Source organism: Physcomitrium patens, chromosome 26 (genome assembly GCF_059467195.1).
Source record: "Physcomitrium patens ecotype Gransden chromosome 26, ASM5946719v1, whole genome shotgun sequence".
Classification (NCBI taxonomy): Eukaryota; Viridiplantae; Streptophyta; class Bryopsida; order Funariales; family Funariaceae; genus Physcomitrium; species Physcomitrium patens.
Genome location: NC_143435.1, coordinates 4,038,722 through 4,182,900, shown reverse-complemented (window position 1 = coordinate 4,182,900; position 144,179 = coordinate 4,038,722). Strand labels below are relative to the sequence as shown.

The 144,179-nt window shown below is 35.1% G+C and overlaps 8 protein-coding genes and 1 long non-coding RNA gene across 21 annotated transcripts; 5 read left to right on the top strand and 4 right to left on the bottom strand.

The window, feature by feature from the left end:
* The first annotated feature begins 6,965 nt into the window (after nucleotides 1-6,965).
* Nucleotides 6,966-12,164, top strand: LOC112277775 (5'-methylthioadenosine nucleosidase). 4 transcript variants are annotated; one of them, XM_090247986.1, is made up of 9 exons: nucleotides 6,966-7,389; nucleotides 9,248-9,422; nucleotides 9,796-9,854; nucleotides 9,956-10,047; nucleotides 10,275-10,324; nucleotides 10,687-10,761; nucleotides 10,886-10,960; nucleotides 11,096-11,188; nucleotides 11,340-12,164. In XM_090247986.1, exons 2-9 carry the CDS (start codon nucleotides 9,315-9,317, stop codon nucleotides 11,544-11,546), a joined length of 759 nt encoding a protein of 252 aa, XP_090104112.1. In that variant the 5' UTR covers nucleotides 6,966-7,389; nucleotides 9,248-9,314; the 3' UTR covers nucleotides 11,547-12,164. The 4 variants fall into 4 exon arrangements, with proteins under 4 accessions (XP_090104112.1, XP_024366252.1, XP_090104113.1 ...); XM_024510484.3 differs by having other exon boundaries at nucleotides 6,967-7,389; nucleotides 10,218-10,324; XM_090247987.1 differs by having other exon boundaries at nucleotides 6,967-7,389; nucleotides 9,788-9,854.
* Nucleotides 12,165-65,705: 53,541 nt separating this feature from the next.
* On the top strand, nucleotides 65,706-66,571 carry LOC112277776 (branched-chain amino acid aminotransferase 2, chloroplastic). Its single transcript, XM_024510486.3, has 2 exons — nucleotides 65,706-65,877; nucleotides 66,129-66,571. Exons 1-2 carry the CDS (start codon nucleotides 65,732-65,734, stop codon nucleotides 66,244-66,246), a joined length of 264 nt encoding a protein of 87 aa, XP_024366254.1. The 5' UTR covers nucleotides 65,706-65,731; the 3' UTR covers nucleotides 66,247-66,571.
* Nucleotides 66,572-85,295: 18,724 nt separating this feature from the next.
* On the top strand, nucleotides 85,296-93,319 carry LOC112277896 (uncharacterized). Of its 3 annotated transcripts, none has more exons than XM_090247959.1 (7): nucleotides 85,297-85,815; nucleotides 86,434-86,486; nucleotides 87,090-87,894; nucleotides 88,532-88,743; nucleotides 88,996-89,396; nucleotides 89,994-90,179; nucleotides 90,316-93,319. In XM_090247959.1, the coding sequence occupies exons 3-7, from the start codon at nucleotides 87,644-87,646 to the stop codon at nucleotides 92,974-92,976; spliced, it is 3,711 nt and encodes a 1,236-aa protein (XP_090104085.1). In that variant the 5' UTR covers nucleotides 85,297-85,815; nucleotides 86,434-86,486; nucleotides 87,090-87,643; the 3' UTR covers nucleotides 92,977-93,319. The 3 variants fall into 3 exon arrangements, with proteins under 3 accessions (XP_024366489.1, XP_090104085.1, XP_073387567.1); XM_073531466.1 differs by having other exon boundaries at nucleotides 89,553-90,179; XM_024510721.3 differs by having other exon boundaries at nucleotides 85,296-85,815; nucleotides 88,996-90,179.
* Nucleotides 93,320-94,059: 740 nt separating this feature from the next.
* On the bottom strand, nucleotides 94,060-102,354 carry LOC112277897 (formin-like protein 1). Of its 7 annotated transcripts, none has more exons than XM_073531468.2 (13): nucleotides 101,609-102,354; nucleotides 101,248-101,337; nucleotides 100,927-101,055; nucleotides 100,532-100,742; nucleotides 100,133-100,283; nucleotides 99,792-99,940; nucleotides 97,515-99,528; nucleotides 96,979-97,232; nucleotides 96,659-96,749; nucleotides 96,033-96,275; nucleotides 95,171-95,595; nucleotides 94,819-94,961; nucleotides 94,060-94,387 (listed from the first exon to the last, which is right to left on the bottom strand). In XM_073531468.2, exons 1-13 carry the CDS (start codon nucleotides 101,706-101,708, stop codon nucleotides 94,212-94,214), a joined length of 4,176 nt encoding a protein of 1,391 aa, XP_073387569.1. In that variant the 5' UTR covers nucleotides 101,709-102,354; the 3' UTR covers nucleotides 94,060-94,211. The 7 variants fall into 7 exon arrangements, with proteins under 7 accessions (XP_073387569.1, XP_073387568.1, XP_024366497.1 ...); XM_073531467.2 differs by having other exon boundaries at nucleotides 94,060-94,390; nucleotides 101,609-102,352; XM_024510729.3 differs by having other exon boundaries at nucleotides 94,060-94,390; nucleotides 99,763-99,940; nucleotides 100,138-100,283; nucleotides 101,609-102,352.
* A 380-nt stretch (nucleotides 102,355-102,734) lies between these two features.
* LOC112278003 (serine/threonine-protein kinase STN7, chloroplastic) lies at nucleotides 102,735-106,211 on the top strand. 2 transcript variants are annotated; one of them, XM_024510952.3, is made up of 5 exons: nucleotides 102,735-103,262; nucleotides 103,664-103,720; nucleotides 103,997-104,557; nucleotides 104,943-105,598; nucleotides 105,765-106,211. In XM_024510952.3, the coding sequence occupies exons 1-5, from the start codon at nucleotides 102,860-102,862 to the stop codon at nucleotides 105,924-105,926; spliced, it is 1,839 nt and encodes a 612-aa protein (XP_024366720.1). In that variant the 5' UTR covers nucleotides 102,735-102,859; the 3' UTR covers nucleotides 105,927-106,211. The 2 variants fall into 2 exon arrangements, with proteins under 2 accessions (XP_024366720.1, XP_024366721.1); XM_024510953.3 differs by lacking the exon at nucleotides 103,664-103,720.
* Nucleotides 106,212-109,033: 2,822 nt separating this feature from the next.
* LOC112278156 (transcription elongation factor TFIIS) lies at nucleotides 109,034-111,873 on the top strand. Its single transcript, XM_024511316.3, has 3 exons — nucleotides 109,034-109,644; nucleotides 110,426-111,114; nucleotides 111,264-111,873. Exons 1-3 carry the CDS (start codon nucleotides 109,480-109,482, stop codon nucleotides 111,592-111,594), a joined length of 1,185 nt encoding a protein of 394 aa, XP_024367084.1. The 5' UTR covers nucleotides 109,034-109,479; the 3' UTR covers nucleotides 111,595-111,873.
* A 6,081-nt stretch (nucleotides 111,874-117,954) lies between these two features.
* On the bottom strand, nucleotides 117,955-119,580 carry LOC112278179 (chaperone protein dnaJ 8, chloroplastic). The gene is made up of 2 exons (XM_024511354.3): nucleotides 118,643-119,580; nucleotides 117,955-118,469 (listed from the first exon to the last, which is right to left on the bottom strand). The coding sequence occupies exons 1-2, from the start codon at nucleotides 118,955-118,957 to the stop codon at nucleotides 118,296-118,298; spliced, it is 489 nt and encodes a 162-aa protein (XP_024367122.1). The 5' UTR covers nucleotides 118,958-119,580; the 3' UTR covers nucleotides 117,955-118,295.
* A 5,392-nt stretch (nucleotides 119,581-124,972) lies between these two features.
* Nucleotides 124,973-129,069, bottom strand: LOC112277748 (uncharacterized). The gene is made up of 4 exons (XM_024510437.2): nucleotides 128,389-129,069; nucleotides 126,994-128,111; nucleotides 126,602-126,748; nucleotides 124,973-126,501 (listed from the first exon to the last, which is right to left on the bottom strand). Exons 2-4 carry the CDS (start codon nucleotides 128,067-128,069, stop codon nucleotides 125,553-125,555), a joined length of 2,172 nt encoding a protein of 723 aa, XP_024366205.1. The 5' UTR covers nucleotides 128,070-128,111; nucleotides 128,389-129,069; the 3' UTR covers nucleotides 124,973-125,552.
* Nucleotides 129,070-141,905: 12,836 nt separating this feature from the next.
* Nucleotides 141,906-143,893, bottom strand: LOC112277857 (uncharacterized). Its single transcript, XR_002968520.3, has 2 exons — nucleotides 142,780-143,893; nucleotides 141,906-142,432 (listed from the first exon to the last, which is right to left on the bottom strand). It is a non-coding gene; the product is annotated as an uncharacterized LOC112277857 (long non-coding RNA).
* Between the last annotated feature and the right edge of the window lie 286 nt (nucleotides 143,894-144,179).

The window sequence follows — 144,179 nt, the reverse complement described above, 5'->3', positions numbered from 1 at the left end:
TTATATGCTTTCTTATACCTTCATTATCCATCTCTTATACTACAATTTACTTATTACTAGATCTTGCATTACATATTATATCATTTACAGTGAGAGCAAGCATATACATGAATTGATTTTTAGAGGCTTTAAAAATAGCAACAATAGAATAGTACATAGTACCACTACTCATGAAGTAACCCTTACTATGCTTCTATATCTTCAATGTTCTATTTATGAAGCTATTATATAAAAATCCTTGCGATTGGTCCATTGTAAGTTTATTCATAATATTTAAGTAAGCAATTATGGACTAGATGCATTTTAAGTCCGTAAGGTGCTACACTTTAATTTTCATGTCTCATGAATCAAAATAAAGAATTCTTTATCTAACTCTAAGAATAAATATTGTATTATTATGGTCTATCCAAAGAGACTTTTTGTGCCTTCCAATCTACATAGATCAACATTACAAAAGCATTCAATATTAATATTGATAATCAATTCAAACCTCAATGAAGAAAAATGATTATAAGAAAATAACAACATATACGAGTATCCCCATATATAGGAGAAATTTGACCTATAAGTAGGTCTTAAGCATAATATAAGTCATGAAGTAATCTCAAACAATGAATAGAGTGGTAATGAGTTTGTAGCCTATGATTGCCATTTATTTATATGTGTGCTTTTAAATACATATTTTATGATCTTGATGAATAATAATGATTTTATTTCCTACTCTACGATGGCCTTCACATTATCCTCTACTGAATTGAAGTGGGAGATGATGTTTTTAAGCATTATCTTAGATAATAGCCATGAAGATATATATATATATATATATATTGCTTTTATTAAAATTTCTATAAATTATATAGTCATTTGTTAGCTTAAGCAACAAAACTTATCCATCATGGCCTAAAATCACCTTTGAACAATGGTATTACTGATTATTCTTTCTATCTTATTGTGACTTGATATTATTAATGTAATAGATGCTTGAATAAGAACTTATATCTATCTTTCAATCAAAGCCAATTATAATTTAAACTAGATTTTTTTAGCTATTTTTTTCAAATAATTCTTAAAAGTATTTTTTATTGTGATTGTTATCAAAATATAAAAATTAATGCATCTAATAAAATAATAATGCATTTGAAATAAGAAGGATGAATAAAAAAACTATTTACATGTGTACTTTTTTTGTGCAATCTTTAACACATCACTTAGTAACTATGCATAAACTATGTGTTGACACTTGATAATACAAAGAGTGCAAAGATCTACTATAGCATGTAAGTTATAGTCCTTGATTATTTTCATAATATAGAATCTATGAAAGATTGAATAGAATAAGATGGATGAACCAAGGTTCTATCAAGATATTATGATCAAATCTTCATAAATTGCTAATAAAGACATCCAAATTAAAGCATTACTTAATCTCTCAATTTACTTTGAGGTAAATGTTGAATCTTTGAATAAACTTACAAGAACTTAAAGGTAGTGGTGGAATTAAGCAAAGATTGGTTTCTTTTAGAGATTGACAAGTCTTACTATTCAATTGAGAGATTTCAAAGAGGTTAATTTATGTACAATCTATCAAACTCAAAGTCAATCATAAGCCTCATTGCATAGACTATTCTATTGTGACTTCAGCATTCATGAAGAAGAAATTCTTCTATCTTACAAACAAAAGCTCACCTTCCAATCACCAATTAAGTCTAAAAAATGGACCTTCCTAACTTACAAGAATCTTCACTACCTAATACTTCTTTAGCAAAAATTACAAAACAATGGATGTTATAAATTTTTGGCATATATTGGATATAATTATTGTAGTGTTGATGAAGTACCATGTCTTTTGCAACATCTGTGAGCCAAATTTTATGACTCACAATGTAATTGGAATAGATATTAGAATAAATCAATGAAATTAGGAAGAAAAAAAATTTGGTATACTTAAATAGGATAAATTATTGAAAAAAAGTCTCATTTAGGTATTAAGAGTTGAATACAATTATAATGGTAGATGAAATGATTATGGTTTAAAATTAGATCAAGTAGAGATAATAGTGTCATATTCATAAAGCAGTGAAGAAAGGGATAAACAATAGAAAATATATTATTTGGACTTTAAAAACTAAAAATATATGCTAAAAATAATAATTTTTTTGAACATACTATTTCTAAGCAAGAATAGAGTAAAAAAGACTTCTAAAAGGTCCCTTAACAATCTCTCATAAGAATGTATTAAGGACTTAAGAAAAATAATTAAATAAATAAATAAATTATAGATCAATGTCATATTGTGATACGACTATATGATAAAAATATAATCAAAAATAAATTTCTAATTAATATCTAATCATCTTGATTCAATAATAATTCAAGATATTTAAATATGGCTTTTATAAATGCTTCTTAGTTTATTTTCTTGTCTTAATAGTTAGTAGATTAAAGGCTGGTTAGTAATTTTACCTTCTAGATTGTAGAAACTCTTTTACTACCTTAGAAAGGCCATAAACTGATAAAACTAAATTAAAAGACATAAATAATTAGCATGGTTGATACTAAGATTAAGTTGAGGATAGGAGTGGACTAAAAAATCCCTAAGATAGGTTAAATTGATATCCAAAGGTCGATCATTTGTGGGACAGGGTCAAAATTAGACCTTTAGCTACTAAAACAACCGCCTAGGGCAAAGTAGGAGGGCATTTGAAGATTGGAAATTAGGATTTGGGAGCTAACTTGAATTTAATACTAAAGGTATAAGGCTTATTTTAAAAAGGTTTGAAATGACTTTGCAATTGGTATTCAAAGTCAAGATTTGTATTGGTAATTTGGAATTTATGCAATATAATTAAAGCTAGTACTCTTAGCTAGTTCATGCAATTGGTATTACATCTATAGTTCAAAATTTGTCAATACTTGATTGATTGGATGTACTAAGCGTGTATAAAATTTTGTATCGATCTAATTGTGCAATTGAGAGATATTTGGATTTTGATACAAGAGAGTATTAGAAGTTGGCAACTCAGGATTGGATAGGATTTCTATTATATCTAAAGACCTACTAGTTGGATCAAAGTGAAATTTAGCATGGTCTTAGAAGACTTCAATATAAAGCTATATAATAATTTTGAATTGAATTTAATAGTTATAGAAGTAGAAATTGCTATTGAAACATTTGCATCAACTTTCAAGTTAATAGCTAAGTAACAGCAATGCAATTTTTGGGCTTTTTCTCACAATCTGTAAGCTAGATTGGATTGAATTTTTTAAATATATAGAAGGTTCATAGTGGCATTTGTATGCAAAATTTTGCACTAAGAAGACAATCAAATTAGGAATTACAGCTTGCCAAAGCTCACTAATTAAGATTAGGACTTTCAAGGAAAAATCAAAATTATCTAATTATGAAAATAATAAGACAATTAGGATTTATGTATAATTGAGGTTACTCAAAAAAGTATTTTTGAACACTTTGTATTGACTTTAAGTACTTTTGAATTAAAATTAAAATTTCATTCTTCTTATATGGATGAAATCTATTAGAGTTTCTTAGATATTTGTAAAGCACAACACCTTCTACAGCCAGGTGCTTGGTACATTTCCAAACAAGACAATATGTATTATGATACTAGTGACCTACTTTATTAGACTAATCTAAGTTGTGCAAGTTCTAATTTGGATGGTTTTAAATTAAGCAGGTTATGCCAACGGTATTGGGTAGACAAAATATGAAGCACCAAAATTTGAATGTGACAAAATTAATCAAGTCAAGAAGGCGAGGCGGTAGAAGGTATGGTATATAGTAAAAAAGGAAGTTGAGCTATGGTGGATCTCGTTGAGGACATATATGTTGTTTAGAAAGTTTTATGCTCAGGTAGAAGTGGACATTGTCAAATAGGATAGCAATTTGTATTCGAATTACATAGAAGATCAAATTGTGATTTAATTTTAGAGGATGAGTACGAGAATCTAAGAAAAAAAAGGTGAGGGTTAGAGCAAAAAGAAGTTGTTGATTATAAGCATGTAAGTAGATCCAAATTAGTAGAGAAGATTGTCAATTAAGAAGAAGAGGGCATATCAATTTTAGAGGAGCTCAAGTTGACTAAAAGAGAAGCAATGATGGTACTGTACTGGATTGGTATTGACAGATCTAAGCTATGCGGCCATTTTAAAAGAAACAATGAATTGAAGGCATTTTTATTGAAGAAAATCAAAGCTGTGGTATTGCGGGGATATCGAGACAATTTCGTAGCAACAAGGGTAGGCATGGCTTTGGAGTTGATGACCATGGTAGATTAGCCGTGATTCACCATGTTGTTGTAAGGTGATAGTTGATTTCTAGTAGCAGTTAGACAGCAAGTTTGAAAAGGTTCTTATACATATTTTTGGTGTGATAATAAACAACAGTGGTATTATGATCAATGTTTTAGTATGGTCGTTTCTTTGCTAAAGAAAGTGATACATGTAAAAACTCTCATGAGTTGATTGCTAGATAGTTTAAATAAATAATATATTAAAATAATATATATAATAATACTAAATAATAAATAAATATAAATAAATATATAAATTAAAAATTAAAATAAATAAATAAATAAATAAATATAAATACTTATATAAATAAGTAAATTAAACAAATAATATATATATATATATATATATATATATATATAATCATTTGTAAATAATGATTAAGATATAAAAGATATTTAGCCTTATGTAAGAAAAAGTTACTCCATGAGACTACCAAACGCAATTAAGATAGATTGATTTTACTAACAATGTCACAATGCATCATGTTTGTACAATATCAAATAGAAAAGTTTTAAGTACCATTTGCTACAAGAAAATTCTTTACTAATGTATATAATCTGGTCCAAATGTGTAGTACTAAAGCTCTTCTTTCTTTGATCACACCTAAGCGGATACTTACTAATGCAACAATTTGTCATCAAATGGAATATGGCAAATTTGAGCATTAAGAGAGATGTGATGGTAGAGCCAAAGAATGATTAAAAGGGCAAATATGGTTAAATGCATGATGGATTTATATTGAGCGTTGGTAGTGGTTTGAAAGCTAAAGTTACATTATTGCCATCACTCATGCATTGACAACAATGATGGTTCAATGTACAAAAACACAAAAATATACATTTAAATAAAACCACACTTTTTTAGTTCAGAGCCATGAAATCCTCTATCATATGTCAAGCTTGCAAGATTCAACCATTGACTTTATTATAGAGCTTGAACCAAATGCAATCTATTCTGATGCAAATTAATGCATTAGTTATTATTGTCATCATTGGAACATAGAGTTCTAAACTGACTTTTGCCTTTTAGATTTGTTTTGCAATCTATGCATCAATAGTCTTGAAATGTTGTGGTTTTATTCTTTTTACGTTTGGAGATTCAGTGGTAGAGTCTAAAGATATAGATCTTAATTAATAGCAATGGTAACAACATCCTAAAGATTTCATTATCAAAGATAAAGACCACTTCTATTTGGTTTAGTTTTGTTGTATTTGATGAAACCATCACTTAACTATGTATAATAACTATATATATATATATATATATATATATTTTAGCTAAATTAATTAACCTAATTGAAGTCTAATGTAAACTACTCAAATTTAAAAAGCTTGTATGTAAGTACTACTATCTGATTAGTTCAGTAGCAAGTGATAATTTCTACATTTTTTTCAATTTTACACATATATATATATATATATATATATATAGAAATTTATCACATTAGAATTAAGATTTTTTTTGTTAAGGTTATAAATTAAATCAAATCAAAATGACTATTTTAAAAATATTTTTTTACTTATTTAGATTTATTTTTTTCGTCACCTTGTGACAATACCATTCTTGAGTTGTATTTCATGCAATTAAGTATTTTTTTCTATTGGTTTCATAAATAAATAAATATATATATATATTTAAAAATATTTTTTTCTGATTTTTATTAAAAATTGTCTATGTACCTCCTAAGATCCATGACTTATATATATATATATATATATATATATACATATGAATATTTCCAAAAAAATGACTTATTTTAAAACTTGTATTATAGTCATTTTTGTGAATTAATGTTATATCATTCTGAGATTTTGGATATTTTTATGGCTTTGTGTAGAGGGTTCTTGCCTTCATAAAATCACTTTTTTGTACTCAAATACTTTACTCAATATTAATTCTACAAATGTCTCATCATAAGAAAGAAAACAGAAAAAAAAAGAAAAAAGAAAAATGTTTATTTCTACAGGAGTTGGAAAAATAAATTCACTTCCAAAAATAATCACATGCATTCAAAAGAGTGAGAATATATATATATATATATATATATATATATATATATATATAATACAAAATAGATAGCTAAGAAATGTTTATATGAAACAAATTCCTCATTTATGTTGATTGTGAGTAGATCACGTTAATTTTTTCCTGATTATATATAAATGCTTAGGCATTTGATAAAGCATAAAAAACTCAAAATCCAAATATAATTACATTTGACAAGATTTTTATTTATTGAATTATTTATTACTATTTTTTAGTTCACAAAACTCCTTTGTAATAACTCTGCTATAAAAAAAATTTATTTTAAAAAAAATTATTTTAAAGCATGTTAATGCACACAATATTTTAGAATTTTTTTAAAATGAAAAAACAGGATCACATTAAAGTGAGTAAGGGTATGCCACGTGAGCAGCCACGTCATTCTACTCATCTTACCTCCAGTTCCCCTTGATGGGGAATAGCGTTCGCAGTTATTCATCTCGTGGGTGAATGCGACCCTCTTACGCATAGATGGATGAAGGCACTACAGATAAGTCTGATGACGCTGGATGATTCAGATCTGACTCACGTCCACGTGGAACTGCATCCACGACACCAACGAATTCAGCGACGAATGAATTTCGTCCGCTGTAGTTATTTCGAGAGTCGATCACCACTAACGGCGAAGGCTGGATTCGGTCTCGACCTGCTTCGGAGTTCTGCTTGGGCTCGCACCGCATTGCGGTCTGGTTGTGTGTTGTTGCTGTGAATATGGGATGAATTTCCTGATGCGCCAATTCATCGCATCACGAGGAATATTTTGAGCTAAAATTTGCTCATTCCTATGGTCATTTCGATTAGCACTTGCGTTTTTTGTGAAGAGCGCCGGGGGTGATAATTGTTGTAAGGCCTTGGAGCGTAATGGCGATGGCTTGTGGCAATCGCTTGGCGTCATCGGAGTTGTTACGCGAGAGTTTCTCAGGCGCGGGTCCGTCGGGAGCCGAAAGAGTTGATGCCGGGCGCGCCTCCTCGTCGCAGCTTCTTCATTGTGGTTGTGGTTTGATGAGGACCTTCCAGTTTCCTGCATTGTCTGTGGTGAGTCTCACTCAGCTCTATTGTGCGGGGTCATGCTGTGTGGTAATTGTTTTGGGCGCGATTTTGGTTCAGTAGATAGGAGTTGCTTGAACTGAACTGTTGTTGATGGCAGGGTACACGCTCGGTGTAGAGTGCATTGTGAATGGTTCGTTGATATGTAGGAACGTAAGTGACAGAGAGAGTCATTGTGAAGAGCTGGATTGAAGTTTTTCGTAGATCGTCTCAAATTTCGGCGTTGAACGCATTTCCGTGGTCCACTGTGATCAGTCAACGTTGTCTTCAGTGGTGATACTTGTCGTGAGATGAATTCATAAAACTTTGTAGATTTTCTGCCGGAAGTTGTTGTGATTCAGTAGTTATTCACTCCTCTCTTCTAATTTGTGAAGAATTACCCGGATACAGCTTTGCTTTAGCACTTCAAATTTAGAGTTGAAGTGTCTGATACAGATCAAGGAGTGTAATGTTAGTACACATTATTCCCTACGTATTGGATTCTTATGGTAAGGAGATTGTACGCTTTCTACTCAAAGAGTCTGTGAGGATTTAAAGTTCCCTCCGTGTCCAGCAGTGCTACCACTTTCGTCATGAAAGAGGTGCTTGTTTCATAATCAGTCTCGATGTTTTGAGCAATTATGGCTGTAGTTGGCATTAATTTGTGAACATTAATTGCAGGCAGAGGAGTCTAGATCATCGTTTTCACAAAACTTAATATGTCGTGTACAAGGATCCAAAGCGCAGCATGTGAATGCTGTAGCTGAAGCCCTCAATCAAACAAGATGTGTATTTCAATTCTTGTATTTGGGTCTTGGATTGTGTTCCAAGTTGTATGGTGTTTATTTTTCCTTGTTTATTTTAGGAGTATAGGCGTGCACAATACAGTAGGACTCGAGATAGTGGTTCCAGTGTAATTTTGTTGCATTTAAAAATGTAAATTCGATTAGAAGGTCCATCGCTAACGAGTTGGTAATGCATGGTGCACTAGGATGAAACGTTCTAGAGGCAAGTCTTGTTGTGTAATAGCGCCTTTCTATATCCCTTTCCTGAGTTATACGAGCTTGTACTTTTGAAAGAAATTTTCTTGCTTTAGGCTGTGCACCCAGTGCAATGGGTATGAATGCTAGACATTGGTCTGAATGTTATTGTATTGCTGAAGCTTAAGGTTATACCCTAGATTGCTCGTTATTCATTGCTCAAATTCTTATCCCAGCTTGCTACCACTATCAATCAATTGTGAATCGCTCAAAAACTAACGGTTTGTCAATAAAAGAGTATGAAGATAGTATTTACGGATAAAGTTTCCTTGGAAACTGATTCTCCTAATTGAACAGAAACTGGTTGCTGTGGATGGAGTTGTTATTCATGTTTGTCTAAGAGACGTAGAGCGGCACGGCGGTATGAACCAGAATTCACAATAAAGAGTAGTGAAGTTATAAACATTAAGGACGGTGTGGTGAAGGCTGCAGGCTGAACTTCTTGATAATAAATCGGGAAAGAGTACCATTTTGTGTGCAACGTCGTGCCACTTATGCTCGACTTCACATTAAGATAGAATTCAAAAGAATGTGGGTATTACGCTTGAGTTTGTTAAAGGATAGCAACAGCAATGTTGTCCGGAAATAAAAATGAAGTTCCTACAATATCCCGTGATCTTTCTTTGGAGAGTAATTATGCGTGATATACTTATGTAGAAGTTTTTTTGTTAGTTTTTTGTTACGTAAAATAAATGCTCGCTGATTATGGAATGTGCTAATAATTATTTGGTTGATCCCCTTTGACTGACAATGGTATGCACTTCCTTCACAAATGCCTGGTTGTAATTACTAATGCAAGTACTCTGGTTATATGGATTGTGTGGCAGTGAATTGGACACATTTGAAAGGGTTGACTGAGACAACTTTGGATTTTTTGCGCGTCCTACGGATTTCATGTATGTTATGAAAGGCGACCTTCAGGGCATTTGGCAGGAGGGAGAGTTAAAACCATATGGAAATTTGCAAGTCAATCCAGCCGCTGGAGTGTTGAATTATGGACAGGTGAGCTAATCAAAAGATGGCTGTCTGTGTTAATGACCAGTTGTGTTATGTGAAGGGGAATCAAGGTGCTTTGTTTGTGGTTCTTTGTGATAGCCTGTTCTTTAAGTGGCACAGCATTTACTGGTGCACAAACTCAGTATAACTCGTGGTGCTCTTTAGTATTAGGATGTGCTCAATTACGTTTAGTCTGCCCTGAAATGAAAAGTCCAGGAGTGTCAGAATCTGTGGGAGTGTAGACTTTGGTTTCCACGTTTTAGTCCAAGGACATGTGAAACACCATACAGCTTTCTATTTTGCGATAGTTACTTTGTATTTTTGGAATAGTAATATATGATAATGTAACGGTGGCTCGTACGTGTTGCTAGCAATGCAGGCCGAAGCACTCCCCTTGGTGGAAGCGCTCGACCTTGTGGAAGACGACTTATCAGCCATGTACGTTATCCATCCTTTACGCCGTGTCCCACAGGTTTATGTTGCCGTTCATGGAGGACAAAGGTGCAGATCATGTATTTCATGGCTTTTTTCTTTTGCAGATTTCCGGGAGGAGTTCCATGGAAGAATTACTCTGGCGAACTTGATGGTCTTAATGTTCACATAGTTGTTCCTGGAAAGGACAAAGCCTTAGGTTTGCACTCATTTAACGTTTTGATACGGTGAACTAAACTCCTGATAAAAAGCATCTTTGACATCCTTATCAAAGGTGCAATTTTCTAATTTCATGCCTAGTGAAAATTCACCTCATTCAAAAAGTTTCTCTCAAGCGACATGTGAAGTTTGTCTTTATTTTTCACCTAGGCGTGGATAGCGTGGGAACTGTTCCTTCTTTTTTGCTGACATACGCAACTGGTGTAGCTCTACAACCTAATTTGATCATCAATGCTGGCACTGCGGGTGGATTCCAGGTTACTTCATTGTTTTTTTCAATTCGTTTGTTCTTGCATCTGCTTTTAGGCATTTTCTTGTTCAGATCTACATTATGCGCATCTCTGTTTAACATGTCGCACAAGCCCTTTGACCAGATTTATCATAATTTTTGTAAAATGTAGCCTTGCAGCGTTGCTGCAATTTTCATACAAAGAAACCCAGTAACTTCCACAATCGATAAAAACGATAGCATTAAAGCAACAGACTTTTTCTATATGTTTATTCTTTTCTTTTTTCCCTGAGCAATTCATTCCTTGAACTTCTAGATTTTATTTTTTGCTAACCATGATGACATCTTTGAGCTATGAGACCGCTTATAGTTTATTGGTTAATCTTCCAGGCAAAGGGAGCCAACATTGGCGATGTCTATGTTGCAACAGAGTTTGCCAATCGTGACCGTAGGATACCCATCCCTGTGCGTAAAGAGAATGAACCTCATCTGAATTTTATTTGTTTAATGCTTGGAGTTTGTGGAGTTCTGAGCACTGATGTGTTACGGCAGTGGTAATCAGGCTGACCTCCATTTAACATTCCTACAGGTATTTGATAAGTACGGAATTGGGACCATAGAAGCCATTCCTACTGGCAACCTCATCAAAGACCTTGACCTGAAGGTGAGCCATGGCAGGATCTGAAGGTGTCTTGTTTATGATAACGTTATCAGGCAGTTGGATTGCTGTGTTTTCGTTTAGCCTGTCAACTGGATGTCCACAACCCAACCTACTTGCTTTCTTGAATGTACGTGTTAGGAAGGAAAGGTATCCACTGGAAACTCCTTGGACATGACGCTGCAAGACGAGGAACACATAAAAGCCAACGATGCAACTGTCAAAGACATGGAGGTCAGTGCACATAAGAGGGGGCATAGACCACAAATCTACCTACCTTCTTCTCTCTGGAATATTTTGAACGAACAGCTTCGTGGGCTTTAATGCCATGCTTGTAGCTTTCGTTAATGTGGTTCTGAAAGATTCCTGGGGCCTTGTGCTGTAGGGTGCGGGAGTAGCGTACGCAGCGAATCTGTTGGCTATTCCCATGATCTCCTTGAAGGCCATAACAGACATTGTGGATGGCACCAAGCCAACGGTGGAGGAGTTCCTTGAGAATATGTCAACAGCTGCATCGGCCTTGTCCAGGACTGTGCCTCCAGTGCTGAAATATGTGTCAGGGAAGAATGTTGCCGACCTTGTTTGTTCATGAAGGTCATTTCTTGATCTCTGTCGGAAACATCTCTAGGTCCTCACCATCTTTAACTTATTAGTCGCCCTTCGATTGGATGCATGGGATGTTGGGCTTCCAGTTGTCGATGACTCTTCGTTTATATTTTGCTCCGAATGCACCAGATCTTGTCTTCTGCTAAATGGTACTATTCATGAAGGTCCATTTAGCACTAAATTCTTGTAGACATTGATAGGCCTCCGAAAGATGGTTTGAGCTGGTGGGTTGGAAGGTACTTGTGCTGCAGTTGAGAGTCGGTCATAAATATACCTTGATATTGGGGAAGTGCGACGTATTGATACATGTAGGAAGAGCTTTGACCATTGAATTCAATGAAGCTGAAAACTGGACTTTTATGGGCACTGCTACAATGTGAAGTACGTAGCGTTGAATTCGTCTGTAGTAAGGACAATTTTATATTGTGCCTACGTAATTCTGATTTTCTTAGCTTTGTTGGTAAACTCTACTGACTACTGAGGTCTATTCATCCATTTAACATGAAAGCCAGCATCTATTGTCTGGAATTCATCTACTAAATTGGCTTTTGAGCCACATTTCGTGTATGCAAATAAACCAAAGGTTTCTGTTGAGGTTGTATCATTTTGGGATCGTATCAAAACTGTTTGTTGAGTCCCAACTTTAGATGCTCAAGTCATTTTCAAGTCAATGGTGTTTTTCCTCTATTTTCCACAAAATAATTCTATATCTTTTCATGAATACATTGTAAAGCATTTGTTTACTGAACCAACAATGCAAGCAAAGTTACAAATGTGAAGTTCCTTAATAGAGTTTAACTTGAAAAAATTGCCAAAAATAACATGTAAAAAAATATATATATATATATATATATATATATATAATTTTATTTCTAAATAAGTTTTTAGGACAATTGTAGTATATAGTACAATCCACACTTGTAGCCTACTAAGTTCTTTAGGTTTAATATCTTATCTTAACAACTTTCTATAATAAATTTAATATTTTTATTTATTTTGTACCACTAATTAGTTGTATGGTGCACATTAAATTTTATAAAGGTTATAAAGTCAAATAATGTTATGAATGTAGATAATTGATCACATGCATAAATTTGAGCTATGTAAGATTTTAGATGAATTGACCAATGATGATTAAAATGAAGACCACATAATGACTACAAAAAACTAGTATTAAGTTGGCAAAATCACAAAAACTCATCTACAATATAATTGACTTGCAAATTTGTAGAACCCTATTATATCTAATTAATTCCTTACTATATAAATACTTTGTTTGAGGTCATATTTAAAACCTTATTAGTTACTTTATTCACAAAGAATACAATTTAAGATTCGTTCATTTGTTGCAATTTTTACAACTTAATTAATACACCAATTATACTTACAAAATCTATATGCTAATTTTTAAAATTTTTTTATAGAAAATATGTTAATTTTAAATTTTTATTAATTTAAACATAAAATATAAAAGAAGTCTAAAAATTAGTCTTTAAATATTATTATTATTTTAAAATATATATTATTTAAAAAATTAGATGTCAATCTAGAATATCATTGCAACTAGCTAATGTAGTTTTTGAGTATTATTTATTTTCATAAAAATTATATAATCCTACTTATATTATAAAATAAGAATGAATATATTGCAAGAAATTTTTTTAGATTTAATCTTGGTTTAATTCTACCTAATTATCTTTCTAAATAGTTTTTTAGCCATTTGAATTATTTAGAAACAAGAGTATTTTCTTGATTTGTGTGGATTTACTTTTTAAGGCTTTAAAATTTACCAATTATAATTCAATTAAATTCTTATAGATGTTGGATATTTATTGTGAATATAGTCTTTTTTTTAATATTTAATCTTAATAAAATCTTATATTTTAATTATAAATTATGGTTTTTTTACAAAATCTAATCAATTATTGTACTAAAGAGCATAATCTCATGTCTCCATCAAAATATAAGTAGTGATTAAATATTTGTTTCTAATTTTAAAATAATTCAAATATATTATCTTAATTTAGTTTTATAAAATATAAGATCTACTTAAATTAAAATATAATACACGAAAAAAAATTATGTGGTGATTTAAATTCACCATAAAAAATTAAATAGATACTTTCATAAATTCTATTTATATTAATATTATGTTTTTTATTGATTAGTACTTAAAAATATTCTAATTTATTAAAATTCTCATTTTATAAATTATTTTGATCAATATTAGTATAAATACTAATAATTAATTTTTTCTTGTAGATTTTTTTTCAACAACCATTTTCTATAAATAATATTATTTTATTTGAATCCAGCCATAGAAATATTAAAAATAAAAATAAAAACACACCTAGTAGATTTAAAACATAATCTAATTTAAAATCTAGTAGTTTTAATTCTTTTAATTATTTTTTATAATCTAATTTCAAAGGCAAGAATTCAAAGAATGTAATTAAATAAGGAATAAGTGTTTTAAAAAAATGATAAAAATAAAAATAAAAATATTTATGATGAAGAAGAAACTGGAATAGCTTTTACCAAAGGCAAAAAAAACTATAGACTCTTGAAACTAAACTAGAAGCAAGAAAGGAGTTGATAAGAATGAAGGTCTTATTAATGCTTCTATATATATTGTCTAATTAGAAATTCATAAGAGTGAGGAAGGCCTTATTAATGCTTGTATATATATTATTTAATTAGGAGTTATGTACTAATATACTATAGGACTTCCAATATATGTTCAACTTACAAGACTCTTGTCTAATTTGTAAGTCAAGTTTCCTATATGTACACTATATAGCCAACTTGTATAAGTGGCCAACTTATTAGATAAGTTTTTATCCTAATAATCACCTATAAACAAGTATAAAATTAGGTCCTTGTTAATGAAGCTTCTAAGAAGCTTTTTTATAAGCTATTATCAAATTTTTTTACTTCTACTTATTTTTATTCAATTTTGTTAATCTAAATAATTTCTAAGGTAAATATATATGTCCATGAAATTAGTCCTCTTTTTAAAGATAAGTTCTATAAGGAATAGTGATCATATATAAGAAAAGTCTAACATGTAGTAAATCATATTTGATATATATTTTGATCTTTATTCATATTAGAGGTAGTTCATAGGTCTTCTTAGCCATTAATAGTGTTTCATACCAAGGTGGAAAGACCATCTTCCTATTTGATGATTTTTGAGCCTTACATAACTTCTTTTAAATAAAACATTTGAAATACCATCAAGAATGGTCTCTATTTTTAAAAACATTATTAAACTTTGAGAGTCTCTTCCAAAGTTGTAATACCAAATGCATTATATCTTGCCATCTATTTAAGGAAGAACATGTTCTTGAGAATCTTTATTTGTGTTAACATCATTTTGATGGTTGTAACAATTTAAATGCCTCATTTGATAACTTAAGAAACAAAAGCTTCTAAATTGAATCCACTAATTGTTGATTTTTCATCTTATTAGTGCCAAAAATACAAAAAAAATACAAAAAAATATAGGAGATAAAATGTTATCTTTACAGAACTAATTTTGTTGTACAACAAATAATTTATTAATTTTTTTTATCTTGCTGTTGATAAATATTGTTAATAAAAATTATTAACCTTTTTTTTGTGTTTAAAAGATTCTCAAATAGATTTCTATTGCATTTAATAATATCATATCTGTCCAAATGTACAAAATATTTTAACCTATTTTTGTGCCGCCTTAAATCTAAAATCTTTTCTACCTTAAATTCTTGATTGTTGTCTACTTCTATTAGATAAGGTGGTATTTTTTTTCTTTTTAATATATTAATTATCTTATATGACTTAAGAAAAAATTCATAAAATATGAGATGGATCTTTATAAACTTTGGTAGATATAATCAATATGGCACTAGATTTGTTTGTTCACAAATAAAATAAAGTATAAGTCTATTGTAATTCAACTTGTTACAAGAACAAATAATCTTGATATTATGATAAAATAACCAAAGCTTATCACCAATGTAGAATTGAGATTACAATTTCATTGAAAGATTTTTGATAGCTTCAAATGTTGTCTTATTTAAAATGTCCTACAATAAAAAAGTCATAATTAACTTAAAGAGCTTATAATTGTACTTCACCTTTTTGAACATATAAGCATCTTTTAAAATGGAATAGATTTTTTTTAATTTCAAACTTAAAAATATCATAAGATTTAAGATAATTAATTTTAATATTATGAATAAGAAGATTTGAAGACATACTTAACTGAACTTGATCAAAAAAGATTTGATCAATTTTTAATGTTGATTTCATTGCTTAAAGATGAAATTACTTTAGCTTCAAGAAAATCATCTATTTTTTTATTAAAAGTTATATTTTGTTCTTTAAATATAATATAATAATATTTAAAGAAGATATTTAATAAATCTTATTATTTTTTTGGCCAATAAATAATATTAAATAGAAATCTTAATAAAGACATACATATTTAGAGCTAGCAACAATTCAAAATTTATATTGATATAAAATACTAAAGATTCTTATAATTTGTATATACAATTAATGGACTAGAAGTGCCTTCTAGATAATAACATTATTCTTCAAATATATCCATAATTACAAGAAATTCTTTATCATAAATTTTATAGTTAATTTTATTTATTAAAAATTACAAAAAAATCTATAAGGTGAGGTTTTTCATTTGTTCCTATTTATAATATACTACACAAAAGGAAAAGTTTGATGCATTTTTTTCATATAAATTTCTTTAAAAAAATCAATGCAATATATGATTGATGCAAATATAATTTTTTTTTTAAAAAAAAATATTAATTTAACTACTTTATTTCATTCAAATTTGTTTTACTAGTTACTTGTATAAGTAGAGCATCAACTTGAAAAATATTCTTAATAAAGATTTCATAGTAATTGGAAAATTTCAAAAAATATAAGATATTTTTTCTTATTCTTAAATTCTTTCAATCTATGATAGTTTGAACTTTTTTGAAATCTATCATAAGACCATCATTTGAAATGATATATCTTAAGTTGTTAACTTAAATTATATAAAATACATACTTCTCTATCTTAATTTATAGTCTTGCATCTCTAAATATTTATATTGTATATTAAAAATAAAATTTATATTTTTTATATTCTTAAAATAGATCTAGATATATATATATATATATATATATATATATATATGTAACAAAATCATCTAATTTTTTTTTTAAAATCATTTATAAAATATAAAACAATACTTGATATATTCTTGAATCCAAAAGGCATATTATTGTATTCAAAATATTTATACATTTTTTAAATTATAGTCTTCTATTTACCTCTTTTTTTTTAATACTTATCACATTATATGCTCTTATAGATTTATTTTTATATTGATCGTGGCTTAATTTAATTGATCTTGAAGTCTTACTATCAAAAATAAAGAGTTCATATTTTTAATGATAACTCTGTTGATCCTTCAATAGTCTACATACATTTGCAACAAACTCTCTTAAATTCATCTAATTTATTTTATAATAAACAGTAGATTGATTCAAATAATAATTGAACTCTTTCTTGAAGTTTAATTGACCAATTGTAATGACAATGCTTTAAAAAATTATCTATATTATTTTTCTAAAAAACATCTTGATAATTTTGATATTAGTTTGAAATGCCACTTGAAATCTTTTTACTAATAGAAATAAATACGGCATAAAAAAAATAAATAAAAAAATAAAAAATGACTCTTCTTCTGCAACATGCTTAAAAGCACTTACATCTATAAATAAGAATTTGATTGCACTAGACTTATGTTTTTTTTTACTTGCTTAATAAAACTCTTAATTATGCTTTGAAAAAAATCAAGACTACAAGATATTTATTCTATCAAAAGATTAGACTTTTTAAGCCATGATAAACCTAAAATGATTGGATTAGAAGGAGATATAATTACATATTAAATATCACAAAGCTATTATGACCATTTCTTGCTTCTTTTATATGAAAGATTTCATAAATAACATCTTTAAAAGATAAAAAATGATCATCTATAGCTTCTACATGTACATATTTATTTTTTTATATTAGAAGTATATTTTATCTTTTAATAAAAAAATATTTATAAAACAAGCTAAGGTTCTTAAATTTAATAAGGTAAAGGCTTTTGTGATTTTTATATCCTAAAAAAAATCTATTACAAAATAAAAAAAGATTTTTGATAAAAGAATAGGAATTTTTCTAGAAATTATATAAGATTTAAGCCGTAGAGTCTTTGTTGAAGCTAGATAAACTTGTTTTCTAATATATTTTCTTCTTTCACAACCATGCTCTTTATTTTGTAGTTGTATTGTTTCTTTAGATGATATTAAGTAATATGCATAGATTCTTCATAATATAAGAACAATCCTTCTTAACAATAATAAGTCTTTTTTTGCTTAATAAAAAATTTAAAACATACCACATCAATTTGCATGTCTTTTACTTCCAAATGTATGCATTGAAAAGGCATTGATATTGCCATTAAATTGTAAAAAACATTGAATTTTACTTATATAACTCTTAAATCAAAATTCAAAAAATAAATTATCATACTTTACAATAAAGTCAATTTTTTGACTTAATATTTAAGGATCATCTAAGTTGAATATTAATTTTTTTACCTCATATTGTAATCTGTAGAAAAATTGGCTTATGAACACAAGATCATTCTACTTAATATCAGTCTTAAGTTATCAAATGATTTAAGAATTAGGTAGCTTTGAGGTTGAAGTTTAATCACTAAGTTTACTCAAGTAATAAATCCTTGAAACTTTGATCTTTTTCTATCAAAATATGTCATTGAACATCATATTTTTTTATTAATAAAAATAATATCTTTATATTTTTGACTTCACTATTGTGTTTAAAAACATCCAATTATCATAGGCACATTAAAGGGCCTTCAAATCTTGCTTCATTTTTTTTAATAGCATCCCAAGGTAGTAAAAATTATTTTTATCAAAGTTTTGGAAATTTCTTTATTTTTTTTTTAAAATTATAAATAAATTCCAAAAATTCCTAATTTTATGATTTTTTATAATAATATAATTAATTTAAATAATATATATTTTTTAACTTTTTTACATAAATAATTAAAATAATATGAGACTTTTTATGCTTCTTTTATCTATTAACTAATATTTATAATTTTTTTGTATAAGTAATACATATAAATAAAAAACCAATATAGAATTTGGTATTAGTAGCTAAATATTAATATTCAATGATAAGAAAAAAAATGAAACAAGTAAAGGTGATTTCTTTCAAAACTTACTAAAATTCTATTTTTATTACTTTTTCTCCAATAAAAATCTTATAACTTAAAAACCTTTAAAAAATATAATAAATATTTAAAAAAAACAAATAAATTTTTTAACCTTTATATTTTGTATTTGAATAATTTAAAATTATATTTTTAATATTTCTATCAATTACAATCTATTGGTAGAACTATCAATTGTGCCAAAAAAAAAATCAATTACCAAAATTAAGATAAATTATAGTCAAAATATCTTAAAAAAATCTTATTAATTTTATTAAATATTGAATACATAAATTATTTTATGTAGTTTATTTTATGGCCTTTTTTGTATTTTTTTAATAAATTTATCTATTTTTTAATGATTTAGTCCTTGATTTGAATATCACCAATGTTAATTAGTGAAGATCATGTAGTTTTATTGGCTACATGTCTATTCTATTTGTTACAATAGTATAAACTTAATAAAAATAAAATACTTATAACACCTATTTGTATTTGAATAAAATAAAATATATTCCAACAAAAGTTGCAACAATTTGGAAATAAATTCGATTGAGGTTAATATCAAAATTTATTATTAAATAATTTGGATTCTCTATGTTGAATAATAGAAAATAATCTAATAAAGTTTTATGACAAAACTAGCTACCATCATGGCTAATATGCCCCTTGTAAGTATTGAACTACCTTCAAAGCATATAAAAAAGTGCACTACAATCCAATCCACATACAAATCTCAACATTTTAAATTTTGACCACTATAATTTAGGCCAATTTAATTATAATGTTGGCTATTTCTTGGACAATTATTGATTTTGATGAATCTATCATATCTACCTAAGATATTATAAACTTAGATTAAAGTATTCCAATTCAACTTTCATCTATCTGTGATAGTCCTCATCTTATAGGCTTCAAGTTGTTCCTGCATAAATTTCAAAAGCAACCCTGTTACCTTACATCTTTTATTTTTGTGTGTAAATTAGCTTATCTAGCTCTTCTTACATATATGACATAGAGTTGATTAATACTTGTATAGTTTGTTCCTCCTTTGTTGTTACCCTATACATTAGTGAAACCTTTTTATATTGGTTTGTTTCCATGTCTATTAATAATTTGTCAATTTTTTTATGCAATACTATATTAAAGAATGTAATTATATTCAAGTAAGAATACATAATCAACTCCATTATTGAAGGTCTTTTATTGACTTTTGCTAAAAGTCATTGATATCTTTTAGGTTGTTATTGCCTTATATTGACTTTTCATGGTAAATGGACTATAGTGGTTATAAAAAATGATCAATGGTATTTCTTGTCTTCTTGATTCTGGTGAATCTTCATTGTATATTCTTCTTATGGTTGTATACAAATCTTCTTTTTTTTGTAGTAAGCTATGCACCAAAAATACTCTTTATTGGCCTTGATTTGTCTTATCTTCTAATAAGATTGGTTGATATTGAATTTGCCATTCTACAAGCTACACTCTCCTTAGCTTCAACTAGATCTCTTCAAACAATATGTAAATATCTATATTTAAGTTGATTGATTGAGAAGCTATAATATCCTATGCATGTAAATTATTTTCTTGTGAGTGATAGTTCTTTTTGTGGCTTATTATATTTTGCATTAGATATCGTTCTAGCATGGGTGGATTATATATTGTTAGGTATTGTTGAAGAAATACTTTTAATGGAATTGGTTTTCACATGGATTCATTTTTTTTGTAAGACAAAGATCTTATTAGTTGTCCAAATTATTATAAATTTGTTAATTAGATCTAATGTTTTTTTGGACTTTGTTTATGTCAAAACATTTCTTTCCAAACATCCACGTCAAATTAAATGGTTATCTTTCAAGCTTGATATAAGACTTTTTAAGACTAAATTTTTCTTAAATAAGTTCTTACGAGTATTTGGCTATCTAAATGTTACATATCATGTTGCTTTGTAGTATATTTCATATTGTATTATCTAAAAATTTGGTATTATATTCTTTATCTTATAAAGATTATTCAATATTTTGGGCACTTACAATATTGGTAGAGCTAAGCAGTTTCATTTGGCATAAATTATATGTTCTAGCACATATGTGGATTTGTAAAGAACTTGGAGGTGTATCCAAGTTTTTGCTATATGTGGGCATGAATAAAATACATAAGTTGTGGTCTCTATTCCTATATAAAGATAAAGCTAGTAATTATTTTTCCACCCGATCTTACATTGTCACTTATCAATAGAAAGTCTTCTTGCTAGTGTGAATTAGATCATGGTCAAAATTTCTTATAATAATCATGTATGCCCATCTATTGAATAACATATTTAATTGATTAGTTTTTATATCTACATATTTAAAGTTGTGTAACTTCTAGCATCATATTAGATTCTTCTCTCAAACCTATCATATTTTTATATTTGGTGGTGTAATTAAAGATATTTACTTATTTAAAAGTATCAACCTTTGTTTAATTCTAGTTTAATAGATCCTATATAAGATTTAGGAATAGAATGGTTTTAAGAGCCAAATCTTAGAGCCTTCATGTAACAGGATATAGATAAGATAATTATATAGATAATTAAAACCATAGAAGTTTCTAGACTTGGGGTTAGGTTAGTGGACCAAGGAGAACTCATTGTAGAACATTCTAAAAAGAATTTAGGGCGGTTATTTAAATAAGGCCTACTATAGAACATTCTAGAAGAAAGTTTAGGGAGATTATCTAGATAGAGCCTATCATAGAATCTTCTAAAAAAGGAGTTTAAGGTAATTATCTAAATAGGATCTACCACCTAAGAATATTCTAAAAAGTCTAAGATAGTAGGATAAGGTATAAATAGGATTGGCCAAGGTCTTTTCGAGCATCTCATCAAGTATAGCTTTGGACCCTTTCTCTTAGTAAAGTTTGGTTCTACATCTTTCTATTAAGATCTGTTCTATTCTGTTTCTATTTGCTTAGTTTTGTCTTTCATGTCTTATTCTGTTTAATTCCGTTTAATTTTATTCTAGTTTATTTTATCTAATTTTATGAGGAGGCCTTATATTATTGTAGATTGGAAGGATCTTAGGTTTTTGAGTTAGTCTAGTCCTATTTCATTGGTACCAAAGTGAGTATTAGACTATTTACTTTTGGTAGCGTGTTAATAGTCATCATTTAATCCAAGATCAATTTTTGTGGTCACATTAGGTATTGTATTGACGCTATCACAAGCTATTCTTAAATAATCAATTAGGAGATGAAAAGGCATTACAATAATGGAATTCAGTAGAAAAATTATAGTATCAGAGATATGGCACAACAATTCCAAATAGAGACTCAAATACAACACCTTTTAGGCTGGATAGCTACTTTCCAAAAGCAAATAGAAGCTTCGAGGACAAAAGAGCTGACATCTGCTAGGTTGAAATTGAATAAGCCTAATATATATTCTGAAACTTGAAGACAGAAAGATGTATATCAATGGCTCTTCAATATGTGACAATACTTCCAAATATCTAGTATAAATACCACTGAAGGAATTATATATGCAGCCAACTATTTGGGGGATGCAGTAGCCATTTGGTGGCGCCATCAAGTTAAAAGCTATGGAGTTCAAGGTGGATTTTGTGAGTAGGAGGAGTTTGAGATTTACTTTAGGAATCAATTTTGGCCCATCAATGTAGAAAAAATAGCACGCAATCAATTGGCAAATCTTACACAAGTTAAATCGGTGCAAGATTATGTCTTCCAATTCAAATCCCTATATCTCCAAATTAACAATATTTTGGAGGCAAAGATGATGGATCAATTCCTATGAGGTTTGAAACCTAGAGTCGAATGAGAGATGGAGCTAAGGGATCTACAAACATTTGAAGACATAATTTGGATTGTAAAGAGAGTCGATGCTATAGATTTCAGAAATTATAGAGCACAACCTATAGCATGAAGTCCGATGCCGCTATCTAATATTATAGCATAATAACCAATACCAATGGAGATTGATATTCTATAAGAATCATTGACACCACAAAGATGATAAATATTAATGCAAAAAATATTGTGTTTTTATTGTCGAGAGCCAGGCCATCAGATTAGAGATTGTCCAAAATATCAAAGTGTAAGTATCAGCAAGACAAGGCAAGTTCACAGTCTTGAAATTCACCAAATCCATAATAAGTTAGAATAGAAAAATAAGGCTCCTAATATAGGCATCGAAGGCCAGTATTGGGAGTAGCTATTGTCTCTCAGAGATAAATGGCATAGCCTTCAAAAACTATTAAAAAAAAATCAACTAAAGCTTCTAATGGGACTATTAAGAGGACAACCATGTTGAGTGCTTATAGATTGTCGTTCTATAAAAAATTGAATCTCAATTAAAATTACCGACCAACTTGGAATTAAAATCAAGGAAATCAAAAGAGAATGTATATATCTTGTAGATTTCTAAGAGAATGTATATATCTTGTAGATTTCTAAGAGAATGTATTGAGTGACACATATGAAGAAGAAACCTTAAAATTGACGGACAGCTACATCTTAAGAGAGAGGTTCAAGGTAACAAAGCTAAGGTATGATGTTATCCTTGGTATGCCATGGCTAGAGATGGAAAAAAAGTAAGTTGATTGGATAGCAAGGATAATCTCTTTTAAAGATAGAAGAAGCAAGGTGATTTTTTGTACCTCCACATCAAGTAATGAAAAAAAATAATCTATAATCAAAGACTTACTTGTAGAGACGACATTTATAAAGAAGCAACTACAACATGAGCAAGCAATATATATAGTGGTTCCAAATCTTTTGTTAGTGGTGGAAAAGATAATTGAAAGGGTAGAACTGACAAAGCAACTCATATAAAAATATCAAGATATCTTTCCAATCGACCTACCTAGTAGCTTACTTCTTGATCAAGGTCCCCCTTTTAAATAGAACTATTGCTTGGAGCCAAACCAACAAGTCGACCAATTTATTGCCTAGCACCAAAAAAAATTGAAGAGCTATGGAAGACATTGGACAAACTCTTGGAAAAATACCTTATTCAAAAAAGCACATCACTATGGAGAGTACTTGTATTCTTTGCACCTAAAAAAGATGGTGGACTTTGCCTTTGCATCGACTATCAAGGTCTCAATAAGTAGATTGTTAAAAATGCATATCTACTTTTATGCATGGATGATCTTCTTGACTAATTTTGAAGTACATCCATCTTTAGTAAATTAGATCTTTGAAGTAGATATTGGCAAATACCTATTATAAAAGAAGTTGTGGAAAAGACAACATTTTATACATGCTATGGATATTATAAATGGTTGGTTTTATCCTTTGGCCTCACTAATCCTTGAGCCTCTTTCATTGGTCACATGAACAAATTATTTTGAAACCTTTTGGATAAGTATGTAGTCATCTTCATAGATGATATCCTTGTATATAATAAAACTCCTAAAGAGCATGAATAACACCTATGAGAGGTCATGTGTTGATTGCAAGATAGTTGCTTTTATTGCAAGCAATCAAAATGTAAACTTTAGAAGTCAAAAGTCACCTTTTTGGGACATGTGGTGTCTTCTAAACCCATGTGTATAGAGCAAGATATGGTAAAAGCAGTAGAAGATTGGCAAACCCCTTAAGATGCTTCTGAAGTTTACTTAATTTTATGCCTTGCTGGATATTATCGCCGTTTTGTTCAGCAATTTGTTCACATTATTGCCTTATTAGCAAACCTATTGAAGAAGGGTGTTCCATTTGAATGAAAACTGAAGCAATAAAATGCCTTTGGTAGGAACCTTCAGCTTATAGCATATGAATCACACAAGCTCAAAAGGGCAAAGGGCAATTACTTTGTACATGATTGGAAGCAATTAGTGATTATACATGCTACAAAGATATGACAACACTATCTATTGGGGAAGCCAATGGTTGTTTGGACTAACCATCAACTTTTGCTATATGATTTATATCTGAAAAATATGAAATTATAGCATCATTGTTAAGAAAAACAGTTGCAACTTTTTGATATCTAGCTTGAGTACAAAGAAAGGCAACAACATACCATGCCAAATAGTTTATTACAAAGATGAGACTTGAAAGACAAATCAAAAGATAAGATAGAAGTCACTACCATTAATAGCATCATTTTAGATCTAACAAAAGAAGGAGAATGGAAAGAAGCTATACAACATGATACTTATTTCAAGGTGGTTAGTGATTGGCTGAAGATAGACAATATATAATATCAAGATTATACTTTTAATGAAGGCTTGCTCTATTTCAAGAAGTAAATTTATATACCTGACAATGCTAAATTTTAGACACGCATACTTTAAGAGAGACATGACATCCTCATATTTGGACATCTGCAATAAGAAAAGACCCTAGAACGGATCTCAAAAACATGCTTTTGGATAGGTTTGGATCAAAATATTCAAACCTTTGTATGCTCTTGCAACTCATGTCAACATAATAAAGTATGCAATATAACATCTCTTGAACTATTAAAACTAATTCTACTATCTACAATACGTTGGGACTAGGTAACTATAGAACTTATTATGTGTTTGTCGTAAATGCCTCGTAATTATACTGCAGTTGCCATCTTCGTGGATTGACTTTTGAAGCAACTTTACTTGGCTATAGTGCACACAGATATTAATGCTTCAATGCTTGTACAAGTCTTCTTTGATACCATCTTTTGTCACAATGGATTACCTCGTGTCATCAATTTAGATTGAGATCCATGCTTAATGGGAAGTTTTTGCCAAGCCTTGTTTAAGCTACTAGGCATATGACTTGCTATATCTATAGCCTTCTATCCTCAAACAGATGGACAAATAAAGCATATAAATTAAACCTTGGAAGATATGCTGTGGACATTTGTGACAATTCATCATAATGAATGAGATGAATACTTGACACCCTTGAAAATTACTTATAATGATAGTATTCAAACAAATATCAATCTTTCACTATTTTTCTTTAATACTAATTAGCATTCAATTATGCCAATAATTCTCTATCATTCCATCAATACCAATAATTTGATAATGAAGGAATTTATACAATATCTTACAACAATATTACAAGAGACAAGGCACATCCTCCTTACTACACAGAATCAATAAAAGCAGTATGCAGATAACCATTGAGAATACAAGACCTTCCTAGAAGGTGATTAAGTATTATTTTTCAATGCCAACTTGCTACTTGTAACATCAATCCAAATCCATAAACTATCATCTCAATGACTTGAATCTTTCTGCATTTTTGCAGTGATATCTAATGTCACATATTGCCTTGAGCTTCTGCCACATATTTGGATCTATCTAATCTTCCATATTTCTGTCATAGACATATATATTTACCTTAATAATTATCTAAATAATAAAAATAGGTAGAAATAAGTCAAAATAGATAAATATGATAATATTTTGTAGAAAACTTCCTAAAAACTTCATAGACACTATTTTGCCTTTATACATGTCTATAGGTGATTGATAGGTTGAAAACTTGGCTAATAAGGAAGCCACATGTTGACATGTTGACCACTAGTAGTATAAATTGGACATATAGCATACACCTAAGAAACTTGTCTTGTAAATTAGATATGTGTCCTGCAAGTTGGACGCTTATTAAACGTGCTATAGCATGTCGCTATATAGTTCTTAGTTAAGCAGTATATATAGAGGCAACAATGAAACTTTCTTCACTCTTGTCAACTCCTTTCTTACTTTTAGTCTAGTTTCAAGAGTCTTATATTTTCTAATCTTTGGCAATATCTATTCTAATTCTTCCTTGAATATACATACTTTCTTCTATTTTTTCACTTTTTTTTTAATACAGATTCCACAAGTTTATATATTTTTTTCCAGTTTGTCTCTTTGATAGATTGAGAAGAGTAAATATACAATATCAAAGCTTTGTCTTTTCTTGATTAAGAGTGGATTACTTTTTTTTTCTTGATAAGACATAAGCGTATTAGAAGTTGCCGATTATCTTATTCTAAATTGATATTATTTCTAGATTTTTTTTTTTAATTTTTAAATATTATATTTTCTAAAAATAGATATCTTTTTTTATTGTGCTAGCATGGCAGAGTTATTGAAATGAAGAGTGCAATGGTTCAAATGTAAAAAAAAATGAGAAAATTAATGTTTGGAATGCATCAACTCACTCTACCACCATAAGGAGCAATAAGATTATCAAGCAATGAAGATATAGAGATGATTAGAGTTGCTTAAACATCTACACTAAGCTATGCTACTGTTCCTATAATAGAACATCATTCAAGTTTCAAAGAACCAAAAATTGAATTGCTTGAGAAGTTTGATGGCATAAGATCTAAGTTTTGTAGATTCATCAATCAGGTATAACTAGTGATTGAACTACAACATCAATGTTATCCAATTCAAGAATCATAAGTTAGGTTTATTAGAATACTACTTTCAAATTTTGCTTTACCATGGTTTTCATCATTTCTTAAATGATGTGATCTAATACTAGATAATTTGGAAGCACTCTTAGTGGAGTTTTGATCTATGTATGGAGAACATGATGCAATCCATGTTACAACCAATAAGATTTGTATCTTGTGATAAGACAATGAGTGAGTGATATTATACATTTCATAATTTTGACAATTAGCCATACATATCAAGTAGGATGATGCAGCACTTATCAAGCAACTTCTCTGCTGATTATAATATGAAGTAAAGAAATTGATGCTCAACTTACATCATCCTTAGATATTGAGTCAAGCAATTAACTTTGTTGTGAAATGAGGTAATCAACTTTCTAAGTTTCAATTTGAGAAACATACAACGAAACCTTAGCATCATTATAATTCAATGTCGACACCAATGACTTCTCAATCTAAACATTTAGAAATGGAAGACATACAAATTGATGTAATATATTTTAAACTTCTTACCAAACAAAGAAAGACTAATTGTCATCAAAAAAATTATATTTATATTATAGAAAAGCTAAGCACACTGCTCAATATTATCCAAAGAAATGATGCAACTATAAAATGAGGGATATTACTATGAAAGATGAAAACATATCGGAAAATAATTCCTAATAAAGGTCCCATTCTTTTCTCAAAATTCTTTTCTTGTTTTATAATAGATGTGCATTTAGTATCTAATAATCACAAAGCCTCTTTCTAAATAGATTCAAGAGCCTCAACTTATTTTTTAGATGAAGAATTTGTTAAAAGTCATAATATACAATTAATATGAAAAACTAAACACATATACGTAAAAGTCATAGATGGTCGTCCATAATCTTTTGGAGATGTTATTCATGAAATACTTCCTATAGATGTAGTAATAAATGGTCATAATAGTTGCATAATTTTTAATATAATTAGATCTCCCTCTAATCCAGTCATTTTAGGTTTATCATGGCTAGAAAAATATAATCCTGTGATAGATTAGATTTCTTGTAAACTTGACTTTTCTTCAAATATCATTAAGAGTTTTCCTAATCCAATAAAAAGCCATGAGATTAGTATAACTAAACTTATATTTGTAGGTACAAAAGCTTCTTTTGCATGCTGCAAAAGAAGGATCATCTTTTGTTATTTATACCACACCCATTTTAAATGGTGGAAAGATTTCAATTGAAATTCCAAGTCAATATTAAGACTTTTAAAATATTTTTTAAAAGAAGAATGTATATATTTTCCTAGATCATTGTCCATATGATTGTTCAATTGATTTTAAAAAAAGAACTCAGCTACCATTTCGTCCAATCTATAGTTTATCACAAAATGAATTAGTTGAACTCAAGAAGTATATTGATGAGAACTTGGCCAAGAATTTCATATGCCATTCAAAATCTCCTACAAGAACTTCTATCTTATTTGTGAAGAAAAAAGATATATCATTGCAAATGTGAGTGGATTATCAAGGATTCAATAAGATTACCATCAAGAATAGATATCCTCTACCTTTGATATCTGGAATTTTTGATCAATTAAATCAAGCTAAGCTCTATACAAATACAAATCTACAAGGAGTATACAATCTGATCTGTATTAAAGAAGGAGATGAATGGAAGACAGCATTTTAAACATATGGATACTTTGAATATAATGTCATGCCTTTTAGACTCACAAATGTACCAACTACTTTTCAACATCTTATGAATGATGTTTTTTTTATGAATTTCTAGATGATTTTGTTATCTATTACTAAGAAGACATTTTAATCTACTCTACGAATATAGAAGAACATGAAGTTCATGTTTGTGGTGTACTACAAAAATTTAAAGATGTAGGATTGTACGAAAAGATAGAAAAGTGTGTATTTCATACTACTCAAGTTGACTTCTTAGGATACATCATTTCAAACAATGGTCTAATGATGGATCCTAAAAAAATTCACACAATCATAGACTGAAAGATTCTAAAAATAATAAGAGATATAAAATATTTTTTGAGATTTGCCAAAAACTATCGGATCTTCATCAAGGACTTTTTTCAACTTACACTATTACTTATACACTTAATTTGTAAAGACAAGCTTGAGTGGAATAAAGAAGTAAAACCATCATTTGAATTTTTGAAGGAAGCTTTTACTTATGCATCAAATTTACATTGCATCAACTTCTCCAAAGCATTTTTTTATAGAAACAGATGTATCAGACTTTGCCTTGGCTGTAGTCTTGTTACAAATAAGACCAGATGACAAACTTCATCCAGTAGAATTTCATTCAAGAAAATTTTCAATAATCAAGATTAATTATGAGATCCACAACAAAGAACTTCTTGCAATCATGGATTCTTCTTAAGAATGGCATCATTATTTAAAAGGCATTTCAAGTCTATTCACCATGTATATGGATTAAAAGAACCTCAAGTATTTCATGTCAATACATGTTTTGAATCATCGCTAGACTTGTTGGAGCATGTCTTTGTCAAGATTTGAGTTCAATATCACTTATTGGCCAAGAAAACAACAAAGTTTGTGTGATGCCTTTTTTAGACATTCTTATCTTATATCAAAAGAAAGAAAAGTAGATTTTCAAATAAAACATAATTTTACTCAAGCCAGAATAATTTCATCTTTAAGCAATGAAATCAATATTGACTGTTGATTTGACTTTTTTCAAGCAAATCCAAGCAAGTATGTCCTCAAACCTTCTTGTTCATGATATTAAAAAAAATTCTTCTAAGTCTCAAGATACTTCCAAGTTTGAGATAAGAAAAATCTACTTCATTTTGAAAGATCCTTATAAGTTCCAGAAAGAGAAGCATGATTACGTACTCTTGAAGCTCGTCACAATTTCCTTGTAGCAAGACCTTTTGGATATAATAAGACTTTAAGGCTTATATCTAAAGATTTTCGGTGGTCTCAAATGAAGAAGGCTGTTAAAAAAATTTCGCAAATATGTGATGTTTGTTCAAGATCAAAAACTCCTCATCATCAATCTTATAGACTCCTCCAACCTGTCAAGGACAAGAACTCAATGAAAAAATAATTCAGACAAGTGAGCCTTCACTCAAAGAAAGGTAAAAAAATATAAATAAATAAGTATGTATATTGAAAGAAAAACTAGAATGTCTATTGCCAAAAGACAAGAAAACTAGAGATCCTTGAAACTAGACCGGAAGCAAGGAAGGAGTTGATAAGAGTGAAGAAGGCTTCACTCTTGTCTCTATATATACTATCTAATTAGGGGCTACGTGGCGACGTTCTATAGGACCTCTAATATGTATTGACTTTGTAGGATACATGCTTTGACTTACAAGGCAAGTTTTTCTACATTTAGGCCACATAGTTAGCTTGATCTTCAAGCTAACAACATGTATGGCATATGGCCAACTTGTTGACCACGTTTCTAATCCAAAAAGTCATTTAAAGATACCTATGAAGTCAAAGCAGCGTCTAAAAAGCTTCTAGGAAGCTTCCATATTAAATACTATAGAATTAACTTACTTTTATCTACTTTTACTTTCTTCCACCTATTTATATATGTAATTACTAACTTACATGAATATGTCCATGACATTACCCCCACTTCTAGGGACGAGTTCCACGAGGAGCAGTCATCATATGTTGAAGAAATCTATGATGTGACGAATTGTATTTGCCACATACTCTGACCTTTGTTCTCTTCGAAGATGATTGATAGGGCCTCTCAACCATCGATAGTGTCTCATACCAGGGCAGAAAGACCACCCAATTATTTGATCATTATTGAGGCCTTCATAACTTCCTTCAAATAGAACATTTGAAACACCATCAGGAGTTGTTCCTACCTCTAGCAAAATCACCAAACATCAGGAGTCCCTTCCCAAATCGTGTTATCAAACGCATTGTATCTCGCCATCTATTCAAGGAAGAACATGTCATTCTTGAAGATCTTCATTTCGATTACATCGTCTTGAAGGTTAGGACAATCATAATATCTCATCCGATAGATCAGTAAATGAAGGCTCTTGAGTAAAATCCGCTGGTTGTTGGTTCTCCATCTCTTGAGCGTCACAACTACAAAGAAGCTACAAACAAGGATTGAAAGTAGAATGTTATCTTACCTAGATGTTGTTTCTTTTATAAAGAAGGTTTTTATCTTGATTTTGATGAATGTCGTCCATGAAAAGCCTCCACCGCCTTTGCTCCATTTGCAAGATTCTTTATTGGCTCCCATATGTGTTCACTAATATCATATCCGCACTAATAGATAAGATATTCTAATTTATTTTGGCACCGCCTTGAATCTAAAACTTCTTCTACTTCAAACTCTTCATTATTGTCTACTTCTATAAGAGGAGGTGGAGCTTGTCATCTTCTTGGTATGTCCACTGTCTTGTATGGTTCAAGAAGAGATACGTGGAATACTGGATGGATTTTCATTGACTTCGATAGATGTAAACGATATGCAACTCGATTGATTTGTGCAAAAATAGAAAATGGTCCCAGCCTTCGATAGTCCAATTTGTCACAATGACGAGAAGTTTTGATATTGTGATGAAGTAGCCATACCTTATCGCCCAAAAAAAATGGTGGTTGTTCATTTCGATAGACATCCGCATTGATCTTTTGTTGTTCTTGAGCCTATTTTAACTGTACCTTCATTGTTGCATATAGCTCTGCTAAATGAATCGCCAAATCTTTCGCATCAGGATTATCAACTTTTGAAAAGTCAAAAGTATCAAATCGTGGATGATAACCATAATTAGCAAAGAAAGGTGTTTATTTTGTAGAAAAATGTATCATGTTATTATAAGCAAACTCTGCCAATGGCAAAAGAGTTGTCCAATCATCTTGTTGGTAATTAATGATACATCTTAAATATTGCTCCAAAACTTAATTAACATGCTCCGTTTGTCCATCAGTTTGAGGATGGAATGCCAAAGATAGTTTTATATCCACTTTTAGAATCTTAAAAAGAGTCCGCCAAAATCTTGATACAAATTGAGTTCTCCTATCTGATAAAATATCCTTGGGTAATCCATGATAGCCATAGATATTCTGAAGAAAGAGCTTAGCTGTTTCTTCACGTGTGATAGATTTTGTACATGGTACAAAATGTGCCATCTTGGTAAAACAATCTACTATCACGAATATAGAATCATAAGAACCTGAGATTGAAAGATCCGTGATGAAGTCTATAGAAACAAAAGACCATGGTTGTTCTGGAATGGATAATGGATGAAGAAGTCCAAAAGGTCGATGACGAGGAGTTTTTGGTCTTGAACAAATATCACATGATTGTACAAAATCTTTGATTGTCTTTCACATTTGAGGCCACCAAAAATTCCTAGATATGAGCTCCAAAGTCTTATTATATCCAAAATATCCTGCTACTAGGAAGTCGTGATGAGCTTGAAGAATACGTAAACGTGCTTGTCCTTCTGGAACATATAGGAGTCCTTCGAAATAGAATAGGTTGTTCTTGAATTCAAATTTAGAGGGATCATGAGGTTTAGAAGAATTATTCTTGATATCATGAACAAGAGGGTCTGAAGACATACTTAACTGGACTTGCTTAAGAAAAGTTGAATCAACAGTCAATGTTGATTTTATTGCTCGAAGATGAAATTACTTCGGCTTCAAGAGAACCATTCTTTGTTACTCAAAAGTTGCATCTCCTTCTCTTGGTGCAAGATAAGAACGTCTAGACAAGGCATCAGACAAATCTTGTTGTTTTTTTGGCCGGTAAGTGATGATGAACTGAAATCTTGATAAAAACATGCTCCAATGAGCTTGACGATGATTTAATACGTGTGTTGTCATAAAATATTCGAGGTTCTTGTGATCCGTATATACGATGACTAGACAGGAAATGCCTTTTAGATAATGACACCATTTTTGAAAAGAATCCACAATTGCAAGAAGTTCTTTGTCATAGATCTCATAATTGATTTCTGCTGCTGAGAATTTTCTTGAATGAAAGGCTACTGGATGAAGTTTGTCATCTATTCCCATTTGTGATAAAACCGCACCTAAAGCAAAGTCTGATGCATCTGTTTCCATAAAGAATGCTTTGGAAAAATCAACATAATACAAGATTCGTGCAGAAACAAACGTTGTTTTCAAAGATTCAAAAGCAACTTCTGCTTCTTGATTCCATTGGAGTTTGTCTTTACAAGTCAAATGTGTAAGTGGAGTTGCAACTCGAGAGAAGTCTTTGATGAAGATCCGATAGTAGTTGGCAAATCCCAAAAAACATTGGACATCTCTTATCGTTTTTGGGATCTTCAAATCTATAATAGTTTGAACTTTCTTAGGATCCATCATAAGTCCATCATTTGAAATGATGTAACTTAAGAAATTGACTTGAGTAGTGTGGAATACACACTTTTTTATCTTGGCATAGAGTCCTACATCTCTTAATTTTTGTAATACACGACGAACATGAAGTTCATGTTCTTCTGGATTCTTAGAATAGATCAAGATGTTGTCTAGATAACAGACCATAAAATCGTCCAAAAACTCTCGAAAAACATCATTCATTAGATGTTGAAAAGCTACTAGTACATTTGTAAGTCCAAAAGGTATGACGTATTCAAAATGTCCATACCTAATTTGAAACGCAGTCTTCCATTCATCTCCTTTTTTGATGCGTACTAGATCGTATGCTCTCCAAAGATCTATTTTTGTATAGATCTTAGTTTGATTCAACTGATCAAGAAGTCGAGATATTAAAGGTAGTAGATATCTATTCTTGATGGTAATCTTATTGAGTCTTCGATAATCAACACACATCCGTAATGATCCATCTTTTTTCTTCACAAATAGAATTGGAGCTCCTACCGGAGATTTAGAATGGCGTATGAAATTCTTGGCTAGATTTTCTTCAATATACTCCTTGAGTTCAGTCAAGTCATTTTGTGATAAACTGTAGATTGGTCCGAATGGCAATTGTGTTCCTTCTTGAAGGTCAATTGAGCAATCATAGGAACGATATTCCGAGAATGTATCCGCATTCTTTTTTTCGAATACATCTTGAAATTCTTGATATTGGTTTGGAATGCCACTTGAAGTCTTTTCACCAGTAGAAACAGGTGTGGCATAAATAATATATGGTGATTCTTTCATAGCAGCATGCAAGAAAGCTTTTCCACCTATAAATACGAGTTTAATTGAACTGGACTTATGACTCTCTACTTGATTAATTACACTATTAGTTATACTTTAAGAGAAAGTAAGAGTTCGAGAAATCCAATCTATTTGAGGGTTATATTTTTTTTAACCACGATAAACCTAAAATGACTAGATTAGAGGGAGATCTAATGATATTAAATACTACAAAGCTATTATGACCATTGATTATTACTTCTATAGGAAGGGTTTCGTGAGTAATATCTCCAGAAGACAATGGACGACCATCTATGACTTCTACATGAACAGGTTTAGTTTTCTTTACTAAAGATATGCTATGTCTTTTAGTAAATTCTTCATCTAAGAAACACGTCCAGGCTCTTGAATCTAACAAGGCAGAGGCTTTGTAATATTTAGGTCCTAAAATAATATTTAATGTAAAACAAGAAGAAGGCTCTGAGGAGAGAATAGGACCTTTACTAGAAGTTGTGCAAGGTTCCAGCCGCACAGTCCCTATTGTAGCTGGACAAACTCATTTTCCGACATATTGTCTTCTTTCACAGCCATACTCCTCATTTTGTGATTGCGTCATTTCTTTGGACAATGTTGAGCAGTGTGTTTTAGTTCTCCACAATATAAACATAATCCTTCTTGACGATGACGAGTCTTTTTTTGCTCAATAAGAGGTTTGAAACGTACTGCATCAATTTACATATCCTCTACTTCTGAATGTATGTGTTGAAGAGGTGTTGGTATTGCCATTGAATTATAGTAACGTTGAGGTCTACTTGTACGGTGTCGTGTTGTAACACGAGTATACCGTAAAAATATAAAAAAAAGGGACTTTTATTAATATTCAGTTACCTCGAATATTGGGAGCAACGACCAATTCCAGTGTAAATACTGAGAGGCCAGGTTCAGTCACCCCGTTACAGTCAGCCGGGGCATACTGAAATGCTCCATTCGATTCCAATAACGGGAGTCAGCAAGAAGGGAAAGGACCAATTCAACGACAGGTGAGCCTGGTTGGAAGAGCCAATTGGATCCAATTTCAAGACATCCAATCCAGGTCTTACTACGGTGTCGTATTACGTGCTTTCTTGCTTGAGAATGCGTCAAGCGTCTGGCTGTAGAAGGTAGTATGGAGATTCGTCAATAGTCAAGCAGTCTATCAGTTTTTGACTGCTGGAATATAAACGACAGCAAGAATACACCGTAAATCTATACGGATGCCCTTCGACTGCTTGTCGAAGTCTTTTTTGCCCCAGCCGATAGGTCTCTAGACGTTACACAGAACCCCGAACAACCCAATCTGCTAATCCCCAATACCGCTTTGTACTTACAATCTTAAATCCACTGACTGTCTTGTTAGATTAATCCAATAAATTTCATTCACTCTGCATACTCAATCCTATAGACACTTTTTTAATCCTTCAATCACAGACGTAACTCGATTTCACAAAACAGTCAAAGTAATCAAACCCACTTCATTAAAAATCCCGATTCACCATTACAACACTGACTTCAGCAACGATTGCCTCTGTCTTTCCAAAACTCTATGAAGAAGAAAAATCCAATTCTCTGTCTTTTCTTCCCCAACCCCGAAGCATGAAGCCCCTCTCCAATTCCCCTGATCTTCAAAAACCTCTAATGAAACCGAACTAGTAACCTTGAAAAAAACTTGAAGATAGCTCTTCGATCCAAAAATCCCCCCCCTCCTTCTGATCTGAAAAAAAAAACCCTCCCCAAAACTTATTCTCCCTCTAATCTTATCCTCTGAATTTCTTCAATCTTTTGTCTTGGATCCAGAATTGGCTCCCATCGTCAGAGCTTAGTTCTGAAATTGGCTCTCGCCATCAAAGCTTTCTCCTCCGTTTTTACCTTTAAGAGATCCATTTACCAAAAACAACATTCCCTGAAATGGCACAGAGAATAGGACAGCCTGAAACAGAATCAAAACCCCGTACTCGGGTCCACATTGAATCGCCCGACCAATTCAGGTCTCATATTGGGTAAGATGCCAGTAGTAACCTGGATGTTTGCGTAATTGGGTCCAATTGGTCTTCACGTCAGATTGGCTAAGGTCCGTAGTAAGACCTGGATTTTTCCGTAATTAGACTTCATTGGATTGCCCGGCCAATTCAGGTCTCATATTGGATAAGAGTCCAGTATTAAGACTCGGATTGGATTCTCGAAATTGGATCTAATTGGCTCTTCGAACCAGGCTCACCCGTCGCGTGAATTGGTCCTTTCCTTCCTGCTGACTCCCGTTATTGGAATCGAACGGAGCATTTCAGTATGCCCCGGCTGACTGTAATGGGGTGACTGAACCTGGCCACTCAGTATTTGCATTGGAGTTGGTCGTTGCTCCCAATATTCGAGGTAACTGAACATTAATAAAAGTCTCCTTTCTTTATATTTTCACGGTATACTCGTGTTACAATACGACAACGGGCCTCTTAGCCAATCTGACGCGAAGGACCAATTTGACCCAATTACGGAAACATTCAAGTCTTACTATAGGCCTCTCAGCCAATATGAGACCTGAATTAGTCGGGCGACTCAATGTGGTCCCGATTACGGGGGTTTCGATTCTGTTTCAGGCTATTCCATCCTTTGTGCCGTTTTGGGAATGTCCTTTCAATAAAAAGATCTCTTAAAGGTAAAAACGGAGGAGAAAGCTCTGATGGCGGGAGCCAATTCGGGATCCAAGACGAAAGATTGAAGAAATTCAAAGGCTACGGTTTGAGAGAGGGGAGAATTATGGTTAAAGGGGAAGATAGGTTAAAAAATGGAAGGGGAGAGAATAAATTTTTTAGAAGGGTCGAAGAGCTAGCTTCATGCTTTGAGGCCGAGAAAAAAGACAGAGAATTGGGGTTTTTTTTCTTCATAGGGTTTTGGAAAGACTGAGGCAATTGTTGCTGAAGTGAGTGTTGTAATGGTGAATCAGGATTTTTAATGAAGTGGGTTTGATTACTCTTGACTGTTTTATGAAATCAAAGTTACGTCTGTGATTGAAGAATTAAAAGGATGTCTATAGGATTGAGTATGTGAAGTGAATGAAAATTTTTGGGTTAATCTAACAAGACAATCAGTGGATACAAGGTCGTGAGTATAAAGTAATATCGGAGATTAGCAGATTGGATTGTTCCAGGTTCTCAATAACATCTAGAGACCTACCGGCTGGGGTAAAAAGGACTTCGGTGAGCAGTCAAAGGACATCCATATAGATTTATGATATATTCTTGTAATTGTTTATATTCCAACAGTCAAAAACCGATAGACTGCTTGAATATTAACAAATCTCCATACTACCTTCTACAGCCAGACGCCCAGCGCGTTCTCGAGAAGGAAAGCACATAATACAACAAAAGTGGTGAACCCGACATGAAAGCTTGAGGTAGAAGGTATTTGATTTCGTTTGATTTTATTTTTATTTTTATGGAAAAAAAAAATAAAAATTTTGAAGGATCTTTGGGAGGAGTTTCTGGTGGGGGTTTTTCTAAAGGACAAGGTATGCATATAGATCCATCTATTGCGAGTATGTTTCAAGCCCTCTCATTATCAATGCAGCAACAGCAAAGCAATAATTGAAAGGAAGCTTTGGCAACCAAAGTATTGCAAGCTATGGTCAATAAAATTGATCAATTTGATGGAAGGAATATTTCAAGGTATTTAAGATGTTATGTTCGTGAAATGGAATTAAATCGGGTTTCTGAGAAGAAAATGGTTGAATTATTTGGACTTGCCACGATACCGGAAATAAGAGACCATATTACATCGATTACGGATCGTTAAGGAAATTCATGGGAGGTTTTTTCACATACATTGAAAGACGAATATTTCTTGGAAGATGCTAATCACGTTACTAAGAAGTTATTTCTGGAATGGATTAAACGGCCTAATAAGAATTTGCAAGCAACAGAGCTACTAAGGGAATTTGAGAGGTAATACTCTCAATTATCGAAGGTAGAAAAATTGACATCGGAGCCGAACAAAGTTGATCTATTTCTTCAAGCTGCTAATGGAAAATTACAAGGGAAATTAGAATTCCTTCTTGAAGACAAGGAAAAAGATGAAGGATTGACAACAAAGTGGAAGAACATTGAAGATGCAGTGGGGTTGCTTACAAAAAGAGAAAGGAGGAAGGATAGGAGCAATATTCTGAAAACAGTATAAGCACCCAAAGCTCCAGTACGTACAACACCACCAACAATGCCTACAGTTCAACCTTCGACATCCTTGTCAAAGAAAGCAGATATGGAGATGGAAGAAATTATATGAGGAATGCGAGATCTTCAAATCAAATTGGCAAGACTTGAAAAGAATACTTCTACAAAAAATTCAAAGAATGTTTCGAAGCAAGGATATGTAGAAAGATGCATTTGGTGTGATGATGCTTCATACACTAGAAAAGATTGCAATGGATTTAATAATATGATACGGCAAGGAATTATTTGCTCGAAAGATGGGAAGATAGCATTAAAAGATAGAGAGGATCTTCTTCAAACCAATTTTGGCAAGAGAGGAATGAGAGCATTGGTTCAAGATTACTTAAAAGAGCATGAAACAACAGCACGAGAAAGTGTAAGTTATGGTGCTAGGGTAGATGATGACCTTGGTGGAAGTACGGAAACTAATGAGTTTTGAGCTTCTACCATTTCTACAATGCAAGAAGGGAAATTACCTCGAGAAGCATTATTGAGGACTGCAGCTACAATACGAGGTAGAATAGGTTGGAGGGATCCTGTTGAGTCTCTTTCAGTTCATGCATATATTGTTAAGAGCCAACATGAAGCTTTGATGGAAGAAAAGAGACGAGGAAATTTTGATGATACTAGAGAAGGAAATTCTTCTAAGAAGCAAACCTGAGGAGACAAGGCTCGAGAGGCAGCTTCACAAGAATTACCTGTAAAGGATACCTCAGCATCATTGGAAGAAAAAATAAGGGAGACAAAAGATAAGGGCAAATAAATTGCTTATAAGCTACTTTCTGACATTAAAGCGGCAACAAATTTGAAAGGGATGCTAGAAGAACGTATATTAAATGCTGAGGTGGAATTCACATTGAAAGAAGTCTTGCGAATTACAAAGAAGGAGTTTCATGATGTTATCATTGACAGCATTAAGTGAAAGAGGTAATTAATGGGCAAAACTAGAATGAGTCATGCTACTGATGCAAGAATATATAAAGATGAAGAAGAGGTTGATATTGGTTACAAGCAACCAACAAATGAAAAAGAATGGGTATAATCCACGAGTACGTTTCAAAGATTATAGTGATAAGGAAATAGAAACTTTGAGTCATTATACTCGAAAGCATTGGGCAAAGGTAACTACTGAGGTATTGGTGAGAGTAGGAGATATAGAAGAACTAATTGTTCCTTTAGTCGAACATGGTTCTGAAATAAATCTTATGTCTAAAGATCTTTATAAGAAGCAAAAATGGCCAATTGATATGGAACATGGATGGGTAATACGAGCAACTAATAACACACGAGGCAAATTATATGGAGCTTATCCAGATCTCAAAATTCAGATTGGGGATGTTGCGACGGAGCAACATTTCTTTGTTTAAGATACAACGTCTTATCCATTGATTTTAGGACAACCTTATATTACGGCAACACAGATGGAAACAAAAGTACTTGACGATGGTTCTGCTTATGCAAGGGTACGTAGCGAAGATAGGAGGAAAGCTGTACAATTTCTAACAGTACCTTCTAACCATGAACGGAATCGAGATAGGTTGAGGGAAAAACCATTGCCAAAGATTGTTGAAGGATTTAAGGATTTTCGGGAGGTACCACTGTAAAGTGAGATTATGGAGGTACAAAAGAGGAAGTACTCTCTCGAGATGAAGGTGCTTTTGATGTGAGTTTTATTGATATTTTGGAGAATGGAAATATTATGTATAAGAAAGTTGATGATTTTTAAAAAAAAAAGAAAGAAAAAGATTATATAATATTGAAGGAGAATTATGCAAGTTAGGTACATTGCAAGATGATGAGAGGATTTTAGGTGTTTATAAAGAAAATGGACTGGAAGATTCATTGGAATTGATTACATCTATTGGGTTAGAGGATAATAATAAGATTGTTGAGATTCATTCAAGAGAGGTTTATACCATACTTGAATCTTTTCAAGCACTAGAAGTAATTGTAGAGACGAGATATAAAACGGCAGATAAGAAGGTAAAGCCTGTTGCCAGTCCATTACCAGAAGATTCTAAAGAACAAATGGGAGAAGCATCAAAAGAAGCAAGTTTAAGAGATCCAATGAGTATTGGACATCAGTTTACTAAAGAAACTTTTGAAGAATTGAAGATTGGTTCTAATGGTTCTTTATTGCCGGAGGAAATTACTTGCTTCAAAAAGATGTTGGCTAAACAAGGTAGATCGTTTGCCTTCGAATCTCATGAAATTGGGTGTGTGGATCCAAATATTATAACACCTATGGTTATTTTCACTGTACCGCATGTACCTTGGAATCTAAGACCGATTCCAGTACCGAGGGCACATTTACCTAAATTGGTGGAACTATTGAAAGAAAAGATAAAGATGAAAATATTAGAACCTTCATTTGCGCCGTATTCTAGTCGATGGTTTACGGTACCTAAGAAGAATGGGTCACTGCGGTTTATTCAAGATATGCAGCCGGTGAATGCTGTAACTGTCAGGAATGCAGGAATTGGACCTATTGTGGATGAATTTACTGAGGCATTTACTGGAAGGGCGATCTATTCAATGAGTGACTTATATTCAGGTTATTATCAATTTCAACTTAGCGAAGGAAGTAGAGATATGACAACAATGAGGACACCACTTGGATTGGTTAGAATGTGCACTCTTCTTCAAGGCCCGACCAACTCAGTTGTGCATATGATGAATGGGATGAATAAGGTGTTGAGAGATTTTATTCCAAAAAAGACTATACCTTTTCTAGATGATGTTCCTAAAAAAGGGTGCAGAGAAGGAGAGAAGGATGAAACTTTAGAGAAGAGGAGGTGTCGCAAATATGTTGTTGATCATATACAAGATTGTGAAAAGATTTTAACTCGGCTTAGAGAAGTTCATCTTACATTATTGGATATGAAGTCCATATTTGGAGTACAAGAGGTTGTGATTGTTGGACATTTATATGGATCTTATGGAAGAAAACTAGATTTGACTAAAGTTGATGTAATTGGAAGGATGAAAGAGGATTGTGATTCTTTAACAGAGGTTCGTAGGTTTTTAGGTGCATGTGTATTTTATCGAATCTGGATCCCTCATTATGCTCACATAGCAGATCCATTATATGAACTGTTACGCAAGGATTACTGATTTAAATGGGAAGAAAGGCATATTCATGCAATGCAAAGATTAAAGAAACTATTGATGTCACCTCCAATATTGAGGAAAGTTGATTATAAGTACAATAGACCAGTGATTCTTACTGTGGACGCTAGTCCAATTGCCATTGGATTGACTGTGGATCAAGATGATTCAAGTGGAAATAGATTTGCAGTTCGATTTGGAGCTAAAGTTTTAAGTATTCGTCAGCGTGCATATTCGCAAGTCAAAAGAGAACTTTGGAGAGTTGTTTCGGCTATGAAAGCTGAAAAGGACTATTTGATTGGGGTAGTAGTAGTAATTGAAACAGATTGCTTGCCATTGCTTGGAATGATTATTAACTTTTCAACGCCAAATATTGCAATGTTGAGATGGATTGCTTATATTAAGTGATTAAATCCAGAATTTAAGCATGTTACTAGGAAGGACAATTTAGTAGTAGACATGCTATCTCGAGCAAGATACGAGAGGGAGGACAAAATGGTTGAAGACATTGATGATGTCAGATTGAAATTCTATTCAATATCAAATCTCAACAGAGAAGACAAGCTATTTCTTGAAGAATCTTATGAAGGAGAATTATTGGATATTGGTCATTACTTGAATACCTTGACTAAGAAGGGAAATTGGTCTACAAAAAAATTCAAACAAATAAGAAAAAAAGCATATGGATTTTTGCTTCGAGATAGATTCTTATGGAAGAGACCGAAGAAAGGAATTGGGATGCCACAACGAGTGATAGGCAAAAAGGAAGAAAAACTAAAATTATTAAAGGAGTTTCATGATAGTTTATAGGTAGGGCATAGAGGAATCTGGGCTACTTCTCTAAACTCAAGAAACGATATTGGTGGAAAAATATGTATCGAGATGTGCTCTCATTTGTAGAGTCATGTGAAATCTGTCAATCGTATTCTAATATCCGACATCGAGATGGTCTTCATCCTACGTATCCTCTAGCTATTCATTTTAAATAGGTTGTTGATTTGGTTATTTTACCAGTTGGGTTATGGCAGATGAGATATTTGATTTTAGCTCGTGAAGATTTATCAAATCAAGTAGAAAGAAGAGCATTGAGGACAAAATCTACAGAGGGGATTTGTAGGTTTTTGCTTGAAGATGTCATTTACCGCTACGGATGCGTAGGAAAAATCACTACAGATCGTGGAGAATTAAATGCACAAGAAGCTCGTAAGTTCTTTGAAAGATGTAGAATTAAACTATCACTGACTACTGCTTATAATCCGAAAGGGAATGCAAAAAGCAAACGTGGTCACCCGCCGATTGTGAAAGCATTACTTAAAGCTTATAATGGGAAAGTTAAAGAGTGGCCACGGCTTTTGTCATTTGCATTATGGGCTGATCGAACAACACATAGTTCAGTGACAGGATATATGCCAGTAGAACTTATGATAGGTCAAAAATCAATTATGCCGATTGAAGAAAAGGTACTTACTTAGAGTATGCTACCATAGGAAGATGGATTGACAAGAGAAGAACTTCTGGCTATTAGGATTCGACAATTAGAACAAAGGTCGAAAGATGTGCAGATAGCATTGGAAAGGTTAAAAAGAGCAAGGTTACAAAACAAGGTGCGATTCGATAAGCATCGATTGAGACTTAAAGCAATCGAGAAAGGTGACTGAGTACTTGTTTATGACAATAGTCTGGATAATCAACATAGTACTTTGTGGAAATTTTCAAAACGTTGGTTTGGACCATATGTAGTAACAACTATTCATGATAATGCGACTTACTCATAACGGGAGTTAGATGGTACAAAATTGAAAATACCAATTGAAGGGAAGTGAGTAAAAATATTTAAACGAAGACACGTGCAGATGAATATGGAAGACCTTAATGAAGGTATAGAGATTTCGCAGCAAGAAGATGAAAGTGATTTGGATAATAAAGGTGACAAAGATGAACTGGACAAAGATGTAGAGAATATATTCTAAATCAAACAGCAATTGGGTAGATTGGTACATACAGGAGGATGAACAGGTTCAGAGGGGGTGGATGTCATGTTCTAATACGAGTATACCGTGAAAATATAAAGAAAGGGGACTTTTATTAATATTCAATTACCTTGAATATTGGGAGCAACAACTAATTCCAGTGCAAATACTGAGAGGCTAGGTTCAGTCACCCCGTTACAATCTGCCGGGGCATACTGAAATGCTCCATTCAATTCCAATAACGGAAGTCAGCAAGAAGGGAAAGGACCAATTCAATGACGGATGAGCCTGGTTCGAAGAGCCAATTGGATCCAATTTCAAGACATCCAATCCAGGTCTTACTACGGGCCTCTTAGCCAATCTGATTCGAAGGACATATTTGACCCAATTACGAGAACATCCAGGTCTTACTATAGGCCTCTTAGCCAATATGAGACCTAAATTGGTCGGTGTCACAGACACAAAATATAGACTTGAAATCTAACAAGAAGTTCAAGAAGAAGTGGCAGAACTAGATTAAATAGATGAGTACAAAAACAATACCAGAAAGGTGAGCTAGAACTCCAAGAGATGTGTTATCGAGACTGAAGAACTCTTCAGCCTCGATCCCTATATATACTCCTACTTAGGAAACTTCTCGAGCTACTTCTATTAACTAGGAAGCTTCTAAAAAGTTTCAGGGGATTCCTTTTTAAAAGCTTCTAGAAACTTCTCTTTTGGAAGGTTCCAGAGACTTCCTTTCTAGAAGCTTCTAGAAACTTCTCTCTAAAAGGTTCCAGAGGCTTCTCTTCTAGAAGGTTCCAGAGGCTTGTTTTCTAGAAGGTTCTAGAAACTTCTCTCTAGAAAGTTCTAAGGAATATGTCCCTAACATCACTTCCTCCTTTAGCTTCGAGGTCTCTGAGAAGCAATGTTATTGATCAGTACCAACGCAAAAAAATGAAGATCTGTCGCATAACTTCTGCTATGAATTCCAACTGTTGTTCACGAGGTAAGTGGTTCATCGACCCTTGAAGCCAACGGTAGTGGCCCACACCTTCGACTTCTGACCAAGCATAAACTTCCGTGTCCTCATTGTGAAATTGTCCTGCAAACACGTCTTCTGGTTGACCATCGTAAGCAGTCTCGATCTCAAATACGATCACCAGTGATCGGTTACTCGGTATCCTCCGTCGTCGTCGTGGTACATGTAGTTCTTCATTTCGGGGTCGCCTTCGTGAACTACTTGGTTGAGATACTCTGACTGGCATAGTATCTATCTCTTGGCTATCCATATCAAAAGACCAAACTACGATCTATCTTGGAGAAAATAACTACATCAACTATGAATTTTGCTAGTGCTCTCCCCTTTTCTTATATTATTGGGAGAACAAGCTTCAGAAAGAAGCTATCATCGAATTGATTTAGGTTTATCGGGATGTCGTTGATGAAACTCTTGTACCTTTTGTGGCGCATTCGCAAGATTTTCAGCTGGCTCCCACGTTCGCTCATTAATGTCATAGCCATACCAATGAACAAGATATTCTAACTTTCCCCACCTTCGCCGTGAATCCAATACCTTTTCAACCTCGTATTCTTCGTGGTTCTCGATTTCAATACTAGATGGCAGACATTGCACTCTTCCAGGAAAAGATGACTCTCGATAAGGTTCCAACAGAGAAACATGAAAGACTGGATGTACCTTCATAGAAGCTGGTAACTCCAGCCGGTATGCCACTGGATTAATTTGCTTCTGGATGATAAATGGTCCCAATCTTCGATAGTCCAACTTATCACATGGTCGCTTGGTCTTGATATTTCGTCGAAGAAGCCAAGCTTTGTCTCCAACTTTGAAAGTAGGTGCTGGATTCCGAAATCTATCTGCAGACGTCTTATAGGATTCTTGAGCGGATTGTAATTGAAGCTTCAACATAGTTTGAAGCTCTGATAGTTGCTTCGCAAATCCTTCAGCTGCTAGATTGTTATTTGTTGACGGACTCAATAAATCAAGCTTCGGATGATACCCATAGTTGGAAAAGAATGGTGTTTGTTGAGTCGACGCATGGAGGGTGTTGTTATATGCAAACTCAGCTAGCGGTAGATATGCAGTCCAATCGTCTTGCTGATAGTTGATGCTGCATCGTAAGTACTGCTCCAAGACTTGGTTCACCCATTCCGTTTGGCCATCAGTTTGAGGATGAAAAGCTGAAGAAAGCTTGATATCCACCTTCAATATCCCAAAGAGAGATCTCCAAAACTTTGACACGAACTGGGTACCTCGATCTGATATGATATCATCTAGTAGTCCATGATATCGATACACATTATCGAGATGAGTCTTGCTGTGACTTCACTAGACGATGTCTTCTTACAAGGAACAAAGTGTGCCATCTTCGTAAGCCGATCTACCACGACAAAGATGCTGTCAAATGAGTTTGATGATGGCAAGTCCGTGATGAAGTGTCACGGACATACATATAATTACCTATATGAATAGATAAAAGTATGTAAAAGTAGGTTAATTGTGTAATATCTTCTAGAGAAGCTTCTTAGAAGCTTCATAGATACTGCTTTGACTTTATAGGAGTCTATAGTTGACTTTTAGGTTAGAAACTTGGTCAACAAGTTAGCCATGTGCCACGCATGTTAGAAGCTTAAAGAACAAGCTAACTACGTGGTCCATCCATAGAAAACTTGCCTTGCAAGCAAAGGCATGTGGCCTAGAAAGTCAACATATATTGGAGGTCTTATAGAACATCGCCACGTGGCTTCTAGTTAGATAGTATATATAGAGGCAAGAGTGAAGCCCTCTTCACTCTTGTCAACTCCTTTCTTGCTTCTAGTCTAGTTTCAAGGGTCTCTAGTTTTCTTGTATTTTGGCAATAGCCATTCCAGTTTCTTTCTTAATATACATATTTCTATTTTGTCCTATTTCTTTTTGAGAAAAGTCTCACTTACTCTTTAGCTTTCATCGAGTTCTTGTCCTTGACAGATTGACAAGAGTACACTTACAATATCAGAGCTTTGTCTTTTCTTGATTAAGAGTGGATTACCCCTTTTTCTTGATAAGACATAAGCGCATTAGAAGTTGCGGATTACCCTCTTTTAACATGATATTGTTCTTAGTATTTTCTTTGTTATCAATTCCTCTCTTCTATTTGTTTTGAGCGTTATTAGACATCTTCTCTTTTCTAAGTGCTACTATGGCAGAGCTTGTTGAAATGAAGAGTGCAATGGCACAGATGCAAGAACAATTGAGGGAGTTAATGCTTGCGATGCATCAACTCAATTTACCACCACAAGGAGCAACAAGAATGGTAGGAAGTGAAGATATAGAGATGATTGGGGCTGCTTCAACATCTGCACCAAACCATGTCCCTTCTCCCAGAATGGAACACCCTTCGAGTGTTAGAGAACCGAGAGTTGCCTTGCCCGAGAAGTTTGATGGTACCAGATCCAAGTTTCGAGGATTCATCAATCAGGTCCAACTAGTGATTGAACTTCAACCCCAGAGCTATCCAACTCCAGGGTCACAAGTAAGATTCATTGGTACACTTCTTTCAGGTTCAGCATTGTCATGGTTTTCATCTTTTCTTGAACGACGAGATCCAATATTGGATAATCTGGAGGCTTTTTTGGCGGAGTTTCGATCCATGTTTGGAGAACATGATGCAATTCGTGTTGCAACCAACAAGATCCGTATTTTGCGACAAGGCAATCGATCAGTAACATTATATGCTTCACAATTTCGACAACTTGCAACTGATATCAAGTGGGATGATGCCGCACTTGTGAGTCAATTTCTCTACGGATTACAATATGAGGTAAAGAAATTGATGCTTAATTTACCTGATCCTCAAACATTGAGTCAAGCAATTGACTTTGTTGTGAAGTGCGACAATCGACTTTTTGAATTTCGATCCGAGAGTCGCACAAGTGGGCCTCAACGTTACTACAATTCAATGGCAACACCGACGTCTCCTCAACACATACCTTCAGAAGTAGAGGATATGCAAATTGATGCGGTACGTTTCAAACCTCTTACTGAGCAAGAAAAGTCTCGTCGTCGACAAGAAGGATTGTGCTTATATTGTGGAGAACCTAAGCACACTGCTCAACATTGTCCAAAGAAGCGACGTAACTACAAAATGAGGAGTACGGCTGTCAAAGAAGACAGTATGTCGGAAAACGAGTACGTCCAGCTACAATAGGGACCGTGCAGCTGGAATCTTGTACAACTTCTAATAAAGGTCCTATCCTCTCCTCAGAACCATCTCCTTGTTTTATAATAGATGTGCGTTTAGGACCTAATAATTACAAAGCCTCTGCCTTGGTAGATTCAGGAGCCTCATCTTGTTTTTTAGATGAAGAATTTGCTAGATGTCATAGAATATCATTAATACAAAAAACTAAACCTGTACACGTAGAAGTCATAGATGGTCGTCCGTTGTCTTCTGGAGATGTAACTCACGAAACACTTCCTGTAGATGTAGTAATAAATGGTCATAGTAGTTGCGTAATTTTTAATATAATTAGATCTCCCTCTAATCCAGTAATTTTAGGCTTATCATGGTTAGAAAAGTATAATCCTCGAATAGATTGGATTTCTCGTAAACTTGATTTTCCTCGGAGCATTAGTAACAGTTCTATTAATCAAGTAAAAAACCATGAGTCTAGTATAGTAAAACCCGCACTTATAGGTACAAAAGCATTTATACACGCAGCAAAAGAAGGATCAACTTTTGCTATTTATGCTGCACCTATTTCTGAAAGCGTAAAGACTTCAAGTGGCATTCCAAGTCAATATCAAGATTATCAAGACGTTTTTGAGAAAAAGAGTGCAGATATTCTTCCTAAGCATCGCCCATACAATTCTTCAATCGATCTCAAGGAAGGAACTCAGCCACCATTTGGACCAATTTACAATTTATCGCAAGATGAGTTGGCTGAACTCAAGACATATATTGACGAGAATTTAGCGAAGAATTTCATACGCCATTCAAAATCTCCAGCAGGAGCTCCAATTTTATTCGTAAAGAAAAAAGATGGATCTTTACGAATGTGTGTTGACTATCGAGGACTCAACAAGATCACAATCAAGAACAGGTATCCATTACCTTTGATATCAGAACTCCTTGACCAGTTAAATCAAGCTAAGATCTATACAAAAATAGATCTAAGAGGAGCATATAATCTAGTACGGATCAAAGAAGGAGATGAATGGAAGACTGCGTTTCGAACCAGGTACGGGCATTTTGAATATAATGTCATGCCTTTTGGACTCACGAATGCACCAGCTGCTTTTCAACATCTCATGAATGATGTATTTCGTGAATTCTTAGACAATTTTGTCGTCTGCTACCTAGACGATATCCTGATTTATTCTAAGAATGTTGAAGAACATGAAATACATGTTCGTCAAGTATTACAAAAACTCAGAGATGCAGGATTGTACGCCAAGATGGAAAAGTGTGTATTTCACACTACTCAAGTTGACTTTTTAGGATACATCATTTCAAATGATGGTCTTATGATGGATTCTAAGAAAGTCCAAACAATCATGGATTGGAAGATTCCAAAGACTGTGAGAGATGTCCAATGTTTCTTGGGATTTGTCAATTACTATCGGATCTTCATCAAAGACTTCTCACGAGTTGCAGCTCCACTTACACGCTTGACTAGTAAAGATAAATTCCAATGGAATCAAGAAGCGGAAGTAGCATTTGAAGCCTTGAAGACATCGTTTGTCTCTGCACCAGTCTTATATCGTGTTGACTTTTCCAAGGCATTTTTTATGGAAACAGACGCATCGGATTTTGCCTTGGGTGCAGTTTTATCACAAATGGGAACAGATGACAAACTTCATCCGATAGCTTTTCATTCAAGAAAATTCTCAGCAGCCGAGATCAATTATGAGATCCACGATAAAGAACTTCTTGCAATCGTGGATTCCTTTCAAGAATGGCGTCATTATCTAGAAGGTGCTTCTAGTCCAGTCACTGTGTATACAGATCACAAGAACCTCGAGTATTTCATGTCAGCACGCGTGTTGAATCGTCGTCAAGCTCGTTGGAGTATGTCTTTGTCAAGATTCGACTTCATTATCACTTATCGGCCAGGAAAACAACAAGGTTTGTCCGATGCCCTGTCTAGACGTTCTTATTTTGCACCAAAAGAAGGAGATGCAGCTTTTGAGCAACAAAGAACGGTCCTCTTGAAACCGGAGCAATTTCATCTCCGAGCAGTGAAATCAACATTGACTGTTGATTCAACTTTTCTCAAGCAAATCCAGTCCAGTATGTCCTCAGACCCTCTTGTTCATGATATCGAGAATAATTCTTCTAAGTCTCATGATTCTTCTAAGTTCGAGTTCAAGAATAATCTATTATATTTTGAAGGACGCCTATATGTTCCAGAAGGAAAAGCACGTTTGCGTGTTCTTCAAGCACGTCATGACTTTCCAGCAGCAGGGCACTTTGGATATAATAAGACTCTGGAACTCATATCAAGAGATTTTTGGTGGCCACAAATGTGGAAGTCAGTCAAAGACTTTGTACAATCATGTGATATTTGTTCAAGATCAAAAATTCCTCGACATCGACCTTACGGACTTCTTCAGCCATTACCTATACCAGAACAACCATGGTCTTCTGTTTCTATGGATTTCATCACAGATCTTCCAAACTCAAGATCTTATGATTCTATATTTGTGATAGTAGATCGTTTCACCAAGATGGCACATTTTATGCCATGTACAAAATCTATCACAGGTGAAGAAACAGCTAAGCTTTTCATTGATAATATCTATCGCTATCATGGATTGCCTAAAGATATCATATCGGATAGGGGAACTCAATTTGTGTCGAGATTCTGGAGGACTCTTTTCAAGATTTTAAAAGTGGACATAAAGCTATCTTCAGCTTTCCATCCTCAAACTGATGGACAAACAGAGCGCGTAAACCAAGTCTTGGAACAGTATTTAAGGTGTACCATCAACTACCAACAAGATGATTGGACAAACCTTCTGCCATTGGCAGAGTTTGCTTATAATAATACGGTACATTCCTCCACGCAACAAACACCTTTCTTTGCCAATTATGGCTATCATCCACGACTTGATACTTTTGATTTTTCAAAAGTTGATAATCCTGCAGCAGAAGATATGGCAAATCGGTTGTCAGAGTTACATGCAATAATGAAGGCGCAGTTGAAGAAAGCTCAAGAACGACAAAAGATAAATGCAGATGTATATCGTAAAGAGCAACCACAACTCAACGTGGGTGATAAGGTATGGCTACTTCGTCGCAATATCAAGACCACTCGACCTTGTGACAAATTGGACTATCGTAGGCTTGGCCCCTTTTCTGTTTCTGAACAGATCAACCCAGTTGCATATCGGTTACATCTACCGGAGTCAATGAAGATCCATCCTGTATTCCACGTGTCTCTTCTTGAACCATATAAGACAGTGGATATACAAGGAAGAAGACAAATGCCACCGCCTCCTATAGAAGTAGATAATAATGAAGAATTTGAGGTGGAAGAGATATTAGACTCAAGGCGGCGCCAAAATAAGCTGGAATATCTTGTTCATTGGTGCGGATATGATATTAGTGAGCGCACATGGGAGCCATCCAGGAATCTAGCAAATGCATCAGCTAAAGTCAAAGTTTTTCATCAATGACATCCATCAAAACCAAGATGAAAACCTCTCTTATAAAAGAGACAAGATTGAGGCAAGATAACATTCAATTTCCTATTCTTGTTTGTAACTTCTTTGCATTTTGTGACGCTAATTAGATGGAGAGCCAACAACCAGCGGATTCAACTCAAGAACCTTCGTTTGCTGACTTACCGGATGAGACATTGCGATTGTCACAACCTTCAAGACGACGCAACCGAGATGAAGACCCTCAAGAACGACATGTTCTTCTTCGAATAGATGGTGAGATACAACGCGTTTGGTATCACGACCTTGGAAGAGATTCTCGATGTTTGGTGATATTATTGGAGATAGGAATGACTCCTGATGGTCTTTCAAATGTATTATTTGAAGGAAGTTATGAAGGCCTCAACAGTGATCAAATAACAGGGTGGTCTTCTCGCCCTGGAATGGGACACTATCGATGGCTAAGAGGACCCATCAACTATCTTCGAAGAGAACAAAGATCAGAGTATGTAGCAAATACAATTCGCCGCATATTAGATTTTCTCAATATATAATCACCGCTCCTCGTGGAACTCGTCCCTAGAAGGGGGGGTAATGTCACGGACATACATATAATTACCTATATGAATAGATAAAAGTATGTAAAAGTAGGTTAATTGTGTAATATCTTCTAGAGAAGCTTCTTAGAAGCTTCATAGATGCTGCTTTGACTTTATAGGAGTCTATAGTTGACTTTTAGGTTAGAAACTTGGTCAACAAGTTAGCCATGTGCCACGCATGTTAGAAGCTTAAAGAACAAGCTAACTACGTGGTCCATCCATAGAAAACTTGCCTTGCAAGCAAAGGCATGTGGCCTAGAAAGTCAACATATATTGGAGGTCTTATAGAACATCGCCACGTGGCTTCTAGTTAGATAGTATATATAGAGGCAAGAGTGAAGCCCTCTTCACTCTTGTCAACTCCTTTCTTGCTTCTAGTCTAGTTTCAAGGGTCTCTAATTTTCTTGTATTTTGGCAATAGCCATTCCAGTTTCTTTCTTAATATACATATTTCTATTTTGTCCTATTTCTTTTTGAGAAAAGTCTCACTTACTCTTTAGCTTTCATCGAGTTCTTGTCCTTGACATGAAGTCCATAGAAATTGAAGACCATGGTCAACGTGGAATTGGCAATGGCTATAGAAGTCCATAAGGGCGATGCCGAGGATTCTTAGATTTTGAACAGATGTCACAAGAGAGGACAAAATCTTTCACATCCTTCCGCATTTTGGGCCACTAAAAATCTCGGGAAATAAGCTCCAAGGTCTTGTTGAATCCAAAATGTCCCGCAGCTGGAAAATCATGGCGAGATTGAAGAACTCGGAGTCGTGCTAGTCCTTTTGGAATGTACAATCGCTCTTCAAAGTATAAAAGATCTCCCTCCACCTTGAACTTGTCGTCATTGGTACGTTGCTTGATATCGATGGCTACTGAATCTTTAATGGTCATAGCACGTACCTGGTTTAGGAAGTCAGCATCAAATGATACAATAGTAGCACAAAGTTGAAATCTCTCTGGCTTCAATAACGTTGTACATTGTTGATCAAACGCTGCTTCTCCAGCCTTTGGTGCAAGATATGATCTCCTTGATAAAGCATCGGATAGTCCTTGCTGCCTTCTAAGTCGATAAGTGATAACAAAATCGAATCTAGATAGCGACATATTCCACCGAGCTTGACGCCGATTTAAAACTCGAGCCGTCATGAAATACTCCAAATTCTTGTGTTCCATATATACGGTTACTGAATGTGCAGCTCTTTCAAGAAAGTGACGCCATTCTTCGAAAGAATCCACTATAGCAAGAAGTTCCTTATCGTGGATCTCATAATTGATTTCAGTAGCAGAGAACTTCCGAGAATAGAATGCAACTGGATGGAGCTTCTTATCTTCACTCATTTGTGAAAGCACAGCTCCCAAAGCAAAATCTGAAGCATCAGTTTCTAAATAGAAGGCTTTTGTAAAGTCTGGATGTACCAAAATTGGAGCTATAGTAAATGCTGTCTTCAAATCTTGAAACGCCTTCTCCGCCAAAGGTCCCCATTCCAACTTATCCTTACATGTTAATCGAGTGAGAGGAGCGGTAACTTGAGAATAATTCTTAATGAAGATCCGATAGAAGTTAGCAAAACCAAGAAAGCATTGTACGTCTCTAACCGTCTTCGGAAGCTCCCAAGACATGATTGCTTCTACTTTCTTGGGATCCATCTTCAAACATTCTGTAGTCGCAATGAACCCCAAAAATTCCATCTCCGTCTGGTGAAATAAATATTTTTCTAATTTGGCATATAGTCCTCGCTTGCGTAGTTTCTCCAAGACCAAACGAACATGCTCCTCATGCTCTTCCTCGTTTTTAGAGAATATTAGAATATCGTCCAAGTAGATGACAACAAAATCGTCGAGGTGTTCTCGAAAGATGTCATTCATCATATGTTGGAAAACCGCTGGAGCATTGGTAAGACCAAAAGGCATGACATTATATTCGAAATGACCATACCTTGTACGGAATGCTGTCTTCCACTCATCTCCTTCTTTGATTCGTACGAGATTATAAGCTCCCCTTAGATCAATTTTTGTAAAGATCTTCGCACGTCCAAGTTGTTCTAAGAGACTAGAAATCAAGGATAATGGGTAACGATTTTTCTTTGTTACCTTGTTGAGGCCTCGATAGTCCACACACATCCGTAATGATCCATCTTTCTTCTTCACAAATAAGATGGATGTTCCAGCTGATGATTTTGAATGACGAATGAAGTTCTTGGCTAGATTCTTGTCAATGTACTTTTGTAACTCTGCCAACTCCGTTTGCAATAGATTGTAGATTGGGCCAAAAGGTGGTTGTGCTCCTTCTTGCAAGTCTATGGCATAATCATATGGTCGGTGTTCCGGTAGTATGTCGGCGTTCTTCTTTTGAAACACGTCTTCAAAATCTTTATATTGCTCCGGTATACTTGTTGTTGAGATCTTCTCCTCGGTAGTTGGAGCCACATAAATGACAAATGGAGTGCCTTTCTTAGATGATCTTATAAACGCTCTTGCTCTAATGAATAAGGATTTCTTTTTTCGAGGTTTTTTACTAGGTTTTTTCTTGGGTGGTTTTGTGGAAAAAGTCATCTTCCGCAACCTCCAATCTATCAATGGATTATGTTTTTCCAACCAAGAAAGACCAAGAATAATAGGATTTGATGGAGTTCTAATAATATTAAAAATAATATGACTACTATGGTCTTTAAACGTTACTTCTATAGGTTTTGATTCATAGGTGATGCTACCAGACAATAAAGGTCGCCCATCTATGACCTCAACATGAACAAGTTTTGATTTTTGTACTAAAGGGATCTTATGATGCTTTGCAAATTCTTCGTCTAAAAAACAAGCAGATGCTCCTGAGTCTAGTAGTGCTAAGGTTCTCAGTTTTTGAGGGCCAATAAACAGAGGGATTATAAAACAAAGTGCAGGTTGGGCAGAAAGAAAGGAACCTGATTGTTGTTGGGATATTTCATTGTCCAGCCGCACGGTTCCTACTGTGGCTGGGCATCCTCGTTTTCCTGAACAAATACTCCCCTAGTCTTGACTATGCCTCGATTTTGCTTTTTGGGGCAATTTTCGACTTTGTGGCCTTCTCCACTGCAATACAAGCATAAATTTTCCTCCATACGTCGCTTTTTTTCTTCTATAGTAAGAAATTTGATACGTACCGCATCAATTTGCATGTCTTCCACCTCTGAATGCGAATTCACACCGCTTGCCGACATAGTTGGAGCATGGCGAATTGTATGTTGTCTTGAGCGTTGGTCTTGGCGACGTTGGAATAGGCGATTATCGCACTTCACATCTTGGCTAATGGCTTCATTAAGCATTCGTGGATCAGGAAGAGTTAACAGCAAATCCTTCACATCATCTCTTAAACCCCAATAGAATTGACTCATCAAGGCTTCTTCATCCCAATTGATGTCGCATACTAATTGCCTGAAATCCGAAGCATAGACTGATGTAGAACGCATCCCTTGTCGTAGCGACCGGATCTTTGTTGTAGCCCATCGAACCTTATCGTGTTCACCAAATGCTTCCGCAAATGCTTCCAAAAAGGTTACAAAGTTGTTTAATATGGATGATCGTTTCTCAAACAAAAGAGCAAACCATGATAGAGCTTGTCCTGTAAGTAAGGTTCTAACAAGCCCAACACGTGACTCCTCCGTTGGATATCGTTCGGGCTGTAAAACCATTATCAACCTGATTTGATTGACGAATCTTGGAAACTTGGAACGTGTTCCATCAAACTTATCTGGAAGGCTAACTCGAGGCTCCTTATGTTGTAGAACTAGTGGTTCTTGTCGAACCTGAGGTAAAGTTGTTTCTCCAAGTGCCGAAATTTGAGGTTGGTGTAGTTTAGATTGTGCTATCCCAGATACTCCATCATTATGAAGCCTTGCCACTACTCCTTCAATCTTTGCAGTTCTTTGTGATAACGTAGCGAGGGCATTCATAATAGCATCTAACTTAGACTCCGAACTTTCTGTCATACTAATGTCTTGACCTCCGGCCATTCTAAAAGAAGGACAAAAATGACCCCATAAGAGGCAATATTGGTTTATAGGAGGGTAATCCACAACCTATAAAATGCCTTAAGAATTTCAAGAAGAGGAATAATCTACTCTCTCCAAGAAGAATAAGACTCCAATATTGTAACAGAAGAAGTATCAGTTTAGAGGAGGGTAATCCGCAACCTCTAAAAAATGCTAGTATACCTTCAAGTAGAGGAATAATCTACACTCTACTAAGAAAGAACTAGCTCTGATATCTCAAGTTAGTGTAGTCTCGACAAACTGTCATGGACACAAAATACAGACTTGAAATCTAACAAGAAGTTCTAGAAGAAGTGGCAGAACTAGATTAAACATATGAGTACAAGAACAACACTAGAAAGGTGAGCTAGAACTCCAAGAGATGTGTTGTCGAGACTGAAGAACTCTTCAGCCTCAATCCCTATATATACTCCTACTTAGGAAGCTTCTCAAGCTACTTCTATTAACTAGGAAGCTTCTAGAAGGTTCCAGAGGCTTCCTTTCTAGAAGGTTCTAGAAACTTCTCGAGCTACTTCTATTAACTAGGAAGCTTCTAGAAAGTTCCAGGGGATTCCTTTCTAGAAGCTTCTAGAAACTTCTCTCTAAAAGGTTCCAGAGGCTTCTCTTCTAGAAGGTTCCAGAGGCTTGTTTTCTAAAAGGTTCTAGAAACTTCTCTCTAGAAAGTTCTAAGGAATATGTCCCTAACAGTCGAGCGACTCAATGTGGTCCCGATTACGGGGGTTTCGATTCCGTTTCAGGCTGTTCCATCCTTTGTGCCGTTTCGGGAATGTCCTTTCGATAAAAAGATCTCTTAAAGGTAAAAACGGATGAGAAAGCTCTGACGGTGGGAGCCAATTCGGGATCCAATACGGAAGATTGAAGAAATTCAAAGGCTAGGATTTGAGAGAGGGGAGAATTATGGTTAAAGGGGAGGATAGGTTAAAAAATGAAAGGGGAGAGAATAAATTTTTTAGAAGGGTCGAAGAGCTAGTTTCATGCTTCGGGACGGAGAAAAAAGACAGAGAATTGGGGTTTTTTTTCTTCATAGGGTTTTGGAAAGACTGAGGCAATCGTTGCTGAAGTCAGTGTTGTAATGGTGAATCAGGATTTTTAATGAAGTGGGTTTGATTACTCTTGACTATTTTGTGAAATCAAAGTTACGTCTGTGATTGAAGAATTAAAAGGGTGTCTATAGGATTGAGTATGTGGAGTGAATGAAAATTTTTGGGTTAATCTAACAAGACAGTCAGTGGATACAAGGTCGTGAGTATAAAGCGATATCGAAGATTAGTAGATTGGGTTGTTCGAGGTTCTCTGTAACGTCTAGACACCTACCGGCTGGGACAAAAAGGACTTCGACGAGCAATCAAAGGACATCTATATAGATTTATGATATATTCTTGCAGTTGTTTATATTCCAACAGTCAAAAACCGATAGACTGCTTGAATATTAGCGAATCTCCATACTATCTTCTACATCGAGACGCCCGACGTATTCTCGAGTAGGAAAGCACGTAATACGACAATGGTTCTGAGATCAAAATTTAAAATGGTGATTGTCACACTTCACAACAAAGTCAATTGCTTGACTCAATGTTTGAGGATCAGATAAGTTGAGCATTAATTTTTTTACCTCATATTATAATCTGTAGAGAAATTGGCTAATAAGTGCAATATCATCCTACTTTATATCAATTGTAAGTTGTCAAAATTATGAAGTGTACAACGTTACTGATCGATTACCTTATCATAAAATACGGATCTTATTAGTTGCAACATGAATTGCATCATGTTTTCCATACATGGATCGAAACTCTACCAAAAAAGCCTCTAGATTATCCAATATTGGATCTCGTCGTTCAAGAAAAGATGAAAACCATGATAAAGCTGAACCTGAAAGAAGCATACCAATGAATATAACTTGCGATCCTGAAGTTAGATAGCTTTGGGGTTGAAGTTCAATCACAAGTTGTACTTGATTGATAAATCCTTGAAACTTGGATCTAGTGCCATCAAACTTCTCGAGTAGGGCAATTTTTGGTTCTCTAACACTAGAAAAACGTTCTACCATAGGAGAAAGGACTTGGTTTGGTACAGATGTTGAAGCAACTCCAACCATTTCTATATCTTCACTTCCTACCAATCTTGTTGCTCCTTGTGGTGGTAAATTAAGTCGATGCATCGCAAGCATTAACTCTCTCAATTGCTCTTGTATTTGTTCCATTGCACTCTTCATTTCAAGAAGTTCTGCCATGATAACACTTAGAAAAGAGAAGATGTCTAATATCACTCAAGACAAATAGAAGAGAAGACTTGGGAACAAAGAAAATACTAAGGATAATATCAATTTATAAGAGGGTAATCCGTAACTTCTAATATGCTTATATCTTAGCAAGAAAAAAGGATAATCCATTCTTAATGAAGATTAGACAAAGCTCTGATATTGTAGGTGTATTCTTGTCAATCTGTCAAGGACAAGAAATCGATGAAAAAATAATTCAGAGAAGTGAGCCTTCACTCAAAGAAAGGTAACAAAATATAAATAAATAAGTATGTATATTGAAAGAAAAACTAGAATGTCTATTACAAAAAGATAAGAAAACTAGAGACCCTTGAAACTAGACTAGAAGCAAGAAAGGAATTGACAAGAGTGAAGAAGGCTTCACTCTTATCTCTATATATACTATCTAACTAGGGGCTATGTGGCGACATTCTATAGGACCTCCAATATGTGTTGACTTTGTAGGACACATGCCTTGACTTACAAGATAAGTTTTTCTACGTGTGGGCCACATAGTTAGCTTGATCTTCAAGCTAACAACATGTATGGCATATGGCCAATTTGTTGACCACGTTTCTAATCCAAAAAGTTAATTAAAGACACCTATGAAGTCAAAGTAGCGTCTAAAAAGCTTCTAGAAAGCTTTCATATTAAATACTATAGAATTAACTTATTTTTACCTACTTTCACTTTCTTCCACCTATTTGTATATGTAATTACTAGCTTACATGAATTTTTTTGTGACACAACCATTAACTATACCAGATCAACTATGGTCTTCTATATCTATAGATGTTATGATGGATCTTCCAATTTCAAGTTCATATGATTCCATATTTGAGATTGTAGATTGTTTCACCAAGATGGCATATTTTGTACTATGTACAAAATGTATCATAGGTAAAAGAACAACTAAACTCATCCTTGCCAACATCTATCACTATCATGGATTACCAAAGGATATTATATCAGATAGAAGAACACAATTTTTATCGAGATTTTAGAGAACTCTTTTTAAGATATTGAAGGTGGATATAAAACTATCTTCGACTTTCCACCCTCAAACTAATGGACAAACAGAATAGATAAATCAAGTTTTAGAGAAGTATTTGAAGTATACCATCAACTATCAACAAAATAATTGGACAACTTTTTTGCCATTGGCAGAGTTTGCTTATAATAATTTGATATATTTTTCTACTCAATAAACACCTTTCTTTGCCAATTATGATTATCATCTATGATTTTATACTTTTTACTTTTCAGAAGTTGATAATACTATGGTAGAAGATGTGGCAAATCGATTGTCAAAGCTACATGTAATAATAAAGGCACAATTAAAAGAAGCTATAGAATAAATAAATAAACTTTGTAGTAAGTTACTGGTTGGTTATTGACAACCTTCAGAATTAGACTGATGGTTAGGCAGTTTAGTTGATAACAGTAGATTGTTAGTGGAATAAATGATTAAGAATTCAAAGGATCATAACCTTTGGAATCCGCTAGCCAATAGATCATCTTTTTGGTAGGATAAATAGGTTGAGGAAAGAGAGTCATAAGCCGAGAGCCAGACAGAGAGTCGTAAGCCAAGAGCCAGACTGAGAGTCATAAGCCGAGAGCCAAACTGAGAGTCGTAAGCCAAGAGCCAGACTAAGAGTCGTAAGCGGAGATAAGCTTGGTGCTACCTCTTTGTTTTTTTTATTATTTACTTATGAAGAATTGTGATTGAGAGAAGTATTGTTGAATTGATAATCGTAGAATAGATTATGGATTGAATTAAGATAGAAGTAGTAAGCCTTGGTATTTTGTAGTTTGATAATTGATTTCAAATAGCTCGAGTACAGTCAATTGTGACACTAATAGATCCAATTCATATAACCAGTCTTTCTCTATGTTTGAACCCACCTCTATTAATTCCATTGCTTTGGTCTACTGAAGCTTGAACGCAACAAAAATAACATTTTGGCACCGCTGTCGGGGAAATAATAATAATATGAAATGTTAGAAATTGATTGTATTGAAGATGGAATTATATGTTGAATGAAAACATGAGAAGAACCAGTTTTAGGTTTACAAATATGTGAGTTATAATTTAAGGTAATATTAATTTTTCTAGGAAGAATGAAAGATTATGAGTGATAATCACAAGCAAAAAGATTATCAAAGAATTAATTGAAAAACGAAAGAAAGATAGGAGTGATTACGCATAAGAAATATCCTACAGAAACGACAAAAAAGAATTGCAGGTCCAAGAAAAACCTAAAGAAGAAAAATTCAAATTCAAATAGTAACGAGACCAGTGATAACACCAATAGCTATGGGAGTGCCAGAAGTACCAATTGCAATACAAATGGGAGCAGTAGGAGACCGAACTACAAGTGTGGCACTATTACCTACTTTTAGTGGTTGGTCGGACTTTGATCTCGATCACCATATATCTCAATTCTTGATAGCTTGCGTGACTAATAATGGTAGAACTAAAGACATGTGGTTGAGATGGTTGCCAGCAACTTTAAAAGATATAGCTTTTGAATGGTATATTCGGCAACTAGTGGATAGATTATTCAATTGTGAGGCCTTGAGGAATGCCTTCCTAATCCATTTTAAACCAATTGGATTTGAAGATCACCTTCAAGAAATTTTTATGAATAGCAGGATGTTTGCGGGAGAATCTGTAGAGTCCTATTATGGCCGGATCACGGATATACTTCATAAATGGTCAAATAATCAAATGCCAGATGCGTTTATATTATTGATATTAATTAATGGTTTGCATCCACTAGAATTGAAAATGTTTGTAAAAGAGGCTCGACCAGCTATGGTAGAGGCATCGTTGGCACGAGCAAAGGTATGGGAAGAATGTCATTATGATCAATTATTAACAATGAGGGTGACGATGATTCCAAGTTCAGGAAGCTAACAAATACAACCAAAAAATATGTCGATTGGTAATTATCCACAAATGGCTGCTTCCAATGTGAAGAATGTTATGTTGCAACAACCAATTAATGCTACATCACTCCAAGCAATAGCGCCAATAACGATGATACCTTATTTTACATCGCCAACCTATCAACAACTGGAGTTGTTCACAAATGCGTTTGTTAAAGATCTAAATGAAGCCTTGTTATTAAATCTAACAAAGAAAATCGAAGAATTGGCCATGAATTTGGCTAAAGAAAAACGACATAAGCCTTCTAATACGAGACCTAATGTATGGTGTAATAATTGTAAGAGACAAGGTCATTTTGATATGGAATGTCCATCACCTAGACAAACGGGTGTTTAATGTACATTTTGTGAAGGAAAGCACCCTAGCCAAAACTGTTGGCATTTACAAAGGCAACAATAATTTAATAATCAGACGATGATCCCACCGACTCAATGGGAAGTCAATCAAGTTCAAACAAGAAATATGTATGGATGGAATAGAAATCGATTTAATTGACAAAATCGAACAATCAATAATTTTTAAAGTTCCAATTTTAATCAGGGGTCTGCATCAAACTCCCAGAACTACGGGAAAGAGCAGTAGAGGTATTAGCAATGTGCTCCATTGGCGTCATAAAATTAAGTATCTTCCGTACAAATGGGACAACCATGATCATTTTTTAAGCTTACATGGAACAAGCCTAGTAGGTATATATCGGTGGAGACACCCAATATGCCGGATGGGGGTGTAAGAAGACCACTTCGTTGTTTTTGTTGCAGACAGATTGGTCATTATGCCAATGAATGTCCCAATCCTAGAACCAGTGATAATTATGTGTCAGTACAATCGAATTGCAAGCAATCGGGACATACTTATCAGTAATGTAATGCTCCATTCAATTTCAATAATCGAGATAAGCAGATCCAAAGCCAAGAAAAAATAGAGGAAATAAATCAAGGTCCTCAAGATTCACCAGTTCATCGAGTAGAAGTAGTCCAAGCTGTCCTTACAAGAAGTCAGTAAAAGGAAAAAAGACCAATTCAACATTTGGGTGAACTTGAAGCGACAGGCCAATTGGATCCAATTACGGAGACATCCAATCCAGGTCCTGACATGGGCCCCTTACTCAGTATAAGATCAGAATCGATTGTGCACCCTAATGACATACCAATTACTGAGGCTTTGATTCCATGTCGAGCTGTTCTATTCTCTACACAGTTTCAAAAAATATCCTTTTCGTTGAAAGATCCTCTAAGAGGCATGAATTCTAAGGAACCAATATCAGTCCAATTAGGAGAACAATCTTGCCCATTGAAGAACCAATTTTATAGGCTCCGTCAAATTCAGTTCTAGTAGCTTTATCAATTTCTAATTAAAAAAAAAATAATTTATCTACGTAGGTGCCTAGGAGTGGAAAGAAAAAATAGATATTGGAAATTACCACTAATACAAAACCATATGATATTCTAAAAGATTTGGGCACCATACAATCCATGATCTCTATGAAGTAACTATTGGCGGTAGCATCTGAGTGCCGAATTATCTTGAATTCCTCATTAATTTATCGTAGATCTTGAAATAAAGAAATCTGAGAAGTAAGTTTGAATCTCGATCCGGGTGCACCTACGATTGATGTCTCAATTGATCGAGTATTACTATTGGGAGTGCAAGTAAATGGAGGATCTAGTATAAATCTTATGAATGCCACTACATTAGAGGAGTTGGGTTTGGATCACTTATTGCCTACTATAATAGTTTCAAGAATGGCTGACTCCAGTCGAATTAAACCTATGAATATTTTACAAAGTATTGATATAGTAATCACGGGGATTACCTATAAAATTGATTATATTGTTTTCCGATTGCAAAGCTCTATATTGTCATACCCAATTTTATTGGGGTGACCGTGGTTGTATCAAGCTAAAGCTTGAAATGACTGGAGCCGTGGTACATTGATAATTGAGAAAGGTAATGATAAAATTGTGCTTCAAATATACCCTGTCCAATATCATGGAGAAACTCAAGTTGTCAGTTCAGAATTCACGTCAAATTGTGAAGATAAGTCTACAGAAGAAGAAATTGATGCACTTGACTCAATTTATGCAGATACAAGGCAAGCTGTTGAGCACACTAGAATGAACTACCAATGTAGGGGACCGGGAGAGTACTTAATTCCTCCAGATGTTATTGACGATTCTGATCATATGATTGCATATTGGATGAATAGACGGGATGTTTATCATGTTAGTACTATAGAACTAGAGTTGGAAAGTTCTAATGTATTGGATTTTATGAAAGATTTTGAAATTGAGTAGAACACCAGTCCAGGGACACCTGAAATTCCACGATGTCAACCAATTAATTTAGGTACAGGGAAGGCTCCCCAAATCATTCAAATTTATGACAATGTAAAAGACAAAGAGAAAGAAATTTAGGTGGATTATTTTTTAATGCATAAAATTACTTTCGCATGGTCGTATGTAAATTTGAAAGGAATTTGAGCTGAAGTTTGTGAGCATCGAATTATATTAGAGGAGAATGCTACACCACTATGCCAAAGACAACATCGACTTAATCCAAAATACTCACTTATGGTAAAAGAAGAACTGGATAAACTCTTGGACGTTGGATTTATCTATCCAGTTCATTTCAGTGACTAGGTTTCATCAATTATTATGAACCTGAAAAAGAATGGAAAAGTTCAAATCTGTCAAGATTTTTGAAAATTAAATGCAGCTACCAAGAAGGATTATTTTCCTTTACCATTCACGGATAGTATATTGGATGCCGTTGCTGGACATGAATGTTATTCACTTCTTGATGGATTCTCCGATTATAATCAAATTAAGATTGTAAAAGAAGACTAGTTAAAAACTACTTTTACCATAGATTGGGAGACCTTTACCTATAAGGTTATGTCGTTTGGACTTTGTAATGCACCAGCTACATTTCAAATGATAATGATGCAAGCGTTCCAAGATTATCTACGAATTTCAATAGAAATATTTCTAGATGATTTCTGTACATTTAGTTCGAGAGTCAAGCATTTAGAATGTCTAGGTCAATATTTGAATCAATGTGCCAAATATGGAATTTCTTTAAATTCAAAAAAATACCAATTTGGTGTACCTTCTGGTAAACTGTTGGGTCATATAGTTTCGATGGCACGCATTGCTACAGATCTGGATAAAATAAAGCTTATAGTAGAATTAAAGCAACTAGACACTGTTACGGGTATTTGAGTATTTGTCGGCCATGTCAATTATTATCGACGATTTATCTATCTATTTGCAGTTATATGCCTTTCCTTGACAAATCTCTTGAAGAAACCACTAAGCGATGGGACGAGTCCATTTTGGACAAAGGAATGTATAATTGCATTTGAAACATTGAAACAAAAATTGATTTCAACACCAATATTGGTGGCATCTTGTTGGACAAAACTATTCCAAGTTTATGTGGATGCATGTTCCTGTTGGAGCTTACTTTAAGGTCAATCACCTGAAATATGCTGCTTTTTCCTTAACCCTTCAACAACTGTGAAGACTATCTTCTCGAAGATCGTCATGTATCAACATTCTCGTCAACCTCTGTTTAAAATGAGCAGATTGGTTGTTAATGTGTTTTTACTGCGTATGTGCTAATTCGTTGAGCTCTCAATGTTTTTGGTCGTTGCTCATGCGTCGGACAGAGAGGATTATCTCCAATTGATCTGAAAGTGGAGACTTGAATTCATCGTGCTGTTCCTGGTTGGACTGGGGCAGTGATAACCATTTCCAATTATGCCTCAGTATGTTGAACTGGACTTTACAACTCACCTGGTTAAATGTCATCGTATAATAGATCACGATTTCGATGTATATGTACTGCATGCTGATCCATGTTCCACTGATCTACGCAATATTTTTATTTTTTTTCTTCAGCTAGAATATCCTTTACTTATTGTACTAATAGTATTAGTGTTTGTACTAGTTATACATACTTATAAACCTTTATACACAGGTGCTCAGAACTCAATTGCAAGCTAAAGACGAAGGCTACTCAGATGTCCTGTATCTAGACACTGTTGAGGACAAGTATGTAGAAGAGGTTTCCTCGTGCAACATTTTTATGGTTAAGGTCTGTGAGGTCATCAAAATATCCCACTGATATCTTGCAGAATTTTCATCAGTCTGAATGTTTTTGTATTAGGTGGTCTGTCTGGTTGAGGTGATTATTTTGATTATGCAAATCGAAGCTGTGATACCAATTTAGTCCCTTGTCGAGATAGATTAATCGTTTCAATAAATTGTGTAATTTCTGCAGGACAAATTATCTCAACCCCAGAATTGGCTGGAACAACCCTTCCTAGAATCACAAGAAAGAGCATTATCCAATTAGCACGCAGCGGGGGTTATTAGGTATTGGTCTCGTCGCTTGTATAGGTGGATATATTATGCATGCTAGATACTGCTCTCAATAATGTAACTCCCGTACATGGACAGTTATTTGATAAAAAATAAAATAAAATAAAATAAAACCATCTACGTCACTTTATCTGGATTGCACTATCATCTTTTGTATATGATGGTAGGCACGAAGGTTGTTAAGAGTTGGAAGACGCTCGAGAGCCTTCAATGAGTTTTCAATATCATTTTCAATTTTTGCAGGTCAATGAGCGACCAGTGCCTGTGGATGAGATACTAGCCGCTGATGAGGTGTTCTGCACTGGAACGGCTGTGGTTGTAAACCCTGTGGGAAGTATTACACATGGCACAAGCAGGTAATACCTTTCCTGTCTGATCTTGTGATTGTTGAGTATGTTCATTATTCACTGCATAAACTCAAAAGGTCGTGTAGTGCTCAATGTTCGTATTTAGAATTGACACTGCGGCACATACTTTTATGCTAGTTGGGGTACGTCAAAATTGCCCATTTAAGTTTCTTGCCGTTATGTTTTCCTTCGTATCATTCTGTTATCAAGCTAATTTGATATTGATACATGTCATTTGGATTATTCTTCCTATCCTTCAGGGTGCAATGCAATGATGGTGCTGTAGGAGAAGTGTCGCTGGAGCTTTACGAAGCTCTAACGAGCTTACAAATGGGTGTATCCAAGGATGAATATGATTGGACTGTAGAAGTGGCTTGAGATCTCAGAACGTTGCTTATGAACTTGTGAGCGCATTTTGAATACCGATGCTCACTTTATTTTCATTCACAGCACAGGTTCCTTTCCCCGCTTGTATATTGTGAGAAGTACTGATTGTAACCATAACCTCACGTGAGTGGTTCTGTATTTGGCGACCTACTCTAATAGAACCACGACTTACAGATAAGCCTTGGACTGCGATTAGAATATGCCATGTTGATTTCTCTGGGCTCTAAGCAGAATCTCACTTTTATGCATTGAGCTTTCAGAGAAAAATAATTTATTCTACAACCTGCCAAAATAATTCAGGAGGAATTCTCCTTTTTATTCTGATTAATAAAAATGGAAAGTGTAATCTGCGTGAAATGTTTGTGGTGGTGATCTACGGAAATAACACTGATTAGCCCGCACGTTCTTTTCGTAATTGGTCAATTAGTTTCATTTTTCTGGTATTTGCAGTCTTTCCTTTCAGAAGGTGCTAACTCTGCGTTCAGCGTGGATTTCCACTAGGATGGTTGGTATTCCAATTGCGAGTACATGAGAAGCGCTTTATCATGTAATGAAAACAGACTTGGGATTCCAGAAAGCATATGATATCAATATGCGCTTATAATAGCGCGTGATTGGAGATATACATGAACTGCTGAAAGATGTAGTCATCCAAGTGTATTCCTGCACTCCTGGTGCAAAGTCAGACTGCGTCGGTAGTGTTGATTACTACCCCTGGTAGTTTCAAGTCTTGTTGCCCTATTTTGTCCTTGAACTTCGTTTATAGGACACTCCATGCCAAACGTGTGAGCCAACCGCTCGACTACCACCCTACCGCTCATGCGCATGGTCGCAGAGATTCCAATCCTAAATTGGTAATTCCTACGACCAATTTAGTGTTGAAAGCGTTATCTTCTTTCTCGGACCATGGAATCCCTGCGATGTCTTTAGAAGTCAGCGTCAATTACTGGAACATTATGTAGTAAAACTGTACATGTTGCATGCGCACAATCTCAACCCAGGTTTCAGGCACCAGGGCTCTGGTAAAATATAGTATCAGAATGCCACTCAAGAAACTTCAAATTTGGGTTTTTCTTGCACACTTGCGTAACTGCTGTGAGCTTTGTCATTGTTTTACAGCTTCCAAACAGATTCCCCACTTTTTTTAATCTGGCGAGCCTTCAGGTCCCTCTGAACTGGGAGACTCTTGGCAATAACGAAGCCTGCATTGTCACTGATATTTGTATCTATTAAGCGTTAAGTAATATGACGTGGTTTGTGACTTTCCCGCTTCACTAATCGCATTCTACACTCCCATGTCCTCCGAATTTTAACCTTATCTTGGGTGTTTTATGGAAACAATGGAGGCCATGGTTTGTATTGCTTGTGCATGTGGATGATACATTCATGTCCGATTAGGGTTTGATCAAAACTCACATTCTCCTTATGAGATGAGTACTTCAGGGACGAGGTCAGCCTTGCACTGGAGGCGAAGAAGCCTCAGCTGTGGGCAAGGCGTGTCCACATGTGGTACTTGAGGCTGCTCTTGTCCTTGGTTTAAGTTGCAAAATGACCTGGCCATTTCGTATTCGCATTATTTGAAGGTGATGATGAACAGGTCTTGTTTTGGTGGGTTAGTTTTTTTAACAGCTTTCACGAGCTTGGTCATGAGCAAGAGGACTTCCACAGATTGAACTGCAAATGAGTGCCGCATTCCAATCAACGGTGGAAATCAGGAGAAAAAGAAATCACCCAACTCTAATCCCTCGACTACCACTCAACATATCAAGCTCAAGGTAATCTCTGACCACAGGCACCATTGATTGAAAGCCTAGTGGACTACATGAACTAGTTGATGGAGCAACAAGACAGATGAGAACCCAATCGGCGTAGCATCTGTTGATGCCACCACCGCAACGAAGGAGGCTGTTTTCGCTCTTCCGATTCAAGACCCCAGAGACCGCTCCAGCATGCCGAACCGCAACAGCTTCAACGACCTCCAAGCACAGAGCCAAAAAAAAATCCTCCGTGAAACTCACTGTACAGTCATCATCAACACCATACCCAAGGAAGAAGCTCAATTCTCGAACCTGTGCACACCGACACGTCGATGAGAAGAGCTGGAACAAACTGCAACACGCAGCAACGCGAGAAGTTTCCTGTCGCCGGCCCTGTGGCCATAGTTTCTAGCGAAAGAGCTTCCAGTTCCGGTGCTCATGTCACGCTCTTAGATTCACTCGTTCTAGATTTTTCAGCAAAGGTGGAAAGATGGGGTGAGTGAGTAACGGCCACGTTTACTGCATCTACATGAAGATGGTTCTAGGGGGGTTTTGGCCGAATGAGTGAGCTCAGCAGTTTGTCATGCTCTTATGCTCGTGTTGAATTTCATGATGCACGCGTGGGTTTTGCACCAGTGCTGATATCGGCTGTTCATCAATCACGGCACAATCAGCTTCGAAAAAGGGGAATTGCTGCACAGGGTGAGAAAGCAGAACTCGTCACCAAACTGTGAATCATTGAACCGCCGCCACATCCATGAGTCGAATTGCACATCCTAGACACCCTCAGTGCAATCATCTGCAAGTCCGTAATTTCTAATTATATATGTGTGTGTGAATAAATATATATATATATATATATATATATATATTTGACTGTGTGCATTTATGTATGTTAGTGTATGAATAAATATATATTTATATATGTGTGTGTATATATTTGTTGTGAGTTTTAAAATACCCACACGTACATGACTTCATTTATTGCATTATAAGGAGCTGGATTATTTCATTGCATTCATTGAAGCCCAAGTAATTGAAGGAATTGAGGTAAGCAGTAGATTGAGGCTGACAGGGTGCGAATTGTGATCGAAGTGGTTAAAACTTAGTTACATCTAGGTAAGATGATCAAATCAGGAGAGCTCTTCGTCTGACTTGAAATAAAATTATTATTAGGTGAAGAATTGAAATTGTAAAACAATGATTGAAAAAGGGATTGAAAAAACGGAGAATATGCTAAGTCATCTTTTTTCAATAGGGTGCCGGTTCAAATCCTAGCAGTTGCATGGCAATATAATGGAAGTCAATCCAAATGATTTCATTTCGGTAAAATTTGAGGTAGCCCAACATGACAAACTTCAAAATTTTGTAATAATATTTTTTTGTTTATGTTTTTTTAATGGTGCACTGTTCAAACTTTCTTTCTTTCTCACACGCACAAAACATGTCGTAAACCACCCTATCACATAGTTTCACGACCATGAAAACGTTAAACAAACCTCTTATTCCATCTGTAATTCAAAGAGACTAAGCAAATTTGCCATTCAATGGCAACACTTTCTATTGAGTTGGGGCATTGAAGGCGTTGTACCGCGACCGGAGACGAACTCTCTATCACCGTCGTCTTCGTCGTCGCGGCTTTCGTGCAGACAGAGCTGGAGCTGGAGCTGGAGCTGAAGCTCCAGCTCTGGCACGCCCCTGTCGCGACGCTTCAGCGCGCACAAGATCTGCCTCGCACGCTGCCCACAATTCCCCCGTCAGAGCACTGCCACGCATTTCCCTCCATCGCCACTGTGTTCCGGTTTCCACTGGAGAACGTCGCCGGAGGCGCGTGCAGACCACGACCCGTTTCCAACATTGTGCGGATCTGGCAAACGGATTTGGTGAATAAATCAAAGGGTGAAAACGGACTGGGTGCGTGGGAGTTGACCCACAATGGTACAGGTTCCCCCGGTCTCCAGGTGTGAGGCAGTAAATGCGGGAGCCGCTGCAGCAGCAGCAGCAGTTTCATTGTTGTGTCAGAGACCGCGATGACGTACACATTCAGCGCGCTCCCCATTCGAAAACACAACTGAGGTGATTGTCAGAATTGGATGCCTCACGCTTTCACTCCGTTTCAACATGGAGAGGTCCACGCGTCGGGAGAAAGGGGGAAAAAAATATTGACGAGTCCGCCAGGGTCGAGTCTTCGTCCTCCTCAAGCTTCAACTGTGGGCGAGCTTTCCAGTTACGGGGGTGGTGGAGCTTGCATAATCCATGGGCGCGTTCGAATCAAACGAAAAGCAGTTACGGGAACTCTTTTCAATCTTGTGTGGGGTAGCCAAGACAATCGAACTGATTGGAAGCTTTATGTCAGAAGCGAGATTCCCCTTGCAAGTTCATTGCCCAAATCAAATAAATCAATCAAGATTAGGGTTAGAAACGAATCCTCTGTTTCGTAAGATTTCTTCACCGTTAATTCAACAAATGACGTCGAGTCAACATTCTCCCCTAACAATGAATCACCCTTACCACAAAAGCAGATGGACAGGAATCGAATCCTGCTGCCTCGCCTCCTCTCGCCTCGTTCAATCACTAAGGCCATGATTGTGGGCTCCCTCTCTCTCTCTCTCACCGTCTCTCTCGTGAATCTCAACCCTCGCGACTATTCCCACACAAAATTCACCTACAGGAAAAGTGGCCATAGGTTTTTTTTGTTGTTATTGTTGTTGTAGTTTCCAGTCATAGCATGAAAGTCGAGAGGAGGCTTCGAGCTTTGCGTGGCGGAGAACGGCGGGGCAAAGTGAGTCTCCGCGGGCCCTGCATTTCGTTGACTGCTGCGTCATCGTGGGTCAACAGAGCGACGACGATGACGGCGCTGCTTTGCGCTGATTCAAGCTTTGAATCCCCCTCGCCCGCCCCCAAATTCAACTGCGGCAGGCAGGCAGCGGGACCATCACCTTCCGCCATCGCTCACTTCCCTTACGGGAGCCGCGGTCTTTTCCTTGAAGGACCCCCCCCCAAAAGGCTGTGTCTCACTTTTTCGTCACCGTTGACGACCTTTTACTTTCTCGGGTGTCATGTGTTGGTCACCGTTTTTTATTTGAAAAATCCATGTGTTACAATCCCTTTGGTTAAATGTTTGGGGGCATGTTGGCGTCGAGCTTGTTGATGTGTGCACTTCACGAGTATAGACTGGGCTTAAATTCCATATATATATTATATACATATAAATAGATACTTTTTAAAAATCAATGACAAAATGGTTGGATCCGCAGCCAATGATGATAGGTGGGTAAATTTAGTAACTAAATGGGTTGATTTAACTATTCCTTATTATATAATATATTTATTAATGTATATACAATATGCACATACTTAAATACCAAACCTAAAAACAAATCCTATTGCTCTTGTAATATATTTATGAAATGTGATGCAAAAATAGTAGACATGTACACCAACCCATATAATAATGATGGTAATAGTTATGAAAACCAAAATATGCTAAGGTGAGTAAGTCTTCTGTGAAAGTGTTTAAGCTTGTAGCATCTATGGAGCAAAACATAGAAGTGGAAATAAGAAAATAAATTATTTTAATAGTAAAATTAAAAATAACTCAAAGCCAAATAATTAGTTCAACAAGTTCGAGGTTAAAGTTTAGGTGGAAGTATTACAAAATTGTAGATTTTTAAGGATTTTATACTTGGTCAAAGATTGATTTGCTTCAATTTTTACATGGAAATTTATCACTTTAGTTATTTTACCTTGTTGAAGAATATATAAAATAATACTTTATTTCAAGTCAAATATATGTATGGAACTTCCAATTCTAGTTACTTCATCAAAATTGAGCACAACTTTGATGTCAAATGAAGTGAAAATAAGATTTTAAATGCATTGATTTCTTTTGAAACTTTAAACTTAAAAAATATATCATTAAAAAAATTATTATGTCACTAAGAAAAAAGAAAATAATTTTTCTTAAAATAAAACTATTAAAAATGAGAAATTTCCAAATATAAATCATAATGTGAAAGAAAATGTTTCATCAATTGCTCATAACCATTAATATTTGGTTTGTCTACTAAAGCAAACACCAACTTCTAAAGGCATGACGTTTTTCTTGAAAAGAAAAAAATTGTAATCTCAAACATCTTTTAACAATTTTTAATTCATTTCTTTAATTCATTTCTATCATTTTACCATATAAGCATAAATGTCAACCCCTAGAATGTTTCCATTGAAATATTTTAACACACTGTGAAGACATGTGACGTGAATTTATGCCACCCAATTATTTGTAAGAATCTCCATTTATTATTATTAATGTGTGTGTGTATATATATATATATATATATATATGTGTGTGTGTGTGTGTGTGTGTATATATATATATATATATATATATGTGTGTGTGTGTGTGTGTGTGTGTATACACATACTTAATAATTAGATTAATGCTATGAGGTTGTACGAATTGATATTGTTAAAAATTAAACAACATTTCAATCTTTTAAAATAAAGCTTTTCTTGATACTAAAGGGTTATTTAAGAAAATCAAAGTTTGTCATCAAATATTTATTCAATCTTTAATTTGTTATTTGAGACTATGTGTATAAGTATTTACACAGGCTTGATGAAAATGATAGTGCTTATGAAAGAAATCATATAATCATGGAAAAATTAAATGAAACATATATAGTAAATCTAGTTTAAATTGCAAAAGTAATAGTAGCAATCAATGATTATTATTATTAGTATTTGGTTAAAAGGCAAAAGAAAAAATATATAATTCAGTGAAGGACATTATTAAGATTACTAGACCGCAGAGAAAAGTTACCAAGGAATAAGTGTTGAGTAATTGCAAAATATGGATAATCCCAGAAACAGAATGAAGAAAACAAAACTTGCCATTGGTTACTATATTTCAATTTGTGAATTTCAAATGCCAATATTTTGATTAAAAAAATAAAATAAAAATATAAAACAAAAATAATATTGGGTTCATATAAAAAAATCCAAATAAAACACTTATTTACTAATAAAATCATAACATTTTTAAGATGCACATAAATCAAAAATCATATTTCACTATTTTCATAAAAATAGACTTCAAATTAATACTTTATTGATCGAAAACCAAAAAATCATAATTTTAGTGTTTAAACTTAATTTTAAGGCATTTCTCTTGCTAAATTAATAAAAAAAAAATTACAAGAATTTAAAATATTTTGTATTATTCAAAAAGAAATTTTGTAAAATTTAAAACAGAAGGCCTCAAGAACTTCCTTTATGGATAAGTGGACATATTGGTTGAAGCTTCAAACTTACCAAGATTTTTAATTTTATTAGTTAATGTAGAATGAAAAAATTAAGAAATAATATTTTATATTTTTAAATTTTAATAAGAAGAATTCATATATATATATATATATAGTGAAATATTTAATACTTATTCAGATATGACTAACTTTAAGACAACTTCATGAGTAGAAACAACAGTAATTTTGGAAAAAATACTTTGAAGTTTGATTATATGTTTTGCAAACTTTACACCTTCCCACATGGGTTCTCATTTTTTTATTCTCATCTATCTATTGATAACAAAACATAGAATATAAAGGTTTTACTATAAAAATTAGCTTCTCTATGTTATCTTAAATTATTATTTTGAAATATTGATCAAAATAAGAAACAAACTCTTTAAGTTTTTTATGACCATAATTATGTTACAAGTTTGTTTTTGTAATCAAATCCAAATTACCTAGACTCTAATTTATTTAATAATAAGATGTGATGATATCAACCTTAAATATTATGTTGATTGGATAGTCAATTAAAAAAAAAAAAAAACTTTTTGGATTAATAATACATATTATTTAGATAAAAAATAAACAAATAAATAAGACTTATCATTAAGTAGATTTAAGATTCGAATCATGATATTTTAGACATAAATAGCTCTAAAATCTTGTAGGTCAAAAACATTCTTCTAAACTTAGCTTTATTTAAACACAACTTGTTGAGTACCTTAAATTATTAGTAAATAGCTATATTTTTTTATTAAGTATTGATTTTAAAATACCATGTCTAAAATTAAAATTAAGTCAAAGTTGAAAAAGTTGTAGTTGGAAGTTATATTAAGAGAAATTCTACACTAACTACTAATTTGAATTAGATTGCATATAACTTTGCTTTAAAAAAAAGAATACAAGGACCTAATTTAGATTAAATAATAAAAGAGACTTATTGCAAATTCCAAAAATTATATATGTTTATTATAAGTTTGAATAGAACTTTAACATTCAATTCTTATGAAGGTTGGATGTCTCAATTTTTTATTTTTTTAAAATTTTTTTTGTCAAAATCTTAGAAATTCAAGTCTCTTTTTTCAAACAATTTCTCTAAATCACCCTTGTTAATCATGTCAATCAACAATTAATTCAAAAAATCTCTCTACATTTGACAAAAGACTAAATTCTTTAAATTTTCTATTCATCTATCTCAATCATAACTAATTTAAGTTTAAAACTATCATCAAAGTAATAACTAATAAAATATTTAATCATGTTATTACTTAAATTTGATCGATACATATATATATATATATATATATGTGTGTGTGAATTTTAATCTAAAAAGAGCTTACAATAACATATTAAATTTCTATAAAAAAATATACTATTTATGCTCAATATAATTTAAAATATAAATAATATATCAAAAAATAAGCTAAAAATACTAAAAAAATAAGAAAAAAAAGAGAAACCAATGATGATTATAATCTCTCTAAAAAAAACTTTAATATAATTTTTTTTATACTTATATATATCTTAGGCACATACACCTCAAATTACTACACACACAACTTAAATTGTTATATGCACATCCAAGAAAATAAATTACTTTAATTGGTTTATTTGCTAAACTAATCAAGAATTGACTAGACATGGCTCTTATTGCAACTCACTATTTGTATTATAAATCATTGCTTGTGTTTCTCTTGTTCTCTCCATATTACTTGTTTCACTACTTGCAACTCATCTCTCACAATTCACCACTTGTGTCTCTCTACTTTATTCTCTTCTTCTTTGTCTTCTTTGCTATCTATTTTGTTTTTTTCTTCACTTTTTTCTTCTTCTCTCTCTTACTCTTTTTCCATTTTTTTTTTCTTTTTCTTCTTTTATAATGAATTTTTTTACACCAAACTCAAAAAAAATATACAACTTATAAAAGTAGTTACTTAAAGATGTTTAGACCCGTGTAATATATTGTAACAATTCTATTGTGTCTAAATGCTCAAAAAAAAAAAAAAAAAAAAAATTGTTGCATGTGGCACTACTACAGTCACAATTGTGGCTACAAAAGCACATGTTTTTAATTTTTATAAAAGCAAGAGAGGTCAACTCAAAAAAACAATCATCTATTCAAGATTGTTATCCAAATGAAGGGAGATGATTGATTATGCTTTAAAGTCACCAATCTTAGATACAACTATGAACCATTATTCGTTTCTTCTAAGTATAATTTGCACAAGAAGTTGACAATAGCTTATAGTGCCTGTATTGATAGTTTGCAACTTACAAATGTTTTTCTACATAAGGTTTTATAACAATATTCTAGCAAAATAAAAAATTTGCTATTATATGAAAGACAATCCACAATATATATCTAAGATTTACAAAGATAGTGTTGAATGGATATATATTATTTTTGTATTATAACAAAACTATAAGATGAAAGAAAAAAAATATAATTATTAAATTATAATACACGAAATTTTTTATTTAAGATTGATATTTCAATCAATAATTATTAAAGATTTAAGAATATCATAGAAATTTATTTGGATTAGTTAGGATTGATTAGATTTTAATTAGGATTTTAATAGAGTTTTTAGGATTTTTTATGGATTTTATTAGGTTTTTGAAGGTGACTTTAGACTTATACTATAATTTATCAGAGTTGATTTAGGATTTCATTAGATTTTATTTAAGATTTGTTAGAATTTGTTTAGAATTTTTTCAAAGTTATTATAATTTATTCAAGATCTAGTTTAGAATTTATGTAAGATTTGATTAGGATATATTTAGAATATATTCATGAATTCTTAATTTTTTTATAACTTTTTATTTTTTTTTAAATAATAAATTTTCATCTTTCAAGAATTTTGTATGATTTTTTATGATTTCTTTTAATTTTATTTACTATTTTTTATAAATAATCAGCTGATTTTTTAAATATTTCTATAAGGTTCTTTAAGTTTTAATTAAGATTTGACCAAAATTGATAAGATTTAATTAAGATTTATTTAGAATTTTATTAAGATTATTAGGTTCTTTTTTGTTGTAAAATTCAAGTTAACTTCAATATTTAGGCACTTGGTGCACTCTCAAATAAGACAACATATAATAAAACAATGCTCAAAGCCTTCTTTAATGACTTTATTTGCCAAGGCTATTGGATAGCCTACAAAACAATAAATTGTAGAATATTAATTTATCATCTCTTAATTCATTGTATTTCAATCAATCTTATTATATAAACTAAAGAATATTTTTGATTGGTGCTAATTACAAGAATAACAAGTATCAAATGATGTTTTTGCATGTTGTATAGTGTACAAGTTTTAACAATTCTTTTATGATAGTGCTTATCTTCATAGTCTTAGAAGAAGTTAGATTTTATTAAATTACACTTTAATATATCAAACAATTGTTTTTTAAGGTGCTTTTGTTTGGCATCTTTATTATAGATTGTAAAGTGGCTCTAATTAATGCAATCAAGTATATTTTTCTATTTGCAACCATTCTTATATGTCTTTGGCTTATTGATAAAAATATCATAAAAATTTATAAACAAAACTTTACAAATAAGCAATGGTCGTAGTTTTTGTAAGATTGGCACTTAATAGTATTTGCGTTGTTCCAAGAAAAACTTAATGTGCAATGGAGCCCCTTTGTAGAGACTTAGAATAGCAATTTTTGTAGGACAATTACATAAATCAAGAATATGTGGATTGATTCACAAAACAAGATATTCATCACTACTTTGGCAATTCTATGGCTTATGCATCAAAGAGAATTTACCACACAATAAAGAAATATCTTGAATCAAGTAAGTTTGACTTATTTGGTACATGTCAATACATAAAGTTTTTTTATAAAGAACATGCTTAAGGAATATGTGGCACAATTCTCTTGTGAAAAGATATGCATATTGACATTTGTCAATCTAATTGCTTGCAATGAGATCTTCAAAAATGTCAACCAATTGATGTATCATTATGTATTGAAAAAGTTCTATGAGCAAGTGAACTTCATATCATGAGTAGTCAAAAAACATGAGCAATAGTATTCATGGTTTCATGCCTTATAGTTTAAATTTGCACCTTTGTGTACCACAAGCAATATAAAACTTGGTACAAGGACCTTTATTGCAACACTTAATTTGCCATGAGTACATGAAATTCAAACCATGTTATGTGAAGAGTGGCATTTGAACCTTAGCAACTTTGACTACCATTGGCATCTATCAAAGCCATCAATAGTCCCCCTTTACATTAAGAATACACTCAGTTCCTTGCTTGGCATTCTAGAATTAGTTTTTGCAGCCATTAGTAGCATCCTACTGCATCAATAGATGTCTACACTTGCAAAACTTCAAATTATGTGCTAGCAATAGCCACAACCTATTAATGAACCAAGGATGGTGAAGACAAGAGAGCATTCACTGTGAAGGAATGACACGCACAGCAACAAACAAACAAACCAAAAAAAAAAAAAAAAAAAAAAGAAAGAAAGAAAGAAAGAAAGAAAGAGAATGAAGAGGTCTAAAACTAACGCTAAGACAAGAAAAAAAAAGAAAGAGGTATGACACTCACATCAAGATAAAATAAATAAAGAAATAAAGAAATAAATAAGAGAAGGTCAGAGATTCATATTGGGACAAAGAAGAAGGGGACTTGGGATTATGGCAAGACTACAAAGTAGAAGAAGAGGTCTGTGACTTGTGTCAGGACTAGTACGAGGAGGTTGCAATTTTGAGCAATGCAACCAATCAATGGCCTTGGATATAGGTTTAGAAATATCTAAAGGCCAATTTTTTTCACAAATCTAAAGTGTTGTGTTTTTTCACAAATCTTATCAACATTTTCAAAAATAAATAAATATATATTATTATTTTCTTCATAACAAGTCTACTTAAATAAAGTTATAGCTTGTTTAGTACTTATATTTCAAACTACACAATTTTGGAAAAAAAGATATTTACTTTATTGGGCCATTAAGAAAGCCACTTTTATAGTATCTAGTGTATATTACAAAAAAATGTTCACAATGAAGACTTAGTAAAATTGCGACTTTCTGCTCTACTTTTCAAGATGTTGTTGTCATGCTTTGATCAACCTTTGCATTCAAAATAAGACAGAAAAAAAGAGAGAGAGAGAGAGAGAGAGAAAAAAAAAAAAACAAAACAAAACAAAACAAAACAAAATAGACATGACCAAAAAAACATAAAATAAAGATAGAAAATAGAAAGAAAAAAATCAAATAAATAAATCTGGCGTAATGAAAAATGATAGGTACTGTATTCTTATTTTTCCCTTTCTATACAAACATACATACATACACGAAAATCATTTACTTGAATACATTTACTTAAATTCATTTTTTCTTTCCTTCCCTGCTCCCTGATTCTACCCTCCCTTTATTTTATTTTATTTATTTGTGCTTGTTTATTTAGTGCACATTAACTTGCGTGTTTCAAACACACACTACTTTCATCGTCAAAAATCTCAAATCTGGAATGTTGTGAAGAAACAAAACCAACTTTTAGTAAAAGCTTTCATTTACCTCACCCAAATATTAGCAAAATTTTCATGAAAATGGTATAGTTTCTAAGTGCACTAAATTACTCTCTAAAATTCCATCTCATTCTAATCCCCTTTTCAATAATTTGATACAACGAATTTAGTGAAAAATGCATTAGCTAACTTTTAAGCATGAAGCTACTTTTCCTCCTCTAGGGTTTAAAAGTTGGCCAACTACTTTACCCCAACAGTGCAATTCAGAGGGACACTGACTTAGAAGAGAACCCAGCTTTTAGAAGAACTCCAGTGTCTCTTAAATGGCTATGGCTCGCCCAGAATTGCACTTTCCCAAGGCAAAATCCAAACCCTAAATACTTGCCAATGTGTCAACACAGCTGCCACTCTCTCAATGTGACAAACTCTCTTTACATTGTGCCACTGAATTGGTGGTCAAGCTTACCTGATTGGGAGGGAAAAAGTGTGTTATTCGAAACCCTAAAAAGACCCACAATACTCCAAACGCCAGTTGACATCGCTAAGGGGACCAAATTTGCTAATGTAACGTATTCCCCCTCCCCCCCCCCCATAATCCCATCCAAGCTTCACTCTCCGTCACCGAACCACACATTATCCCCTTTCTAGCTAGCGAAATATTGACCTAATTTTGGAAAAACTGACTTTATTGCGTTGAAGTAATGAAGGGGACTTTTAGGGTTTTTATAGAGTGTGTTCGGTATGCGTAGAACGCTTCCTGGTGGACAAAAAAGCGGGTAAGGGGTTACAAAGCTGGCCTATACTTAGGGCTCAGCTGGCCTTGTGGGGCCGGTCTGAAAGTCTAGGTGGCAAGGGGAGCCAGGTTGAGGAAAGCGAGACAGAGCCACACAATTTGCCCTAATCCACCCCGCCGGAAAGTGCCACGTCGGATACTTAGTGGGTTCGGGCTGACCTGTACAAAAGGTCTAATTAGACAATCCACCGAAGCCTCACTAACCAAAAAAGAAAAAAGGACAAAAAACAAGCTGAAACGACACGTTGAATAGAAGTTGCCTTGTGGGAAGAGTGCGTTTTAGGATAAGTATCTGAGCAAAGAATTTATAAAAAGAGGGGACGATATATTATTATTATTATTATTATTAATTATTCTCACTCGCTTATATGCATCTATGTGTATTTATGAAACGTACTGGGCAAGTACTACGACACGGCTTTAGGACGGATATGTGCCGTCTCCGTGGCTGTACCGCAGGGTCCTAAACCCGACCCATTCGACGTGGCAAGAGGCGTGTGCCGTCCGTGCGATTCATTGCTTTCTTTCTGTAGACAGTTGCTCGCTTTTTCTGTTTTGTCTCCGCCTTCGTCTCCGCCAACGACGTGCTCCGCCACCTTCTTCGATTCGGTCGTCTCCCGGCTCTAGATTCCGCGGAGACTTGCCATGTCCAAGGTCCACTTCCCTGAGATTCGGTTATGCGTTTCGTTCATGGCTCGAAATTATGCTTTCGACTCACCTCGCCAGGTCGCTGCTGCTTGACTGTTCTTCCGGTCGCTTTTACTGGTCATCGTCGTCGCCTCACACCTCCGCTCCATTCACGGCCAGTTCTGGAACCGGTTTCTGTTATTGCTTGTCGCTGTTTCGTGGCGGCTGCTTTTGCAGCTCTCCGTGTTTTTGTTGGCGCATTCTGGACTTGGCTCTCTCTCTTTGGATTGTGTACTCTTATAGCAGAGAAGCCTTGGTAAAGTAGGTCTGGGGTCTTACTTTGCCTTCTGTGGAGTTCACTTTCGTCCACGAAGTGCTACAGATGATGTTCAAATACAATGTCTATTATTAACAAAATCGTGTGTGGAATTAATCTAGTGTTAACACTAATAATAATAATAACAACACAAAAAAAAAAACATCATTTTATTTAAATTACTTTCTTGTTTTATAAAAAAATTAAAAAAAAAAAGTTTACTTCACCTTGTAACTACAATTTTGTTGTGCAAATGCATTTGGATAAAACCAATACCTGTGGTTTCCTTCATTAATTCCTTGTTTTTTCTTCCAATGTAGAATACTGAAACAATTAAGCGACACTATCATTTCAATCTAAGCTTATAACTACTTGCCAACATGGTTTTTGTATGATTTGAGTAAATATGGTATTTAATTTGTATATTTTATGCCTATACTTACATTGTGCAACTTTTTCTTAAAACAAACGTTTGCTCAAATAATGAAGGACATAACAAAAACCGTTAATGTAAACTGATAAAGTACACACTTAAAGTTCAATTTTTCATGTACCAAGTTTCATTAGTAAGATGTGCAGCCTTCTCTTATTATCTCAACAATATAAAACTACATTTAGATTATATTAACAAAAAACAGGTCCGCTTACGTGAACCAATCACACACAGATTCCGTGTGTTCTCATATGACCCACAACTTGCAACGGAAGGGAATGCCCAAATAAAGTAAAACTGAGAGGTGGCCAACCTATAACCGCAACAGGGAGTGGGGGAATTAGGGGTTCCCCTATGACCGCATTGAAGGAGAATCGGGCCCTATTTGTGGCCCCAAGTGTTAATGTCCAGGGTGCTCAAAGCCAGAAGGGGGTCAGTCAGTCTGACGGCCCAGATTCTGGAACAGGAATATTAATTCGCTTCATTTATTTCGAATTTTCTTTTTATTTTCCTTTGGAGAAAAAGGAGATAGAGGCAACTCAGTAAAGCTAAAGTTTTCCAAATAAAGGTACGAATACATTAGTTCCAACACCCAACACCATCTTTAAATTTGCTCTAATTTGAAGTTTCAAATGTTATGCTTGAATACATATGAGTTGTTAATGCATGAGGTACGTTGGAGTCCAGTTCACGGTGTTGTATTTGGGAGGAAGGGGGGCAGGCTTATCCTGCCCGTAGATGAAAGTTTCAGGAGCGGGCAGGAGTGAGTGCATGGGGGGTTTGTCTGTGGGGGAGGGGGGCAGATTCATTCAAACTCTGGAGGGGCAGCGTTGTTGTAATTGGGTGGCTGGCGGTGGTCGTGATGATTGGGGGCATGCCACCCTGGCAGGGACTAGTTAGGAATAAATAAATAAATAAATAAAGGAGCCTCACAACCCACACTTGTTTTATAGTTTTTTCTTTTTTATAAAGAAAAAAAAAGTGTGTACAAATAATGAAGTTTAAAGGAGGTAGAGTGGCAGAGCTGCCTAAGGGAAAATCATATAGATCCTTTTTTTATGCTTTATAGATGAGCAAGCATCTAAAGCTGTCCATGGCTTCCAAACTAACGTTGTTTTGAGATGGACATTTGAGAAAGCGAACAATTCACCAAACATTGTTACTAAACAATTCACTTTAAAGTATGAAAGTCAGTTCTTCTATGTGTATATATATATATATATATATATATAATATCATTGTTAAATTGGCCCACATATTCACTATATCAATCCCCTCATCCTAACCATCATCAAAAAAAAAATCTCCATTGTCAAATCCATATTAGTCAATAACCAATAAAAAATGATTGGATCCTCAACCAATGATAATGAGTGAGTTGATTTAGTAAATATTTGGGTCGATTTAACAATTCCCAATATATATTGTTGTAAAATATATTGACTATCATTGTTTAATATGATGCGATTTTTTATGTGGTGTGGTTTTGATTACTGTGGGTTGCATGAATTTCTATCACTTTAGAGTGGTCTATTTTGATTCATTTGATATTTTAATTTAGGATTTGAGGCTTCCGTGCCATGTAATATTCAAATGTATGGATCATATATTACATGTTTCAAGTTATGACACTCTTTACAAGCCAATGACCCAATTAATTTGTTTAATAGAATCATTCTATAAAATATAGCAGTGTTATTATTACGAAAATAGAACTGAAAATAAGAAATGATAGCAACAATTCCAAAGGAATATATATATATATATATATATATAGATAGATATTTTCCGTTAGGTGCTAGAGTCCTGCATTATTATTAAACAATTTATTGAAAACCAACTGCTTGAAAGGACTTGTGTCAATGGTTGTATTTCTCGTTAAATACAGAGATTCCACTTGTCTTTTTATTGGTGTCTTGTTTAGAGTTTGTCAAGACAAAGTATCAATACATATATGATTAATGTGTAAATCATGAAAGTAATATATATATATATATATATATATATATCCATGTACACTCACATAGGCACACGCATAAAACATGTATGCCTCACATTATAAATTTAAATTTATGAAAACATACTATGTTGTGTGTGTGTGTGTATATATATATATATATATATATATAGAGAGAGAGAGAGAGAGAGCTGTGAAAAATCACAACCAATTAATATAAAGACACTCTTGCTGTTGTTGCTTTTGTTTGTTTGTTTGTTTTAGATTTTATTCCAAATATTTTTTTAAGTATTTAACCGATGCATGACAGCATTCTGAAATATCCTGTTTATTTTCACAAAATAACTTCGATTACGCATGATACTCCAATCATAATATCACTTTCAGAGCTTTTCTGTAACGCTGTTTGAAATGAAGCTAGGCAACATTACAAATAGTAAAACTAGAATATACTTGAACAATGGCTATTTTTTTTACTGGACAAGAGCAGTATTCACGGATATTATTTTAACGTTATTTTTATAACCAAGCCAAATTCAAAGGCAGAGGATGAGACGCTAAGAACTGTGTTGACTTGCTCCTCCATTCTTCACTCGGATTCCCCACAAAATCTGTAACCCTAATTAGGGCTCTTAGACCCACTTAGGCATCCTTGTGCCACACTCCTCGTATTCCAATACGAATACAATACGCTAAATGCGTATTCGTACATATATACGCACACAGGCTAGTTTTACACGTGACTTGAATTGCGCGATGGCCAAACCGCGGGTCCCCGAAGCTGAGAAAGGTCATGGTTAGGAAGGTGGTTGGGTAATTGTGGGGACTTGCCGAAGCACAGGTATGGATGGCGGCGTGGTCTCCCCTCAGCTCGGTATGGAGGTCTGGGTCGAGAGAGTGATATTCTAGAACTCCGCCACATTTTATTGTTATTATTTTGTATTGAATTTGTCTATCAATAAGAAATTAGTACCAATTATATTAATCCCAGTTTAATATGTTTTTATATATATATATATATATATATATGTGTGTGTGTGTGTGTGGTTCATTAGTAGACATGTAATGTATGGTACAAGATGTTGCATTGTCATATATTGATTTGAGTTGTAAGTTTTTTTTTTTTTTTTTTTTTTTTTTTTTTTTTTAATTCACTGTTTTTCAAAGTCACAATAACGTGTCAACTTAATACTCGTGTGTTTTTTATTTTCATTTTTATTTATTTTTGCAACGAGAAGGAATATTAATAGTTCGTCTAATCTGTGCGAACTAATAGTGACGTCTCACTGACCTTCAAAAAAAGCTCAAATGACCCGTTAAAAAAAGAAAAAAGAATCAGAAAACAAAAAAATCTTTTGAAAACCAGCAAAGTTTATAAATTTTGATCATAAAAGGTAATTTTCAATTCATCATATTGAATATACATTCTCTATTACTTTATTTTATTTTTGAAATTCTTCTTCACAACATAATAAAAATATTTTAATATTTTTGATACTTGGTATCAATACTGTAATGAATAAACCCATATAACTTACAGCATTCATAATTACATTTAAAAGTGTATAATTTATGTAACAGGTTTGAAAATGCAAAGGTACGAGCATGCTCATCTTTCTCAGTTTCCTTTATAATATTTTGAACCAAATTTGAATTGCCACATATTTACATATGTTAATATTTGGAAGCCATGAAGGAAACCAACATACCTCTAGTTGATCGTCTTTTATAATTTTCTTTTAAATGAAATTTAACAAAATATACTCATAGAACGCACAAACTTAGAACATATACTATTTTGTTATTCAATGGAGACAAGAGGAAGTACAAAAGATGAGCCTTCTATCAACAAAAATACTGCCATCAAACCATTTTAGTATATTCGTTTTGCACCGATAGTTTCTGATAGTGTCTGATAGTAAATAAACGAGTTTGTCTTTTTACCACGCAGTGAAACACGAAAACAAGCGCCTCTCAAGGTAAGGAAAACAAAAGGCGACGAAAAAGGCGATAAAAAGGCGCAAGAACCGAAAAAGGCAGTCATGCGAAAGGGGAAAGGGGAGCTGTGTGAGGGCTACGGGGTAAAGTGCATCAGAACAAAGCTGCTCTGGGCCAAAAAAAAAAAAAACAAAACAAAAAAAAAAACAAAACGAAAACGAAAACGAAAACGAAAAAGCTAAAGGAGCAAAATACGAAAGCAGGCACCTGTTGCGGGGACACACGGTTTGGCGGAGGAGTGGGGGGTTGCCCCACCCATCCCACCCGTCCCACTCGCGCCGCTCGCTCGCGTCTGTAGCGGCAGCGTCGCCTGCCGTGCCGTAGACCTGGCCCAGCGTCCAAAGCGAAGCGGAGGAGCGGAGGAGGAGGAGATGGGTTGTGGTGGGGCGCCAATGCTCTGATGTGCTGAGCTCTGCTCTATTCTACTCTCGGTGCCTGCCTTGCTCGGCTGGGCTTGTATTGTCTTTGTTTAATGCCAAGTTTCAACCGTGGTTTCTGATTCCGTTTTCCTGTTTGGCTCCTTTCGTAGAGCTCATTCTCACTCTCACGACCTGATTCTTCATATTCTTCTTCCTCTTCTCCGTGTGTCGTCTCCGTGCTGTGCCTCTTCATCAGGGGTGCGCGTTTAGCCACAATTTTTATTTGGTTAAGTTTTCGAGAGACGTAAGTGAGTTGTTTCGTCGACGGAAACCGGTAGTGTTAATTGTAGTAGAGCTGAGGTGAGACAAGAGAAGGGTGAGAACAGGCTTCTTCTTCTTCTTCTTCTTCTTCTGGGCAAGGAAGAGATTGGGCGACAACGGAGTTTTGTTGCAGGGAACTTCGGCGGTGTCGGTTGCCTGGCTGCGTGGTGGTGGTGGTAGTGGTGTGGAGTGCGGGTGAGTGTTTTTGTTTAGGTGCGTGGGCACGCTGAGAAGGAACGTGAGTGTGAGTGTGAGTGTGGGGGCAGGGGAGTGGGAATGTGGGGGCCGGAGGGTGGAAATGTGGGTGGGAGAGTGATTGTGGTGGGAGCCAGGGATTTTGTGGGAGAAGAGGGTGGGTGTGACGTTATTTTCTCTGGGTTCTCAGGGTTGCCGGGGATTCTCCTCCGTCAGCTTAGGCTTTGAGAGTTTTTGTTTGCCATTCTGGAGTTGTGGGCGTTCTGGAGCCCTTTTCTGGGAAGGGAAATGGGATACGAGCTCAGAGGAATGTATTTGATTCCTCTAGGGGAGCTTCTTACGCAGGAATATGTAGTGGGTTAGCTGCCTGTAGCCCCTTAAGTGCCATCTCCCACTTGTTTTTGGGCTGTAGTGTGAGGTTTTGCTATTCGCTGTGGCGTGAATGAGAGTGGCTTCGCCCAAGTTGTGCTCGGGTGGGTTGCGAGTTGTAGCTTTAGAGTGAAGCTCCGAGATTGTTGTCTCTGTGGTCCGCAAGTGGTGTTTTCTTGGTTAGTTGGTGTACGGTGGCGCTGGGAAAGTAATGGGTTTGTGAGTGTCTGTCGGGTGGCTTACGGTGCTAGAGGTTGGATCGTGCAGCTTTATCAATGAGAAGCGACTGGAGTGGAGTTCGAAAGCCGCTCGAGTTAAGGGTACGTTCTTAGTAACGCCTCTGAGTAGCCGCACGTGAGGGAAGTGAGAATTGAATTGGGTGCAGAGGCCTTTATTTGTCTAGAAAAGACAAAATTGAGCACACGAGTGGCTTTCTTCGCGGCCGTCTATCTGAAAAAAAACATGATTGCTCGCTCTCATGGCGCTTCAAAATTTGAAATTTCGACAGTCGGTCCTTCTGTAATTTACTGCCCACTTCATCAGTGTCACCGAAACGAATTGTATGCAGACTTTAAGGGAAGCGTAATCACCTGAGCGTTTGCAAGCACTAGCGTACAGCTGAGCGAGAACCGAAGTGTTGTCTATCATAGCGTTTGAATGACGCCAGTTTTGCGGCGGAAAGTAGTGCCAGCGAAGATTTTCATTTTGAGAAGGGTATTATGCCAGATTAGTGGGCTAGTTAGCGTGTCCCAACATACGTCCTCCTTCTAGCGTCGTTGCCATAGCCTTGCCGAAAATGCTAGTCGCTTCTGAATTCTGAGTGTCGCTCTTTCACCGATAATCGAGCAGCCTTCGTTTGGAAAGCACATACCATGGCACACATGACTGATAGCGGAGTTATATGTGGATACGTCTTCTTGCAGAGAAACTGGAGGAAGTGAAGGGATGCGAAAGAAGAAAAGAGCCTTACGTTGAACTTTGCATATTTGTATTCCTGCCGAGCTTTCGTAAGCAGCTCAATTGTGCCCTCTTAATTTAACGGAATGTTGGTCATGGCGGGCTTCCATTTTACCAGTGCATGGGAACGCATTGCTGATTGCAGAAGCATCATCTGTCAACCCACAGTTTTGTGCCTGCTGAGGTGTACTCTTTGTTAGGGCTGGCTACAATGGTGTGAGTTTTCAGGCACTGGGATTTTTAGCAGTTAATGTGTAGCATGGCCAGAATAAGGCCTGAAATGAAATTGAATAGGTACTAGTGTTTGATGTTCGTTTCTTCGTGTTGGCACATTTGGGTGGTGAAGGTGATGGTAGAGTTTTTTTAAGGAAGGAGAATTGGAGGATGAAAAGAAACCCGTTAGGAAAGTTTTGGAAGAGGTTGGCGCGGACAGTAGAGGAGGTGATGCAGTTCCAGTTCGGGTGATGGTGCGGCTGGTGGTGTTTGTGGGAGTTACAGATAGCGAAATTGTGCCGTGGCTATGGCAGTTTTAGTTTCCTTTTTGTTGATGAAGGCAGTTCCGACGCTCTTGTCCTGTTTCGCGTTCACTTCTTTCTCGCCCCTGTTCTTTGTCGGGTCTGTCTCTTTCTCATTGCTCTTCGTATCGCTATCGGTCCTCATCAGCGTGGTCTCCTTGTGCCGGAATCCGCACGATGAAGTTTCCTCAGCAGAGGAGGATGATGCAAATTATAATAAGAGCTGCTCCCGGATGAGCTCGAAGCAGAGAAACCGGTAAGCTATTCCTTCCCCTTCGCAGCCATTTCGTGCATGAAAATGAATTTTAACGGTGAAAGACTTTTAGAATAGATTGATAAAGTAACGTGAGGATGAGTGGATATTATGTTGAATTCTCTCGGAGTAATGTTTTGAGGCCTCAATATATGTCCACGGAATTCCTACTCGTGTACACGAACTTGTATTTCTATCTCCAGTGAACAACCGAGTGTCTGCATTCTATTGCCTTGGTGCTGGATGGTTAGACGATCCACCATTAAATTGTATTACAATTTTAATGAATTTATCATATTTTGAAGAATAACATCACACTTGAATCATACCAGACCTGCCTTGCAGTAACCTGATACAGGGTTGTTATGCTTTCTTTTCGGGTTTATCTTCGATCAGTTTCGAAAGGACGTAGTTGTCTGCGAGTAGTGGTTGAGTGCAGCGCACGTTACGTCTGGGAACAGTATTTTATGAGGTTTCAATTGTGTATATATGTGTTGTACGTCCAGCTTTCTGGGCCTTTTTTTTTTTTTTTTTGGGAAAGTCTTCCTTTACTTTGGGTCGTTTTTGTTGCTACAAAAAACCATCAATGCTTCCCAATTTTCCTATCTTAATAATTTGTAACGTACTCGGAATATTTCAGGTCATGGTGGTGCTTCGGCGAGGCACCCCGCGGGTTCCAGCTGACGATGTTGTTTCTTACGTGGGCGCTCCTGTTCCTGTTACTTTGTTTGGCACCTGCGGCAAATGCTGAGAGCAAAGTCCAGCTTAACATAGAGCAGCTAGGATCCTTTGGTGTCGAATCAGAAACTGCTACTCCTTCTGTAGGCGTTATTTCTGAAGTCGTTTGGAAAGGTAATGTTTTATGCAGCAATAGGCTTTACTATTGTTTCATCTTTTTTGTTTTTCGGAGGATGATAAAACTTAACAGTGCTCTCAGGTTTGATAATCCGCTGTGGGGTACTTTGATATCTAGTAAACTTGGCCAGGTTATTTTGTGCACAGTATTAGAATTCATAATTTAGAGCTTCAAGTTCATGCTCGTTTGTCCTTCGTATATGTTTTCTTCCAAGGAAACCTCATGGCTGCTACATCCCAGTTCTGCAGATTTGAATCAAGTTAACACAGCCTACCAAAGCTCCACTAGTGGAGCCTCCCTCAAGAGGCAGGGGGGCGGTGGGAGTGAACAAAAGTTGAACATCAAAGTCGAAGAGCAAACAAGACAGCAGAGCAGTTTTCACGCTTCTGTTGGGTTAGGTCAGTTGGGTCAAGATCTGCAACATCCTAGTGACGACAAGGTTGAGCTACAATTATGTGGAGCCCTTGTTCAAACTGGACAGCAAGTCACGTGTCACCCTCCTGGGTCACCTGAGGCCGAGAATAGGCTTTCAGATATTCGTGACTGCTCTATGTTTTCCTCGAAAGTTGCAAGTGCATCGCTGCATTATGGGGATATTGCCGTCACTCCTCAACTAGTCTGGATGCCCCAGCCCTTGTATCAGCGCCAGGTTGCTTCCTTGACTATTATTAACTCATGCAATAGCTCAAAATTATCACTTGTTGCTGTTAAGAGTGATAATAGACAATTCTTTGTCTGTGCCTTCTCTGAGAAATTTGTTGCCCCTGGAGGATCACTTACGTTCCCTGTGTGTTACTTACCTCAGTACTTGGGAGCAGCCACAGGAAGGGTAACTATAGAAACCAGGTCAGACCCAATAGTAGTGCAGTTACAAGGGGAAGGTATTGCATCTCCTTTTCAGATGCACGTCAGGGTGCATGAGAAGTCGCACTATGTACTTTCCCTCTTCAACCCTTTTAATGAAAGTATATTTGTGGAGGAAGTACTTGTTTCCTCAGAAGAGAACCAATGGCACACCACAGGCTTATTCGTAGGAAATACAGATGTGGATCGTGTCAGTGGTGTACCTTTAGATGAGATTGTAATTGAGGCAAAGGAACCCAGTCGTGGTGATGAGATAAATTATAAACCTGGGGTGTTGATGCGAGCTGGAGCGACATGGGAAATCCCCGCTCAGGAAAGTAGGGATATCGTAGAATTTATAGTAGATCTGAAGCGAGGGGAAGTGTTTCGGGGGGCATTCCAGATACGGGCCACTGGGGCACCTTTTGGGAGCGAGGGCGGTGTTCTAGTCTACCCGTTCAGCTCACGAGTCTCCAAGCCGTCTTCTGTGGTTTCAGTACCTGATACTGTAGACTTTGGAATGCTGGTTGGGGATCAGGCGCGGTCCCAGCCCTTGGTGCTGGAAAATTCTGGTGGCCAGTTAATACAGGTCAGAACATTATCTGCATATCATTCCTAGCGAGAAATCGAATGAATGTCTGGTAATAACGATGATTTAACATTTCATAAAATAATTGAATAAATTAGATTATATTTTGTAAATATGTATTTTTCATCTGATGCAGGTTAAAGAAATATATGAAGTGGCTAAAGATTCAAGAATTACAATTGAGTACAAGAAAGGGTGCGTTCTGCTCCCAGGCTCTGAGACCGAAGTTGCCAACATTACCTACAGGGGCTATAACCAGCCCCACGTATCCAACGCATGCAGTAGCTCTCAGAAGATCATGGTGCGCACCAACAGCACCATTGGTCATCTGATGGAGATTCCCTACAGAGTAGTGGTGTTGCCGTGTTTGGATCCTCCTGCCTTGGCCTTCGTGCCCAAATCTACAATGCGAGCATTAGGAGACCTGAGAGGCTCTTACACAGGCCAGGGCATCAGTGACTTGATTATGGACTACAGACTGTTCCTTGGGCTTCTCTTTTGTGGGCTCATGGTAGGCGCTTTAGTGTTTTTTCAAGCTGTTGTGCGTGAGACCGTGTTGCCGACGTCGTCAGGGGATCTGAGTAAGGGTGGTTCGCATCGGAGAAGTTCCAGCGGAGGCAGCCCTTTTATCAAGAGAAGGGATAAGCTGCTGAAGATGTGGGGATGGGGAGCTCTTGCCACTGTGACAGAAGGCCTCTGGGCAGCTTTTGGATCCGCCATTTGGAGGAAGGAATGCAGCGCATCCTCCTCCAATTACACTCTCCCGCGATCTGTGACGCCAGTGCCGGCGCCTACACAGACTGGAATACAAGCGACGAAGGCCATTGGAGGAGCTGCGACGTCTGCTTCAGGGTCAGTGCCCACAGCGGGTCGAAAATATAGCTCAGATAGAAAGAATAGCGGTGCTGCTAAACCCGACCAGACACGGAGTGGTAAAGGTAATGCGGAGTCATCGAATAGCTCCTCACCTCTGAGCTCTAAAGATCCGCATCATCACCCTCAATCCATCAAGCAACCGAAGACTTCGAAATTCTTGAGACCGGGAAACTCTTCGGCTAAGCATACCATCTGCATGGATGATCTGGAGGAGGACACCGAGTCTATCGTGAAAGAGGTAGTAGCAGTTGAAGCGATTGCATCTGTTAACGCGGTCGCACGCGCGCAAAGTGCATGTCCTACACGGCAGCCTCCCGTCAAGGAGTCGCCGAAGGACGAAGTGACCCTTAAGCCACAGCCTGTTTTGCTACCTGAGCAACCCCTACAGACAAACGAACGGGAGAAGCGCAGGCAGAGGAAGAAACAAGTGAAACATGATGTGGCTGCAAATTTTAGTACCTATGGAGGCGCGTCGCCAGGGTCTCCTGCCTCTCCGGTGACGCCTTCCAGACTGGCTTGGTCTGCCGGTCCTCCCTCTCCCTTCGACAGAAAACCAACTAAATCCACTTCGTCCCTGTCTGATCAGTCAACAGCTCCCTTGAGCCCCAAGAGTTCGGGATCTGTTGAACACGCAGACGCTGTCCCACTTCCCAAAATCAAGGTTAAGGTCCTTAATTCTTTGAAAACCACTAACCCTGCGCCTGTTGGGTCAGGAACCGAAAGCCCCAGGCGTAGCGTTAGTTCTACTCCGTCCCATCAGCAGCCCAGGCAGCAGGGAAGAGTAGCGGATTCGCGTAAGCAACCTGTGGTAGAGAAGAGTTCAGGTGTCGGTGGGAAAAAGGGCACCAGTGGCGAATGCGCTGCTGTAGCTCGCCAACCACGGAAAACGTCAACCTCTGGAAGCGACAAAGCACTGGAAGTTACTGATGGAGGCCACTCTCACCGAGGGAGCCGGTATCCTCAACGAAGAGGCAATGCGTTTGCAGTATCGGAAGTTGGACCTGCAGCTCTCACCTCCTCGGCTTCCTTTCCACCTCGGAGCTCGCGTCCGGGAATCTGGACCAACAACTCTGCTTTCGAGTTCGGCGTTGGAGTACGGATCGACTCCTTGGGTGTTGTACCCCCACCAGCCATTCCGCCGACTCTGCGAGCCCCTGGAGCAAGGATCACGAAACAAGTTAGTAATGCAGAGTCCACATCCTCTTCAGGTACATCTGTGGATGCAGGTTGGTCCAGCCTCGGATTCACCTCCAGCCCGGAGCTTCCTGACGGCCGTTTAGACCAAGACCTTCGTCCCGGCAGTCCCTGGCACTCGAGCAATGCCCTGTCTGGGCAAAGCTCTGGAGAGCTAGTATATGATATCTGGGGGAACCATTTTGGCAATCTCAGTCAATGCAGCTCCCACAACGATTCCTCTTTCCTTGGCGCAGGATTTAACAAGCAGAAGGCTAATCCCTTCAGTGGGTTTCACCGGCTGCTGGTCCCTGACCACCATGCTGAGATTCTCCTGCCAGGTTCCCTCACCGGTGGTCTTGCTTGCGACATGAGCCCCACCACGCGAGCCCCGTTCGCGCCCTTCTCTGGGTTTTTTTCGGAAGGTTCTACTCTGGGTCCCGAGGATCATAGCCGGCCTGTCTCCCCAGCTAGTGAGTTACCAGATCAGCTCTTCTCTGATTCACCGATAGCTGGATTCACCGAGGTGGTTCCCTCAACTATGGCGGTACCTGTAGCGAAACCCAGAGTGAGAGTCCCCTATTCTCCACCCATGGGTTGTGTTGCTGCTTCTTTTTCTAGCCCTCCTAGCACTCCAACCGTTGTGAGTCAGGCTGCGGTGTCCAAGGCCTCGAGCTGCTCCTTTTGGGCACATGACAGCAGCCAACTCCTGGAGAGTACGTTGTCACCGACCATCTCTCTGACGTAGATTTTTATTGACCTTTCAGCCCATGAACTTTTGGTGGCTGAGCCCGTAGTATTGCCTAGTAGGTGTTGGAAGAAGGCCGCCTAGCTGTGCCGTGGATTTGGTGGGGGGCGACCATCAACTATCCTCCCTCCCCCAAGAGGCTCTGCTAAATTGTTCATATACAGACCTAAAAACTTCTGTGTTGCTGTGCTAGTCTGTGACTTGGTGAAAAACATGAGAGAGAGAGAGAGCGAGAGAGAGCGGAAGAGAGTGAGAGAAGGACCTGTACCTGTTCCTACTCCGACTTGCTTCTTATTAAACATCCTTGCTGTTAAAACAGTCTGCCGAACTGGCATCGAGGCAATTTCCGTTTCCTACGTCGGCGGATTGTATGCCTCAGACTCTCCCTTTGCTTCCAAACTTTCCCACCTCTCATTCTCTCCATACCCTGTGCATGTTGCAGCTATTGTCCATTCTGGCTCTAACGCCGAACTCGTGAGCTTGTCTCATGTCGAGTGTTTCTTTTTGTGAGTTCCCTGTGTCTCTTTGGTGCCAGTGATGGATCTACCTGCTTGCCTCACTTTTGGCTGTGATTGGGTGTCTTGAGAATTTCGAATTTCTTGCAGCTGGCTTGCAGAAATTGAACTCTACGGAGCTAGCAGTGCACATCGATGATCACAATGAAACCTTCTTTCTATGAAATGTGCTTTTGACCAGTGTAAATCCAGGTCTTGGTAGCAGGATGGGTCAAACTCACCCAGCACTTTCATTGTCAAAGGTTAGTTTACAAACAGATCTCAAAACTAGGTGTGAAGTGGGCGTGAAGGATTCATTCCTGTCTTGCGTTGACTGAGAATGTCGATAGCCTTTATGCTTTCTTCGAAGAGATTCCAACTCAACTGTCAGGTTTTGCTTTGCAAACATTGAGTGAGTGATGATTCTCCCTACTCATTGTGTGTGTAAATGTATTTGTGTGGGTGAAAGAGAACGAGAGCGAGGGAACACCCCCAATGGTAAAACTTTGCAAGATCACAATGTGGTGCTGATTAAGCTGAAAAGAGATCAGGTTCTATCAAAGTTGAAGATCTGAGTCATGAGAGAGTATGGTTCAATGTTACATTTTTGGTATTTAAAATCAACTTTTACAAAATTGACCTTGTTGCATTTTGAGCGAAACTTTTTTTATTTTTTATTTTTTATTTTTTTAAACCAAAAGAAACTATCATATTCTGTGTGTGTGTGTGTCAACGTTTTAATCAATTTGTGGACCAATCTGAGTCAAAATGTTGCGATTGGTTTTGAATGCTTTGCAATAACTTTTCCTGTGCACTTGCAACAACATTAGAACTATTATTAGTGGATGACACTGTGTGAGTCCTCAAAGGAGTGTTGGAAGATGTGCTTGGTCTCCTCAGTTGAATACTCTCAAGTTCTTCTACACATGGCACCAAATTATAGACACGTTAAAACAAATATCAAAGTAATATAAAACCAGCTATCAGCAGTGAATTAATTTCACAACTGGCTAAGCCCACAAGCAAGTAGGATTGCCCACCACTTGACTCACTCAAGAGCTCTCTATTAAGAATGAATCTGACTATAAAACTATTTCAAGAGCTATTTTGAAACAGTTAATCTGTCGATTTGGTCATTCTGGGTGCCCCTTGAACTTAAGTTTATTGGACGTCCATAACTCAAGTTCTAAGTCTATGTATCTTTTTTCTTCATTTTGGGGGTGTAATATAATAATTTTCACGAATTTCAAAATTACATATATATATATATATATATATATACATATTTTTTCTTACATTCTATAAATTATGTTATTTGTGGTATCATTGGTTTTTGAAAAGACGTTACCTGGAAATGATGTACAAGATTTCCTTCCTTGAATTCTTTCAATTAGAGAGAGTTTGGAAGATGGAGTATTTTCAAGTTGTTCTTCATGATATAGATTTGTGGTTTGAAGAGCAGTTTTTGGTTGACATATGGCACTTGCAGGCCTATTAAAAGCATGTAAATTTACTTTTTATTTTTTTAAAAAAACTGTTGAGCTGAAATTATTACTATACCTAAAAACTATTCATCTTTTATCTCAAAAATGATTCATACTTTAAGGTTTTTGAGTTGGCACTCTAAGGTTCAACATGATGACATAATACATGTCTTACTATTAGAACTTTTAATTTGGGTCTCAAAGTTGAGTACAAACCTTTGTTGTGCATGAGATATAGACATGGCATTGTCTTTATGTTTTTTTGCTTTCTTAATTTCATTGCAAGCACAATCAAACATGAAAAGAAATTCACGCATGATTTTAAACAAATTGGTGTTTTGATCTCCTTTAACGGGCTCGCCAAAATACATTGCAACATCCTTGAGTTTATTCAATGATGATTTTGCCATGTTTTGTAATATGATGAAATCTTTGCTTGATGTTTGAGCAAATGGGACCATTGATTCAATAAATTTTAATTCATTTGAGTTTGCCAATGTATTGTTTGAATGAATATCTCGAATCTCTTGATTAAGAATCTCTAAGCCACGTTCAAGTTCTTTCAAATTTGAATTTAACCTATCCAAACTCAAATTAGCTGCTAATTTTACTTCTCTCAATTCTTCTGATAATTTCCCAACCTGCACAATTAAGATTTATAAATTTTAGTATATATATATACAGTATATGTTTTTGATATTTTAATTTGCATAAAATGATGACTAAAAAAAGTAATTTATTCCTTCATCATATAATTACTGTTTTGATTGTTATATCTTCCTTTCCAGTCTCAACAATTAGAGCATAAGTACTACAAATATAGCTTAGGAAGGATTTCGTTTTACTTTAAGCTTCAACAAACTATTAATTGTTGAGAATGGCAAGGAAGATATAAAAATTGAATCAGCATTAAATAAGTACAAATCTTGAATAAAAAAGGAGTCTTTGAATTCAGTACAAATAAAAATAACATTAATAAAACAATCTCATTTTCATTAAATACAAGTTATTAAGAATGTGTAATTTTATAAATAAACAAAAAGTGAACATATATATATATATATATATATCACATCACCTGTTCATCCATCTTTAAAAGCTCAGCTACTACAAAATGGAGCAATGTGGTGTTCTTGTGACATCCCTTTACATCCATTAGCTTCAACAATGCATCAAGCTTAAAACCACTTGCAGACCCACAAAATGACTCGCCATTCAAATGGTTTCCCGCAACTAAAACCATCTCCAAAATTTTAACAAGAGTTTGACTTGATTTTAGTTGATTGCAAGCCTTTTCAATTAATTCCAAATCATGTTGAGTCTACATCTCATACAAAATACATCATTTAATACACAATTACTTGTGTGTGTGTTTTTTCCATAGTCATTTAATAGTAATCATTTTATAGAATGTTATAAGTACAATTACTAACACCCATATGTTTCATAATATTTATTGTTTTGTTTGTTTGTTTGTTTGTTTGTTTGTTTGTTTGTTTTTTTTTTTTCATGCATGAAATCACACATTGAAATGAAATTCTGATGTTTACTTATTCATATTAATAACATTGGCAAGTGGTGGGGGTGGCATGTGGTAAATGGGAAGTTCTAGTGGGCATAGCAAAAAGAATATGGTGGCACTAGTGATACCTCATATATATATATATATATAATTTTTTTTGGTTTATATTACTTTTTTGTTACCTGTTCATAAGTTGCTTTATATTGTAATTTGAATGCTAAACATTTAATTCTATTTTTATATCTTGGAATCTTTAGTAAATCCAAGTAGTACCTGTAATTTATTTTATATCAATTAAAATGCAAGTGATTTTTATTTCAAATTTTATGATAAATTTATTATTATTATTTTAAATAATTTTTATTTTTAAATACAAAATATATATACTTTTATTTTTTATTTTTTTTGAATTTTTCCTAATTTCAGGTTTTAAGTGTCTTATAATGTTTACTTCATTTTTCTTACATAAATATGTATTGAACATGTAAAATTGGTAACATACTTTTCAATTTCAGCCAAAGGATCAACATCACCAACATAGTTTTGTAATAGTTTGACATCATCCTCATTTGGTAGAGTATTATGCATCACCATGAGAACCTCTGATGTAAGAATATCATGATCCATGTTTTGAAGTGCTTCCAATAGTTTTGGCAATGGAGTCCGCAAACTCCGCAATTGAATATTCACATTGTGTGCTCGTTTGAGATCCAAAATACTCACTACTTGCAGTTTTTTAATGTTTGTGTTTCTATCCTGAGCATTATATATATATATATATATATATACACACACACACACACACCCACTTTTAATGAATGATGGAACAAAAAGTGTTTCAATGGTATTTTATATTACATAATAGATGGTGTTATAATTCAAGAGTTGATACTAATTTACAAAATAGCTCATAAAATGTTTGTATCTAATTTGATATTTGTATCATATCAACATTTGCAAAATGAATATAAAATAAATTGATTTTATCTTATATTATATTATTTATATTTAGAATGAATAGTTATATTTAAATCTTACAATGAAAGTAGTTTTTTTTGGTACAACTTCTTTTAGAGCAAATAATGATTCGAGCTCTTGAAGGTCCATTTTTACATTGGTCAATGAGGTGTTTGACCAAACGGTTTTATTTGTTGATGTTGGTGTTATTTTATCCCACACAAGTTGTTTAAACTTTGGTTTTACAACAACATTGGTGTTGGAGTCTTGTTTGGGTTTTAATGAAAGAGGTGGAATAATTACATTTTTAATAACATCTAATTTTTGGGTAGAAGATTGTGGAACAATTTTCTTCTTTGATGGTGGCAAAGGAGGAGGTGGGGGAATACAAAATGGTTTAGAGCCATTAGTTGGTTGAGCTTGATGTTGAAAACTTGTTGAATGTTTTTCACTAGAATTTTCATCTTCATTTATTGGTGAATGACGAGGTATAGATAAAGATGGAAATGAAAGACTTGGTTGAAGATTAGAGGGAAGCACACAAGAATTCATACATGGAGTAGAATGATTTAAAAAGTTTTCATCATTTTTATTTTTATTATTTTTATTACTTTCATCACTTTTAGAATTAGGTGATGGTGTTACAATGTCTTGAATTGTCAACAAAAGAGGATTTCTTGTGCATAAAGGTTTTAAGTGTTGGAACAAAATGTGTTTTTTTAAATCATTTGAATATAGTAAAGTTAAAAAATATTCAATATTCTTGTTTATTTTCAAAATATTTGATGAAAGAAACTCCATAATGTCATTTTCTGATAACATTTTATCATTTTTTATTTCATTCTTGAATATAGCTTCCAAAAATATGTTTCTTGGAATGAGATTATTTTTGTGATCTTTCCTATAGTTCATGCATATAATTATTATATTTTTTAAATGATTCAAAAAACTTAGTATGTTTTGAATATTTTTTATGTTATGATGGCCATCATTGTAGGATTCTTTTTGATCACATGTCTTTTCTAGAATTTTAAATCCATAATCAATGTTTGATGAATTGGTGTTAGACTCTAACATTTTATCTGATAAAAATTTGAAGTTAATAATGTTTGTTTTTTCACCACGTTTCAGTAATGAATTATATTTTTTCAAATGAAATAAAGCATACTCTTTTAATAATTCATAAGAGTTATCAATATATTTGGGTATTTGCCCATTTTTTTTTGGCTTGTAAAAATGAGCATGATCTTGTTTGTTCAGATAAATCATTGAAATAAACACACAAAAATCTTCATATATGTTCTGAAAGTTGAGCAACCCGCTTCCATCATGGATATTATGGAAAAATATGCTAATATTAAAAAAATTGTTTGAAACAAAATTTGATTTATGGCACATTGGATTGATGGACAATGTGGATTTATCTTTGCATGGTGAATTCATTTTCAAGCATGCCTCAAAAACTTTATTCCTTTTGTTGAAAGTTTTAAAAGTTGCATGTGTTTTTTTTTCGCAAAAAAATATTTCATTTGTTTTTGGTGCACATTTATTGGGCGAGGAATTTTTTTTGCATTTGTATTGAAATTCTTTGTAAGTTTTGGATCTTGCATTGATTTGAGAAGTTAATGCATAATTGTTATTATCTTCAAAGAAGTCGAGATCAACCATTTTTTTATCAATGTTGTTGGACAAGTCAATATTATCATCAAGATTAAATCGATGTTTCCAATATTGAGGTATAAAACAATTGATGCGGACATCATTTTCACCATTGCTTTCATCACAAGGATTTGGCATATTTAAGTATATTTGATTTGTGACTATATCTTTAGAGTGAGAAGTGTAAAAAGAATTGCATGCATTTTGACTTTTATTTTTAAAAAATACATGGTTTGATGAAAATTCTTTTCTTGTAACATTATCATGATATTTGTTTTTTGATAATTTGACATCATAGGTGTGGTATATTTTATTGATTGAGCATGGAAATGTAGCTTTGAATGTAGGATTTTTGTTTTTACATTCCATACCATCTCCAATGTAATGGGAATCATTTTGGATTATTTTAGTTTTGTCTTTAATATTTATTAAAAAACTGCAATCAAGATTTATATTTACGTATGTAAACATTTGTATTTATGATAAAATTTGAAATAAAATTTCATATTTAAATTAAATCATAAAAAAAACTATATTAAAAAAAAACAATAACATTATTTTACTAATAAGAATTTTGAGATTTTTATATCATTTAAAATTATAATTCATTTATTTTTTAAAAAATATTTTATTATTATTATTTAATATATTATTCTTTAAAGATATTCACCTTCAAATGTGCAAAGGTGTGATTGACACCTTTGAGAATAGTTGTGGTTGCATTTGGTTCCTTCATAAGACTTGACTGTTTTAAGATCCTCATGATTTAAAGATACACCACTTTTATTTTGTTTCAGATCATTTAAGCTTAATTGTCTCTCACTTTGAAAGGTTTTAATAGTTTCAGCCTAAAGAACATTAAAACATCAATTTTTTGTTTGAAATTATTTTTATATATATATATATATATAAGCATATTCACACACATGTAAACACCCACAATTTTATTTTACTAAAATATAACCATAATTTTTGTTTTATTTAATATTAAGATTTTACTTTTATTTTTACATAGATACTTGAAATTTTATTATACGTACAGTACCACAAATAGATTTTGATGACAACAACTTCAAGAAAACTGTATTGGATGAGCTTTTTCCAATAATTCTGTGATAATTAAATAAATAATTCCATTCACCAACTAAGGTTGATGCTAATATGTTGGAAACTTCAACAAGCGTTGTATTTCTGAAAATCAAAAATAAAAAATTAAATATATATATATATATTCATATATAGAAACACACTCACAAAAGCACAAACAAACAAGTAAAATCCATGCATAAGTAGAACATTATAAACTTTCACAAATAATATTAATGTAACAGATATATTCGAAGACAAAATTATAAAAGGATGTAGAATATTGTAATAAAATTAAATGTTATAAACTGATCTTTCACTTATGCTAGTATTTACAATACTCTAATATTTACCCAGAATACTGTTTTACATCATAGGACTTTTTTAATAATAATGGTCCCAAAGTATCAATAATTCCTGGTGAACCCGTCGTTTTAACCTCATTTTTAGTAATAATACAAAAGAATAAGAAAATAATGTTCTTTAGAAGTGCATAATTTGATGGAGGAAGGCGGTTCAACAATAAGCGTAACACGTAAGCTCTTGCTCGCAATTTTGAAATTGCTGAAAACATGAACAAATTTGATATTTGTATCTAAGGAAATAAAAATAATTAAATGAAACCCTAATATTTTTACTAGTATTAATACCTATACATTAATAACTTTGAAATATTTAGCATGTAGTGTAACAATAAAAATTTATTCATCAATTTGATGCTTAAATGATACTTAAGGTGATACTTAACTTGTACTTGCAACAAAAACACTGTGAAGTTGGTCAGTGAAAAGATAGCCATTGAGCTTTTTAAGATAAAATAACATTAATGCCGCCACAATGTGAGGATTCAAGTGCTTCATTTTGATGTTCTTTGTCTCTGAAACCCATAATTAGTATATTTAATTTAATTTAATTCGAACACACATACACACACACACATACACACACACACACACACATATATATATATATATATATATATATCTTGAATACTAACATTAATGGTATGAAAATTTTTATTATAAATTTGTAACATAAATGAAAAAACTTTAAATTGTGACATCCTTACCAAGAGGATCACATGAATCGAAACATTTTTTGACTTCAAGAACATCTTCCAAAGGTATGGGTATTGAAAACAAACCTTCAACTTCAATTGCTGCAAAAAGAAACAACATCACATGATAACATTTTGAATGACAAGTCAATTTCAAAACTATATGGTGATATGTATATTTATATATATATGTATATGTACACATACAATTGAAAGCAAATATGGAATGTCTAAGAAGTTTAAATATAATAAGTATGTGCTCATGGATTATACAATTTCCAAAACAAAATTGGTACGTGATTTTTATTTTTATTTTTATTTTTTCCACTTTATTGAGTTTTAGGGTTTATGTGGAATAATGTTTTAGTCTTACAAGTTGCAATCAAATAGCTTGTGACTCTTTGTAATTCAATAAAATTCATAACTGTTGTTAAAGTATTTGTTAAACATGAATCATCGTCATAATCAAACATATTTGGGTTTGCGTTTGATCTTGATGTTTTCTTGTTTTGAAAGCCAATCTCTGTTCTTACATGTAATCATATAAAATCACAAACAATCTACATTTTCAAGTGTAACCGTTGATTTTATGAAAAAACAAAAACAAACAAGAAAAAAAAAAGTATTACAAAAACCTAATATGGGTCAAGATTTACGTTGTTGTTTATTTTCGATTTATTGCTATAGTTATTTATTTATTCATTTGTCAAATAATGACAAAAATTTGAAAATTTAGGTCGTAGACTTATTTAAACTTGGAGTTTAAGAAAAATCATATCCATTAAGATTAATTAAGGATGCAAGCATGGCATACGTTGAAGTAGTCCACAAGGTCATCACTTTAAGTAACTGAGATCCCTTAAATATTAAATTTTACCATTTTTGTGACACACTATATTATTTTTGAAATGAAAATTTTAAATTCATCAAGATGATATTATATTATACTTATATTTTTGAGGTGTGATTTTTTAAAATGTAAAATAAAAAATACATTTTTTGTTCAAGAATCTATTCTAGTTACTAAAATTATTACGTACAAAAGTATTAAAAAAACTCAATATAATAGTGATAAATTATTGAGAGTTTTCTTAAAGAATACACTCAAAGTCAAGTTCAACCATATGCTCATCCATATTCTCATCCATTCACACATTCATCCACGGAGGCATTTCGGATGAACAAACGGATGGCGAGCGCCAAAACCAGTTGGTCCAAAGGACTGAGCGGATGAGACCCCGTAACCAACCAATCCGAAGCCCGAAATGGATTCCATACGGTCGTAGCCGAACCTACCGGAACGAAAGCCGAGCCACAGCCTCTGCTTACGGCCACTCCGCCACAAGTCCAAATCAAACCTGGAGTCCACGTGGACCGGGGGCTCCCATGACCAAGGGGAGCGTAGCACCGTAGGCGCGTGGGCCTTCCGCCGTGTGTGTGGACGTCGAAGCTTGGCACACAGCCCAGCTATGGCAGACACGGCAGTTGCTCACTCTCTCTCGCAAGCGAGCGAGCGAGCGAGCTCTGCTTGCTGTCTTCACAGCTTAGCGAGCAAGAGAGCGAGGGAGAGAGAGAGACGCATCCATTCTTACGGGCAATGGTGCAAGTGTAGCCTGCTGCAGAGATGGCAATGGCGTGCAGAAGTAGCAGAAGCCCGAGCTGGTACGAGTTCTCGGACGTGGCTGTGGCGCGAGTGCCGCAGCTGACGAGCCGGGGGAGGATTACAGGGCAGAAATTGGTCGGGCAATGGCCTCGAGGATTGGGATTAGGATTGAGAGTAGTAGGACGGGGGTTGAGTGTGCGGAGAGGGACGAGCAGGCGGGCGATTGTTCGGGTTCGTGCGAGCTTCGAGCTCGCGGAGCATTTGCATGGGCTGGTGGTAGGTGTGGGAGTGGGATTGCCGTGCACGGTGATGGAATGCGGGGACGTAGTGTATCGGAGCACGTTGCCACGGCAGGGATTTCAGATTACCACGCCCGGCGTGGCGCTGACGGTGCTTATTGTTACGTATCTTTGGGCGACTCCAGGTTAGTCGGTGGTCGAATCGGGAGTTTTTGTTTTTTGAGAGGAGTAGTGTTGTTTGGTTGGATTGCGTCGATGTCGGATTTTGGGATTGATGTGAGATAGTTGCTTGATTAGCAGTTGGCATGAGAATTCGGACGCTATTGAGGTTGACTGTATTCTTGTAGCCTCGACACACTTTCGATACTGGCTCTCACTTGCATTCACAGTTGTTTGAATTGAAATTGCGAGACGTCGATTTGAAGCAAAGTCGAATTCAGTCACAGTGTGTATTGCGGAGACACCGAAAAGCTGTGCACATAGGATGTGATGGTTTTACACGTTTCTGAAGATGCTGTGCCGATTTTACTCTACAATGGTATTATTGAGGCCACGAGAAGATTGACGAATGCTTAATGCTATCTAGGCGTATTCAAGCACACGATAGGCTGTTTTCCTTGTGGAAAGACCTTTTTCAAAACTGGTGAACATTTTTTTAAACTGTTCCAGTCTGCATTCAGCATAGCATGTGGACATGGAACTAGGAACGGAGCTGTGTCTTACAGGGGGATGATTGCATCGAAGTGTACATAAATGGTGTTATCTTGGACGTGATTCGTATGGATGGAACTTATAAGAATGGTTGAGATTTAGTATTCATCAGCGCCGAGTTCTATACAATGTTGCATAATGATGAGATTTCCTGTTTTCATGCTCCTTAGTTAAAGTGGTGGTTATGATCGTTTTTTATTGTGACCAGGAGTGGCGCCGGGGTTCTGGGACATGTTTGTGCTTGCCCCTTTGGAAAATCTATTTCGCCCTGTGTTTAAGAAAGAGGATTTAAGTCTTGGGAAAAAACTAGGCGAAGGTGCTTTTGGAACTGTCTTCAAGGCATCCCTCTCCAACAAGCAGCTGTTGAAAAAAGATGGCCCATTGGTAGTGAAGAGGGCTAATGAATACGGCGCCGTGGAGGCTTGGATGAATGAGCGTGTGAGACGCGCTTGCCGGAAGAGTTGTGCAGATTTTGTTCATGGTTTTCTTCACGAGACTTCTAGTAAGGGGAAAGAGGAATTTTGGTTATTGTGGAGGTATGAAGGAAACGCAACTTTAGCTGACCTGATGGCCAACAGGGATTTCCCTTACAACGTAGAAGAACTGATACTCGGACCACGGAAAGGGGAAGATTTGCCCCGTGGTCCTGAACGTCAGAACAGAATAGTGCGGTCCATTATGCGACAGATTTTGAGCGCTCTGGCTCAATTGCATGCAACTGGGATTGTACATCGTGATATCAAACCTCAAAATATTATATTTTCGGAAGGTAATTAGATCTAATTCCACTACTTATCCTCCTTCATCGTCAACATTTTTTTAATCTTCGCTTTCAATTTCCATGCAGCATTTCCACTGTACATGTAACATGCTGGTAGGTGTCGACTATGGTCGGGAACCAATAACTTCGTCAAGCATGTCGAGAACATTACAGTGGAAGCTCACTCAAACTATTAGTACTGTTGCATGCTAGTTTTTATCACTTTGGGCAATCTTATCTCCTGTGGTTTTTGTCGAGGTTTTTCTCCTGCATGCACAGGCGTTCATAATGAATTTCCTAGACATTGTTTTGTATCTTTATTGTCGTTATCATTGTCGTCGTAGTTCCGTCATCTTTCACGCTCTTGGTTTGTAACGAAAGTCTGTCTTGGCAGAGACGAAGTCTTTCAAAATTATAGATCTAGGAGCCGCAGCGGACTTAAGAGTAGGGATCAATTATATTCCGAAGGAGTTTTTACTGGATCCCAGGTACTCGGCGCCAGAGCAGTACATCATGAGTACTCAAACTCCCTCAGCCCCTCCCGCTATAATTGCAGCCGCTCTTTCTCCAGTGCTTTGGCAAATGAATCTTCCCGACAGGTTTGACATCTACAGCGCGGGTCTCATTTACTTGCAAATGGCATTTCCGAATCTTCGCACTGACAGCGGGCTCATTTCTTTCAACCGACAGTTCAAACGCAGAGATTACGACTTGGTGAAATGGCGGAGTTTAGTAGAGGGCAAGCCAAACCAGGACATTATGCAGGGGTTTGAGATCCTAGATCTGGATGATGGTGTGGGATGGGAGCTCGTTCAAGACATGTTACGGTTTAAAGGCCGCAAGCGTATTAGTGCAAACGCCGCACTTGCACATCCTTACTTTGAGAGAGCCGGATTCCTTGGACTTTCCGTCATGCAAAGGCTAAGGCTGAATCTATTGCGAGGTTCTCAACAGGACAATCAAGGTGTTTATTGGGTGACTTCACTCATGGCGAAATCTGGAACCGACAGTGTGGGAGGGTTCACAGAAGCCCAGTTACAAAACATACGGGTATGCTGTGTTCCCTATTCATAGAATCTTCTGCTCTATTTATTTTGTCACTAGTTTTGGTCGGTGCATATTTTAAATCTTTGCCATGTTAAAAAATCACAGAAAATATTAGAAGCACGCACATGATGCAGATATTATATCTAATCCAAGTCATTGTTTTGAACAGGAAAAGGAGCCAGTTACGAAGGGTTCAGTCCGACGCAATGCTATGGCGCAAGCATTGAGGTTGCAGCGAAAAGCTGCTCGGACAATTGCAGCAACTGTGGATGAAATCCAGAAGGGTGACGTTGTTAAACGAGTTAACTGGTGGAACCGTTGGCAAAATTAGGAATACCAGTTGATTGGGTCTGCTGGTCATGAGCTGAATGCAATCTCAGCGTGCATCTTCCGAGGTCTCCTAGCGTTCTGTATGCCTTGTAACACTGAATGCAGCTTTGTGAATGTCACCTGACGGTCTGGACACTTAACGTCGGGGGTCACTGGTGCAGCTACATAGTTAAGAAATATGTAGTTCTAGATATCAGGTCTATAGATTTGAGTTGTGTGCAAGATCTTCCTGATATCTTTGATGATGAAAATGATAAATGTAGAAATGTAAACTACCATTTGTATATGAATTTTGTAACCGACTGTGGGATGTTCAGTTTGCGAGTGCACGAAAGATCTCTATCTTGCTTCTGTGCTCTTCGACTCGAGGGCTTCCTTACAGTCTGTGATTTCACAGCAACTTGCATAGAAAACATGCTATACGATTGATTTTCGGTGTCATGTTCGAATTTGACACGTAAAAATTTCATTGTGACGAGTAATCTCCCCGTTGATATCGCTCTGAGCATTTCGATTTTAATTGATTTGTGCTTGTCATATCTAGTGAAATTTTGCTCACACTGAGGTCACTTCAACGGATTTCTTACCACACTACTGTATCCCTCATGTTGCTATAAATATGTTTTACTGTTCAACCTTAAAAGATTACCTCAGGAATAGGGCCATGTCCATCCAACTAGGCCTCTACTCGTCAATTCGAAGTATTTCCTTTTGTCATTAATCTGTTCCAAATGTCCTATACTTGTTGATAAATTCTTGTTCTAAGGTTGAAAGATTTGCATTGTGTGCAAAATTTAGTGGGTTACAAGATTCAAATATTACACAGAATAAGCCATTTTTCGTGTGTATATATATACATATATATATATATATATATATATAAAAATATTTGTGAAGTTATAAAGTCGTTAATCTGGTTGCAAATTTAATTCAGTCGGAATGGGTCACATGCAAATCAATCATAATAATGATGTGCTTACTATGATTGATAATCATAATTAGAATAATATAGTTTTTTTTTGGTTTGTCCACTATATATTACAATATGCTAAATAATATCTGTGTAAAAATTAGACATTTATTTATTTTCAATTTTTTTGGTGTAGTTCTCTTAATAACATGTTTTCAGCATGAAAAGAGATGAAAGAATGCTTTCATTTTTATTTTTATTTTTTTGTTGAGTATGTAAACGACTATGAAAATTAGGCAATTCCGTATTTCAAATTGTTATGTATATAAAGATTAAAGAAACTTACGTTTTGGTCCGATTGTTTAGGTTTTTGATAATACAATATAATGTAAACATATGACTTATTTTACAAATTTAAAATGCTTTGTATTGACTTCATGTTATAAGTACTTAGGCAAAGATCACTTTACAATAGCTAGTGCTTTAAAGCTTCAATAACTAATATGTGATTTGATAGACATATCAACTTCTTTTGAGAACACATATTTTCTTTGAGTGAAGATCCCAACGTACAAGTTGGATCACATTTGAATTTTGGAGCTAATTTTATTTTGAATGATGAATGTTTTGTTCAGACATAAAGCATTCTATTGGTTTGGAAAGATAAACTTGCTTGAATGAAAGTCACAAATAATCATCAAAATGAACAAAAACTAAGTAAAGAATGGTATAAAATAGATGAATCTTACATTACATTTGTTCATATATCTTCAAATGCATTTTGAAGGAATGGTTTGAGCACTTTCTGAAAATTAAAACAATACTAGTGCAATTTTCTTGGGCTATTATGTTTAAATGTAAAATCCTCTATATTTAAAGTAGAGAGGCAATGTCTTGTACTATTGTTGGTTTATAAGATGTTTTCCTTTTGGAAGAAAAAAGAAGGTGTTGTGTTAAAAGGAAAACATATATATATATATATATATATATAACATTTTGGTGCTCATGTGAGAAAACAAAAGGAAAACATCTTATAAACCATTTTGGTTTGTAAGATGTTTCTTTTTTTGGCGCACTCTCTCTCTCTCTCTCTCTCTCTCTCTCTCTATATATATATATATAACATTATTAAAAAAATTCTTCAAAATTTAATGGATGTTTCAATCTCACTTATATTGCCTTGGTGCTCATGTGAGTAAAAGAAGAAAATAGTAGGAGGCACTTAATAGTGGTGTGGAGAGAGAATATACTCATCACATTGGATGATACAACAATTCATATTAAAACATTCTTCTATAGCAATCATATATTCTATCTAAAATTATTTCTTCCAAACATAATGAGAATTTGAATAGTTGCATAAAGAATGAACTTTTGAATAGATGTATTGTCTTTTAGATGAAATGACCACACATATATATCATTGTCTTTAATATAATGTATATATATACTTTAAAATTTTAGTTTCATTACCTTTTCAAATGCAATGTTTAAAATTAAGATCCACAACAAAAGTAAAAATTAAAAATTAAAAATGCATATTAAAAATCTCAAATACAAAAGATTGTCCATCAACTACCAACTTTCAAAAAACAAACAAAGCTAGGCAATGATGTTATCAAACAATAATTTTAGATCACAACCAACTGCCATTCATTTGAGAAAGTAAAAAAGTAAAAAAAAAAAAAAAAAAAAAAAAAACTTTTTATCTTTCACAAATATTGCATACCATAACATGTTTCTTTTTGGAGCAAGAAGACTCAAAGAATTATCCTATCCTATCCATAAATTTTAAATATTATTATTAATATTGTTATTATTTTCTAAAAATAATCTTTAAAATAAAATATTCATTATTTTCATAAAGACACATTTCATATAATATTATGTATATATATATATATATATATATGTATGTATAACTCATAAGGATCATTCTAATTTCTACATTTTATTTTTAATTTAAAGTGTTTTGAAAATCCTCCCTAATTAGAAATCCATTCCCAAAAGGACAGAACCACCACAAAAACGCAGTCCACGTAAGCAAGGGCCCACACACGTGGCAGGATTTTCACAACCTCTGGGGGGAGCAATCTTCGGGCCCCACCACTCCCCCGAGATTCAGATTCTCGTGGGACCTGTCTTCGTTCGTTCGTTCATTAGTTGGTTCGTTCGTTCGTTCGTTCGTTCGTTGGTTCGTTCGTGCCCTCCACTTCCCCTGCTTCTTACTCCGCCCTGCGCTTCGCTTTGGAAGCCCCCCAATCCCTTCACGGGACGATCGCCGGCTGCGTTTCTTGTTTGCGATAGCTTCAGTAGGCAGAATTTTCGTGCAGAAATTCTTTTGGGTTTTTTTTTGGGTTTTGTTGGGTTTTGTCGGAATTGGCGATTTGGAGTGTAAGAGAACGGGGTTTGGAACAGAGAGGCTTATGTCGACGCAAAGTGCAGGCGGGTTGAGGATTGAGCGGATGTGGTTGTGGGAGGGCATTGGGAGAGATTTCTGGGATATTGAGGGTCTCTTGAATGTCTTTGGAAGGAGAATGGTGAAGAAATTCGGGTAGTGGAGACAGTTTGGTTGAGTGGAGGTTTAGTGGTGTGGCTTCTGGTTTTGGAGGTAGAAGGAAGGGGCAATTTAGGGTTGCGAGAGATGGCGGAGGCGGAGCTGGTGTCGTTTTTTGAGAAGGCGTGTAAGGCTGCAGACAGGGCGGTGAGCAATGGAGCCATTTTGCCTGCTGAGGAAGTGCGGTGCCAGGAGACCCTGAAGGCCATGGGCGCCGTGGAAGTGAGCACGGCGCTTCTGCTGTCGACGCAGGTGCGTGGGGCTCTTCTTTTTGGGACTTTCCGATTTTGGTAGTTGAGGAGGTTGCTGGCGTTGGTTATTTGGTCCCTTGCTCTTGCATGGAATGTGAACTATGTGGAGCAATTGGACGCGTGGTCAAGGAAAACAGTAGGACCGTGAGGGCTAGTGGCGGAGAAAATTCAGGCTTGTTTTTGTGAGGAGAACATTGTATTTTATTTTTCTCTTGCGTGGAGTAGTCGTGTTTTCCTAAACGCCCATATTTTAGTTAACTTTTGAGCTGGCTCCAGCCTCTAGAGAATATGGAATAGGTTCTTCGACTCCACTCTGGAGCACTAAGAGATTTCGGGTTTCCTCTTCAGGGTCATGTCTTTAAAACGCAGACTGGCTGCGCAGTGGACTCAAGTTCTGTTGTTTGTCATTCGGGACGTTTATCGTTCTTCCGAGGTTGTTAGAATGCCATGTAGTTTTTAGTATTGTTAACTACAAGAATGGGGCTTTTTTTTTTCTTTTTTTTTTTTTTTTTTTGTGTGTGTGTGTGTGTTCTAATGATGCAAAGTCTTTGTTAGTGTTTCAACCTATCACCTTTAGATGATACACCTTTCTTAGACCTTTCAAGCCGAGGGGACAGCTATGGAATTGCATGTAACAATGATCTTGACATCATGCGATTGGTTCTTCTTAATGTGGTAAACGTTATGAACGTATCAAATGCTTGTGTCAGAGTAAAATTTCCTCAGAATCCTATGTAAGACGGACTTGGCAGCGTCTAAAAGATGTATTGATGGTGGCGTAGGTTGGCAAGCGGCTGCGCAAGCTAACAAAACATCAATCCTCGAAAATATCTGCTTCAGCGCAGCAGCTTCTGGAGGAATGGAAGAAGGTGGTTGCAGACGAAGCCGCAAGCAGGAGCGGGACCCCTAAGGATGCCTCTCCCGTAATCAAACCCGAAACTCCAGCCAGAACATCGCTGTCAACGACAGTAAAGAAGGAAGTGAAACTAGAAGCGAAAACAGAAATGAAAGTATGTACGTCGAAGAGCTCCAGAGTGGGGTCTAAGAGCACTGTTCCATCTCCGAAAGTGGAATCGAAGAGTGTCTCCCCATCTCCGAGGGTAGAAACAAAGAACGCCCGTCCTGCACCTCAATCTCACCCCGCCAGTAAAAGTGCTTCTCCGTCGGCATCCCAGTCTTATCTCGCGGGGAAGTCTACAACTGCCTCCTCAGCAGCACCATCAAGCTCAGCGAATGGTTCGGCCTCTGGACTTGAATCGAAAATTGGACACCTTCCAAAGTCTGGGGACCCTAATCGGGACAGGTTTCGGGAACTCCTCTTGGATGCCTTTAAAAAGTGTTGCAGTGAGCTTACCGACGAACACTCAAAAATAGTGAAGAGCACGGACTTCGTGAAGGTGACATTAGCTGTGGAGACTGTGTTATTTTCCAAGCTGGGGCTTTTCAATGGAAAGGAGAAGGCGAAATACAGGTATAAGATAAGCTTATCTCTTTGAAAGACGTCCAAAACTAGCTTTTCAGGAATCTGTACATGCAGACAAGTGTTTTTGTCCTATATCGAGAAAATTCTCTTGTTATGTAATGGCGATGCTTATTTAATTCGAGTACCCTCGTGTGCAGGTCCATCTTGTTCAATCTCAAAGATCAAAACAATCCAGACTTTAGACGCCGTGTTCTGATGGGCGAAATCAAATCGGAAGAAATTGTCAACATGACTGCGGATGACATGGCCAGTGATGCAAGGAAGAAGGAGAATGAGGTCATTAGGGAAAAGGCCCTGTTCGAATGTGAGCGAGGCATGCAGAACGTGGCATCCACTGATCAGTTCAGGTGTGGCAAGTGCGGACAACGTAAGACGACGTACTTCCAACTGCAAACTCGGAGTGCTGATGAGCCCATGACTACATTTGTAACGTGTGTTAATTGCAACGCTCGCTGGAAGTTCTGTTGATAATTGGAGGCTCCTTCTCCATTGTATGAAGTCAGTAGGTTCAGTTGCTTCCTTATTTGTTACAGGAAGAAAAAAGGGGGAAGTTTGCGAATAAGTAGTAGTCACGAGAGAGCAATTTGTGCAGGGTTTATACTAGGGGATAGATAACTGTGAGCAAAGTGCATGGTGAATCGGCGCTTGGATAGCGATTTTTAGGTCCTAGTGTTGTGGGAAATCCAACACCCAACTCATGCCATGTATAACTAGAATTAATGAAACCAACAAGATGATTTTCTGCCAGTGCTTTAGGATCTGCCCTGTTGGCATTTTGGCAGATATGATACGCCTTTTCTTTTTCTTTTCTTTTAATCTTTTGTTGTTCATTTCTGTACAAATAGTAGGGGCCCTTCTGACCACTTTTAAACTAATACCCAATGCTGTCATTGATTCTCTCAAATGTCTACTTGAACGAATCAAACTCAACGTTATAACAAATGAGGTGAAGAGCCCAAAAGTTTGTGACAGCATCTTGGTTTTGATTTCTGTTCGCATGTCCAGCCAAGTTTGTAATCTTCATCAAAGGACCAAATTATGTTAAAGAGTCTTGAAAGGTATTTTATATCTCCATTACATTTTAGTTTAAACATTACTTGTATGAATATTGTTGTTGTTGTTGTTATTTATTTATTTTTAATACATGAGGGGTTGAATTGTACTCTTTGGCAATATAAACAAATTGTAACATTAAAATCATGCAGGATATGGATATTTTAACTTCAATCAAACGTTTCTGCGCATGAGCCAGTCGGAAGCTGGTGGGACAACACAGCACGTACACAACTGTGAAAACAAGAGCTCTCGAAGGAGGGGAAGAAACCGCGAGTGGCTCGCAACAGCAATCACCGTCTCCACCCCTTCAAGAACTTTATTGTTCTCTTTCTTTACAAAATATAACAACAAAACATCACATTAACTCCTCGCCACTGGAGTTCCCGCACGTTCGCAATCCGCTAGTCGTTGTTGCATCTCTTCTCTGCAGTAGCAAGATTCAGATCAACAACAGCAATAAAATGAATAAATGATAAATAAATAAAACATGCTCTACCTTAGACCCAAATCCTAACTCCGGGCCGCAGTCCTTCTGAGACTCGGCTCCTGAACAAAAAGAATTCTGAACTGGGACACCGCTCAGCTTCTGTACGCGATCTATCTAAGTGATCTAGCTTCTCTTAGTCAGATTCAGACATCTAAACTCCATCCGAGAATGGAAGTCTGATGCACCGAGATTGACAATTCACAAATTCAAAAAATTCGGCTGCCTGTTGTTTTGAATCAACGGTACATTATCTTCATGCAAACTATGAAACTTATGTAGAAAAGAAGCAAAGAAAATCAACCTGCTTGCCATCTAATGAAGAGTGATATCCATTGTCTGCGAGTTTGATGTCATGTAATTGTCAGTGGATTAATCGGTGGGCTCGCATCTCTGGAACTACGATTCGCCCGCCCCCGAGCTCATCTTCTGCGGCATATCCAACAAAACCAGCCGCTCAAGAATAAGTTGAACAACAACAACAACAAGCAAAAGACTTTTACGACGTGAGTTTGGTCCCCCACTTCACACAAGTCTGCGTTTTTTGCAACACTCTCTCCGGAGACTCCAGTGCGCAATAAAATGGTCAGAAACCTTGAATAAAAATATTGCAAAAACTGGTTTCAAAATCATCGTTGCTGCACAGCAGGCCTGCTAGTATTAGGCAGTCACCAAAAATTAACAAACAATTTAGAGTTTTGCAGATTACGCTACAATAACTTGTCCTTGACTTACAATTTATCATGTTTGTAAAACCAGGAATTGGCAAGCTTCACAATGTTCGACAAACGTGAGGGTGCCAGTTTATGGGTCTCCCAGAAAGGGAGTGAAAATGAGAGCTTGCTTTGCTTTGCTTTAATTGGGATTATTTGGCTTTTCAGTGGAATGATAATTTTCCTTGATCATTTCTAGGCTGCATAATATTAATTAGTATTAAAGTATTTCCAGTCAAGTTTAATATACTCGAGTTGTGCAGAAGATCACCGATGTGTGCAAAACCCACCAATTTATTGCGAGTTTTGCAGATTGAGTAAAGGGACCGAGGTGAGCGGTTCTAATTTATTAAATGTTTTGATTTGTCGAAATCAAGATTTTTTAAGGGAGATGCTTTGTGGACACTCCACATTGATTCAATGAAAAAATAAATAAATAAAAAATAAAAAATCCTCATTTGAAATTGTGTTTGAAGACTCTTGTACTATGATTGTTACTTGAATTTTATTATGAACAAAATCAAATTTGTGGACACCCATAAATGTATAATAGAATGAAAGTTCTAAATCAAAAATAAAATAAAATAAAATAAAAACACATTGTTTGTATAAAACGTAGTTGATTTTGTTTACAATAAAATTTAAGTAACTAAAATGATAAAAGTGTTTAGATAGAGTTTCAAACGATCATTTATTTTATTTTTTCACTAAATTAATGTGTCAAATGGAGGTGTCGACCTAACAATTCCCTATTTAAATCCTTTATAGATTGTGCTTGTTTGAAGTTGCACCTATGTTTATTTCATAGTTTTTATTTAGTTAAATAATAATTTTAAATTAAAATTTTTGAAGAACTTTGGGTTCTAAGATTAAAATTTATTTTTTTAAATAACAAAAATTAAAAAAAAAAAAAAAAAAAAAAGATGATTAAGGTGTATGTAATGAAATGAAATATATTTTACAATGTACAAAAAATATTAGCTAGCGAGAAATGGTGCAAGGAGTTTTGTAATTTGAAGTAAAATTTGTTATTTTAATAAAGAATATTACATAACTAAAGACAGTTGTAAATTTAGGTTCTTTTTAATGTTTTTTAAAAACAAAATAGTTGCACCTGCTAACTTGGTGTTATTCAAAGAAACTCTTCTTAATCACAATGACATTCTTAAAAAAATCACAACCACAAAGCAGACTAATTTAAACATTTTGTACAAAACTTTGTTTTATATTGGTAAAGAGATAAATTAAAATATGGTTGTAATTAAACTTTCTAATAGAATTTCTTTGATAAAATTAATAACTTAATTATTACAAAAATAACATTAATATTTAATTATAATAATTATATATATAAGAATTATTTTATATTTATTTTAGAAATATAAAATATTAATAAAATATATCCTAATATCTTTAATAAGCTTCTAAAATAATTCTTTATAAACTTAATATTTTCTAAAATCAAAGAAAATTATAGAATTTTCTAGATTAGGTTCTTCAAATTTCTTTCAATTGATATTATATTAGTCCATTTTTAAACTTTTAAGAAGATGTCTCTTAATATAGTATTATAAAATAAAATTAGAAGATTGTATAATAGAATATATTTTATTATAAGAAGTTTTATTTTATATTAAATTAAAATAAAATTAATATTAAATCATAGGTAAGAAAAACATTCTTTCCAATTAAACCTCATGCTTATATACTCATAATTTTTTTAAAATCATTCAATTATTTTAATAGATGAATAATTTTTTTTAAAAAAATTTATGAGGTAAAATATTTATTTTTCTAAAGACAACTATATGTTTTTCTTATTTTAAAAGTAAAATATAAGCATAACATTATTGCATTTTCTAAAGTCATTTTTTATAAAAAAATTAAGATATTCTATAATTGTAGTTTTTTTTTGAAGTTTTTCATTGCCAAAGTCTATTTTATCTTGAACATAAAATAAAGTTAGATACAACAAGAAAGAATAAAAATAAAGAAGATAAAAAGAAAGAAGAAAGAAATATGTCTAATACAAAAAAATACAAAAAATAAAAATAAAAACCTCCAATTGTAGGTAAAAAGTGTTTTTTAAGTCTTACCATAGATTCCATTCAACTCTTATCATAAACAACTAAGCCTTCTCAATTAACAATCTTTGTCTTTGGATATGTTGTTTTAATAGAAGAAATTTAAAAAAAAAAAAAAAAAAAAAAAAAAATTGTATTTCTTCACATAAAAAAGACAGTTACAAGCAACCTTAGTTAATTCACCTTCTTTTGTCTCTATAATTTTGCTTCAATGACTTTCTATTTGTTATTGTACTTCAGAAGGAATATTATATTTTTTTTTAGTAATTACAAGAATCAATATTAATCTGTCTACATGACTAAATTAGCACTCATATTTGTAATTTTGATATTGGCTCTTATAATACCTAATATTTTTATATTAAAAAAATATTAACCATTCTTAGAAAGTAGGGTAAAAATCACTTCTTGCAATTAATTGATATATTCTATTGATATATTTTTAATAGTATCCATATTTGTTAGATTAATCTTTGTACAAAAAAATAATAATAATAATATCTTTTTTTGCAATTTTTTTCTCTTTGAATGAAATCAAGAAGTTCATTCTAATAAATGTATGTAATCTACAAAATATTCCTTCTTTTTAATATCTTCTCAATCCTTTGTAAATTGATATTATTTTTGTTAGATCCTTTGTTTGATTCCTAGAAAATATCTTTAAGCATAAAAAGTGTAGAAAGTAGAACCAATATTTAATCATCCATGTCAAAAAACAATAAACAATATAGCATGAAAAATACTTCTATGCATGATCTTTGTGGCATTGCCTTGTAAAGACCATATTGACTAAAAGCTTACGAATTTAATATAAATATGTAACAATTAAATTAAATTGACAACAAAGATATAACACTAACATAATGAACATAGTTATAAAGCCATCATTATATATCTTTAGATATTTAGTATACACAAAGATATCAAATTGGTAGACCTTGCATCACATGCAGGTAATTAGATGGATTGTAGTCTATTCAAAGAAAGTGACTATATCAAACAAAAAACATGTCATGCGCTCATTATCAATGCTTATTAATATCAAATTTGCATGTCACAATCGTTCAATCATGTTGATTACTTTAACAATTATGGAAATATAATATTAGTTATCTCACAATCAAAGGAAAAAAGCACCAACATGTAAAAATTATACACATCATCTTTGACATTGAAGTGCGAACAAATGTCTAGATTCATCATTTCTTACTTTGTGTCCATATTAGGTGCCAATAAGAATGCTTAATTTAAAAAGAGAGTGTTAACAATAGCTTTTGTAAATTCACAATACAGATGATGTACATGTAAGTAATATTTTTGTTTTTGCCATAGCCCTAAGGATGTATTGTTTGGACAAAAAAAGAATAACAAACCATTAAACATTTTTGGTGCTAGTGCATTTATGTAAGTTGGAGTCATTTCTAGTTTGTCAAACTTTCATACAAAACAAACAAGTTGACACCATCTTAAAAGGTGTATATCTTGCTAATACATCTTAATGTCATACTTTAAGCCATGTTTGGTTGCATGAAATGGTGTTTTAAGCGACTTAGGCATTTTAAATGATCCAACAGAATGAGTGGTGTTCAATCCAATAAAACACTGCATGTGTTGTCAACATAGCTATTATTGTAAATTGTTGACATGATTTAAAACTGAGTTAGTAAGAGTCTCTAAGTGCTGGTGATAGGACTTTATAGATAGTTGTAGAGAAATTTTATTTTTAGGACAAATAAAGAAAATTATTGATTTGTTTTATATTGTGATGATAAAAGCTCAAAAGTGTTAAATCCTTGGTGTTTTAAATTTCAAACAACAAGCAATTATATATTGTTGTTATAAAGCTGTCCTGAAAAAATCTTGTGAAGAAAAGTTTGTAAAGTAAGCTTGCTCCAAAACCTTTGACAATAACTTAGGAATGAACATGTTGCTCGAATTGTGAAATTATACCATAAATGAGTTTAGTAAGTATTACAAATGGTTTATTCATAAATTGGGACCAGATTAGCCATCTCAAGTAGAGGCCAGCTCGCTAAATTGGCAGCTCGCCGAATAAAAGCTCTCAATAGATCTGTTAGCGGAGCTGTGCACAAGAGTAGATGAAGTCTGGTTTGCTATAAATAAAAAAATTGATTTTTGAGAGTCACGAAGAAGCAATTGAATAACGACATTTCTCCACAAAACGTTGTTAGAAGTCGAGGTATCCAGGTTAACGGTATAAATGCATCGCTGTGAATAACTTACTATAGCTGACATTCACTGGACTTGCAACTAATGACAGATTGACAGCAGTAGAAGCTTCTGAGAGGAAGATATCAGTTCCATCAAAAATTACGCAACTTATCTCTCACATACAGCAGAGGAAAGTGTCAATACATGTGTAAAATGAGGTTTACATTCAACATGTCATGTTCTACAAGACACTAATGAACGATATAAAGATATTGAATATCAAGACCAAAGTCTATGACAAACACAAGAAGACGTAGACTTCAAATTCAACCAAAAATTCATATTCAGAATGAATGAAGCAGGGGCCCACGTCTCGGAGTAGCTACCATCTTATTTTTACACTGCGGTATCGTGATGTCATTTTTGGGGTTGAAATACAAGGCACAAGCCTGAAAAATCTGGACAGCCTTCGGCTATAATGTGAAAGAATGATCCTTGTCCTACGCAGAAATCTAACCAATCCGACCTGGAAGCGCAACAAAAAAATTGCTGCAGGAGATCAAGAGGATGGCTCTGATCTCAATTAACAAACGATATGTACATCACAAGCCATCCTTCACACTGGACAAAGTAGGTGGTATGCACAAAAGGAAGAAGAAGCTACAGGTTCATATTGACATGGTTGGAGAAGTCTAGTGTTCCGGCGCCTTCAAACCCCATCCACTCTTCCCAATCTTCCCACGAGTCGCCTTCGACTCCCATAAACCCTTCCAAGTTGTCAGATAGATCATCCTCGAACTGTCCAAACTGCGAGGTGGTGTTGTTGAGAAGCGTCTGGGGAAGCAGAGAAAGTTAACAGCATGCGGAATAACAGTAAAAGCAATTCGTGCAACCAGGAACACATGCTTCTGGACGTAAAAGTAACAAACGTTGACATTATGAGTTATGGTTGTACAAAAAGAAACGGACAAAGCTAATTCACATTGGCGAAAGGAAAAGGAGACTACCTCATACGCTTGATTGATCTGCTGGAAACTTGATGTGCAGAAGTTACCCTCACAGACGTCCGGATGGTACTTAAGCGCGAGACGTCGGTAGGCTTTCTTGATCTCGTGCTTGGTAGCATCAGGACTTACACCGAGAGTGGAGTAGGGATCCTTTGAGGTGGCAGCTCCAACACTAAACGCCATTGCCACCCCTGCTTTCGGTCTCGGGCTAGAGCTTACAGCACTCAGGCTCCGTGGTGAGGAAGACATTGCGTAGTCTCCCTGCTGAAATGAACTCCTGCCACTAGAGATAGGGATTGCTTTGCTGGTAATCATTCTGAACCTGCTGGTTTAACTTGAACAGCGAAGACGTGTGTCAAGTCAATACACGAGCTTCAGCGGAACGGACAGTCACGAAGTGTGATCTCACACTAAGGCGGGAAAATAGATACAGAAGTTGCTTTAACAGTTCTGTACGTAGGCGAGCAGACGACAAGAAGCAATCACGTCGCCAAACCTCAAGTCTAAAGACGCAAACTCAAAGACGATACAAGTGTTGCACGGACGCTTCTTAGGCAGCCAATGTATCCCCGAAGTCAAAAAACAGAAACAAGTCGGCACTGAGCCTCAACACCACCAGAGCCTAGAAGCTCTTAAAAACCACCACCCGTGATACACCTCAGAAAAACAGCAACTCGGCTTCAAACGCTCGCTACTTAAGAAGCCCGCATTCCTGTCAGTGCCAACGCCGAGTGGCGAACGATTGAAACAAGCTCCAATATCTCGCTTCAAACTGCTTCCACAAACGCGTCGCGAAACGGGAAACAAAACGGAAACGCGCAGACAGAACCAGAAGCAGCGCAGGAATCAGAACCAAAGAGATCAGTAAACAATCACTTCAGAACTTTGGCACATTTATCGAGGCAAAACGCCGAGCTTGAGCATCGCATTGACAAACTACGAAATGACCGATGAAGCAACAAAAGCAAACGCAACTGTATCACTGAAGCTAGGATGCCGAGCCTGGCCCGAACCTGGAACAACCCACGTTTCGATACGAGGTTCGGGGCTGGTTCGGACTGGACTCTGGTGGTCAGATGACGTGGACGCCGCTGCGAAGTTTCGCTAGAAATTAACAAAAACCATATACCCCTAATCTTAATCCGGATATCTGGAGAGTTTTAGATATCAAAATATTTGGTTTCTTATGATGATCCAGAATTAGGGCTTCTTGCAAACTTGCAGAAACTCACGACCCATAAAAACCCCGATTTCGGAACGAAGGAGCCTATGCTCAATTGACACAAGTGGTGGATATTGTGCCACGAGAGGGTCCCTTTTGTAGGCAAAGTAGGTGGTACCCACCCCACCCTTCAATTTATTCTTACATCCACACTATTTAATTCCTGGGTTTTGTTGCTTTGGGATAGGGTACTGAGGCCCCCATTCCTCACTCATGGGCTCCAACCACATTCTCCCCTTCATACCTTCATTGTGGGATCCATGAACTACATGTTCTAATATTCATCCATCGCCTTGCATGCCACCAAATATTAAATCCAAACCAAAAATAAATAAAAATGATAATAAAAAAATCAGATGTTTTACTCAAATCCCATTAACAGTATTTATTTAATTTTTTGTAGGATTACAGTGGGGATGAAAAGCACCACTAGAAGGAGCTCAAGAGATGCTGCCAAGTGGATTTAGATCGCACGGCTCGTCGGACACGGCGACCTCTATTATCTGAACGGCCCCGATTATCTTTATCTGGACCAATCCAACTGCTCATGGATCTCGTCTTATCCGTAATTTATTAATGGACATTTATGTCATTTTTAGAGAGGCCGAGCAACCCACACAGAACGGAAAGTCCAATCAGGGTTTCCAGGAGTGTCAGTTTTGCCTACGTGGCTCGACCACGACACGTGGTAATGGAGGGAGTGAATGGGTATTGGACACGAGGTTTTGCATTGAGAACGCGACTGGGAATAGATCCGACGCGTGCCCGAGGTTAGAAGATCGTTTTGAGAACGGGTTCCCTTTCTGGTGCCCGCGGGGAACCGTGGTTGTGAAGTCTATGGATGGTATTTGGACGTTCATCCGTTCGTGACTCCCGTTAGCCCTTCTTCATCCAAATAAAATTTAATTAAGTCCTTCATATTTTCTCGTGTTTTTAAAAAATAATTTGAACTGATAGAAAAAATTTGTGGTAATAAAATTATTAGAATTAAAATTACATTTAAGTGTTTTCTAGTTATATTCATACAATTTTTTTTTGGCTCAGTTATTTAAAAACCTAAAACTTGAAACAATAAAATCTCTCTTGTAACAAATCAATGCTTTTATTTATTTATTTCATGATTTTTTGCTTCTCCAATACCAACACATATAATTAAATTTATTAGGGCAATGGTAGAAATAGAATTTCTATTTAATTAGATGTATGTTGTTTTATATCTAATTTATGGTCAAAAGATAAAACAGGATTAATATACATTTATACACAGTTTTGATAAAATTTTATCACTCTTTCTAAATGAACATTTGATTACTTTTAATTTTTTTGTCAGTGATAGAACTAGTACTAGTTTTTTTTTATAAACTAGTATACTTTGTGAGAATCACTAAATAAAAATGTATATTTCTATAATCTAATGATTTTGAATTTTTTACAGATAATCTATTTTTAAAAAAAATAAAATTTTGAATATCCTACAATAATTTATATTTTGTTTCACAGTAATATGTTTTACATATCTTTATATAAATTTTTGAGTTTCAACACTTATTAAATATTGAAAGCATACAAAACAAAATTAATATATTGGTACACTATATTGGAACTTTATATTTTAATATTGGTATTTAAGTTTTTGTATATATATATATATATATATATTTGAAAATAGATATAAAACCATTTATTTTAAAAAAGAGTTAATTCAGTATGGTGAATGTGATATGACATAAATAGACTTGAAAACTGTAAAATAAACAAGTTTTTAAAAAATGACAAAATGAATATTTTTTCTGATTTGTTATCAAACAGTATCATTATCAAAAAAAAAAAAAAAAAAAGAAAAAAAGTAATAAAAGTAATAAAAGTGGCTGGAACTTAATTTTAATACCCTCTTTTAAAAATTCTTAAAACTTTAATAATTAGATTGCATAATTTATTTAAAATTTATAAATTATGAAATTATAAATCTGAAATAATAGATTTTCCTCTGAAATTATGAATTCAACATCTACAAAATTATATTTCTTAAAAGAAAACAAGTTTTATTTTCAGATTTTTGTATTTAAATTTAGTGTAAGTCTAATTTTACAAATTGCAATTTATATTATAGAAGATTGCTAATGTATCTATCAATATAAAAAAAATTGACAAGTCTACATTTGGCTAGAGCATCAAAAAATCCCATTGATTGGAGCAATAGAGTGGTAAAACCCAATTATGGGTTTAACCCAAGTTTTAGGGCCAAGTTACCCAGCTAAATGGGTCTCCTTTTTAGTGTATATCTGGCCTATAAATGAATATGACTTCTTCAAAATCAGCAACAATATTCAACACTAATATTTGAGGATCATTTGTAGATATGTCACATATTGGTATTTTCTCAAAGTATCTCTAAATAAAATTAAACATGGAATGTTTTCAAATAAAATTGCCACATGGCAGACATCAAATCTAATGCAGACATCAAATCATGATTCAAAACATATTGCACATTGACATAGACCTCAAAATCATTTGTGTAAAACTTTTAAACTTATTATTATTACGATTAAGATTATATATTACCAAAACTATGAGATCATCTTCATAGTTCTAAATACAAATTTTATAAAAGAAATGTGTATCAATATTTAGTTTTTGAATATTTAAGAACTAAAAATGAGAAAAAAAGAAAAAAGAAAAAAGAAACTAAGAATCAAAAAGTTATTGTGCTACCAATAGTTGGTATTTAACTCTTACTGATCATACATAATTGTTTTTCGAAATTATTGAGTTGCTTCAACTGAATTTGGCAACAATATATCTTATTTATGTATTTTTTAATATTATGTCAAATCATTTTATCCTTAAATTTTATTTGTGAATCAATTGTTTTATAGCTTTTAACACTTACATTGGTAAATTTATGAGTTTAATTTCATAGTTTTGGTAATATATAAACTTAATGGTAATAATAATAAGTATAAACTTATGAGTTTAATCTCATACATTCTTATTCATGAGAATATGTAAGTATTAAAACTTAGAAATTACTAAATCATTTTGGAAATTACGATTTAATACTTACATATTCTCATGAATATTTCAAATTTTACATTACAATATTTATTTTATTTAACAATTATTCAGAGTACCACAATCCAAATTACTTTGATGGATAATACACATTCAGGTTATTACAGACTTGGAAATAGAATTCTTATTGAATTAATATATATTTGTTTCAAATATTAGTATTATTTAAAATTTGATTGCTACTAAGATAGCTAAAATTAATCTTTTTAGAAAACGAGCTGTTTAGAAATAGTTTGGTATATGCCGTATAGAATGATGACCACAATTAATTCATTTTTATATTCATGTCTAACTGATAATCTTGTAGACATATGGGATTTTAGTTTTTAATTTTTTTGATTCTTCTAATTCTTTAGTAAAGAAAATTACAGTACATTTAATACTTCTTTCTAGTTGATTCGTTTTTATAACAAATATTTTGTAGTTCTGACATAAAAATTCTTTTAATGTCAAATTTTTAGACTCTTATGACAACTTAAAAGTCAGACAGAAACAAAAATAACAATAAAAAAACTTAGTATTTTTTATTCTTATTTTTAAATAAGAAAAAAAAAAAACACGACCTAAATGTTAAACTAAAGTAAAATTATTTATATTTAATTCTACTGCAAGAAGTAAAATAAATTTTAAGACTGAGTTTTGATTGCACAATGTGATTCATTTTTTTGGTTATCTGTCTAAATTTAAAGCTACCAAATTTGTTGAAAAACAAGTTTTTATCTCCTACTGAATTTGAATTGAAATACATATTCCATAGATTGTGCTTACTTGTTTTTCTATGTTATGTGAGCACAATCCTTCAAAAAAGAACTTGTTGGAATTGATGTGATTATTCTAAAGAGATTCAGTTTGGGTTTGTAAATTGAATTTCGGTGATTGACTGATTTAGTGATAACTAACCAACCAAGTGCATTGTTTTTTTATTTCTATTTTTAAAAATTATTTGAAACAAATTGTGGAATTATATCCCATTGATAAACGAAATGATACAATTGTAAGCTTTAGAGTTGAGGAAAAGGGCACAATAACCTCCTCAAAGAACAAATATGATTCAATTCCTGCATAGTAGATTTGCTTCTCACGGATACATCCTTTTTACACTTCACAAATCGAAAATCAAAAATCCAAAAAAAGTAATGTATAGGAACATTATAATTTAAGTAGCACACAAATCAGTAACGAATTATAGTAATAAAATTTCAGAGAATTCACTTCATTCTTTTTTTAAAAAAAAGGGGGATAATCTTTGGCCATTGCACATGCTCACCTCATTTGAGCCGTTTTCTAAGATCCCAAACTCCAATTTACTCCTTTAACAAACAATTTATTACCTCTCCATGTGGGTTTTCCTTAATCAATTTTAATATTTAACATCTAAGAACATAAAACCAAAGACTATAAAGATTCCAAATAATACAAAAAGAAATCAAAAAACAAAAAACAAAACAAAATTGACTTCCTCCATACAAAGAAGTAAAATCACATCCTTACTTTAAACACATCACACTTAACTCACTAGAAACATCACTTGAACCAAAGATTCGTTTTTACAAGTCCATTCATCTCCGTGCAATAAACTCCTGTAACAATCCCCTATTCCACGTGTCGCTCGTCCATTCGATAACAGCGTCGTCTACGTGGACAGAGCATTGGCGAATCGGCACCGTTCAAATCGTCGTAGTCTCGGCCGACACTCGGACGGAGCTCATCATCGCATTATCGCGTAATACATAGAGAAACTGGAAAACCGAACTCAATAAAGAACCCGATTTGTCTAACTCTCCGTCGCAGGACCGATCCCTTGCTTGCTTCGACGTTGCGTGATCGTGTGCAATTAAATCTAGCAACCGCGACGGCGCAATCTGTTTGTGTGCATAGTGCTATGGATAATTAATTGCTGAAGCTACATGGAATCTCGTTTCCAGCAGGGATTCATTCGCATCGCACCGCAAACATCATGTGGTGATGGCGGGTCATCGTAACGCGCGATATGTGTAGCTGGAGTGATTGAGAATGAGAGAGAGAGAGAGAGAGAGAGCGAACAGCACTTTATCAATCATTGTATTCATCAGAAAGGTTTCACGCAAGTTCTGGTGCTTTGAAGTGTGAGGTTTCTCACGAGGAGTGACGAGTACTTCTTATGCTGATTTTTCTAAGGGAATGAAGGACTATTCTGCTGCGAGAATGTAAGAATCAGTCTACAGCTTCTTACGAAACAAGCTAACTGAGAGTTGTACCGGCAATTCACTCTCCTTCACCAACTAAACCAAATAGAGAACGTATAAAAAAACGTTGATTAATAAGCTGTGTAGATTATATACAGGTGATGAAGCTCAGTCCACCTTTGCCCCCAGGACAGCTCGCTAATGTCTTCAATTGGCAAGCCGTGGATCTCCAAGTCCTGTTGTCGATCGTCGCCTGGTTCCAATGCTTTTTACATTTTATTTATTTATTTATTTTCCAGTGAGGAAAATGCAATGTGAATCCTGGCATAGTGTGTGTGTGTGTGTGTGTGTGGAGTAATCAAGAGTGTTGTAATTCTTCTACCTGCTACCTGGTCGCATTTAAATCTCCAGATTTCGCCATCTCCTGCGATCTTAGCCCATTCTCCAATTAGTCTTCGTTGGAGTTGGGAGGCTGTTGCCGACGTTGAGATCTTGTTTGATTGTCGCTCGAACTTCCTACCTCCCGCTGCTGCAGCGCTGCTCTGGCTTGCAGAGCTCGCATCCGTTCAACCTCCACTCGGTTTCGTGGACTACTCTGGAGCCGACTTGCAAAATTTTCATGTGGACTGGCTGCACTGCCCTGATTAAATGTTGATGCCGTAGCTGTTAAGTCATCTACGTTAGTGCTAATTCCCCGCCTGACTGCATCCACTAATTCCTTCTCTTCCGCTTCCAGCACCCTACGCACTAAATCGCCTTCAGTTGGCGGTGTTGTTTGTTGAGGAAGATCGAGGTAATCAGGATCTGCCATTGCGGGGTTATGATTCCTGGTTTGAGAGGGATCACTCCGTGGTCTGCCATGTTGCGGTCTCATCATGTACATCGTTTCTGGAATTCCAGTGGAAGGAAAAATCGTGCCTGGATATGGGAACCCATAACAAAAACCTCCGGGCAAGAAATCCAGCGATCTAAAATGGTATGGCTCTGCTTTGATGGATCCAAAGGCGGGATCGTGTAGTCCTAGAAATTGCTGTGCCCGATTTAGGCTCTCTCGTAGGAAGCTCCCAGGAAATCGAGGGCCAGGTGGGATCCCTAGGCCTTGCAGTGATCTTGCACTCTGCTGCAAGCTTCGCAGTTGGCTTAAAGCGGCGAGTGAAAACTCCGGGGGTAACGGTAAGAGGTTCCCGCGAGGGCCCAGTCCGGCAGGATTCACAGGATTCTGATATAATCTGCCACCAGGTTCGAGAGGCCTTATTGACCCAGGTGACCGAAGGACTCCTGGCGTCTGATGTGTGTGTGTGCCTTCATAGGTTGTGATAACCAGCCCTGCATCCTCGCTGGACCGTTCCACCCTTTTCCGAACCGGGCACTGCGGTGTGGTGCACCTATAATAGTTTCTGCACATATCTCAGAACGATTTTAATCAGATACTTGTTGCTAACTAGACTTGAAGATGGGGGGAATATGGTGATAAACGCGCGTGGTGACCAGACAAACCTTGGATGAGGGCTGTTCTTGACGGCTTTCTGGCCATATTTGCGCCATTTAAAACCATCGTCCATGATGTCCACGTCGGTTCGCGTTTTGATGGCAAATCGAGGTTCTCGCCGTCTCGCAGCATTCCCCTTCTTCCTAGGCAAGTTCCTGCTCACATACTTTCCTTCAGACCCTTCGTTCCCTCAACGGTTTGAAGTGATCAGCAATCAACGACAGCATTGAAGTGATCATTGCTCACCAAAGAAGGTTGACGTGCTGATGATTTTGATACATGAGCACGGCATAAATTGCACTAGAGAAGACCATCTACTGTTTGCGAGGTTCAGTGTGGACATTTCGCAGTTGAGTTCAGAATGCATAGAATGTGGGTCGAGATTCAGGAAAGTTCTTACTCAAACGCCGTCTTCTTGAGTTCAACCTCCGACGTTCTTGCAGAGTCATCCCCCTCTTCGCCTGGCGGCTCCCGTATTTTCCTCTTCCCACTGTTGTCAGTTCCAGGTGGTTCGACATTTCTGGTGCACTCTTCATAGTCGCTTTCGTCGCTGGGCCCCGACGACAGGGACGTGTTTGGCGTGCCCATAGAATTCTCCGAACGAGTAGATGCGCCTGGTTCAGTATTCGCATTCCCTGCCACGCTGGGCAGTGATGCTTGGGTTGGCAGCGGAATAGCGCGATTCACGTCACTCTCGGGATGTGTCTCTGAAGACCTGGCAAACTGGCTCGCTATGGATTGGTCCCATCCAATCCTTGCTTCATCCCTTCCATTAGAGCAAGATTTCAGATTCCGGCCATCAAATTGTGGAATACCTGACGCTGAATCTGAACTCTGAGTTCCTGATGATTCCATGGGTGCGAAATTTCTATAAAATGCTTCCCCGCCTCGAGGTAAATAGGATTCCGGCCCAAAGTAGCCACCGCTTCGGTACCATTGTGCAGCACCTCCCTCATATAGTAGCGCATCTGATGAAACTACTCCGTGCTCTGCAGATGACGAAGCGAAAGGATATAGCTGGTCAAGACGATGTTGGTTCAAATTGTCGCCAGGAACAGGGGGCAATTGACCGATCGCATCACGTGATCTGTGGCCTTCGTCAACTGCTGCAGAGGCAGTCATGTGTTGAGCTTGAGATGCAGCGATTTTTTGCTGTTCCAGTTCTTCCATCCATGGATTCTCAACGACCGTGTCTCGGGGAAAATTGGTAGTCGGAATTGGAGATTGAATGAGATTATAGTAATCACGAGGAGAGGAGGGATTGGAAGAAGAGAGGTGCTGCCAGAGATTGGCAGGAATTGGCGACGAAGCATCGTAGTTTGGATCAACTCCCCTGGTGGAAGTCGTAGGTGATGGCACAGCTGCTTGATCCTGGTCGGCCGTGTTTTCTAGCCTTTGCAGCAAATGCTCTAAATAGCTGGCGCTTTCTGTCACACCCTCTCCGTGTTGCTCAATTGGGGCTGGCCTTCCAGCCATGGCCGTATGTTGTCACTTCCACAGAAAAATATCCTTTTCTCTCTGACACGGAGGGACGAAAACACTTCTTTCAAAACCTTTCCTAGTGCCATCACACTCAATCTCGGAGGATTGTCTTAATAAAAGAGATAGAGAATAGGAAATACTGATCCTCCCTGTCGAAGTGTGTTCAAAACAGTCTACTACCCTAAGAAACCTGTAGCAATCGCAAGAAGTTGTCTATCTGAGCTGTAGTGTCGAATTTCTAGCAAACACGCAAGTTCAAATCACATGGGGCAAAAAACACAATCATACATACAGGGACTATTTCGGAATAAACCTGTTGGTAGAACGTCTTTAGTGGCGCCAAACTATTCACTTTGGGCTTTAATAGTGGAGGCAGATAGCCCAGGTAGACACATTCTGGAAATGGTAACGACGATGTTTGTGCCATGACTTATTCCATGTCTCCCTTGCAACAAATTGGGGTTGTCAGAACATAATCATTTGAGTAAATAGCAGGCCGTAACAAGCTGCTTTTCCAATTGACGAGTTAGACGAATGGTAGATTCTAATCGCTGACCATATCGATCGTCGGGCTTCACGTGAGAGGAGCAAAACATTCAGCGGAGAAACCTCAGCCACTGAAAGTAGAGAGGTGTGACCTCGGAGCCTAATCTTTGTATGCTTGGAAGCAGGCTTTTTCCACACTAATCGCACAAGCTCTAACACTAATATATCACCCCGTGACAATGCTACGAAAACCCGCTCCAGGTAATGAAGAAGACTGAGATGGTCGAGGAGTGGCAGGATTCTCTGCTGTTGTAATCGAGAGATGATTTCGTTGTGAGGAATTACAGGAACATGCTCCAGCTTCGTCTAATAGAACATGTGCCCCAACTAGACAACGCTCTGCTCAAAAACGTTCTAATTGATGAAGCTAGAGAGTGAAGCAGTAAATCATCATCGTAAAAACTGAAGTCAATGGCGTCCTGACGATGGAAAGTAACGTTCGACCTGGAATTTTTGAACTGTAGAATGTCCCAGAACAGGTACGCCCCCACAATGTCCAAGCCTGTGGGATTCACGAATTTCTAATTCTCGTCAGGCTCGGTCCTATGTTACGGCCCGTTACCCAAATCCACAGAGGGCTGGAAAAACAAAATGTCGGGGCTACTTCGCGTGCTTTTACTTGAACTCCGTAGGCAACACTTGGAATAATAATTACATTGCAACCTCTGAAATCAACACGCAATCCATGACTGGTGGAATGAAGCACCGCAGGTGCACCTTCGTACGGCAGCACGGTTGAAATGAGCGGTGGGAATCCATAACCACTCTTGGTCTCTCAAGTGCCGACCACTCAACATCACCGTGGGCACAAATAGCCCCAAGTGAAGGTCTATACTCTTCACATAGTAGTACTACGCGCTGGATGGCGAGAACCGAACCGACCAACCTCGAGAATCGCCAGCTTCAGCCCATGACGCGACTGTACAAGTGAACCTTACGTCCAAGTTATTGAACAAACCGCGAGTTTTTTGTCGTCATTCATTGAACATTCTGAGATTCAACTACAAGCCCAATCGGTGGAACTACTTGTTTTACCTTGAGATTTCCACACGTCCACGATTATGCAGTACCTATATTTGCTCGAGCAAGCCTTTTTTCCTAAGGTATTGCGCTTCTGGAGCTCGAATAATTCAATCGTGCCTGCACAGGCACTATTTCACTCCCCTTCACTCACCTCTCACTCCAACGGTTCGTGGAAGCGAATCAGGCCCAATCTGAGTCTGGTGTACAATTGACTGCAAGGCACTCGACTCAACTAGTGAATGATCCCACTCCTTTTGAAACAAGCAAAACGTTTCTTTACTCAGCGTGCTCTCTGCTTGAACTGCTTCTACAACTACATCAACTCCTCTTGTTATTTTCCTCTTTCTAGCGGCATCAACGACCGCGACGTCGAGAGGTTGAATGAATTTTGCAACTGCGGCGGTGCCAAAGACAAAGACAAGTACCTCCCATCATTCACTGCCCGCGAGACCCATCCTCAAGAAAGGAGAGAAGGGATGTACAAAAGGTAAAGATGAAGAAGAAATCCGAAGAAAACAAACACATCTACAGTATCTCACGGCGTTTTGGCCTCAGAAACGAGTACATTTTGTCACCAAGCCCCGCTTGGTAGAGGAGGAGGCACCTACATGTCAACTCAGCCAGTCGCACTAAGCGATCTCTATACCCGCTGTGCGGATGTGTGCAGTCGGTTTTCCAGGACTGTGACGGCCAACACTTGAATAATATCCTTCAGGTCCGCAGCTGGTCCACGCCTAGTGCAGGCCGCTCAGCGAGGCAGGATGATCTGTGAGCTGACTTTAGCAAGTCTTCCTTTCTGACAACGAGATCTCATCATGCTCACCTGTAGCTGCTGCAGTTGCCAGCAACAGCAACAGCAACAGCAACCCGCCTTCCCTCCCACCTACACTTGCATACAGCATCCGTGTGGGGTGTGCGAAACCGGGCTCTCGCAGCGTGGCAGGACATTACTTCGAATTGACACGCTCGTTGTCGGACTCTTCGTCCCCAAGTCACCATGATGAATAAAGCAGGCCCCTGTTGCCAGGTCCTCCGCCCTCGCGTCGTTGTACACCGCTCTTCCTCTCTCTCACTCACTCACTCTCCCCTTCATCGCCATGAATTCCGCAACTACATTCCCTCTCGCGACGGCGAAAATACCGTTTCCCCACACCCGATTTTACTTCACTAAACCCATTTTACAGTTGCGACCGAATCTTCCCCAGATTGATCACGACCCAACTCCCATATCGGGAAATGCTGTTGAATATTCAAAGCCTGATGAAGTTCTGGGTTTGTGAAAAGCGGCACAACCCACAAAGTCGGCGATGTACAAATGCAAACTACTACTGAGCTATGGATTGGGTGGCTGAGCATTTTGGTATTTTATACCTTTGAGAGTTGGTAGAATTTATGAGTCCTTTTCAATGGGTTTCACGACGTCTCTAGAAACAACGTTTCGGTTTATCATTTCGAAAATGGGAGGGAATCTGCTTTCCGTTGTGAAACGCGCCACAGAAGGAGTGATCATGGAATTTTACAAAACCGAAATAAAAAATCAAACACTAAAAAAAATTAAATTTACGAAAAAAACGATGCCTCCCGCGTTTTCCCCTAATCAACCACGTAAAGAGCTGCTGCTGCTGCGTCGTCCTACATTCCTCATCCCTTTGGTTCATCCATATGGATGAATATAGGACATCTGGTGTGTGTGTTTGGATAGATGGATGCCCGTTGCTGGTGGTCTGACAGGGGAGGCACGGTCACCCACACCCGTTGTGTCCCTTCCCCCCGCGGTGAAGCCAGCAGTGAAGCCCAAGTTGGACGGTGACCTGCACTTATCGGCCAATTAAATGCCCTTGTGGATGATGCCGATTGATTGATGTGGCCTACCCTGCCCCGCGCCGCCCAGCCCAGCCCAGCCCCGCCCACCTCCAGTGGCTTCCAAAGCTGCCTCCTCCGCCCCCTTGCCCGTCCCTTGCGTGTCCCCTATTGGGCGCCGACGTGGACTGCTGACGTGGTGATGATGAACAGTATCATCCAGTTATATGTTTCATCCATACACATTCGTTGCTTTACTCCCAGTCACGATTCTTTCCAGTTTCCCCTTCCCTTCCCTCGTGTGGAGGATCTGGTCTCCTCTCTCAAGATAAGAAAAAAAAACTTTAAATTCTCAAACTACTCCATCAACAAACGGCACCAATTAGGGCTTTCAACTCTTGAGGCTTATCTATGTGCCCCCCCCCCATTCCCCGAGTATCCTCACAATCATTCAAGCAGTGCAGCTATGTAATAATAATGTGTAGAGTGGGCATAGGGATTAAAAAATTAATAATAAAAAATAAAAATAAACATCCTCATCAATCCATCATGCATTCCATACATATACAAAAAAAAGATACATGGATGAAGATTTCTACTTGGTGGGGACAGTGTACTTTCTTGGTCTTTCTAGGTTACATTTTAGGGTTTGCTTTTACTTTTTACCTGATGGGGGGGGGAGAAGAGGAGGAAGAAGAATATTCCATATTGGGAGGGGCTAGTGGAGTGAACCTAGAGCGTATCTTTTTTTATTTTTATTTTTTTGTGTTTTTCTTTTTCTTTTTTATTTGTCTCATGAGTTTTGTGTTTCATTGACTCATTTGCTTTGATGGGGACTTTTTGTATTTTGCTGGGAGGCATGCATGCACCATCTGAGAAAAAGTAGTGGAAAAGGCCCTCCTGAAGGACTGAATGCAGGTCTCTCACAGTTCCTATAACTTTTGGGGGAACAAAAGTAAAGTATTGAGGAACTAGGCTTGTAGTTCTATTTGAAGCTTTTATGAACTTTGCAAGTATAACGTCTCTCTCTCCCTCTCTTGCTTGGTTTTGGTGTGTCTCTTTTTTTTTTTTTTTTTTTTTTTTTCTCCTTCCCCTTCCACTTCTAAGCAAAATAACAAAGTGATTCCATTTGGTCATGTTTCTGCAGGGAGCTTTGTATCCATTAATGTGCATTGAGGTCTTTTTGTTGGTCTTGAATTAATTAGTTTGTATTTGGATTGAATTGGTTTTTTATTTTTTTATTTTTAAACATGAACATTATTTTGAATTTAAACACTACTACAGCACCACATACACAATGGATAATTTTCCATTAAATTTATTATTATTATTATTATTATTATTATAAAAAAAACTACCATTCTACATGGATTTTGAATTGAAGGAAAAAAAAAAAAAAAAAAAAATTGTAACTGCTAAGAAATGAAAAGAAACACTTGTTGATTATTTTGATTTGTTGAATGTGCAATACATTGCAAAATCTATGAAAGTGTACCATGTCATTGGAATTATTAGACCATGCTTGCTTTGAATTGATGGATTTGAAACTGAAAGACTAGCATAAGCATACAAAATTGGGATATAAATAAAAATGGGTTTTTCAAAGCTGACAAATTGTATGTGTATGTATATTTCATTTGGTTCCAAACTTTTAGTCCCACTTTTATTTAAAAAACTCAAAAAATGAGATGTTAGTTTTAACAATTAACTTTAATACTTTAAAATATAAAAGTTGAATTAAAATTAGGTCAAATTATGAATAAATCAAAACAAAAGATTAGCTGATGGGTGGCACAAGGATCTTGTTTTAATTTAACAGTTATGCCAGGATACAGCCTTCTACAAAGAAAAAGGAAGAAAAATAAAAAAAATAAAAAAGTGAAATGAATAAAATTAGGCAAATTTTGGCTAATGTTCTCAACTATGATGTATAGAAAACTAAAAACCACAAAACCACCTTGATAACTGAACAACTTTAAATTATTCAAAAACCTTAAGATATTTGGCTGAGGTCTATAAGCCCTAAAAAGATACAAGGCTACCATGATATCAAATGCAAGTAGCTGCAAGGATTATGCTTCTTCTGTCAAGGCTGCCTTTGTTTTTTTTGTTTTTTGTAATAGTTATTCCCGTCATTGATCTTGTTCAATGTTACAGTTTTTTCATTCATCTGAATAAGAAAATGGAAGTAAGTGCAATCTGGATAAATTAAGAGTTGCAAAGCATGATGGGACCTCGTAAATACATAGGAAGTTGAAGTCAAAGGTATTGTTATACTTCACACAAAACCAACTACCTTTAATTTAGCCAACCCATTTTCAATAACTTAAGCATTTTAGTATATTTTCAATTTGTGCAAAATAAATAAAAAATACTTCTATTTAGGAAATAGAAATCAAGAAGATTTTAAGTATTTTTACATAATTTGGTCCAAAAATAGAATTTATATAAATATTTTAGTTAAAGATTCTCTTTAATCCATTTTTGATATATGGACCAATCTAATTTCAACCAATAGTAGGTTATAAAATTCAAAATCTAACTTTTATAAAATTGAGAGGTGTTAGAATGTGTGATTTGAGGGAATGAAATGATGCTTCGGTGTTGTATTACGTATCATCTTGTTTGAGAATGCACTGGGCATTTGGCTATAGAAGGTGGGATTCTATTTTACAAATATTCAAGAATCTTAATATGTTTCATTTTTATAAGAAGAATGTAATTTGAATTTTAATTCAAAAATACTTAAATCCAATACAAAGTGCTAAAAAACACTCTTTTTAGTAACCTCAACCATACATAAACTCTAATTGCCTTGTTACTTTCATAATTAGGTAATTTTGGATTTTTTTTAGCAAACCTTAGTCCTAATTAGCAAGCTTTAGTGAGTTGTAGCTCCTAATCTAACTATCCAATTAGAACAAAATTTTGCATACAAATGCTACTACAAGTCCTCTATATGCTCAAAAAAAATTCATTCCAATCCAACTTACAGATTGTAAGAAAATGCCCAAAAACCACATTGATGTTACTTGACCACCAACTTAAAAGTTAATGCAAATGTTTCAGTAATGATTTCTCCTTCTCCAACCATTAACTTCAACTCAAAATTGGTATGTAGCTTCAATTCTCTAATACCATGCCAAATTTCATCTTCATCTAATTGTTAGAACTTTAGATATCATAGAAACTCTATCAAACTTCAAACTACCAACTTCCAATACCTTCTTGTACCAAAATCCAGATATCTCTTAACCACACCATTAGATTTTTATAAATTTTCATATGCACTTAGCACACCCAATTAACTAAGTATTATCAAATTTTGAACTATAGATGTGGTACTAATTTTATGAATTAGTCAAGAATGCTACCTCTAATTGCTTTGCATCAATTTCAAGTTGTCAATACAAACTTAGATTTTGAACAACAATTGTCAAGTCAAAACAAAGCCTATGAAAATAAGTCTTATTTCTTTGAAACAAGCTCCTAGCTAGCTCTTGAATCCTAGTCTCTAATCTTCAAGTAAAATCTTGTTTTGCCCTAGGTCATTGTTTTAGTAGCTAGAGATTTGATTTCGACCATATCTCACAAACTGTTGACCCTTGGGTATCAATCAAATCTATCCTAGGGATTTTTTTAGTCCAAATTTATCTTCAACTTAATCTTAGTATCAACCATGCTAATTATTTACCTCTTCTAACTTGATTTTATCAATTTATGGTCTTTTTAAGGCAATAAAAGAGTCTCTACAATCTAAAAGATAAAATTACTAATCAATCTTTAACCTATTAACTATTAAGGCAAGAAAATAAAATAAAAGATTTTTATAAAAGCCATATTTAAATATCATGAATTATTATTGAATCAAGATAATTAGATATTAATTAGAAATTAATTTTTGATTATATTTTTACCATATAGTTGTATTACATTACAACATCAAAGCATCCAATTCTATAATGCAAGAAATATTTGAGAATAGAAGTAGTGGTTGCATTTTATCTAAGATTAAGTAATTGTTCTATCGTTGTAGTTAAGAAGCAATTAACTTCACTTTAATCTCTTTGTCGTACTCGCATCATATAACAGAAGATAACATTGTGGTGGAATTGCAATGTAATTAGGATTTTTACAATGATTACTTTGAACTTGTCTTGCAAGTGATTTGATGAGATTCTTATGGTTAGTATTCAATATAGTTTTATATGTGAAGATATTCTATGCAAGGATGGCTCATGCTTAATTGTACCCACCTCTTCAAAAGAAAGAAGGCATGTGGAAAGAGCACGCAATTATGATCAAATAGAACTAGAGTTAATAGTTATGACCAAAAATCTAAGCAAGTTTACATCTATCAATTCGACCTACACCACTTTAAATAAAGTTCTTCTTAAGGGCTTATCTTGCAATAGTATTGGTTTTTTTCTTAAATACTTGTGTGATTGAAGTACTTCTAAATGTATAAAAAATAAAGGCAAAAATGAATCACTTATAGTGATATGTTATCATTGCCTATTTTATTAAAAAACAAGTTTCTAACACAACTTTATAAGCATAGCTTGGACATTTGAGAATAGAGCTAAAGAAGACGTATAACTTGATTTGGAGCTTGGACATAAGTTTTTTCAATTAGTAAGCAAAAAAAAAGCTACATTTGAAAAAATTCTTATGCAAATTGTATATATCTTACAATGGGATATATGCATTTTTCAATTTTAGATGGCAAGATTCAACTCAAGCTACCTTATTGACATGGATTACATTCAAATCAATTTCCAATGAATTTTTGAGCACTGCCAAAGACCTTCTAGAAAGTCTTGAGCTAATCTTAAAAAGAGACAAATGCATTCAAGCACGAATAGATATGAAGTTTTACATCACTTTTATAAAGATTAGTCCTTACAACATTATAATCGATACTTTTAATCCTATTATTGGTATCACCACAAAAATTCAAGTGAATTATAATAATCTACCAATCTAATATATGTATTGTTTGTCAATCTTGTAATATGATATCAAAATATTTAGGAATCTGATACCAATGGCCAATTGAACCAACAATCACTCAATCCTAAATAATGCTACTAATAAAATATACAAACAAGCAAAAAAAAAAAATTGATCTTACAAGAAAAAATCATCCTTCTTAATTGAAAAGACTTGGGACTACCATTGGTAGGAGGAATAACAAAAATTTTAAAGAAGACTCCTACAATTGGTTTTTTTGTTAGCCTTGATAATTTGACAAAGAGAGATAGATACAATCACAATTATAAAAATAGAATTAGTAGAGATAGAATGGATCTTAAGGATTTGAAACAAAAAAGTCTTGAGTGAGCAACATTGTATAGCCTTGAAGAGAATAAAGATTAAAAATCTTTAACAAATGCTAATAATTTTTTTGATATTAATAAGTTCAATAGGACAAGAAATGACTAGACTAATTGACAGCATAAGAACTCACACAAAGAAGTAATACTTGTGCCTTTAAAGAAGATTAATCTCTCACATATACCTTTAATGATAGAAATAAATAAGTCAAATGAAGGACATACAACTATCTTCTTCCATCATGTTGAATCACAATCCTTGCATCTATAAAGAGCTAGAAGTCAACAAAGATTATTACAAGAAGTTATCTTGATCCAATCTAAGTTAAACATCAAATAAAATTTGAAACTTTTTTTGATCCCGACTCAGATAAATTAGACTAAAGAAGAATCAAGCTTTAAGGAGATGAAAAAAAGAAACACATTGGCTCTTCTACCAAGACTATTTATAAAGGAACAATTGAGAGCATGATTTAGATTGAAAGCTATCAAGTCATATATAGATATAAATAGAAGCTTCATTTTTTAATCTATTTCAATGGATGCTATTACAATAATAGGCAATGATAGTGTATTTTTGAATGTCTTTCAAAAATAAATTTTATGAAAGAATCTCTTGAGCGTTTTTTTTCTTTAAGTCTTCAACTAAAATCTCAAAGTCACATTGAACTTATAGCTCATCAATTCCATGCCTCTTTAAGTAAAAAATGAGTTAAATTCTTCAAACTTAGTAAATTTAGCATCTACTATGCTTTAACCATTGTTTTCTGACTCCAAAATACTAACATGGTCATAAGAATGCTTTTAAACAGCAAAGCATATGCCAAAAATACATATAAAAGTATTTAGGCTTATAACCTAGCTTAGGAAAAAATAATGTTGTCCTTCAATAAGATCAAAAGCAGCTCTTGTGCTAGTTAAAAAGCCTATGATATGCTCTCTTTCATTGATATTAGGTTCTTCATAGGTTTTTGAATCGACATTCTAAATCATACCACGTCCACATGCTAAAAATGAAAAAGATGCTGGAATTATCACAAATATAGAAAATGAGCCATAAGGTACTCCTATCTCATTAACAAAGGAAAGAAGAGGTTCATCAATCTCAGTGATAATCAAAAAAATTCAATTATCAACCAAGATATTATCAACATGGCATCCAAAAGGTTCTTTGATTTTAGAAAGTGGTTTTGAAAGTACGTGAAATAATGCCAAGTTGGTCGAAATGAAATAAGGTCAATAGACATAGGATTCCTAAGCCACAACATCCACAAAAGTTTAGAGACTAAGTAGTTGCTTGATATATTGATAAATTTCTAATACTTTTATTTAAAAATCATTTAATAGTGGTTTATTTTCAAAAATACATCTAAGTGGTGTAATTTGATGCATAAACCACTACTATAAGTATTGCATCAAATCTAAAAATAAACTTAATCAAAGATTATCTAATATATTATTGGAGTAGAAAATATTTGCCTTAAAAAAACATTGGGCTTTTGGCTATCACTAATTACATAATCAAGTCTCAAGATAAAAAAGCATCAAGTTTATATATATAAATTTTTTCCTATAAGAGTAATTACATCAATATATAAGTTCTAAGTACTAAAGAACATTCAAAATATAATAAAAATATTCTAAATCCTTATATATTCTTCAGATGAATTTTTCTTAAAATTCAATAGATTATTTCTGATCATTGAACCATCTAAACAAACTAAAATTTCATACGAAGTATTAATGTATTTTAAAAAACTACCAAAACTAATTTCAACCTCAAATTCATCAAAGATCTTGAAATATTGTCAAAATCCTAACAATAGCTTCAAATCCTTACTTACATACATCTATGTATAATTTTCTTCATATCTTACATATTAAGTACTTAAATACCATAAAATTTTGATATATTGCTTTTTAACCTAATAACACATACTTTTAGAAATTTTGAGCAAAATATTTGTTTGAAAATTTAAGATATGGCTCCAACTATTACTATCAACAAAACAATTTACTTACTACTTTTAAAACTCCAAACCTTCTAAAATTTGTGCACAAATTATAGCCAAAACTCTAAACCTTACAATTCTTACTTTTATTCTTGAATGAATCTTTTGAAGTCATCAAAATTCTTATTATGGTTGTTTACAACTTCTTAAGAGCCTATTAGGCATGGCTTTTGACTAATAGAGATAAGGACCTTCATCCCTTGCCTTCATCTATCCATATCTTACTTTCATCCTTCCAAATAAGCTTCTTAGGTATTTGAATATTTATCTTTGAATCCTAATCTTTTCATTAAATTTCATATTAAGTTTTTAAATATTATATTTAATTTAAATAAATTAGATAAACTTCAAAATAATTTTTTTTTACATCAACTCTCTTTAAATTAATCTACTAACTATTCTAATATACATCAAAAAATATAAATATATTTTATATTTTAGTTAATTTTTATATACTATAAATAATTATAGTATAATACTATGATCTGTTTTAGAATGTAAATGACCTTCATAAGACCATCCAGCAATCAATAAGTCTATGTGGCTTAATCTCCTCAAATCCTCATCACTAATGATCATGCCATTACAAAGAAGTTGGCTTAAATAATCAAGAATAGCAAGAGGTTGTAATTATTTGCGATGCTTAGCCAACAATCTTTGGAGATGATGTTGAGCTACTTGATTAGATGTAATTTCAATATTTATGTGAATGTACCATCGAACAGTAAGTCCAACCTTTGATACTACCATCAAACTTATATCAATGCCTGTAAAGAGGTCTATAAGGATAATACCTTCATTTAGTGGATGTTAATAAATAAATTAGGCAAAGGTAGGTAAAAAAGAAGATTTTGGTATCTTTAATATATTCAATGAAGTTACAATCTCTTCACATTAGCAAAAAAATTCTCTACATGTTTTCTAGGGAGGAAATGGATCTTTTCAATGTTTGGCATGAATATCTAAAGACGGTGCATTAGTTGGTCTTATTGAATAGGACTTAAATACTATGGTTTTTTTTAATAGAACCACTTCATAAGACAAATTAAATGCCAATGCATTACAATCAAATGAGGTTTTATTGATATAATCATAGCAGTGGTTGCAAATTTTACTAGAATGAATTCTTTCCTTCCATCATTAGTAGACCATTCTAATCAAATCTACACTTCTTTAATCTAATTATTTAGGCCAAAACCAAATTAATAAAGAGCCTATTGATCAATTAAAATATCATAGTTGATGGCACTAATTACTATTTACTTTAGAAATAAATGTAAATAAAGTAAATAAGATCCAGTGTAAAATATTAATTGCAAAGATTACTTGGTATATTCAGTACCTTGCTTTGTGCTCTTCTATTGAAGTAACAATGGTAAAAGGATAAGATTCCAAGTCTGTAAAAATAAGATTCTATTCTTGAGTAAGCCACTTATCAATCATAATTGGTTGATCTCCAAAATCCAATATTATGTGCAAATGTATAGTATGGATGGTATTACTACTAGTACGGCTAACAATTAGAATATTGTTGTCATTAATTAATTATATAACTTTTGGATGAAAATTTTGATGTTCTCAAGTAGGTCTAGCTACAACATCAAATAAAAATGCAACCTCTATAGTCAATGGTACCTCACTTAAAGGATTTATATTTGTAGCCTTTAAGTGGCCTTCATGAAATATGGAAATAGCTTTAGTTGTAAGTTTTCCTTATAATTTAGTGAAATCTTTTTATGTTGAAGTTTTTGTTATAACTTGAGTTTTTTTTAAGAATGTCATAGGCACTTTGCCTTTCAACATTTTATTAGCCAATTGAAAGATCCATACTACTTTAAATTCTAAAGCCAACAAGTCAATATTAGAAAATATAGGCATATTCAATACTTTATAAGCCAAAGTATGTACTAAATTTTTAACACTAGTATCTTCATCTTAGATAGAAGTTGAATTAGAAGGCTTTGCTATTAAATTAATATCTGCAAGGCCAAAAAATAAAGGCAATTGCGCATAAGTATTAGAATTTCTACAATTGCTTGGACAGCTAAATAGAGGTTCTACTAACTCACTTATCATAGGTGGCATATTTCTAGCTGTTTTTTGGGTACGTGTAGGAGCTACAACCACCACTTGTCCCAATGCACCAAATATATAATTTTTTGGAGAAGGAAAACTTGTTCCACTTCTAAAAGCCACATAAAATCTGATGACTTGGGCTAATAAAGCCACACTATTGAATCTCTTTTCTAGTTTAGCAATTTTAGCATGTAAGGTCTTCTCTTTATGCAAAATAGGTTGTTTGTATGGATGTAATATGAAGCAATTATCTTCATTGTAATTAAGCTTACCATAATGAATATACTTCAATTGCTTCTTTTTAGATTTATCTCTTACTTTAGCCATCTCAACTTTGTGCTTAGACTTCTCCATATGTAAGGTTTTTTTCTTCTTGGGATAGTTGGAATTATTTTTGATGTGATCAAATTCACCACATTACCAACAATGAAATAGTATTTTTAGATTGAGTTTTTGCCAAGCTACTTGTAGCAATTGTAACAAAGTAGTTAGAGTATTGATTAAGGAAATAGCTACTTCTTTTTCTTTGATATCTTACAAAGATGTACCAACTTTTCCTTGGATTAGATCTTCTTCTTTCACCATAGGCATAAATCTTGAAATATCATCCTCCTTAAGAGCTGAAATAAGTTCTATGCTTGGTTCTCAATAATGCTTTATTTTACACAATTCAAGTGAATGTACTTCACTCCATTTTCTATAGGTTTGGAATACCTCATGCTTCAAGTGTTGTAGTATGAACTCAAAGGCATATCACTCATTGAAAGTGAAAGATCTTTGATGCTTTTCTTTTATCCATGTTTGAACCTAAGTTTTCAATTTGACAAAGAAATGTCCCTAGCTCTTCTTGAAAATTTATCCCTCACCATGTTGCAAGGATCATCTTTCATCTTGTAAAATATATCCACTCTTGAGATCCAAAGCCTTTGACTAGTATCCAAGGCTAAAACAAGCTAAAAAGCCTTCTTAGTATCCATCTTTGCCTCAAAGTCCTCAGAGTGATCATAATTTAAGTAGTTTGGTGAAAAAAAAATCAATAATATCAACTCTTTGTGTATACTATAAAAGAACTTCTTTGATACTTGCAACTATCTAAAGACTTAAAAAACAACTTGCACTTCTGAAACTACCAAACTTTGCAATTCAATAATAATCACTTCTATATCACTACAAATCTAACATACCTACAATCATAAAAATCTTGTTGGCTATTAACCTGACCTTATTCTTAGAATATGCCTATCAACACAAATTAATACAAATACAAAATGAAATTATTATAAAAAACCTTTGAAAACAATACTTGCAACTAAGAAAAAGTACCAAAAACAAATTCCAAAATCCATACTAGATCTTTATTTCCAACAATACATAATAAAAAATCAAAAGTAAATCAAAGTAACTAGCAACCACCTGTAGTTGATGGTTACAGATTGCAAAATTTGTGATAATAAATGATAATTGCAATAAAATGAAATGTGGAGAAATTAGAAAAAATCAAAACTCACTTGAAAAGCAATTGACATTTAGTAATGCTACTTCAATGCTCCGATTGACCTCCTCTCTAAAAAATTGAATATGCCAATTAATTCTATAGATCTCTTCCATATGAAATTGACTCAAAAATAATCAAATTTGGACTCCATATGTACTTGGAATGAGCTTCCAAACTTGACACTTAAAGATTTTGAATAATGTGTGTGTGTGTGTGTGTGTGTTTTTTTTTAATGCCCTATAATCGTGTACTGGGTCTATGACTGCGGACCATTGTCATTGTGGACCTATAATCGCAAAGAGCTTTTTGACCGTGGAGCCCAGTCATCGTTGGTCCTATTACTACAAATGGCATGTTATCGTGGTCTTATGATTGCGAGATATCTTATAACCATGCAACCGTGTTACTGTGCTCACCTAAGGCCGTGGCTTGATGTTTTGATTTGTAGGAGAACGCAGCTACCGCCATTGGTCGCTACTAGCTGCCGATTGACACTGTCTTGCACAGCACATGGATTTCAAGCTGCTCAATGATCCTAGACTACAACACCTTGCTCTGCCTTTAGTGCTGTACCGCGCTTTGATCCAATGCCCAACACTCTACTCCAGTATTGCAACCCTCCTCCACCGTAGTTTCGTTTTGTAAGCCAGCACCTTGGTCTACCTACTACCTACGTTGTAACCCTAATTCGCATAGTAAATCCGCAATCTCAATTCTCTAGTACTGTAACCTGCCAACTTAGGACTATATTTCCAAATAGCCCAACCTGCAGATTGTACCTTGATCCTATTGCACCGATCCTCCAATGCCGCCTGTCGCCGCACTGTGTCACTTTTGTGCCCCAATACAATGCTTGCAATCTAGCACCTCGCGACCCGCACTACCACAGCTCGCTCTTCTCGCGATGTTCCACCTCCTTGACCGCAACCTCGTACTCTAGTACCCCGCACAGTCCAGCTCTGTCGCAGCAACAACAGCAATAAGCTCTCACCTAAGCCCTCTTGTACTGCTGTGCAGCTTTGCCTCGCCGTCGCGCTCACTGCCGAATCCTCTCAAGCCTCGCCCATTGCAGCCTCTGCCTCTCGCAACACCCAGCACTCATGTGCCCCGTACTACCTAATATCCGTGACGACCAATACGGTCGTACACAACAGTGCGGCAGTACAACTTAGCTAGGCTCTGGCGCCTAGCACAATAATGATCAAAACCTAGCAGGAAAATAAACCCAAATTGTTATTTATTTATTTTTAATCTACTTCATTTTAACTTGCTATGCCAGAAATTGGAGGGAAGGAGAGATTCTCGTCAAGTGAAAGATTAGAAATCTACACCAAACTAAGTCAAGTTATCTCTCATACCAAAGAGGGAGAATACAAAAATATAAGTATAAAAATAAGAAAAATCCTAAAACATTATTAATATGGCTAAAATACCATAGCCAAGCAAACTCTTACAACAAGTTCTCTTACTTTCAAAACCACTCATAAGAATTGACTTGACAAGAATGTCAAGTCAAGAATTTTTTTCTACTTAAGTACTCAAATCTTAATTAACATGAACAAGTCAATTAACAAAAAAACTATCAATGGATGAAAAACCACTAACCAAACTAAATTGCATACATTTGAAAAGATTTGGTACCCAATGCCATATCACATGATGAGAAAAAAATATATAGCATGTTATCTACATACTTGAAATATTTTACTTAGAATCCAATATTATGTGATAACATGACTATATGGTAAAAAATAAAATATGGATGTTATTGTAGACAAGCCTAATAAAAAGATATAGTAGAAAAACAATGATAAAT

Bases quoted from the DNA above. Each gene is read 5' to 3' on its own strand.
- LOC112277775 (XM_024510484.3), top strand. From the start codon at position 9,315: ATGTATGTTATGAAAGGCGACCTTCAGGGCATTTGGCAGGAGGGAGAG. The intron at 9,423-9,795 runs GTGAGCTAATCA...CTAGCAATGCAG, and splicing joins GAGTGTTGAATTATGGACAG to GCCGAAGCACTCCCCTTGGT. The intron at 10,961-11,095 runs GTGAGCCATGGC...TGTACGTGTTAG, and splicing joins TCAAAGACCTTGACCTGAAG to GAAGGAAAGGTATCCACTGG.
- LOC112277776 (XM_024510486.3), top strand. From the start codon at position 65,732: ATGAGTTTTCAATATCATTTTCAATTTTTGCAGGTCAATGAGCGACCA. The intron at 65,878-66,128 runs GTAATACCTTTC...CCTATCCTTCAG, and splicing joins ATTACACATGGCACAAGCAG to GGTGCAATGCAATGATGGTG.
- LOC112277896 (XM_024510721.3), top strand. From the start codon at position 87,644: ATGGCAGTTTTAGTTTCCTTTTTGTTGATGAAGGCAGTTCCGACGCTC. The intron at 88,744-88,995 runs GTAATGTTTTAT...CCAGTTCTGCAG, and splicing joins TTCTGAAGTCGTTTGGAAAG to ATTTGAATCAAGTTAACACA. The intron at 90,180-90,315 runs GTCAGAACATTA...CATCTGATGCAG, and splicing joins CTGGTGGCCAGTTAATACAG to GTTAAAGAAATATATGAAGT.
- LOC112277897 (XM_073531467.2), bottom strand. From the start codon at position 101,708: ATGTTTGATTATGACGATGATTCATGTTTAACAAATACTTTAACAACA. The intron at 101,056-101,247 runs GTAAGGATGTCA...TATGGGTTTCAG, and splicing joins CGATTCATGTGATCCTCTTG to AGACAAAGAACATCAAAATG. The intron at 94,391-94,818 runs GTAACGTCTTTT...TGCCATGTGTAG, and splicing joins ATCTTGTACATCATTTCCAG to AAGAACTTGAGAGTATTCAA.
- LOC112278003 (XM_024510952.3), top strand. From the start codon at position 102,860: ATGGCAATGGCGTGCAGAAGTAGCAGAAGCCCGAGCTGGTACGAGTTC. The intron at 103,721-103,996 runs GTGAACATTTTT...TATTGTGACCAG, and splicing joins AAAGACCTTTTTCAAAACTG to GAGTGGCGCCGGGGTTCTGG. The intron at 104,558-104,942 runs GTAATTAGATCT...CTGTCTTGGCAG, and splicing joins AAATATTATATTTTCGGAAG to AGACGAAGTCTTTCAAAATT.
- LOC112278156 (XM_024511316.3), top strand. From the start codon at position 109,480: ATGGCGGAGGCGGAGCTGGTGTCGTTTTTTGAGAAGGCGTGTAAGGCT. The intron at 109,645-110,425 runs GTGCGTGGGGCT...ATGGTGGCGTAG, and splicing joins CGCTTCTGCTGTCGACGCAG to GTTGGCAAGCGGCTGCGCAA. The intron at 111,115-111,263 runs GTATAAGATAAG...CCTCGTGTGCAG, and splicing joins AAGGAGAAGGCGAAATACAG to GTCCATCTTGTTCAATCTCA.
- LOC112278179 (XM_024511354.3), bottom strand. From the start codon at position 118,957: ATGATTACCAGCAAAGCAATCCCTATCTCTAGTGGCAGGAGTTCATTT. The intron at 118,470-118,642 runs GTAGTCTCCTTT...CTGCTTCCCCAG, and splicing joins AGATCAATCAAGCGTATGAG to ACGCTTCTCAACAACACCAC.
- LOC112277748 (XM_024510437.2), bottom strand. From the start codon at position 128,069: ATGGCTGGAAGGCCAGCCCCAATTGAGCAACACGGAGAGGGTGTGACA. The intron at 126,749-126,993 runs GTAAGAACTTTC...GTATGTGAGCAG, and splicing joins CTCAAGAAGACGGCGTTTGA to GAACTTGCCTAGGAAGAAGG. The intron at 126,502-126,601 runs GTTTGTCTGGTC...AGATATGTGCAG, and splicing joins AAGAACAGCCCTCATCCAAG to AAACTATTATAGGTGCACCA.